The sequence below is a fragment of the Anarhichas minor genome, unplaced genomic scaffold, assembly GCF_050575085.1.
Source record: "Anarhichas minor isolate MPS153535 unplaced genomic scaffold, ASM5057508v1 ptg000079l, whole genome shotgun sequence".
In the NCBI taxonomy this organism is placed as follows: domain Eukaryota; kingdom Metazoa; phylum Chordata; class Actinopteri; order Perciformes; family Anarhichadidae; genus Anarhichas; species Anarhichas minor.
The window spans coordinates 2505127-2615550 of NW_027466525.1; the positions used below are offsets into that span (position 1 = coordinate 2505127).

The 110424-nt window shown below is 42.3% G+C and overlaps 6 protein-coding genes across 8 annotated transcripts in view; 4 read left to right on the forward strand and 2 right to left on the reverse strand.

Annotated features, from left to right (window-relative positions):
* The window catches only part of tbx20 (T-box transcription factor 20), a 12922-nt gene extending 1229 nt beyond the window's left edge, over nucleotides 1-11693 (forward strand). Inside the window, exons 2-8 of the mRNA XM_076081296.1 lie at nucleotides 17-254; nucleotides 1157-1321; nucleotides 2298-2406; nucleotides 4454-4612; nucleotides 5190-5266; nucleotides 7452-7564; nucleotides 7780-11693. Of these exons, the coding sequence (XP_075937411.1) occupies nucleotides 17-254; nucleotides 1157-1321; nucleotides 2298-2406; nucleotides 4454-4612; nucleotides 5190-5266; nucleotides 7452-7564; nucleotides 7780-8102 (1184 nt within the window). The 3' untranslated portion in view covers nucleotides 8103-11693. The remainder of the gene's footprint in view (nucleotides 1-16; nucleotides 255-1156; nucleotides 1322-2297; nucleotides 2407-4453; nucleotides 4613-5189; nucleotides 5267-7451; nucleotides 7565-7779) is intronic.
* A 9431-nt stretch (nucleotides 11694-21124) lies between these two features.
* herpud2 (HERPUD family member 2) lies at nucleotides 21125-29591 on the reverse strand. 2 transcript variants are annotated; one of them, XM_076081142.1, is made up of 9 exons: nucleotides 29470-29591; nucleotides 27147-27556; nucleotides 25533-25610; nucleotides 24804-24908; nucleotides 23895-24037; nucleotides 23493-23618; nucleotides 22951-23280; nucleotides 22633-22729; nucleotides 21125-22041 (listed from the first exon to the last, which is right to left on the reverse strand). In XM_076081142.1, the coding sequence occupies exons 2-9, from the start codon at nucleotides 27291-27293 to the stop codon at nucleotides 21832-21834; spliced, it is 1236 nt and encodes a 411-aa protein (XP_075937257.1). In that variant the 5' UTR covers nucleotides 27294-27556; nucleotides 29470-29591; the 3' UTR covers nucleotides 21125-21831. The 2 variants fall into 2 exon arrangements, with proteins under 2 accessions (XP_075937257.1, XP_075937256.1); XM_076081141.1 differs by having other exon boundaries at nucleotides 24804-24911.
* Nucleotides 29592-30960: 1369 nt separating this feature from the next.
* pkdc (protein kinase-like domain containing) lies at nucleotides 30961-33312 on the reverse strand. Of its 2 annotated transcripts, none has more exons than XM_076081270.1 (3): nucleotides 33136-33312; nucleotides 32033-32415; nucleotides 30961-31718 (listed from the first exon to the last, which is right to left on the reverse strand). In XM_076081270.1, the coding sequence occupies exons 2-3, from the start codon at nucleotides 32401-32403 to the stop codon at nucleotides 31127-31129; spliced, it is 963 nt and encodes a 320-aa protein (XP_075937385.1). In that variant the 5' UTR covers nucleotides 32404-32415; nucleotides 33136-33312; the 3' UTR covers nucleotides 30961-31126. The 2 variants fall into 2 exon arrangements, with proteins under 2 accessions (XP_075937385.1, XP_075937384.1); XM_076081269.1 differs by having other exon boundaries at nucleotides 33127-33312.
* Nucleotides 33313-36549: 3237 nt separating this feature from the next.
* Nucleotides 36550-42873, forward strand: ankmy2a (ankyrin repeat and MYND domain containing 2a). Its single transcript, XM_076081267.1, has 10 exons — nucleotides 36550-36747; nucleotides 37063-37127; nucleotides 38612-38750; nucleotides 38859-38957; nucleotides 39517-39677; nucleotides 40218-40432; nucleotides 40706-40841; nucleotides 41002-41130; nucleotides 41272-41401; nucleotides 41779-42873. Exons 1-10 carry the CDS (start codon nucleotides 36681-36683, stop codon nucleotides 41919-41921), a joined length of 1284 nt encoding a protein of 427 aa, XP_075937382.1. The 5' UTR covers nucleotides 36550-36680; the 3' UTR covers nucleotides 41922-42873.
* A 6904-nt stretch (nucleotides 42874-49777) lies between these two features.
* Nucleotides 49778-52036, forward strand: sostdc1a (sclerostin domain containing 1a). Its single transcript, XM_076081297.1, has 2 exons — nucleotides 49778-49985; nucleotides 51597-52036. The coding sequence occupies exons 1-2, from the start codon at nucleotides 49778-49780 to the stop codon at nucleotides 52034-52036; spliced, it is 648 nt and encodes a 215-aa protein (XP_075937412.1).
* Nucleotides 52037-53516: 1480 nt separating this feature from the next.
* Nucleotides 53517-95758, forward strand: crppa (CDP-L-ribitol pyrophosphorylase A). Its single transcript, XM_076081279.1, has 10 exons — nucleotides 53517-53886; nucleotides 56075-56339; nucleotides 59868-60017; nucleotides 64488-64592; nucleotides 65880-65925; nucleotides 68121-68218; nucleotides 72091-72168; nucleotides 72367-72459; nucleotides 77720-77851; nucleotides 95063-95758. Exons 1-10 carry the CDS (start codon nucleotides 53633-53635, stop codon nucleotides 95165-95167), a joined length of 1326 nt encoding a protein of 441 aa, XP_075937394.1. The 5' UTR covers nucleotides 53517-53632; the 3' UTR covers nucleotides 95168-95758.
* Nucleotides 95759-110424: the final 14666 nt, after the last annotated feature.

The following is a 110424-nucleotide window of genomic DNA, read 5'->3' on the forward strand; positions in this document are numbered from 1 at the left end:
TTGCTTCAACAAACAGAACAATTTGTGGAGAAGTCCTCCTGCAGCCAGCAGTCTCTGGCTGACCTGTCGTCCCTGGACGGGCACGGGGACTTCATCGGCAGCGCGCCCGCGGTGTGCACGGAGCCGCTCATCCCCACCAATCCCGGCATCCCGAGCGAGGAGATGGCGAAGATCTCGTGCACCTTGGAGACCAAAGAGCTGTGGGACAAATTTCACGACCTCGGCACCGAGATGATCATCACCAAGTCTGGAAGGTAAACGGGTCGACTGTCTTTATTTTATTATAATGAGTCGAATTATTCTCACTCTTCTTCTTCTTCTTCTTGTATTACTATAATAATAACAATAACAATGAGTATTATTTTTGTTAGTCCCATATGACTTTAAAAAAGCAATAATAATAGTAACAATAATGCACAATTAACATAATACATAACATGCTTAATAAGATACCATTTACTGTATAAGCGACACGTACATTGTTTTCGTTAGAACAATAACGTCTATTGTCCTAACGTGGTGTTCAGGTGCACTGTCACATTTTCATTTTGCATCTTAAAGAACCTGCTGATCTGCAGCTCTCTGTGAGTTTTCCGCACACACCTGACCTGAAGAGTTCACATGAACGTGCCGTCGTTTGAAAGCTGTAATGTTTCACTGACTTAAGAAAGAGCAAGCTATAGGTTACGAACATATATGTGTGGATGTCCACTTGTAATAAATAATAATAATACATAATGATTTGATATATTACCAGTTTATGCACAACGTGGCCTGCACGTGTAAATGGAGGACATAAAAGCCGAGTTGCAGCTGGACAATGAGGTCAGCAGTTTAAGCAAACTGGAGGGTTTTTAATAAAAAAAATAAAGAAACAAAGAAACATGAAAGGTATTTGGATCTTTCGAGTAATTTTATACTTTAGTATAAAATCCAAGAAACTCCCAAAATGTATAGACTCTGTATAGACTCATAGAACACATGACACACACGAGCAAATATTATTAATAATTATTCATATGGAATTATTATTGTTATTAATCATAATAATGAATGTATACCAACAATTATCAACAATCATAATACAGTTAATAATGATACCAACACAAGTATAATTATATATTAATTATAACATCAGCTGTCACTGCTCCATCAGGAGGATGTTCCCCACCATCCGGGTCTCTTTCTCCGGGGTGGACCAGGACTCCAAGTACATCGTGTTGATGGACATCGTCCCAGTGGACAACAAGCGGTACCGGTACGCCTACCACCGCTCCTCCTGGCTGGTGGCCGGCAAGGCCGACCCTCCTCTGCCCGCCAGGTACACAGACTCACCCTGCGCACCTTTAGTGACTCATTAAAGGCGCTCAACGCATCCTCTGCGTAAAACTAGATATTATAAAGGAAGAGTCAAATCATGATGCTTTTCTTCTTTATGTTAGTCTCATTTAACATTCATATACTTTAAACAAACGAACGGGTCCCACCTTCACAGAAGTAACTGTTGTGTTGTTGTGAAAATGAAACTTCAACAACAACTCGTGAAGAAGAACCGGGGAGACCAAAGAGCTCCGCGAGGCCACCGCCGTAATGGAGACCGATGAAATAATTGAATCTTTCCCAGGAAGCATCTGGGAACAGTCATGCCGCTGATTGATGTTATGAAGATGTCAATTCAAGCAATAAGCCAGCTGAAGCCGTGTTTGTTTTTAGCATTAGTCACTATAGATGCCATGCGCTCAGGCAATGACAAGAGGCCATGAACCTGGTATTTTATTTTCTGCGAATTTGTGGGTTTGGCTCTAAAGTTTATATTCTACAGTTAAAAAGTTGCACACGATGAGTATATGCACATTTTAATGTGCTGATTCCAGTTGCCTGTGTTTAGAGTCAACACGCAAATAAATAAAGAAGTCTATATTTATTTCCTTCTGAAAATATTATTCCTGACTCTGTGTTGGTAAATATATTATAGAAATAAAGAAGGAGACTCGTTTTGTGTCAGGGTGGGGTTATAGCCTATTAAAGGACTCGGACTCACGAGCTCAGTATTTAAAAAGATCCTGGTTAAAAGCGTGCATGACATGCAGTTATAATTCCCATCATAAATAAACGTCCAAGATGCCTATTTTGAAAACTGACGAATGCTTCACAGACAACGTAATAAAGCTTCTTTGGCAATATTCACCCGTTAACTGCGCTGATTGGGTATTGAACGTTCGCTTCGAACGCCTCTCAGCCAATCACAGCTGAGGATGTGACCCTCCGTTCTTCTTCTTCTTCTTCTCCTCCTGCAGGCTGTACGTCCACCCGGACTCCCCGTTCACCGGAGAGCAGCTCGTGAAGCAAATGGTTTCCTTCGAGAAAGTCAAGTTGACAAACAACGAGCTGGACCAACACGGACATGTGAGCACGTGTTACTTTATTCCTCCTTTGTCTCATATTTTAACCCTCGTTATCAGAAGATATCGACCTAATTGCCCGTTAAAACAAACAAAGCTTTGCCTCTGTCAGGTTTAAAGACCGGCGTGACATTATAATTACTCCTCTGACAAGAGCAAATTGCTGCTTTAATCCTCCTTTCACTGGAGGCACCACGCCAAGCTCACAGGCAGGAGCAGAGACACATCTCAGAACCAAAAACATCCAACGTTCATCCAATAATTAGCGAAGGGAAGACAGTCTGGGAAACAAGGTGATTATTATCTTCAAGGGTGTGTGTGCGTGTGTGTGTGTGTGTGCGCGTGTGCGTGTGCGTGTGCGTGTGTGTGTTACACGTTTTCCAAAAATAGCTCCTGACATGAAAGATACCAAAACAAACACAGTGGTAAAATACATTTACAAAATGCTGTAGGCTACTGTAGCCTATATGCCTTTTATTATTTATTTGTGACTTTTGTCATAAACATATTCTTTTATTTTTTTTATTGATAATAATCCATGTATTGAATAAACAGTAGTTTGTAAAATAGATATTAAGCAGGTTTTGGATATGTTTTAACAAATATTTTACGAGGTAGAATTATACTAAAGTTGCTTGTTTTAAGTAGAATTAATGAAGTTATACCTCCCCAAAAATGTACATGAGGTCATCTGTGTTTTAAAGAGCAGGAAGGCATCATTAAACAAAAACACTCTTCAATAATTGTTGTGTTATTTATTAAAATTCAGAAACAATATTTCCCATAATTCGATGCCCAGAGAAACTTTTGTTTTATTTTTTTAAGCAGAATATGCAAGAAATGTATTTACAGAGAGATGTACTGTAATGAATTTATGAATAATTTAAATTAAATAAAGTTGTACTCTATAGCTGCACATTCTAAAACAGAGGTAACCTGAAAGTAATAAAAAATGAAATATTATTGTATCGAGAATAAAAACACCCAAAAAATTTTAAAAAATCCGCTGAATGGACAAATTATTTGTCAAGACTAACAATTACTTTTTTTTAAACAATAAAAACTATAGTAACTATAATAACTTTCTGTAGTTTATCAACTTAAATAATCAGTCCTACTGGCAACAATTCAAGTAATGGTGCAATGCTGCATCATTTTGTATCAAACATGAATTATACACCTAGAAAACCTGCATTCTTTAGCACCACTTGGTATTAAGAGTCCTGAGTCAGCGGTTGAGAGGGATGGATATTAACAGTGTTCTGGGCTGCAGCCAGACAGGAAAGCTGCTGATTTAGTGTTAACAACTTTATCTGTTCACACTCCTCCCTCTCTCTCTATATTCACCTCCTTCCACCATCCTTTTAATATTCGTCTCACTCTGTCGGTTTACAAGCTCAGTTGTTTTTCTTCCTCTTGTTTTCTGTCTCTCTCTTTGTCGTTCTTCCCCTCCCTTTAGTCAGTTGGTCGGATACGAACGTTTTCCATTTCAAATGATATGCAAAGCTGCACATCCGGAGCAATGAAGAAGATTATGCCATTCTACAAATGTGTCTACTGTTGCAGTTTTATTTCCGTATTTATTTACAGATGTCTTACTTTTTATTTAATTTTTTATATTTTGTTTGTTTATTGCCAATATTTGAATGCGTTTATAAAATACAAAATATCAGGAATAGAATGATGAAGATCTGGAGCAGGATTCTAATCAAAACCTTCTCAACGTGAGGTCCCTTTAGTTGTTCTGGAGCCGTCGATCACACACATTATTTTTGGAGCACTTTAAGTTAAGTTAGTTTGATTGCAAACGTATCTAATAAATGCATAAAGTATACACTGCACCTGATTTTACCCTAATTGTTTTTGGTAGACTTCAGGAAAGATGAAATGTGGATTATTTTTTCAGTCATTTAGTCTATAAAATGTCAGACAATAGAGAACAATGACTTCATTGTCATGTCTGTCTGTTGGTCGCCCCTGACAGTGTGACTTTTGAACCTGTACATTTCCCATTGATCGTCACTGATCAGGGCTCTGCTGGTCCTCTGCAGATCATCCTCAACTCCATGCACAAGTACCAGCCGCGGGTCCACATCATCAAGAAGAAGGAGCACACGGCCTCCCTGCTCAACCTAAAGTCCGAGGAGTTCCGCACCTTCGTCTTCGTCGAGACCGTCTTCACCGCCGTCACGGCCTATCAGAACCAGCTGGTGAGTGATTGACGGCTGACGGGGACCAATGGGCACGGCTCCTCTTTTTTTTCCCTTCTTTTGGATTAACTGCCAAATGCTGCTGTTGGTTCACAAGACATTTTAAAACAATATTTTTGCTACAAACTCCATTTGAGCAATTCTCCGACACATATTTAGGTTAATATAAGTATCAGAGGTATCTGAAGTGGTGGAAGCAGTGTTCACATCTCTTACTCAAGTAAAAGTACTCATTATTTCAGAAATACATTACTTTTATGTGTATTATTATATATCTTTTTCCGAATGCATATTAATATATTTCAACTATGCTTTACATGCAGTGGAGTAGAAGTATGAATGAAATGGAAATACACAAGTACCTAAACATTGTACTTTAGATACTTGAGTAAATGTAAAAACAAAACAACGTGATCAGGACTTCCTTATTGATGACGATATGAAATGCTTTATTGTGAGCCGGGCTGCAGGGAGGAGCGTGTTGAGACAAAAAGCCGACTGTAAACACACTCGGCTGGGTGAACGACACAGGACGCGGAGACACATTAACTCTTTTCTCTCCGGCTGCGTTTCTCAGATCACCAAACTGAAGATCGACAGCAACCCGTTCGCCAAAGGTTTCCGGGACTCGTCACGGCTCACGGACATGGAGAGGTACAGGGGATTCTGGGTCCTGCACTACATGTTTACAGACCACGATAAACACAATGAGGGAGGTGTGTGTGTGTGTGTGTGTGTGTGTGTGTGTGTGTGTGTGTGTGTGTGTGTGTGTGTGTGTGTGTTAGATATCCTGCTGCTTATTATTAAATACAGAAGCTACTGTGTTTATTCATCTCTGCTGGTGTCAGAATGAAACAGATGTTACTTTATCACCTCTCCTTGATTTCATTGATTTATCGTATTTCCGTATTTCTTTCGAACTTTGTTTATTTTCTCTTTCTTGTCCTTTCTTTCTTTGCTTCTTTACATCTTTTCTGTCAAATCTTTTATCTTTTTAGTCCATTCCTTCCTTATTTCATTTCTGGTCTCTGCTTTCCTTCTTTATATTTCTCATCCTTCTTCTCTTTGACTCGTTCTTTTCTCTCTTTTATTCTTATCTTCTTGTTTATCCTTCATTACATTTTTCATTTGTCTCTCATTCTTTTTGTCTGTTTTTTCTTGCTGTCCTTTCTTTGTCATTCTCTCTTTTCTTGTTCTTCCTTCCTCTCTTCCACTGTTGTCTTTCGTTCTTATTTTTCTCATCTCTTCTCCTGTTGTCTTTCTTTCACTCTTTCATTTCTCTTCCTTCTATCCTTCTGCCTTCTCTTCCGGTCTTCTGTTCTTCCCGTTCTTGTCTTTCCTTTCCTCCAGCTCTCCTTGTATAGCTCATCTTTTTTCTTTCATTCAATCATTCTTGTCTTTTGGTCTTTTTTACATCTCGTTTTCTCTTGTTGTTGTCTCTGCACTTTTCTTTCATACTTTCCTTTGTCCTTTCTTTCTTTCTTTCATTTCCTCTACACTGTAGTTTTGTGTGTGTGTGTGTGTGTGTGTGTGTGTGTGTGTGTGGGGGGCATCTGTCTCATGTAAAATATGGTACAATACATGAAGCAGCGATAATACGATAAAGTACGCATACACACACACACACACACAGTTACAGTTACAGTTACAAATCCCCATCCAAAGGATTTTTATGGACGCTGCCAAAACACACACTTCTCGTAATTCCTGATTCCGGCACTACGGCCCAAATCAGCTGACTAAATCAAACCATCTGCCCATTTCCCTCAATCAAACATCCCAAACCAGAGACGACCGAATCTGAGCCAGACCCAGACCCCCCCCCCTCCTCCTCTGTCTTTCTCTTTTTGAGGGCTGTGAATTAGACCTGATCAATTGATCTTCGGGGAGCTTCAGAAATCACATTAGTCTGGAGTCGGCCACTGCACTAAAACACACTATAATTCAATTGGCTGCAGTGACTGATTGAAACCAGCATGGCCCACTACGCCCCCCCTCCCCTTGCCTCCCTCCTGCCCTGCCGTGCATTGTGGGAGTTTGCGGTGGCCTCTGTGCCGGAGAGGCCCGGCGCTGATAAAAACACACATTTGTACTCCTCTGCTGACAGATATTGCACTTTCCTAACCTAATTGGAGGGGCGGGGGCTGCTAATGTGGACGCATGGCTCGCATGATGCAGACCACTTGCCTGTCCCCCCCCCCCCCCACTCCCACACACACACACACACACATGCTCACTACCTCCCCTAACAATTTGTGTCACTGTGTTTGAGAAGTGCGATCTGACAAGATTCAAATGAGCTAATGCACTTTGTGGGATGGTAAACGTACACACACACACACACACACACACACACACACACACACACACGCCCAAACCTACATGCACAGTCTGCACAAACAGAGTGGACACACTCATGTTCAGACATGTAAACATAATATTACATGAATGCAAAGAAATATGCGGAGACATAATAAAAAAAACTGGTGTTACACTGAAAATCTGTGACCACAATTTGTGACACTTAAGTGTTCACTCAGAAAAAGAGATTAAAGTATTGACTAGTTATTGACGAGTCAGAGTATTTAACAGGTCACAGATTGCTAAAATGTGTAAATGCAGTTGCATGAACACAATACATTAAGGTTATACCAGATATTAAGAATGATGTTCAAGTCGAATTCTTGGTAACTTTTTACAACATTTGATCAGATCCCACAATTTAACTTTTGTCTGAAAGAAACAAGAATGTGTATCGGGGTGCAACTCCACAAAATGAAAACCTAATATGGAAAAAAAGAGATTTATTTTGGGGTTCTCTCTTCGACTTTTGCTGCAGGGAAAGTGTTGAGAATCTGATCCACAAGCACTCGTATGCCCGGTCGCCGATCCGAACCTACGCTGGCGACGAGGAGAACCTGCACGAGGACGGACACGGTGGACTCGCCAGAGGTGAGTCACCTCAGCACACAGACAGGAGATGAGGAAATGCTGTATTTGGCACTGACTCAAACTGTGTTTTCGGAGCAATATGGCACAAAGGAAGAGAAAGTTTATTTTATTTTTTTCATTCTATTAGTTAAAAACAAGAAAATATAAAGAATATTAGCAGCTTCATCCTGAGTATGTATGACCCTAATATTTACATCCTCCCGTGTCTCCTGCAGGCTCTGCGTTCACCGCCTCAGACAACCTCTCCCTGAGCTCCTGGGTCACCACCGCTTCGGGCTTCTCGGGCTTCCAGCACCCACAGTCCCTGTCGGCCATGGGCTCCGGCTCCCTGCCCCACCCCATCCAAGGCTCCCTGCCCCCCTACAGCCGGCTGGGCATGCCGCTGACGCCCACCGCTCTGGCTGGAACCATGCAGGGCAGCGGGCCGGCCTTCCCTTCCTTCCACATGCCCCGCTACCACCACTACTTCCAGCAGGGGCCCTATGCCGCCATCCAGGGACTCCGCCACTCCTCCACGGTCATGACGCCCTTCGTATGACTCCGTCCTGGGGAGGAGTCGGCCGATCTTCGCTCTGATCCCCAATCCAGTGCAACCAGTTATTTCTCCACTCCGGCTCATCACTCCTCATCCTGTTTGTATCGTCCCCCCCTGGTCTTTGTAAATAGTTCACCTGCAGGCGAAGAGGATGTGGCATACTGATCCACAACATTCAGAAAATAGAAGGACTGTGTGCGGACACATCGGCACGTTTCTGTGAACACTTCAGCGACATTGTACAAACTGCAACCTCAAAACAAACTATAAAACCTAATGCGAGACGAGACAAGGAGCATGTTTGTTCTTGCCCCCTTGAAGAACAGAAAGTGGAGCCTCCATTTTAACGTATTGAAACAATATTTAGAAGAACCTCTAAAGGTGCAACAGTCCCTACAGGGTCTCTACCGAGGCTTTAAAGAGGCCAGGTTGCTGTGTGACCCTTCAACGTTTTCGGAGAGACTCATCTGATGCTACAGCGTGTTGGCCACCGAGGATCAGTCCGATCAGTCCGATCAGTCCGAGTCTGTGAACATTTCAGCATCAGAGTCTCAGCTTTCCTCCGTTTCCTTGAAAGCCAGCCATATGTACAGTTCAAACCTCACTCTCTGTTGAAAATAATGTGAGAAACATGTTAAAACGCATTGTACAAAGATGAAAATGCAACATTTACTCATAGGAAAATTCTCACTGTAGAGTCCAAAAAAAAAAAAAAAAAAAAAAAAAAAAGAAATCATAGGACGCATGCTGACAGCAGTAGACAAACACGCTGGGTAAACTCTATATGGAATAATATGGGATGAATGAGCTCTGAGACTTTAGAGGCGCGGTCACACCAGCATGTAAAACCGCAAACTTTGGCAGCAAAAATCAATTCATTTCAATGGAATCTGTGGATGAATCTGAACAAATATTTCGCCTTGGGTTGCACTTTGGTAATTCTGACTCACTGCATGTAGACTGAGGATAAAAGCCTGCCATTCGCCGCTTATTTCAGCCGTCATTTCCCCTTCTGCTATTATTTTTGCTTTAGCAAGAGCACCGTCGCCACATCCAGTGCTTCAGACGATTATGATTTGGTTTAAAGAAATAACACTATAGCAGAATGATAATGTGTGGAGCCAGACCTCTCTTCATGAGAGACTATACTTTCCCCCATTGGCCGATGGCAAACTGTCTCGACAGTGCTGGACATCTGAGGGAACGGAGAGTCCAAACTGTTGGACGCTATCGTAGCTCTATACGCTTTTAACCAACCACCTCTGCTGGAGTGTCAACTGCTCCACAAAGAAGGAGTGAGGAGTTGATGTTGTACATGTGTGTCTTTTGAACAAACTGCATGTTGGGAATCATAGCCACTGAGCTTCTTAACAGACAGTTCACAAACCAGCTCGCTCGGAGAGCTTTTTGTTTCTCTTCTCAAATGAAATCCTGGAACGAAATGCCACATGGGATTAAACCTGCCCGGTACAGAGAGACTACAAAGAGACTCAGAGGGTTGTTGTGACTGACCAGTGCTAGCACGTTAGCGGTTAGCTCGTGCAAGCCACAGTAGCTCATCAACTCGCCCTGAGAGTAGTCCGGAGTCACCTGTTGGCTACTTCCTGGTGTGACCACGCTTTCACTAAGAGGGATTCATCCACATCATCTGTCGAGCTCAAATCACAACTTTTAAAATTGTCATATTTTCATTCACTGTGTGAAACGGGCCCATAAAGGACAGCCCTCATCAATCTATTTTCACTGGTAGAAGGTGAACTCGTGGATCATGCCTTTTCATCTCTAGCAGTGTGACTTCATGTGTTTTCATTGTAAACAGGCAGCAGCATCTGTGGAGAAACGTCACGGTGTTTTCCGGCGCCTGCAGCCTGTTAGCGGCTGGTCTTCAGCAGGTGTTACCGAGCTGATTCATGGCTGCTTCAAAGCGTGTCGACAGGGCGTCCACACCTGGAAATAATGGCTCTCTGCTGTCTCATTTAAACATGCAGGGAGGAGGAAGAAAACGAGGCCAGAAGCTGCTGGAGTCCACTCACACTCAGTACCTGGTGCATACAAAATGGCAGCTCACTGGTGGAGTAGACAGATTAATTTATTTAAACAATATGAAGAAATACAAGGTACACAGATGATGTGGTTCTGCCTGAAATGACAATTATTGCTGTTGTTTTGAATACACTTTATCATGAAGATATATTTTCAATCCAACATCCAAAAACTCTGTTTTCTATAACCGAGTTCTAAAACCTTGAGCTAGACTCAAACTGATATATCGATATCTGTGTACGTGTCGGCCCAAATCACAGCACAGAAATGCCCAAATATGTTAAAGGTTATTTAAGAACTGTCTCTGAATGCAGTTTGGTCATTTACATCTATGAACATTTTGTTTGGGGCTGCAACAACTTAACAGTTATTGTTATTGATTACTCTGCTCAAAATGGTTATGTTTATAAAATGTCTTTGAAATATTAGTTAGAAGTTCTAAGAGCTAAACATGACAAATTTAAATGTTGTGTTATTTTTCAACCAGCAGTCCAAGACCCCCAAAATATTCAGTTTATTATCATAAATCACAAATGAATGCATAATATCCCGAGAAGCAGTAAATGTTTGACAAATGACTGAAACGATTAATCAAGTTCCCATCGATGACTAATCGTTGATTTAAATTCTTAATCAAACTGATTTAAGAGATCCTTATCGAATGTTGGTTTATGTTTTACATTAATTGGCTTATTATTTAATTTATTTATTTTGTACTTTAAAATATCAAACATTTGGATCAGCTTAAAAATAAATCCAGTATTTATCTACTAAAACCTTTATTTTCTCAGCAACAATATGACTTAAGGACACAATAATTAAATAAATCGCTGGTTGTGTTGGACATTTTTTTTTCACGTTTTATTCACAAAATCCAAAGAAACTGAAATATTTTAGCTTCTCGCGTCATGAAAGCAGCATTTCAGACGCATCCAAAGTGGACGATAAGTTCATTGAGGTGTGAGTGTGATGGACGATGACGACACTTTTAATGCTGCTCTGTGCAGAATTCAAACACGTGTATTAAAGTGATACATGAGCTGGTAACACGAACACTGTGACACAGTTTGCCACGTTTGAACATATGAAGCCCGCTGCAGTGAAACATGGACACACATGTTCTGTTCTGACCCCTTGCATGTTATTTATGTGCGAGCAGTTCGTTTTACCTCATCTGTTTATCGAGGAAAGTCAAGAACATCTTTGTACTTTGACCTTTTTTTCTTCTTCTTTGCTTTGGAATTGAGATCTCGGTCCTTTACTGATGTGCAACCTGAGCTCTGTTTGTCAGGTGTGTACAAATGAGCTGAATGTTGATTACGTTGTGTAAATGTAAAACACTTTTGTTTCCCTCTTTTGAACCATACGCACAGTCCCGACTCACCACTGAAAACAAATCCTTTTTTGAACAAGACGTTTTCTTTTGTATGACGTAATACAAATACGACACCGAACGAGATTGTTGTTTTGATGATTTTTAAGTGCAATATATTTATTTTGCTCTCTGGAAATAATGTGTAATGTACTATGCCACATTTAAAAAAAAAATGTTATTTGTAAACCTTGAGAAATATATATCGCCACCCAAAACTCTGAGTTCTTTCTTTTCACTGACTGACTTTTCTCTCTCCACGAATCACAGAAATAAATTGAATTGTACATTAATTTCAAAATAAGTGACACAGGTATTTATTAAGGTTTCTGCACCACCTGTCACACAGTGAGACATTTTCTATTTCTATCCGAGTAATATATCTAATTTATTTTTCCCATGCAAGTATTAAATCTTCTGTATCTCCTAGTTTGGAGTTTATGGGATGAAATATTGTTTGTATTGTGAAAAAGCCAGAACAGTAAATAAGTTGCCAAGAAGTTCAGTGTCGCTGAGAAAGACAACAAAAACAGAAGCAGAAATGATTGTACTTCAGAAGCTTCACCATGATTTAAACTGCCTCTAAACGCATCCTACACCGCCCCCTAGTGGCCAGCTGTTGTACTACATTCGCAAAAAATATTTATCTGAAAGCGAGCCATAAACTGCACTCCGAGTCTGAATATTAACTCTTACTTTAACAGAATTACCAGATTCATTTTGAAATCCTTTAGAGCTGCAGAGAACCTGCAGTCAGCATATAACTCTAAAGATTCATGCAACCTCAATCCCTCGTATTACAATTTATTTTACTTTACAAGTCAAAGTGCATCCAGAAAGTAATCAGACACTTTTCTCACATTTTCTTATGTTGCATCCTTGTGGTGAATTTTTTTTAATTAATTTCCCCGTAAAAATCCTACAATGACAAAAGAAAAACAGGTTTTTAGAAAGTTTTTTAGATTTTATTAGAAAGGGAAAAAAATTGAAATATCACATATACATAAGTACTCAGGTCGTGTTGGCTGTGTGCTTAGAAGGATCAAAGACGCCGTTGTGCTCTTGTGAACCCTCAATTCAGCAGGAATGTTTTTGCAGCCTCATCCAGATCTGTTCCTCGACACAATGCGGTCTCTGAGCTCTGCGGGTGGATCCCTTCACCTCATGGATGAGCTTCTGCTCTGATTGGTCAGCTGTGAGACCTCATTCACACACACAGGTGTGTGTGTGTGTGTGTGTGTGTGCATTTCCAAATCATGTCCAATCAGTTTAAATGTAGCTCAGGTGGACTCCAATCAAGGTGTAGAAACGTCTCAGAGGTGATCCAGAGAAAGGGGAGACACCTGAGCTCTGAGTACTGACGTCAATGTGATATTTCAGTTTTGTTTTTGTTTATGATAATTACTGTTTTTGCTTTGTCATTATGGAGTATTGTGTGAAGATGGACGAGTGGGAACGGTAACCCATAATGCTGCAACATGACTGTACTATATATAAATAAGATCAGCCATAATCTGTATCAGACAAGTTTGTGACCTGTTACTAACAAGTTATGTCTTTAAATATTCACAGTGACATATTTACAGACAATGTTTTTTTCCTCTTAAATATGGAAATAAAAAGCCTCTAATGTGTCACAGCCATTAGAGGTGACGTGGCAGATCGGTCAGATTTGGAACCAGATACTTTTACTAACTCTCAAAACTGTGAAAATAGTTGAGGACAGCACATTGTGCTTCATACTAATATTCCTAAAGCAAGAAATGATTGATGTCAAACTTTACCTTTTTTTAAATCTGCAGGACAATTATCTTATAAATGGGCGGACAGGTTTTCCTTGCTTGTCGTCCTCTTTGCAGCAGGAGAACACAGAACATCACGGCCTCATAAACTGATTCAACCGTCACATCCACAATTTCATGGAAGACATTTTTCGAGATGCAAAGGCACAGGTATAAATGATAAAGTCAACGATAGCTGAGTTCCACTTAGCTGCTTCAGTTTCAGGGTTAGGATTAGGGTTAGTGGTGGAATGTAACCAAGGAGTAGAAGTACGAATTCAAGGAACTTGCACTTTGAGTATATGTCCAGTGTATTCTTCTTTATACTTCTCCTCCACTATTTGTCAGACAGCTTTAGTTCATTTCACCTTGTATCTGCAAATTTGGTGATTTTGAATTCGATTTTTTTTTCTGGTAAACTGAAGGATGAAGTGTGTTTATGTATTGATAAAGTTATCCTACTTCTTATGATAAATAAACTATTTAAAAAGCCTCTTGGATCAGCTGGAAAATGCGTTGCCTCACAGCTGAAAATAATTGGCTTTACTTGGTTTTAATGACGCACATATTATCAGATTTATGTCCTTTTGGAAACAATAACAATTTTCAATCCTCATCATGTCCTTTCAGTAGATATTTCTCTGTTATTTCTGGGGTTTTTCCTTTGTGATATAGTTTTATTTTGTACTGCTGTAACAATCCACTATTCCCACTGAGGTTGAGGAAGATTAAAGTCTAAATTTAGTGATTTCTTGTTATGAACAAATTCCACGTGCAGACACAAACCAACAATCTGTGCCACAGATGGAGCTCCATTGTTGTCCAAGAGATATTAAAAATGGTTGTACTGAGTGATATGTTCCGTTCATGCCACCTGTAACCCCGTTCGTCCCACCAATCACCAGATCACCTGTTCCTCGTCCCCTCGTTACTACACCTACAGTATAAATACCCACTGCCACACATTACCTCACTGTTATTCTCATCATCAGTCTGGTGATCTTGTGTGTGCTTTTGTTCTTGTTTCCTGTCAGTAAACTTGCGTCATATTATACTGATGCTGTAGTTTTTGACTCAATCTCACACACACCATCCTGCTGCCAGAAATACTGACTACAGCACCAAATGTGGATTAATACGCCCCTGAAAATAGTCCCCAACAAACGCACTGTTTCCTTCTGTTAAAGTAACGTTTGCTAAAAAAAATACAATGCTCAGTTGTTTTAGAGAATTGTGAAACCTGTTTTAAGAGTGAATGAAGTCTTGGAGTTGAGAGCCACAGACAGGAAAGGGAAGCTGGAATATATAACTTTGATGTTATCTCAATCAGTTAAATATTTTGTCATCACTTTATTTAGATATTTAACTCTTTGTCTCGAGAAAATGAGCTGCTTGTTTTTAAAGATGATGAGATACTAAACTCTTAGAATTATTGCAACCATGGCCATTTAGCTGTAGTTGGTTTTGGTCTTTTCTTGTTGACAATAATACAACTAGAGACATCTTGTGATTGGATCACAGCAGCCGCAAATGCCAAATCGGTCCAGGGGCGTAAAGTGAGGGGGCCAATGGCCCCTTCCCCACGTCCACCCCCTCTACTTACAGCACCCTTGCTCGGACCACACTCATCTTTGAAGTCGCACCTGTCCCACAGACAGACAAACACATAACGCCTGCAAAGTTACTCTGTGATAATGTTGGTGTCTGCAGATCTACACATTGGCCGTGATGACTCACACACAGACTCACAAGCTGAAAACATTACCAGCCAACCAACACGCTGCCGCGGCCGGTAAATATAGAATAACAGCAGCCTTATCTCTTCTTTAACTGAGGATGTCTCCTGCCAAGAAGTAAAAGTAAGATTCTGTGATTCTGCCAAAAAATGACAAAATGAATGATGATCTTAATGAGACTGAACAACATCCACTCTGAGGAGTTGTTAAATTATTAAAGCCAGCGCTGAGATCATAAATCATAATGTTCTGTAAAGCTAATAGACCTGGAACCAAAATGCATCCCAAATATCTTCCAATGGGAGCACGTAAATGTCGTAGATTTACATTTTAGGCATTTTGCCGACGCTTTTATGAGCGTAAACATTACAGGCAAGCAGCTGCACTTTGATGTAGATGTTTGAATGGGTCCAAGAATGTTCATTCGGCCTCCTAAAGATAAAACAAAGTCAAGTCAGACGAGAAATCCGTTCAAAATAACATTCCATGTTTTAATGTTCATGTGCACATGTTCAATCACAATCCATGGACTGAAAAAACACACTCATATCTGCACTATTGACTCCAGCAAAGTGTACACACTCATACATATAAACACACACACACACACACACACTGTCGTCTATCACCAGAACCATCACCCGCCACCGCAGACGAACTGACGGATCGATGGCTGGGACGTTAGTCACCGTTTCACCAGGAAGAAGGCCCCACTTCTGCCCCGATAAGAATCGGTTACATCCTTCGGAAAATAAATAAATAAACAAATAAATAACATCCAGTGTGGCTCTGATTGGATTAAAGGGAGAGGGGAAGGGCAAGACGAGCCACCGTGAGGTATGGCCTAACAAATTGGAGCCAACAGTCGGGCCAGAGAGTCCATTTTGGGGCATAATTTACACAGTGAGGAGCATGAGCTGAATCTAATGTAATTTCCATCAATTTTGCATTTTGGCCCTTCCCCCTCCCTCCCCCTCCCCCTCCCCCGGGCTTTTAGCGGTCGTTTGAATCGTCTGGCGGAGGACAGCCGGCGAGCATTACAATGTCGGAGACGTCATTTAGCACGACAGCCGAGCGAGAGGTGGTTCTTTATGGCGTGGTGACTGGCTGCACGACGGCAGCGTGCGGCCATCCAGCAAATGGCTAACAATATGCTAATGAGGGCCAGAGTAGGGAAAGGGCCCCAGACAAGCCACTTAATGGATGTTTTATCTGCAGGTCAAGAGTCTCATCAGCCGCAGTCTGTCCCGACGAGACGTGCCAAGTCAAATTTAGCGATAAAGCGCTTTTAACAAACCGGCCACAAAGTGCTTCGGGGAAGACGAAGGACACCAGACGACCACACGAGAGTTTGTGCTGAAATGTGCAACCTGTTGGCAAACGACGGGGGAAATCTGTTTTCAGAAGGGAAATGCACCTTGAAGGCAAAGATGCACGAGGACAAGCAGAGACGACAGGACTTCCTGACAGAGCTCGAGCTAAATTCACTTCCCGCCCACAAACGGTGGGATTTCTGCTCAAGTAAAAAAAGATTTTTGGGTTTTAAGACCAAATGTAGTCTGACGTTCAGGCTGCTGTCAGATTACTTCTGGTATTTGTTGGACCCTTTTTTAGTAATGCCATTAAGGAATAACCCCAAATCAGATGTGAAACAAAGTACTGCACTGTATTGAGGTACTTTACTGGAGTTTTTCCATTTTTTGCTACTTTATATACTCCACTACATCTGAGAGGGAAATATTGAACATTTTATAGGACCACATTTATCTGACAGCTGTAGTTATTTTCCAAAAATCTACTTAACATACAAAACATCGGCAACACTTGTAGTATACAGAACAAAGTTAGTGTAAGACCAACGGGTTTGTGTTTGTCCTTCATTAGACAAAATGTTTGGACCTCTTCAGACTTTATTTAGGTGAAGTTCAGAAACCTTCACTGTGTTCATACAAAACACAAGATACATTTACTGGTAGTAAGTGGTCATCAGTTTTTATATGAATATATACGTATATAAATTTGTGTTATTTATGTCTGCGCCTCCAAAACCCAAGTGGAACATCCTTGTTTTAAGATAATTGATGCAGGTGGACTTAATGAGGTCAATGCAATCTGCTCCAGGTGCTTTTGAGTGTGTGAGCGCGTAAAGACCGGTGTCATAAATCTAAACTTTTGGTTAAATTGGGCATTTATTATTGGAAGCGCACTTAATTACTAATTCTCTCAGTATAGCAGCTCCTCTGTGTCTAAGTGAAGAAAATAGTCACTGCAAGTATGTGGTGCTGCTGCTTATACTTTTATACTATACCCTAAATTTGATTTATGTATAGATTATTAAAATCAAACAACTCTATGCACTACAACAAACAATTTGAGCTCTTCAGCTAATGCTAATGTTTTGTTTGAGAATCAATTGAATCACAAACATATTTCGTACGTGTGTTTGACGGTAGTGAGTCGGAGGATTCCGTCGGCCAGAAGATGCTGTAAAAGTTTTCACTGTCAGACACAGCCGAGAAAATTCACTTTACATGTTTTATAAAAGATTACCTCTGACACACAAGTCTACATTATGATGTAATGACACAAGGGCCTGACTTCCACCTGGGATATTAAGGACATTATTTTGCTCAGACTGCAGCTGCCAAAATCCATTTCCGGATTACAAGATGCAAATCTCAGTCAAAGAGGAAGACTGCTCAGGGCTGAAAAAAGTACTTCAACTTCCTCTGCAGGTTATTTAGGTTTTAAAAAAAACAAACGTACAATTTTGGGGCCAACCCCAAACCCAGGTTGAAGAACCTCTGACTTCAGTACTCCCCCTTCTAAAACCAAACGTACGCCTTTGTGATGCCGTAAAGTCAAAAACTAATCTCTCAGATTTCTTTATCCTAGAATTGTGATCAAGAGCCGGAAATGTTACAGATGAAAAGTCAGACTGTATTTAAGAAGTGGACGTAGTCACCACGACGTCACCCATCGGTTTGTGAATTGCAGTTTTGATGCCTCAAGTTCTGCATTTTGGCCGTCGCCATCTTGTTTTTTTGCAACCAGAAGTGACAGCGGAGGGTGTAGCTAAAAACAACTGAAAGGTGATTGAAAGTGTTAAACTTAACTTCAAACTATAGTTGAAGATCGATTTTCCACGATCAGATTAATCGTTCCAGCTTTGCATTAAATACATTTTTTTTGCTCTCTGGTGAACAAACTATGTAATGATGACAATAAGTGCATTTTCATCCACCTGTTTTCATGCACATTTAAAATTTCCGTATTTCCGTGACGATAAAAACAAAATTTAAAATATCTCTCAAGCTTCCAACGGGAGAGACGAAAACATCAGATCCTTATGGAGCGATGAGAAGAGAATATGGAACAGAAATATTGTATTTCCATCATGTTTTCCTAAATGGATTTGCATCACTTGAGGTTTGACTGATGTGACTCTTTTGATTACGTCATCTCGTTGCACCCTCTTCCTCTTCCTCTTCCTCTGCAGTGGTTTGACGGCACCCGACTGGAGAATTTTGTTCCTCTTGATGCACCCAACGCCCAATATTCACATACCAGCAGTGGATGGAAACATGCAATAATTAGCATTTTCTTTTGCTGATATTCTGTTTCTTAATAATCTCAAGCATGTCTTCAGCAGTTCTGTTACTTATTGGTTGACCACACAGTATAAAATATGTGTGATCAACCAATAATATCTCGTCTAAAAGCTCATTCGGGGCCCTTTTACTGAAAGCGTGCTGCTGCAGTGCATCGCCGTCCCGTCCTCACAGGTGTCACTCTTTCTGTCTCTCGTCCCCCATCTCCTCTCTATGTTCATTAAATAAAGTCGGTGTGTCTCCGTGGCATGTGTCCAGCCCAACTGCTGCCTCCCCAAAGACAACGAGGCCTGATAGCAGGCAAACAGGAGGGAGCCGTCTGCATAATAAGGACTTATTATGATGATGAAATGTCCTACAAGGCCTCAAACACCCTCTTAAAGAAATCTCTCCCTCTGATAAGGGGAGTCTAACCCCACGGAGGGAGGGATTGGGGGGTGGGGGGGGTCCTAACCTGATTGGATCGGCGGCTCGGAGGGGGCGCGCATAACGAAATCAAACGGCCGTCAAGCCGCTGTCATGCATAATTAATTGGGCCTTCTACGACCAACTACACAGAAATCCATGGTCATTTGATTAGGGGGTTTTGGAGGACTCTCTGAAGTGCATCGCTGTCTGAGCCGCTTCCCTGCTCACCTCTCTATCAGTGAGGAACAGAGTGTCAGAGCCCGCTGCAGGTTTAGCTTCTAACATCCAGCCGGGGGAACAAAATTCAAACTCTCATTAAGGTGCTTTTAAAACTCAAGGACATAATATATCTACTTCATGGAGTCGAGTGCAAAATGTGTGGCCTATGTTCTGCTGAAAGTCACTACGACCCATAGATACAAAAGACACCTGACAGTTCTCAGCAGGTGAAGGCAATGAGACATCCCCCTCCACCGTTTTTCTACCACTTAGCTGCCCTCGAGCAAGGCACTCACCCGTGCAGTGAGACGGTATTGCGTTTCTAAGAACACTAAGTCTATGGCGGTGCTTCGTAGGCACAGTGGTGCTTTCAGCTAAATGTTAAAATTAGCATGCTAACATGCTCACAATGACAATGCTGACATGCTGATTTTTTTAGCAGGCCTCGTTCACCACGTTCACCATCTTCAGACCTTTACAAAGCAAAACTGTTTGAAAGAATATATTGATGTGCTAAGTGTTAAAGCATTTTCAGGTTGATACTGAAGCACATCATTTTTCGACAATTACTTCTCATCTCGTGAGGCAAGAGCCTGGAAGTCATTGAAGGGAGTAAAAAAGTATAAAATAAAGAGCCACAATTGTACATAACACGCTACGACGTTGTAATGGTAGCTTAATATGTCGAGCGTAATATTTCACACTCAACCATTTACCAGGTGACGTCAGTGAAGTCCCTGAAGGTTCCGGGTTTGAGGGTTTGAGGGTTTGAGGGTTTAGGGGGGACATCGGGATTATGCCGTAGTTCTCCAGCCGTGGATGGAGCTACTCGGGTGGTGGGCGGTATTTTCTAATGAGCCTGCATGTGACATAGGAAGGGAAGTCAGATCCTAATGGCTTGTTGAATCAATAGGAACTCCAGATTCCCAAATGTATGTGAACAAGCACTAAAAAAAGTTAGCTTTCTTATATGTCCAATTAAACATGCTAATATTACATAACACAATTAGCATTGGTTGATGGGAATATCATTCGTTTTGCAGGTATTTGGTTATGAACCAAAGTGTTTGACCAGTAAACATTTTTGGCCTGACGATGGACCAAGAGGAAAAGTCAGAGGATCACCAGTCAGTGAGATTCATCCTCTGTGGACCATGAATGTGTGTACAGAACTCTCTCGTGGTAATCCCTCCAATTAATGTTGATACTTGGCTAGAAATGTATGGAACCACGCTGCTGGTGAGGCTAACTGTAGGGAAAAACAAGCCTGTTGGAAGTCATGTTTTAACTGTGACTGCATAGTTGCTCATGTACTATATTGTTCATTGTTTCATACACATGTTCCTGTAATAGACATATTTACTATCTCTCGAAGCTTTGAGACAGAATGCATAACTATGCATGATAGAAGTTAAATTAACAGTCTGTTTCCTGAAGTTACTATTATTTTATATCACTTAACTTGAGTTGTCTTTTCATTTCTTTTGTGAAACATTTTTGTTGACATTAATCATATTTGTATACCATGTAACATTTACATGTAAAAAAATTATAGGACAAATAGGACATGACAAAAAATATGGACCGAAGACAATATTTCAGTTTGGCATTTATGTAAAAGCAGAAGTTAAGATCATCAAATCATGCAAACAATTGTTGCATGAAACGATTTATGAAGGTTCCAGTACAAAGAAGTTCGATCAAACTACTTTGACATGTGTGTGAGCACTGCCACCTGCAGGACAGCAGAGGAACTACAGATACAATAACAGGAAGTGAAACACAGTAACAGGAAGTGAAACACAACAACAGGAAGTGAAACACAATAACAGGAAGTGAAACAGTTGACGAGTCGAACTGCAGCAAGATTTTTATTCAAAAAAAAGCATATATCCAGGAATTAAAGATGCATATACTTACATGTGTAAATAATGTTCAAATACACAAAGTGGGAAAACAATGTGCTTCAGTAGCTGCAATGTCTTTATGCACATCATGTGCACACATGGAAATGTCTTTAGGGTTGTGGGGTTTTCACGGTTTAAGGAAACATCTCCCCGTTCATCCTGATTTCTTTTTCTTCACATTCCTCATTTAAGAGTTTCAAAAGCATGACCTCATCACTGTTTAAAATGGAAGACGGCTCCCCCCAGGTTCTCTCACCATCACCACGTATCAATGAATTCATGATCAATGAAAGGAAAAAAAGAAGGAAAAAACAGACCATCACTGCTGAAGCACTTGATCCATTAACACATCGTAGGATTAACTTTCTTTATTTTCCTTTATTCTCTGATCCTCCTGCTGAACTCACAATGCATCTTGCTCTTAAACTCCAGAGGAGCCTGTTCTGAATGTACGAGGTTTGTAGCCGCCCGGCTGGTGTTGAACCAGGCGGTCCGGGGGGGGGGAAAAGGTATTTGAACGTATCGGGGTATCTGAAGATGGTTTGGGGGTATTTAAGACGGTACAGGTGGGAACTGTGATACTTCTGTCGAGCGGTACCTGCTGGCAGGAGGAAGAGGGGTGTATGAGAGGTAGGTCAGAGGGGGTGGGGTCTGTCTAGTTGGCTGCTTGGCGCCGTCCCTCTGGGACGAGCGAGGTGAAGAAGGTGCTGATGAAGGACCACGCGGTGGTAAAGAGGCTGGGCTCGGGGACGACGGCGGCGGCGGCAGCAGCAGCAGCCTGGTCCTGGTTCTGGTCCTCGGGGCCTACAGCTCCTTCCTCACCCCGGTCGTCGTCGTCGTCCATCCCCTCATCCATCAGGCGTTCCTGACACACAGATGGGACGATACAGAAAATATTGATGATGTGATGCTACATACATGCAATGTGATCATTACATTCATCAATTACCTTCATGTTTTGGTTTAATTTTCAGCAGTTAATCTCCAAAATTTGATTTTAATGACACTTGATCCATGTCCTAAAGTACAAATCTGTACCTGGATGCAGATCTGCAAAAATCCAGGTACACACCCAGTTGTCTTTTCCACAACTTGATGCAGCGAATAGTCTGTTTGGGGTTTTTTAAGATTTATTTTTGTAGACAGTGTAGAAATGGGGGAGAAAGAGAGAGAGAAATAAAAAGGGGTATTACATGCTATAAAGCTCCCAAGGCCAGAATCGAACCCAGGATGTTGCGGCCATGTGGCATGTGTGTAATCACCAGCTTTTAATCTTTAAATCTATTAAAAACTTTATCTAGTCACTTGTCAACCGTAGAAATCTTACATAGAGCAGTACGTTCATGTAACAGCTGTCAGGAGCAACATGTTGGGCGGACAGGTAAAAGCTGTTGGATGTTTGTTGCAGAGATTAAGACAGAATAGCAGCGAGGTTGAGAGACGTCCTCCAGCTCACCATTTCCTGTATGTCCTGGTGTCTCTCTGCCGCCTCCTGAGGAGGCTGGAGGAGGTTCTGCTGCTCCGGCCTGAAGGGAAACCAACCAGCCTGATGCCTGGAGGAAAAAAAACAACACAAACATACTCTTACCCTTTAGTTTAAAGCTTTTATCTCACGTACATAGAAATGTTTCAAATGTTTATTATTTTTTTAATCCCATGGAAAGATTTGTGAAAACTGACTTTGGCCATAAACACACATGCAGCTAACTGAATAGAAATTAAAGCAAATATGAAAAATAAAAACAAATGTGTGTGTAAAATATAAGTGTCTCACAGGTAGACGAGCAGCATGGCGCCGACCACCATGACGAAGCGGCTGAAGGAGGAGTAGAAGTAGACGATGCTGAGCAGCACGCCGGCGCGGGACACCGTGTACAACCAGTCCAGCCAATCGCGGTTGAGCTCGTCGTCGTTCAGCACCGCCCCGCCCTGCGCGTTCATCTGGATGTTGGGGTTGGCCGGCTGGTTCTCGGGCAGAGGGTTGGGGGCCGGGTTGGGCCCCAGCGGGGGCTGCACGGCCTCGTTAGGCTGGGCGGGTTGAAGGGGCGAGGGGGAGGAAGGTGGGGGGGTGCTGGGAGGCTGGGAGGCAGCTACTGCTGCTTGACTGATGAGGAGGAGAAAACATTCAGATGTTTAGAAGAAAATACAACCAACTCGACTTCAGTTTATAAGTCTGGATTCATTTTTAACTGTTCAACTTCAGAGGAAGAAATAATAAGAAAATGCTGAGTGTTGCTGCATTTGTAGGCAAATGGCAGCAATTATAAAAAGATTAAATCTATATAAACAACCTTGACTGACATCTTTTCAACTTACTATTGCATGTAGTAGTGGCGTGCATACATCTGCTGCCACCACAGCATCTGCATGGGCATGTACATGGGGTGGGGGGGCATGTTGGCAGGGAGGTCTCCTTGCAAAGGGACCTGGGCTCCATCTGGCCTGTGGAGGAGCGCCCTGTTTGTTATTACATGTGTTTACACTCTGCACAAACACACACACAGGCTAATGACGTGTTCCGTCTGCCTCTTTAGTTTTCTCTTCATCATCCACATTAGAAATATATTTTACAATCTTCTGGTCCTGCAGTTCTGCTTCCAGTGTAATAAAACCCAACACAAAATCACCAAGCTTCAGTACCGTAGAGCTCAGCTGACTAACCACCGTAGTCAGTGAGAATGAGTCGTACATCAGTTATACTGTGGAGGACCTGCTTACCACTGAGGGACACCAGCGGGGCTCTGAGGGTTGTACTGGGGGACGCCGCCGCGATACCTCAGCCCGTCATGACTTCCTGGGACAGAAGAAGAGGAGGAGGCTGGCTGATTGGCATGGGAGGCGGAGCCGGCGCCGTCTGAACTCTGAGGGACGAGATGTGAACACCAATCAGAAGTTGAGATGAGCACGTTGCTGCGTTTTTTAAATAATGAATACAAAGAAAAGAGAGGAGGTTTTATAAAAGGTGTGTTTTTGGGACTGAACCTAAAGCGAGTTTTAAAGGCAGAGTGACTACGATAATACCAAGCTGTTACAGCTCACTGGGGACGGACCAATCGAACTTTTACTCTCCTTAAACCTCAACTGAGGGCGTCCGCTGATACGGAGTACTGGTCCAATACCATGTGAGCTCTTTAAAATCTGTTACCCTCACTGTGTGGAGCTGGTTGGGATTATTTTCATCTAAAGTAACATGGAGTCAAGAACAGAAACTAAAAGCTGAGTCACCAGCCCGCCGTGACTGAAGGAATGATGTTGACAAAGAAATGTGTTGAATGTGGATCTGTGACGTCACGGCCCAAACCTGATCCTTGTGATTGACAGGTCGCTACGACAGCGTCGTCTGGTCTGGGAGTCGTCCGTGTTTTTGTCTTACAACTTTAACCCTTTCACAGTGTTTTCAGCTCATGACAGTTAGTTGTAACAGGTTTGGTCGACTAAAAATACCATATTCAGCGTTCGCTTGTACTTAGCTCCACCCCCTTTTGTCACATCTGGTTGCAAAAAAGCAAGATGGCGACGGCCAAAAGGGCAGTCTTCAAACCAGTGGGTGACGTCACATTGATTACATCAACTTCTTATATTCAGTTTGAGCCCTAGGGGAAAGTTGGTGTGTGTCGGTCTACTCACACTGGAGTCAGGAGCAGAAGAGCTGGCCATGGCGGGGCTCCGGGGCATGGGCGAGGCTGGGGGGCTGTGAGAGGTACACACTAGATGCATCATGTGGTATTCATCCTGCTGCGGGTCCACGAGTCAAGGATGTGGGAGGAAGAGAGACGAGGAGGAGGAAGAGAAGGTAGCAACAGAGCAGAGAGATAAAACAAGAAAGAGAGACAGAGAGGATTAAAGAGGAAATGGCCAGAATTCAGACACAATGCTCAGTCTTTGTTGGTAAAACACATCAGATCAACTATTGTTTCCCAGGCAGCCTGTTTCAGTTCTCCCACAGCACACACACACACACACACACACACACACACACAGACGCTATGTGTGTGTGTGCGTGCTTTGTCTGTTGTTTTGGCAAAGATGCCAAAGATTTGCTGGTCCAAGCTTCTCAAACGAGTAGGTTTGATGCTTTTCTCTGTCAAACAGGATTTTAAAGGTAATATTTTACACTTTGACTTATAAACAGGCATTTGTCAATATTTTATGACATTTTATAGACAAAATTATTAATTGAGAAAATGATCTGCAGCTTAAATAATCCTTAGTTGCAGCAGTTGAAGAAAAAAATTTAACATATATACATTTTAAAAAGGCTTTTTCAGACAGGGACAAATCCACCTGGGTGGGTTGCCAAACATTGCTCATACACTCACCTCACGCACACACACACACACACACACACAGCCTTACCTTTCTGAGCACATCTCTGAGCTGTAGGTGGTCTTGAAGGAGCCTCCCTGAGTACACCAGCCGCTGGTCTTTGGACAGCTGCAACACAAACAGCATCACATGGTGAGACAGAGAATGGACTGGTGTGAAAACAGTGTGAAACGGTGAGAATACATTTTCTTTTGTTAAAACAGCAACAGGAAAGTGCCTTTAGGTCACTGTGTGACTGTCTCTGCCACCCAACTTGTCTTTTTCTTTACAGTGTAAACAGATAAGGGCGACTAAAACGTCAACAAATGTTTCAAGTATCCCCACGGTCGAGGTTTAAGAAAACCCGGATGAGAAGTCCTTCAGGTGCTCAGGAAAAAATATGGAAATTGACAAAATGGACCTTTTGAGACTTTTCTCAACTGCTGTTTCGAAGGTTGAGCATGAACTCTCAGCAGAAACATTCAGCCTCTTAGATAAACAGACTGATTGTGTTTGTCGCTGTGAGAGGGGGAAGACCTTGTTGTGTGGAGTGTTAGAACACGAGAGGGTGACTGATTAGACTCCTTCAGATGAGATTAGATTGCTGAGCTACAGATTAGATTTTGAGGCTTACTAAAAGCACACGCAGTATGTACGATCATATTTTCTGTGCTTCCGGAGGAGCTGCACTTAATATCATTAAATACACTTGCCCATGTTAAAAAACTACCGACAACTGGAGCATAAAAAACTCATACAAATATGTGTGCTGAGCTTTCCCTTTTATCGTCTCTCTTCTTCTTTTGCAACACGACCTGATTAACTCGAGGAACAAACTGTCACTTTTATTTTAACACACTTTGCTTTGCTCTAAATATCTGTGGTCTGTTTTTAGTCATGACAAAATGAAACAGAAACATTTGTAAAGATGTATTTTTCTTTTCCATTCTGCTCGTCAGAAATCTGCTAAAAGTGAACCGCTGCAATGCTCTTTTCTTTTTCTTCTTTTAGTGCTGCAAAGCAGTCAAAAGGTGCAAGCAGGAGGCTTGTTGTTCACACACCAACACAATGCACCTGTTAACACCCTCCACACACAGGATGAACACCGCAGCAGTGCATTTAGTCACATGATCGTGTGGAACTCTCTCGGAGGGAGTGGTTCAAAAAGGATCATTTTTCTCTCCACGCTGTAAAAAATAAAAAAGTGTAACTGACATAAAATCCAGGAAGCGTCTGTGCTCCATGAAGTATGAAGAATACAGCGGCAGACTTTTTTTTTTATTTCACGCTAACATTTTTAAAGAAATACGACAAATATTTGTGAGAATTCAATGTTTTGTAAATGGAAATATCTTTGGGAACTTTAAGACAAAAAGACACTTGAAGCACTTTGTCTCTCTGGAATTGTGTTGCGTACGTTCGAATGTTTTGTAGACCAACCGGTTAATCGATTACTGGAAAACAAACGGCAATGGAAAACAAATAATTTAAATAATTGTCAGTCGCAGCCCTATATTTGTGTTTTGGTTCAGTTTATTTAAAGCACATTTAGTTCTATGTCCACCCTAAGATCATTATAAACTTTTAGGAGTCACTCCTGGTCCATGAGTCAGCTTAAACTCAAGACTTAATTAAATGAAAACATCAAACATGGGAGCGACTTACCGGCTTGCTGGGGTACACGTTGGTGATGTGACTCTTCAGCCGCTCCACAGTCCAGTTGAGGAAGCAGTTAATGGTCTGGTCTTCATACTTCTGGTTGGGGGCCTTGAGGACCAGGGTTACAGGACTATCAACTGCCCAGGAGTCCATGGCTCATATTACTAGCAGGGTGGGCTCTGAAGAACCTGAGCTAATTGTGTCACAACTCAGGACACACCTGAGGAGGAAGCTGCCTCAAACCCGCTCCATTCTGGGGCTCAGTTGAAACACACCTAAAGCTGTCTCTGGTGGGGGGGGGGGGGGGGGGGGGCGGTGTGGTTCCCCCTCTACAACATCTGCCTCATCTGTTGGGGAAGTTGGTGGTTTCCGACTGTATTGATGGGAATTCTTCTGTGGTGATAGTCGTTGGATTTCTAGGTGGAAGAAAAATATGAAGAAAAGTCTCTTTGAGGGGAAATAAGTCTTTCACACATTATATATCTGGTTGTATAGATGTAACTATTATTTGAAGTTATTTTTACTGCAATCATATACGTAAAATGTTGTTAATGTCTTGTCTCAGGTTTTATACCGTGGTCTCAGCGATATCTTATTTCAGCCGTATTTGTTAAAGCTGAATTAATAAAAAAGCGTTTGTTTAGTCACTTTAGAGGCTGTAGTAAGTTATAATGAAAGGTGTATTATATTATGTATAAGACTAATTATTAGAGACACTTATACATACAGTATAACTTTTAGGTCTCCTAGCTGGTTAGTTGACATATCTGGACATTTTAGTTTATTAGTCCTTTTTCATGCTTTATTTCTAAGAAACGTACGAGCACATCTCTGGTAAACACAAGCTTTAAAGTGGTGCTACAGACACATTAATAGAGCGGGGTTGTTGTTACACCAAGAGTCTGATGGTATGATATGAATCGTAGGATTCCTAAAGATTCCCATCACTACAAATTAACCTGTACATCCTTTAATGCCTTTGTCGAAACAATTACCATCAATATATTACATCTATGTTGCGTTGGAACCCTGGTCCGGTTTAAACTGGCTCCGGTGACTAGCTGGTTCCTGGTCCCAGGACTGATCTTGAAAGACTGCTTTTAGTGTGAGTGCAGCAGACTCACTGAATCTCTTACATGACGTAACATGACCTACAGCTGAATACTGTTCCATCAATTTGGATGCTTTAGGATTTTACATAATGACCGTCCACTTTTGGCCTTTAACTGTTTTTAACTCATTTAATATTTTGCATTTAGTAATAGATTGAGTGTAAGGGGATTCACAAGACAAGTGGAGACAAGTACATGTACACATAAACAGCAAAAAGAGATTATACAAAGCAAGATAAGGAAAATGACAAAAACAAACAAAGGAACAGAAGCAAACTGAGGAAAACAATATTGGTCCAAAATGGACATCCGGCAAAAAACTGTGTATGCAGGTGTGTGAGTGTGTGTGTGTTCAGGATGAGTGAGTGAGGGGTGTTGAATGAGATGGTAATATATAGTTTTATCGAGTTATATCTGTAGTTATAACTACACATTTCTTATCAAATATTATCTATATACATATATATCTATATATATATATATACACATTAATGTTTCCTTTTAAGTGTAAAGATGAACGGTGCAAGAGAAGGACGATAAAAAAGAGAGAAATGGGTAAAAATAAAATGTAAGAAAAATATAAATGAACCAAATTAAGTAGAAAATATATTCACTTTTTAATGGTTTGCTTATTGATTGATGTCTTTGTTTATGCTTGAAAATTGATTTTCTGACCCTGAAATAAGGTATTTAAATATCTCTCTCTCACACACACACACACACACACACACACACACACACACACACACACACAGTCTGTATTTTAAAGGCAAGAGAACCATTGAAGCATGAAGACAGAAGCTAACCGCTATCGCGAGTTTCACTTCACACTTTCTGACACCTGCTACGTTGCGTCATCCTTACAGTAAAAACTGTCAAACAATTAGCTAACTACTAACCACCGGGCTAATTCACTCCCGAGTCAAGCTAACCCGGGTTATCCGCTGCCAAAACCAACAAATAAAACCACGAAAGTAGCTTTAGGTGACTCCTGTAACGGCTCGGGTTATATCTTGACCCGTCTTTGAAACCAGGGTAACAGGGTTAGCTTGTTAGCTTGTAGGCTAACGTTAGCTTCGCTGTTGCTTGCTGGGAAAAAAAACCCAATTTGTAAAACCGTTGACGGCGGTGACAGCACGTTTAACTTAACGAGCAGACGCCATGTTACCGACATCAGACAAAATCTTTTATTTTGTATTATTCCCCCCCCACCTTACCTGTTTATTACTCCGGTGGTGCCGTCGTCTCTTCGTCCCAGCTCGGCTCGCCTTGTTGTTGTAATAATGTCGGGTGTGTGTGTGTGAGAGAGAGAGAAAGAGACCGGAAGCCACGTCATCGGCCACGTCACAACAGCTGATCCGAGACAACAGATCCGGTTAAGAAACCAGAAGGACTAGTCGAGGAAGTAGTCAGATGATCCCTCCTCTGTTTGGTTAACACATTACTTCAGATTAGTTTCCTCCTCACTTAAATAAAGCAAGAAAGATTTGAAAATATCTTATTATTATTTTTGATTTATGCCTCTTATTATTCCTCTTTTTTTGTTCTTGTCCATCCCTAGTGATTAATAAAGGACTGTTATAAGAGACCATGATGGTTTCTTAAGTACAAGCACTTTTTCATCATATGATAATATAATAACAGATTTTAGACATGTGATACATTATAATTACTTTGAGAGCATTCATTAGGAATTTAGACTTAATATATATTTTGTCAACAATAAAGATAGTTAATTGCATTTTTATAGTTCTACATTTGCTCTACTCATACACACAAGTATAGAAATGATCCCTCTGAATCCTGTGTGTTCTGTAATACTGGCACAGAAACAATTCTACATTTATTCTATGAATGCATTTATGATATATATTATTTTATTGGTGTATCATATATTATGTAAGACTAAGAAAAGAGATGTTATTCTTTATTATGGGGGAAATAATCTGGACAGAAGTTATGTCTTTTTTTGAATCATCTAATTTTATATGTTAAGTGTTGTATCTACAAATGCAAATGGTCTGAAAGGAAACTCAATATGTACCAGCTCAAGCAGGAAATGAAACTGGACAGTGAAACACTAAAAGTACCGACAATTCAGATAACCGTCAGGACTATGGTCAACTATAAAAAAAACTCTTTTTAAGTTATATAATGTATTTACCCCTTTTCCTCTTGTTACCAATTGTATTCCTCAGCTTCTTTGTAGCAGTGAATACAGAAATGGACCTTTTGAAACAACATACATATTCGAAGTGGATGCCCTTTGTTTTAAACCATTTCTATGTTTTATTTCCTGTTGGAATGCTCGTGTGTTCACGGCATTGATACACAGGTGGGTTAAGTAATAATCAAACTAATTATTTATTCATAAGTCAGAATATACAAAGACACCGCCTAGTTATGACTATGAAGCTATTAATATGCCTCCAAATGTGACAAAGATCTCTATATACGACAAGAAAATGATCTCACCAATGGAACGTTTTTATAACCAACAATCGTTTGGTAAATCTTTTCTTTTTTTTATCTTTATTTATTTATCTTCATGTTTATTCTACTGCTAAACCGTCCTGCAGTACTGAAATACTTTCTGCTCCCAGCATTATCATTTTAACTTCACATAATGACACAAAATGTGTGGATGAACGAGGCAAAGTCAGAAAGGACTTCAAAGAGCTGCAGTGTAGGAAAGAAAAGCCAGAGCATTTTGTAACTCTTTAAAACTTGTATTTTTCCAGAAATGGTTTGCATGCTTCTCTGTACACAGGTGTTTGTGGCTGATTTAATGTTTTACATAAACAGATTTTCAGTTTCAAACCGGTCTCCTCTCAGCCACACGCTCAGTTCTCTGGTTGTCTGAAGGTATGTTGTTTACAGTTTCAGTTTGCGGAGGACCTCCTTGGTCAACTGTTTACTGTACCGGTTGATCTTCCGGTGTCCGGGCATCCATCCCAGCAGAAAGCGATGAAAGTCTGTCCACGCGAACGCAAACATCTCCCTCCACTCTTTCTCCAGGGTAACGACGTCCACATCTTTCTTCACCGCTTGCTTTAACTCGGTGAAATAGAAGTCCAGCAGGCCCGGTACCCTCTTCTCACACTCCTTCTCCTCCATGCAGCTTCCTAAGAAATACACAACATCTTTCATCCCGCAGCCTCCTCCCACATACTGGAAGTCCACAGCCGCCACGTCCCCTCCGCTCTGCGAAAAACAGAAGTTGGCTAACTTGGCGTCTCCGTGAACGACGGTCTTGAAGAGACACTCGTTGAGTTTCTTGTCGATGTCGCCGGCTGCTGCTTTGAGCTTGGCGTCGTCCATGGCCTCCAGCTCGTCCGGACGGGTCTCCAGGTGCCAGTAGGTGCCGACAGGCCACAGGCCCTCTGGTGTCACGCCCAGGAAGAGAGCATGGAAGTGGGCAAGCCAGCTGAGACAAGCCTTTATTTCTCTGTCCTTCACGCTGGTCCTATGAAGACAAACAACAAACTGTTATTCATCCGGCATGGAATGTCTTCCTCTTCTCCATGCCTTGAAAGACAAGGAAAACAAGTCTTAAAACTGACAAATGTTTTCAGTATGTAGGATGTTTTAGCCATAACGCAAGAATTCATATGGTAATTATGACAATTTCAGGGAAAAAAATATATTTCACACAGAAGTGACTGAATAAAATTATGAAATGAAACATTTTTTGGTGTCTCTGTCCACTCATGTGATGCACTAAACTCAACAGAGCTCCAGAATGTCCCAGTGGTTCACACCTAATCTGTGCTCGTATACCTTCTCTGATCATAACCCGCCACGTCCAGATCCTCCAGCACCATCAGCATCTCGTCTCCATGGGAAGAAGCAGCCAGGCAGGCAGGAGTCCGACAGCTCCGATCGGTGGAATAGTTCTGGTACCAGTGCGTCTCCACCTGGTAGGATCTCACTTTACGCGTGTGGGAGCGATCCGTGTTCCAGCCGCCGGGGTGCTCGGCCTCCTCCGGAAACTTGACGTGCTTGACGACCACAGACGGCCAGTCGCAGCCCTCCAGGTGCAGCCTCACTATCTCCCCGTAGCCGCTCCACAGCGTCTGGATCTTCGCACCGACGCGCAGGGATGACGCAGCGCACGCCCGCAGGATGAGATCCTGGTGCTCCGGTTTCATTTCCAGTCGGAGCTGAAGAGCAAAGAGGAGGAGGCGTGTTAAGTGCATCGAGTACAAATTCAACATACTTGTACTTTACTTGTGTATTTCCATTCTGTACAGCTTTATACTTCTACTCCACTACATCTCTGAGGCAAATGCTGTACTTTTTACTTCACTTCCTTTGTCTGACAGCTTGAGTTACTTTTCAGAATACAATTTTAATCCTCTACCTGCATCTCCAGATGTGTTGATTTTATATTAGATTTTTTTTTCCTTATGAGCTGAAGGATGAAGTGTGATGAGAAAGCTACTTCATAAACTAAATAAACTCTTTAATAAGCCTCTTTGATCAGCTGTAAAGTTCATCGTTCTTCTGACAAAATTACTTTTTAGAGATACGTGTTTCTCACAGGACAGCGAGGCTTTAAACATATGATGATATTATAGACTATGGTGCATTGCTGTAGATTAAACTACCCAAAGGTATATAAAGAAGTTCAACATCTACAACATTAACATGTAACATACACATTCATGCAGCAGTAATATGAATCTAGAAATATCCTATATAATAGAAAAACACTGACAACTACTACAAACTACTGCACAGTCAATACTTTTATTTTTAAGTACATTTTTTTTGCTGCTCACAGATCTTTTACTCATGCAAAATACTGACATATAGATCATCTCGTTATTGTTGCTGTTGGTCACTGCAGTATCTTACAGTGTATCGCTTACCTCACTCACAAATGATCACGTTTTGGCATCCAGACAGAAAAAAAAACAGTCTTTATTTATGTTTCCTTCTCACACATTCAGTGGAGGCTGCTGTGACGTATACATTGTAACTATGTAACAATAACTGTGTCTCAAATATGCCAAAACGCTGCAGAAACACAACGCTGTATTTTACTTCCTGCTTTATGTCCGATAACAGGAAGTATTCTCCACAGCATTCCGTGTGATGCTTAAAGCTGCAGGCATGGAGTAAAGACAGCTAAATGAACACTGCTGCCACCTGCTGGTCTGGAGTGCATCAACAGCAGCGTGTGGTCCTCATCATAACTGATGAAGACCTTCGGGGCTTGGACACGTGGTTGGTCGCTGTGTGAGCTAAAAGGAGCTGCGTTCCAAATCACATACTTTTTCTTTTTTACTTGTAGCTGCAGCTGCCCGTAGAAAGTGCGTACTGTTTCACGCAGTATGTATTTCATTGGGACATACTACTTCCTCATAACATGGCACCTTGAACTGTGACCCTCTTACCTATGTACCTGCCTCGCAAAGGATTGTGGGTCAGAATAGCCAGAAAAACATGCTGGCCCAATCCCAATGTCCCCCCTAAGGCTTTAAACCCTGAACCCTCAGGGACTTAGTGACATCACCTGTTAAACCTGTTGAGTGTGAGAGTCTGTGAGGGATTGAAATGGTGTAAATACTAACGGGACAGCACTTTGCTGCAACATATCACGTTATTATGACAACGGCAAAAAATATTTTGTACAATTGTGGGTATTTAACTTTTTACTCCCTGATTTGAACGTCTTCCAGGCTCTTTCCTCACAAGATGAGCGGTAACTTCAGGCCGATGGCTTGCACACTGCAAAATGTGACGGGATGTCGTAGATCATCCTGCTATTTTTGGCATGCTGCATTTGACATACTATGTATTGGTACGTACTAAATATTTTCATGGCATACATGGTACATACATGGTTTAGGTATTGGGACGCACAGAGGGACAGGGTGCATGCCAGACTGAAAACTAGAAGTCAGTGACACACAGCTCACGGAGGCAGTTGAGACACTTTCTATAGCGCCTGTCTGAATGCTGCAAACTGCCAAATCTTAGTCAAATTAGAACTAAATCCTATTTTTGAATAAGTGTGACTCGCACCTTCCAAGGATAACATCTCCGATGTCCATTGTCAACAAATAACGCCCACAGATCTGCTTAGAAATCATAAAAAAAGTTGTTCTTTACAACTCCAGAATCAAATAATGGCTACATTCCCAACAGGAGCTGCTAACATGTAATTCGGCATAGCTTTTAATGGTGCTAATGTTCCTAAATGTAAACAAACCTTTAAAACCCTAAATATAGGCTTTAGAAAGGGGCTCAAGTTGTAGCATGGAGGTCTAATGCAATCAAATTGCCCGGCAATAATTGTGAGGATTAATAATTTTATCTTTATTTAAATCTTTTGGAGATTTAGTCATAAAGATCTTGATTTTGTGACTTGATGCTATTGTGGTTTATTGATAGGGGGCCCCTTTACACGACAACACCTGCTTCATTATTTCAGTGTATTCTCTTCAGTGGTGCATTCCCCAAAAAACGTCCAGCTAATCCGATTAAAACTAAGTAATTGCCACCCAACGAACCTTGGTTGGTAATCGAGCTTTACATCTCTCTGGTGAAGTCTTTAATATCTAAAATAGTTTTAAACGACTCTTGTTTGCAGTGTTTCTTTAGGGTATACAGTCCTTAAAGTTAAATTATTCATCTTTGTTCTTCAAAGGGATTAGATGGAAGTTTGCATTTGTCTTGATTCAGAGTCAAATGTTTTACATGCTGTGGAAGAAACATTTGCACAGAGCGGATGTCACACAAATGACTGAACCTACAAGTAGAGTTTCCACTTCAAGGCTGGGTTAAGTTTAAAGATCCACGGAGTGATGAATGCTCACCAAACATAAGTCACAGGTAAGTCTATAAACGTTCTCTGCCATCACATCATTTCATCTCAAAATGTTTTAATTTCTAGTCTGAAGTTACTTTCAAAATGTTAACAATAAACCTTTCAAAGTTCATGCTATCAGTTTTGGCGTTCGTTGAGTTATTACAGGACATAAGAACATTTTTAAATCTTTAATTTTCTTCATTATATTTTAGCTGTAAAGGTATTGTTTCTATAGTTTTGTATTGACATTTATAGGATTATGGGGCTTTGAAAATGGGAGTTTGCTCGTTTTTAAATCATTTGATAAACTTTTGAGAGCAAAATTGAGCATGACTCTTATAATAGTATAGAACATCATCCAGACCATGCAGACTAGTCCAGAGGTACTGGTCCAGATATCTTGCATTTTGCCATGGTTTTTTACCGAGAAATTCAACCTCTGGCCGGTCATCAATGATACGGTAATAGCCCACGCAGCATTGGGTGGTCTCACATAGCTGCACCGACCCACTCACATAGCCAGTGGTTGTGAATCGGTTGTTTCGAGGAGTCACTTGGAATACACACCGTGTCTTCTGAGGAAAAGACGCATATGATGCATGCTGGCAGGAAGAAGAAATACAAATAGCTGCTGATCACATCATCCTTCCCAAACCAGTGCCCAAGATTACCCAGAGTTCAACAATAATTAAAGTTCACACACACTTTATATGCATTGAATGTTACCCCAAAGAGAGCTATTATTAATAATATTACTGATCTATTCTATTTATACTGCTTTTTCATATATAGTAGAAAATGGCATTTCACAATCAGGGGTGTTGGCGCAGGACACATGACTTAAGATTTGACTTGACAAAATCAAATTTTGCTTGTGCCAAACGTACAAGCAAATACTACACTGTACTTCCTGAAAGATTTGAATAAATTCAACGGGACATGAAGAGAGACGAGAGAGAGAGAGCAAAGATAACATAAGGTAAGTCTGTTCTATATTATCTTGCTCACATAATCATTTGTGCACCATATCTAAAACAAGAAATACATAAAATAGCAAAATGCTGGGGTTTCCCCGAGAAGCTTCTATTAGAGCTTGTCTCTTTTATCTCTTTCTTTTGATACGCAGACAAAACACAGATTATTAATCTGGGTATAAATATGTATGAAGGCTGGACAATAAGGATGACACCTTCTCACCTGATGACCACATTGAAGCACTTAACATTTCTGAATGAACTTTTGAGACTTCTGTGGAACTGATTATTTCAGCGACACAACAGGGGGGTACTTGATTTGATTTGTTGTGATTTATGCGTCTTTGTCGTAAGTAAGTATGATTTTCCCTGCATATATACCTCAGTATATTTCAATTTAATTATTTAGAAAACATCTGCTTAAATCTACCGGACTAAAATTTGAAGTATGTTTTTTATCTGTAACTTAGTACACCCCTGCGAACACGTACGCAGTGGTACATTCCAAATGACAGCTAGCTCCATGCTCGAGCGCGAGCTAGACTGCCACTACCACAGAAAGCCTTATTTTAACCAACAACATCGCGTTTTATTTGTGCCGTTATAGCCTACTTTCTACCTATTGACCACCAACATGTCCACACCTAAGAAGGGAGACTTGTCTCCAAGCGAGAAGGAGTTGTTTGAGGTCATCACTGCAGGTAAGCCTCTTCGGCTAATGCTAATCCCTCTAGAACCCCCACACAGGGAGCTAGCTCTTGTTAGCTTGTATGCTAACGTTAGCCAATTTATATTGTGATAGCTTCTGATAGTTTGAAGCCCACCACTGTGAACTTAACTTGTATCCACATGCCTGTTTTTCTTGCTGTAGAGTCATAAAAGTGTGTATTTTGTAACGGTAACATTATGACAGACGAGTTGATGACTAAAACGTTTAAGAATCTCAGAAAATGAACTACAGGTAAAGCTTGGTGTTTGTATTTATAATACAATAATACTGATTTTTATGCACTTAGGAAATGTTCAAGAGGCCTCGAGGCTGCTGGGCTGTAAGGATGTTCGAGTCAACTGCTTGGATGAGGTAACTCTTAAAGCACGTGGACACAACAAACATTACTTTCTCCTACTTTACATGTATCAAGTATTTATCTCGTGCACAACAATTACAATCTTAGACCTCAGGCTTCCTCCAACAATGCTCATTAAATGTTCATCCTACAGCAACGATGCATCACTTACATCCTCGCATTAATTTAACTATATTCATACCGTCTGTTTTATTATAACGTTCTCATATTGTCCTGCACCGAACAAGCTTTTATAAAGTGAGTCTTGTATTAATTCTCAACATTAGCTTTCAGCTGTGACTCGAATGTAGTCGTTCGTGCAAAAGGGTCAAATGTTGGCGAGAGAACATCATAAGATCCTTGAGCTCTTCCTTTGTTCAGGGACATATGTGTGGGACAAGAGGACTCACGAGTCAGCACTCTGAAGGGCTTTATAGGACGCCCTTCATGTCCGCCTGTCACCATCAGGTGTTTGAAACAGATGTTCTGTTAAGTAGCTGAAGGTGTGGCAGTCTGTTGAGTACTTGTTGTTATTTTCCTGTTTGCATAAGAGCAGGGATATACCTTCATGTCTAAACGTTTTGGAAAGATTGAAAGAAAACAACAACTCAAAGTCAGAATGCAAAAATAAAGAGGAAAAAGTTGAAAGCTCAGTTTAAAGTTGGGTCTCACATTAAGGAACAGGCGATGCATGTAAAGGTGAAGTATTGGATCTGCAGAATTTAACATGCCAAAGCTCATTCAGTCAATGGAGCGCCGGAAAAAGGAAAGCAGCTCTTGTATGTCACATTATTTAGTATTTTATTTCTTAATTATTAACTGGTTAGTTGCCGGTTAGTGGGTGTCGGGCTATCAAAAGCTGAATTAACCAAAACTGACATCCCTACAATCGATTAACTGCACACATTTAAATCTCGGGTTCCAGCTTCTCCAGTGTGAGGTTTGCTGCTGCCTTCTATTTTATATCATTTATATAATATCTTCAACATGTAAACTGATTATCTTTAGGTTCTTTTTTTGTCAGACACAAGACATCTGATGCCACCACCCATTGAAAGGGAGAAATTTAACAATGCGATTAATAGTCAGCAGATGAATGACAAATGAAAGCGATTTGTTAGTGGCAGCCTTAATGCTGTAAATCCTTTAAACCAGAGGTCTTCATTAAGCCGACGGAATATTTAAACCTTGCAGGACATACAACAGGTGGGGGGGGGGGGGGGGGCAGTCGTTAGGACAACACAGACGGGGATAACAAAAAATAAAATATGCTCAATAACGATCAGTTTAAACTCCTTGTTATTATTTATTTTATTATTATTATAGAAAGGGGAGACAGTATCCAAAATGTTTGTCAATGTTTTTAATTTGTGATTTTATAAAGACTTTTATATTCATGATTAAACTCTTCTTTGTAGGAACTTTGTTCATATTTTATGAAAAGTGAAATTGTTCATGTAAATTGTGTCTCTGAGCTCTGTTTTGTTCTGGTCCACAGTACGGGATGACCCCTCTCATGCACGCTGCTTACAAAGGGAAAGCCGACATGTGCAAATTGCTGCTGCAACACGGAGCGGACGTGAACTGCAACGAACACGAGCACGGATACACAGCGCTGATGTTTGCTGGCCTGTCAGGTTGGAGCCGATGACCTGATTTAAAAATCTCATCTCTGTTATCTTTTTGTGGAAGTCCCCCCCCCCCCCCCATGTGTGTTGTGACTCCTCCTCCCTCTGTGGCTGCAGGTAAGACCGACATCACGTGGATGATGCTGGACGCCGGGGCGGAAACAGACGTGGTCAACTCAGTGGGAAGGACCGCCGCACAGATGGCCGCCTTTGTCGGTACGTCTGTTTGTGAAATTTAAATGCGTCCCAGTGTTAACGGATGTAGGTGTGGCAACTTCACAAGCATCTACATCAATCACCACAGCAACATTAGCTGAAGAGTGTTGAGAGCATCTTTAAATCCACAGCTAGAGAATCCTGTGGGGAAATATTTCTGAAAATCTAATTTCAGACATTTCAAGTATCAGCGGTAACCCAGTTAAAAGCAGCTAGCACCGCAAAGAAGCACAAATCAACTTAATGGAAACGGCAGCTACAACGTTGTTACGGCATCTTTCACGACACTCCATAAAACACTACGTAAAGTAAGACGTGAGGAAAAGGATTTGTTTATGTCGACAAAGATCAATCTCTAACTTTTCCACTTGAATCACCGTTCTGTTAGACTTTTCCCCCGTTGGAGGTCATTTTTTCCGAGTACAATGGGTTGCAGCTAAAGAGCCGAGCTTTGTTTGCACCGACTCAAACTGTGATTCCAGTGTTGCATTTAAACCGCTTGTAACCTGCTCTGTTTAATACATAAACATGTGACCGTCTCTTCCTTTTCCCTGCGCAGGGCAACACGACTGTGTCACAGTGATCAACAACTTCTTCTCCCGGGCCAGACTGGATTACTACACCAAGTCTCAGGGTTTGGAGAAGGAACCCAAGCTGCCATCCAAACTGGCCGGACCCCTCCACAAGGTCATCATGAGCACCAACCTGAACCCCGTCAAGGTAGGACACCGCTGGACAGGGAGGGGTGGTTTAATGGGTTTAAATTGTGCTGTAAATATTATAATAATAATAATAATAGTAATACCTTTATTCGTATACAGCACCTTCTACAAAGTGCTTAGGCAGACAAAGCAAAGGCAATAAAACAGAAAGCAAGATGGACTACGGTAGAAATGTAAACACTGATTAAACTGTTAAAACAAATCGATACAATAGGAACACAAAACAAATAAACAAGTTATCAGAGAATGACTCAGCTGCTGCAGTGATTTAAGACCAGCATGCTTTAGGGCTTCTTGGATCTTGCGTCACGCACAAGAGCACTAAATGAGGCTCCACGTGTGCCCAAAATACACGACCACTTTGTACAGTAATGCCTCCTGTTCCGGCTAAAAGGGGAACTCCACCGATTTTACACATCAAGTGTGTTTATAAGTCTGGGGGAGGGGGAGTGCTATCGCATGTATGTAAATAAATGAATGTATAAAGCCTTTTCTGGCTCCAGAATGGAAGTTGATGAGTGTCTCCTGTGTCTTGCAGATGGTGATGCTGGTGAAGGAGAACCCTCTGGTGGCCGAGGTGGAGGCTCTGGAGAAATGCCGCCGGGTGATGGAGCTCATCTGTGAGAAGTGCATCAAGCAGCAGGACATGAACGAGGTGCTGGCCATGAAGATGCACTACATCAGCTGCGTGCTGGGAAAGTGTGCGTCCTTCCTCAAGGACCGCGAGGACAAGCTGGACGGCCTCATCAAGAGGTGAGGCCGGTATTTACCGTCTCATTTAAGGAGGCCAAAAAGCCAAATTGGGTGATGTTATGATGCCGGTTTAAGTTTCCAACTTCAAGACTAAACGGAGAGGAGCCTGACTGGAGCTGTGTCTGTTGCAACAGGGCTTCTGTCATCTGATCGTTAAATCTCAGGAGTTTCATTAATCTTCAAACACGAACTTTACATTTCTTTGATCATCAGTTGTCGTGTGATTTGCGTTTCCGTTCTAAAAGTTGAGCTCCTTGGTTCCCCGTCCTGCAGCTTGCTGAAGGGTCGGGACAGAGACGGCTTCCCCGTGTACCAGGAGAAGTTCCTCAGAGAGTGCATCCGCAAGTTCCCGTACTGTGACGCCACTCTGCTGCAGCAGCTGGTGCGGAGCATCGCCCCCGTGGAGATCGTGAGTCTGGATGAGAGTTAATCCAGCGTTTAGCTGCTCCTCAGTACATCACAGTAGAGCTGAAGCATATGCTTTTGGTTGCGTCTCATCGCGATGTAAAGGTTCTGTGTTAGTGTCTTGTTGTGCGATGCCTGATCGGGTTTTCTTTCTGTGCTTGCAGGGTAACGACCCCACAGCTCTGTCGGTGCTGACTCAGGCCATCACCGGTCAGGTCGGCTTCATGGACGCAGAGTTTTGTACCTCGTGTGGCGAGAAGGGCGCCGAGAAGAGATGCTCCGTCTGCAAGATGGTGAGTGTCAAAACGACAGAAACGTATCAATTTACATCTTTTCTTCGTGTGTAAAGAGTGTTTGGTGTTTTACTGCGTGCGGCTTTTAATTATGACGTTACACGTTCAAATGAAGTCGCCTCTATTTTTCTCGGGCGCTAGGTGATCTACTGCGGCCAGGCCTGTCAGAAGATGCACTGGTTCACCCACAAGAAAGTTTGCAAGACGCTCCAAGAGCAGAGAGAGGAGCAGGAGGCCGAGTCAGCCACGCTGAGGCTGCAGCAGAGCAAAGGTACGTCTGTCTCAAACATGACACACAAGAAAAGATGACTTGTTTTAGATCGGAAATGCAAAATGTAAATAAGTAATAAATACATATGTAGGACTCAGTATTTTAGTTTTTTTATTTGTCGAAGAAATTCAGAAAATGGTCGTTATTTCTTCCATTATGAGGGAAAATAGAAAGATGGATATTAGATTTTTAAAATCTTAATCTGTAATTAACCAGTGCATGGAAAAGCAATTTGTTGGATGTTGATGTCTCGCCTTAAACCAACATGACAGAACATAAACTGTCGACGGTCGCCCTCGGATCACAGATGTCTTGTTTCTGTATTTATATTCTGTGTTTCTGCACGTTCAAACTAAACTGTCGTCTCTGTGTTTCAGGGGAGAGTGAAGCCGTGCAGGAGGCCTCAGACTCTGTGCAGGAGGCCTCAGACTCCATGCACGAGCTCTCGATGGAGCCCGACAGTGAGGCCCCCCCCTCAGAAACCTCAAACCCTTCTCCAATCCCGGCTGCTGACAACTGAGCGGGCCTGAATCCATCCGAACAGCACAGACACAGAGAGAGAGAGAGAGAGAGAGAGAGAGAGAGAGAGAGAGCTGACTGGCACTGAGACTGAAAGCCAGACGGAGACGGACCAGCCGGAGACGAGAACCCATATTTATTATCCACCTGAGACTGTCTCAAAGGTCCGAGGCCACGGCGGTCATCTCTTTATTTTATATGTTCAATTTTCCAGATGACTTTATTATATGTGAATGTGAAGAATTGACGTGTTTGTGGTAGAGGTCTCTGGGGGGGGGGGTCGATGATGGCCTTAAGAAACTGTAGCAACCTGTGCAGGAAAGACGTGACTGTGTAGCCAATCAGAGCAGCGGCTTGTTTGCTACGTACTTGATCTGTTATTGGGACGTTAACTTCACAGCAGACTGTTAGCGGAAGGCAAGGCTGCACAATATTCACCAAACATGTATATTTTTGAAATACAAACATAAACATTCATTGAATTACTGTGTTTCCTGATAGAAACATGGTTTTTCATGTTTGGTTTTTTTTTCACCTATTGCACCGTTTAATCAGCTGGTTTAACTGTAACTTTAGTTTGAGCTTTGTTGGGCCTCACTGTTGAGCTTTCTGTTTTATTGCCTTTGCTTTTGCTGCTTTCTCTGTCAAAGCACTTTGTAAAGATGGTTTTTAAAGGTGCTATAAATAAAGTTATTGTTATCATTATTTTCCTAACTGAACCAAAATGAAAGTGTTTTTTTTCCCCCTCAAAATGCAACATCATTGGTTGATGGAGCCTCGTTGTGTACAGCACAAGAACACCAACATTCTAGTCGTGTGCGTTTGGTAACCTTTCCTTTATTGTGCAGCCTGAATGGACAGATGTTTGATGTTTGTCCTGAACACACTGATCATCTCCAAAATGTCAAACAACTTGAGCTCAATCACGTTCAATAAAGACCAGCTTCATCAAAGTGATCCTATTGGTTTTTGGTGTGAAGTCTTAATCTCTCTGAAAGCATCACGTTCACTACATTTGTTTACATTTTGATAAATTGGTGGCATTAACAGTAAGCCGCAGTAGCTGTCAGCAGGTCCTGTTTGTAATGTACCGATGGATATACAGTCAGTTGTACTGAGTATGATATGAAGTATGATTTAGTAAACCCACCAACGTTTTGTTTTTTTATGCAGCTCCCTCTGGAGCCAAACAAAAAACGTTTATACAATGTTTTTTTCTCATACAATAGTACTTCCCTCAGACATGTAATCACGTTGATGTGTAAAGTTCCCCTTTGTGTAAATGACATGACAAGCAGGACAAAAAACCTCCACTGTAGGTCTTTTAACTGATCGTATAAAGCGTTTTCGAGCAGACCACAGAGTTCTTAATACACTGCAAACACGTGTTTGCGCTGTTTAATGACTGGAAACAAACATCCTCTCAGCTTCAGGGCCCGCCGAAGGCCACAGACTGGAGGGCACGATGGCGCTCCTGGCTGATCATCTGGAAGGACCTCCTCTCCGCTGGCTTCACATCTGGCGACACGACAGAACAATAAATTTGCAAAAAACTAAAATCAACCTCAGATTTGAGATCTTTAACCCCTTTGTTGCTGTATTTAAGATCTTATGATCGAGGATGGAGGTGCATGACATTTATTTTCCTGGCTTTAGTTCCCCTGCAAGTCCAGGGATTCAAACCAACAACCTCTCAGCCAGAGTAACTTTTTAACTTCATGACATTTTCACATCTTCCCAGATAATTCACAGGAGAAATATAGAACTCATCAGAAACAGACCTGATGTTATTGTTGTGGAGGTGAAGTTCAGTCAAGCAGCAGTTGAGGAAACGACAGCTGAGCCCTCTGATCTAAATTAAATTAAAATAAATTAGCTTTTCCTTCCTCAACAGAAGCCTACCTTGTTGTTATTCAGCCACAAGTCCCTCAGAGAGTGGAATCTTGACAAGTCAGGGACGCTGGTGAGTTTTCTGTTCAGCAAAACAGAAAACATGTCAATCATTTCTGAATCTCCTGTTTGTTTGAGTACCACAGATACATTTGTTTTAAATGCCCCCAAAAGGTGTCTTACTTTGTGACAAGGCTGAGTTTGCAAACGTCGACGTCCCTCCTTATTCCAGACTTCTGCAGACTCCTCCATGTGCTGTATTTATGGTGAGAGGAGAAGAAATCACAGATTACAAAGTGACAGAAGCTACATTCATGTGGCTTTGTTTTAAATCTGGGGTTTGAAAACTGTTTGAGACGAAGCCGTCTACCTCCATCACCTCCATGAATATAACAGTTTTATGCTAATTTATTTTCTTCTATGCATTGATTGTGGAACATGTACATGTTTTTATTATTACATTTGGTGCAGATTAGTGATTAAATGACTGTATCATTGATCTGCAGGGAAGGCACATATCCAGCAGAGGGCAATGTTTTACCAAAATTAAAAAATGAATAGGCAAACGAAGTCAATTTATTTTAGTTTGCAGCTTTATTTATTCACATTGTGGTTCGTAATAATGTGCAATGGACTCCCAAAAGAATTTCTCTTCATCCTCACTGTCGGTACATTTACTGAAGTACTGAATTTAATGTCATTTTATTTTACTTTGAGTTTGGGGAACTTTTCTACCTTTTTTCAGCTAAATTTCAGAGGGAAATAATGTAGTTTTGTGTTTCATAACTTGTAACAGCTGTCGTAACTTGTCACTACTTTGAGTTCAACATAACAATGAATACACTTAATCCCATTCTCTCCGAGAGTGAGGTGAGAAGATATACTCTTATGTCTGTGAGAATGGAGCCAAAACAGGAACACAAGTAGCTCAGTTTAAAGACTGGAACTTTAAAAAACATAATGACTTTCCACTTAAAGATATTTCTCTCCACCAACAAACCTCTACAACATCTGGAGGAGCATGTAAATATATCATTTATTTGAGCATGGTACTGTGGGTCATTCTTGACCTTAGAATTGGCACGTGGTGCAGAATTCCCTCAACTCAAGGTCCACTTACTGGCTTTTTTGGGGAGGTTTTTAGTCCGCTGCCTCTATCAGCTAACGGAAACGATTTAGGTGACATCAGAATTGTGGAAAGTTGGTCGCGTGATAACAAGGTCGGACACGATGGTGAGTTCGTACCCTCTTGTCTTGATGACACCTGAACCAGTTCCGTTTGCTGATGAAGACCATGAGATGTGGTTGAAAGCTCCTGAAAAAAGCTCTAAGAGCAGATTGTTATTGCCTGTATGACCACCAGTACAATGCAGAGGTGGAGGAAGTACTCAGATATTTTACTCAAGTAAAAGGAGCAATACCACAGTGTAAAAGTACTGCATTTAAAATATCCTTAAAGGTGCAGTGCGTAGATTTGGCATCTGTTTTTTTGCAACCAACTGAAACTTCTCCCATGAATCGAGCGAGAAGTAGAACTTTGGTGGCCGATGTGAAAACGTGAATGTCCCTCTCTGGAGCCAGAGTTTGGTTTGTCCATTCTGGGCTTCTGTAGAAACATGGTGGCCTGCTCTGTGAAGAGGACCTGCTCCGTATGAAGCTATGAAGGACTCATTCTAAAGTAACAGAAAACACAACTTCTTTTATTCACTTTCTGCCAACTGATCCCACTAAATGCTACACACTGGCACTTTAAGTATATTATAAATAAGTGTTGGAATTAAAATAAACTTAAAGTAAATGGCCCATTTCAAAATAATATATATTATATTATTGAATTTATATCATGGACTGACTGTTTTAATGTTGCAGTTTTTTATAAAGGCCTACTGCCGGGTAACTTGTGAATTTCTTATCTTTATACACAATAATAAAAATCATACTTTATTAGTTTTGTATTATTAATCTGAATCTGCATACTAAAGGTATCAAATAAATGTAGAAGAGTAGAAAATACAATATAATACAGAAATGTTGTCAAGTAGTTTAAAGCAGCAGAAAATGAAAAATACTGAAGTAAAGTACCTCTAAATTGTACCCAAGTACAGTACTTTCGTATGCAACACGCTAATAATGTATTGCACTTTGAAAATGCACCATGAGAATATTGGTGTAACAGTAATGATGGTTGAAGTACCACTGTTTGTCTTATCACTCTCAGGGAACACGGCCCTCCCTCCGTCGTACGTCGTCTGCTGGGATCTTTTGCAAACTCTGTGACATCAGTGACCTTTTCTTTCTTTCTTTGTTCCAGGTGTTGTGCATTCCTTTTGTTCCCCCTCCGGTCGACCCCCGCCACACCTCCCATTGCTACATGTGGGCGCTTCCTGATCATGCTCCCTCTCCCTCCACGCTGCTTGTCAATATGGCTATTAACCCAGCCACCTTTCATTTCCCATGAGGGTTAGGGGGCTACCGAATTCCCGCTGCTGAGTTTCTCTGCTGCCGAGGGCACAAAAGAGGGAGCCCTATCATATTCGCCTCTCCGCATTCATTGAACCCGGTCCCATAAGAAGCTCAGAGGGGCGTCGAAGTGTTAGAAGAGCCGGCCATGTTGCCCTTTTATTTTCTGTCGGAAGTGGAGTGAATGAGCCTCTGGTGCTCCTGTTTGAGGACAAACAAAAGAGAGGAAACAATAACACAAACTGTGACGTTTAATAACAGACTGGCTTCACCTGCTGGGAGATTTAAAACCCTCCCAGTCAAGAATTACATCTATTAAAGGGTCTCCATATGATGTTCAAAACATTAATATAGCAGCAAACAACTATTATGCTATAGTAAATATATGGTGGAGCAACGTGAGCGGAGAATAAACGCTTCCTCTGTGTGTTTTGTTATCAGGGCTTCATGTGCTTTGTTGACATAGGCGGGCCGGCTCTTCATGCTGTTAGTGCATGTTAGTGCATGTTAGTGCATGTTAGTGCATGTGAGCGTGCCCGACTGGCTAGCTTGTGGCCGCTGCTCTTCACCGTTCTTATACGCAGGTTACAGCTGATAACGCCGTCAGGACAGCACGTCTACATCGCCAAAGTGAAGCGCCCACCTGGTTCCCTCCTCAGGTATAAACACCGTTAGCTCTGTTAGCGCTGTTAGCACCGTTCGCTGCTAGCCGCCGGCTCAGCCGTCGCCATGTTGAGAGCCGTGTGGAGGCAATCCCTCAATCAATAAATGGCTGCAGCGTTCACAATCGCATACTACGCACTATACATAATCAATATGTATTGTCCATTTCTTTCTTCTCCTTTATCTTATTTTTTCCTCCCATCTTTCTTTCCTTTTGTTATCCTTCCTTCCTACTCCTCCTACCTTCATGTTTCCTATAGTTCTTTCCTTGTTTCCTAAAGGATTTCTTTCCCTTATTCCTCATCTGAAATCCTGAAAATAATACCAAAATTGGAGGTATGATATTTTTGACTGACTACAAAACTAAACTCTGCTTTTCTCCATGATGACTACTTTAACTCACTTGGGTAAATACCTGTGTACATTTTCCTATTTTTTACCACTGTGGAATTCTAAATGTTAGTATTTCCTTTCACCCGGGAGAAGGAAGACGTGTCCCCGGGCGTCCTCACGCTCTTCAACGAGACCACAACCCTAAAAAAGAGAAGAAAAAAAAAAGGTGCTCCTGTGATAATAAAACCAAGTCATATCAGCTTTCATTCACATGAGCAACAATTAGTGTCTCTGCACGACGCCTCTCCTCAAATCAGTGAGACAAGCCTGGAATGAACGTTCCCCCACAAAAGTAATTACACCTCTCCTTGTTTTAGTACAGTGGACACTCGGATCATTAGAGGTGTAACTGACGGGGGTTGAGAGGCAGACGGCCAATTACACACAGACAATATCAGCTTTCATTCACAATCAAACCAGAGAGAGAGGGAGAGAGAGAGGGAGATAGAGAGAGAGAGGCAGGTCTCAACATGGAGAAGATCCAACATGGAAGACAAACCAGAAGGTAAAACATGATACTTAACTCATCAGCGTGTGATTAATGCTCCACTGATTAATGAGCATCATTGTGTCTGGATAGTGTTACTGTGACACAAGGTGTCAGAGAGCTCAGACTTTTAACAGTTTCAGAGGGAATTCAGCAAAAATGTCTCAGTAATTGATCATCTGAGTTCGTTTTTATTGGCTTATTGAAAGGAAGTGACATCATGATGAATTACAACACATCATACTTTGTCAGAGATGGTGATGATCTGTCAAAATGGAGACAGGCATTCTGTGTCTGACAAAAACAAATGTGGAAACTGCGAGCTAGAAACAGGATTGAGTCATGAAGGCAGACGATCAGTGTGTGTGATATTATGGGTATTATTAACGCAAAGTTCTTCTTCATTACAACACTTTTGTTGAACGTGGAAAGTTCTTCTCTACGTGCACAGTGGAAAGTTGTTTAACGCTGATAAGTCCGTCTTTCAAAAGACAGACTTATCGCTCTCTGCTGTTTGAGAAACAGCACGTGGATGGAGATCTAATCGTGCACCTAAATGTTATGTAGAAATACGGGACAGATGTTAACTTTTATTTCCGTCCTTCCCATCTTTCCTCCTGTAGCTGATCTGAAAATGTCTGATAAACAAATCTGGAGGTGCAAAGAAATCCTACATTCCAGTACTTTTTTATTTTACATACAATAGCATCTATAGCACATTTGGACAAAACATTATTTGCTCTCCTTTGCATGTGATCAGAGAGGTAAAACAACAATGTTGTACATCACAAATTGCAATTTTCATCATCAGAAGTATAGAAAAGTTAATCAACATCTCACTGGTTTTACAAAGTGCTGCACGAGTGTTTAAAGAATGGAACAGTGGAAACCCTTTCACACGTCTCAGAGCAGCTGCAGCTTTGATTTGGAGTCCAGTGACGGAGGGAACATTTAATGAAACTAATACCGACTGCCATTAAGGACTTCTTAAGATTTCCATATGGAAGCCATGAATGAGGAGGAGAAGCTGCAGCAGTAACATACAACAAACCAAACTCTGCTGTGAAGTGAAAAAAAAGAACATCCAGAAAATACAATGGGAGAACAGCAGGAGTCACTAAAAGCAGAAGTCTGTTTATCAGCACACAGCTCCACAACAGCTTCATCGAAGAGCATCAGTATCACTTCACAGGTCACCAAAGTAAAGCTAAAACATATTTACAATAAAAAAAGAATCTGTTTTTTAGGACAGTTTTGGTATTTTTAAACAAACCTTCTCAGATTGAAACATGTTATGTATACAAAACACTTTCCCCTCTGATTTATCTATTTTGACCCAATAAATGCAAAACACTGTCTCTGTTTCATTTGTAGAAGCTGCTGCATTAAGATCTGGACTATTCTTTTAAATAATTGTCTCTTTCCTTCTCTGCAGTCTGGAAATCGTCTTATTCCTTCGCTCAAAACATTCAGATATTACATAATAAACTAATTCAAGAAGCTTCATCTTGTTTGCCTTCTCTATGTTTTCTATGTTTCTTAATGTCAGATATTGATCAGCTGTCTTCATCTTGATGAAGGTTGGTTGAGGGAGACAACGATGGAAACCAGATGTTTATCCTCTTCTTCCAGACAAAATCTGATATTTAATAAATATATCAGGAATAAAAAACATGTGTTGATTACTTAAGCACGAAATCCCATCATCATCATCCTCATCATCATCATGATAGGCCTCCTCTGCAGAATCCAGGATCAAATTCTAAACCTCCACAATAAAAGCAGTGGGCGGGGTTATTTTACGAGCGTACATTTATGGCGACCAATCACAGCCTCCCAACAGAGACGCACCTGAGTAGCAGCCAAAGCGCGAGGCGGTGCCGTCTGTATAAAGAGCCCCGTGTCTCACATGTTCTTCATCCAGCATCAGTCCTCCTCCAGTCGGACCTTACATCTCTCCGACCATGCACCTGAGCGCGTGCGAGTCGTGCCACTCCCTGCTCGTGCTCTGCATCCTTCTGAGGAGTTGCCAACCCTTCAGGAACGACGCCACGGAGCTCCTGTTCTCAAGCGTGAGCGCGCCGGTGCCGCCGGAGGTTCAGAGCAACGTGACCCTGAACCGCGCGCGGACCGGCGGGCGAGGAGCGGCCGGCGGGGCGCACGACAGAGGAGGTGAGGACCGGAGGATGCTCCACTTTGTCGTTTACCGGGTGTTCTCATACGCTCCTATGATATTAGTATGGAGACCAGAACGTGTGTTTGTGTTTGTGTGTGTGTGTGTGTGTGTGGGGGGGTACTTTAGAAGAAGTTGCAATAACCTTTCTGTGCTTTAAGATACTTTTTTTGTCCTTATAATTCTGGTTATTTCTAATCTGAGGTTATTTGCACGACATTAAACAGCCATGCTATCTGAATACTGTTTAGGGTTTGGCCATGGATTATTATAGTCCAATCTCTTACTTTGAGTTATTAATCAAATAGCAGCATTAGTAACAGATGAAGAAAACAGAACTAACAGAAAATGCAAGCTGCTCCATTTAAAAAAAACAAAAAAACAACTGTATTTGATTTTCTTCATTTTAAGGATGCATGCAGCCTCTTGATGAAGCTGTTTTTTGTCTTCCATCTCAAAGAGCCAAGAGACCCATTTAATCAGTCACTTAATCTCATCATCATCACTTTCACGTTCTTCAAAAGAGATTGCAGACGACATGCCTCACTTAAAAAATATCATTCTATTGGCAAAAAGTTGGCGTGTATCACAAGAACCCTGCAGTTGTAGAATGATAAAAAATATAAATCACTGTGAAGTTAGAAGGGATGTGTGGTGAGAGATCTCTGCTGCAGACTCCCAGTGTCAGTGTCACTCACAGTGTAACACACACCTGGCTGCAGGTACGAGTAGCTGCAGCTTAAAGAAGGGGAACAGGAAGCCTCTGATTGTTGGCTCTGAGCTCTATACCAGCAGCCGGCTGTGAAGGAGGGAGGGGGGGGTTCATTCATCATACACTGTCACTGAGCTGTATGGCGCACTATGAATGGACCTGAGCTTGGGTTACAGTAGGGGGGGGGGGGGGGGGGGGGGCGAGCCTGCAGCAGAATAACACAGAGTCGTATAGCTGCACAGAGGTAATCCTGCTGTTAAATCCCTGCCACACTCAATATAAATAAAAAGATTTACTCTTTTCACATGCGATGATTCCTCAGCTTTTCGACGCAGAAAGGTCAAAACGCGATTTGAGCTGCTTCCCTGAGTTCCTGTGACTTGCCAGAGGTTTCGAATCATAACCAACATAATGTAGGCTACAGAGTAAAGGGCCGAGCAGTGATCCTTTATTATCATGTGTTAACCTTTATAACGTCACCATGAAGTCTGTAATTGTGTTGTCTCAATTAGTGCTGAAGAGGACATTCTGATGGGAATCTCTCAAAACTAAATCTAACATCAGAGCTGCAACAATTAGTCGATTAACTGAAATTAATCAGCACCTTTTTAATGAGGAAATACTGATTTTGGTCGTGTTTTTAAGTCAACATGCTCTTGTTTCAACTGCATTTCAATTCATACATGATTATTAGGTGAATCTGTGTGGTGTTTCGGAGTGTTGGTCGTACAAAATAAGACTTTTAAAGGGTTACCTATGGGCTGTGTGAACGTTATTACAGGCTTTGTTCACTATTCACAGACATTTTATAGTCGGACAATAACCGTTAGTTGCAAGCCCTATATGGTTTTCTATATGCAGCTGCCAGATTCTCACAATCCTGATTGTCTTTCCACAGAGCGAGGCCAAATCGGATGCAGAGAGCTGAGGTCCACTAAGTACATCTCCGACGGCCACTGCACCAGCATCAACCCCATCAAGGAGCTGGTGTGCGCCGGCGAGTGCCTCCCAGCTCAGATGCTCCAAAACTGGATCGGCGGCGCCTACGGCAGGAAGCTGTGGGGTCGCCGGGGCGGCGGCCAGGACTGGCGGTGCGTCAACGACAAGACCCGCACCCAGCGCATCCAGCTGCAGTGCCAGGACGGCAGCGCCAGAACGTACAAAATCACCGTGGTCACCTCCTGCAAGTGCAAGAGGTACTCGAGGCAGCACAACGAGTCGGGCAACAAGTTCGGGGAGCCGGCTCTGTCGCCGCCGCAGCTCGTGCACAAGTCCAAGAGCAAGAGGAGGCCGGGGAAGAACCGGCTGAGCGAGAACTGGCACGACACCGAACCCTGAGACTCGCTCCGAAAAATCCACATGCACCTGCAGGAGGTTTTTGTCTCGGTGATATAGAGACTCGACAGCCAGAGTTTGTGGATTAAACTTCTCAAAGTGACTGGGACTTGATTTAGGTGAAGCTGGTTCCTCGCTATGACGGAGAACTCCAGATGGCATGCTAAGGACTTTTGTGGTTGAAAGATATGTGAACAGAACCGGGGTGTAAACCTTCTGGATCCCCGAGCCAACACACATTGTCCCAGCCATATATGTTCTTATATATTCATTTTATACGCAGATGGAGATCTGCAGTCTCGGCACCAACACCAGTAAACACCAAACAATCTTTTTTTTGTAAATACTTTGTACATATATCAAAATTCTTACTTGCCTTTTTGAAGTATGGCCCATGTGTATAAAATTTTACTATGTAAGATTTATGATGTATGATGTAATATATTTTCAGTGGCAACATACAATATGATATGTTGGTTGGTGAGTGGCGTCAGCATGTGGGCGAAATCTGGAAAAAAAAGCTTTTTCATCAATCAAGTCTTGTAATAACTTTATATGAAATAAATATCACCTTTTATCACATGTATTGTTGTCAGTGGAGACTTTATGGGTACAAATGACAAACTTCATGGTGGTGAGGTTCTTCATTTTAAATAATGCATAAATATGTATGTGCATAAATTCTTCTTACAGACTGTAATCTGAATTGTGCACGACTACACAAGTAAAAAAAACATTTTGGTATGACTTTTTACTGCAGGAATAGTTTTCCAATGCCAAGGCTGATATAGTTTTTTGTTCTCGCGAGATGTGCTACCTACTTTCAGCAGCACAAGACAGAGAACCTGAAATCACGCGAGACCTGTGGCGACCTGTAGCAGCTGTAGATGCTTCTCCAAAGATGCATCAAGTATTCACTTGAATTTAACCGGAAATCAAATTATTTCACCTTTAAAATAAAAGTTGATTCTAAACTTAAAAAAAACAAACATCTGAGTGTCAAATTATGCAAGAAAAAATTATGATTTATTTAATTTGCTTCTACAGTCGTTGTAAAACGTTATTTAATCAATTGGTTTCACCACTATTGACATTTTTAAGGTAATAGATTGTCTACCATGTCTGGTACAGATCTTATGTATTTACTGGTAGTCCGAATTATATAGAAATTCATATTTTCTGTTGTCAGTGCAATACAGTGTGAGGACCTGGTACTTAAGTATTTCCATTTTGAGACTTTAATTAAATTTACACTTGCGGACTACTATTTGCTATGGAGTATTTTAATTATGGTATTACTTTTAAAGTAGTTTTCACCACTTAATAACTAAGACATTTGAAAACAGTCTGCTTAAGGTAACAGACTTACAAGTACCCCACTGCATTACCAAAAATTGGTGGTGAAAGTAAACAACCTAGACTTGGTTTCTTTTATTTTGAAAGCATCCACCGGAAGAACAACATTCAACGGTTCTAGCTTGAACGCGCTGTTTTCCCAAACTCTCCATCCACGTTACCGCTACATTCTCACCCCGCCCATCAGCTGGGGATGGACAGGTTTGGGAATTACCTGCCGTGACCCCCCTCACCTGCCACCGGATGGAGGTTAACCACACCGACATGCAGAGCGACAGTTGTGATCCGGACAGGCCCGCCGCTCATCCCGGGATTTTCCCAACACGCGAGGCCGGGAAGAGCGACCTCCAGCCGGCGGAACACAGCGTGGACTTCCCGGTGTCGGTGGTTCTTCCTGCCGGCGGCACCGGAGAGAGAACCGGACTACAGACACCGAAACAGTTCTGCTCGTTTCTGGGTCGGCCGCTCATAAGCTACACTATCCAGGCTTTCGAGAGGTGGGAGAATTATAACAATACCATAAGAATAAAATGTCATAAACTCTCTTTGTGTGTAACATGTCCAGGTAACTTCCAGGTGAGCCGTTAGTGACAGCAGGAGAGGGAAACGGTCAGGATGTGTGTCTGTGCAGGCTGGGAATGTAACTAAATACATGAACTCAAACGCAATGACAGGTACTTGTACTGTACTTGAGTATTTTATTTTCACACCACTTTCTACTTCTGCAAGTGTTTGACAGCTTTAGTTACTCTAAACATTTAAAGTAGGCGCACAAAACCTATGAAGACCTTATAAATGAATGATCTTATGAATTAAACTAGCCAACAGTACAAACAATACAGTGTTGTTGCTGATTCGCAGAAAATAATTTGTCAATTAAGTCATTTATCATACAAAAAAACATATGTTTCCCGCTTCTCAAATGTGAGAATTTGCAGCTTTTTAAAAAAACATTAAAATATATTAATAATTGTATTCATGATGTGATTTCTGCACGTGGTTGTACACATGAAAAGTCACCAAAGGTGCTGACAAAAGAGAGTTTGAAAATCCTGCCTTCTTTCTCACCTCCACACAGTTTTGGAAATTTTACAAAACATCTGAAATGTGTGGAGGAGGAGGTTCCAGATGCCGTTAAAATGATCCGTTATGCACTATGTCTGAAGCATAATGAAGCTTTAACACAGAAGAAGTAGTAGTTCCTGTGTTTTCTGTGGATTATCTTGATGTCTCCTTTTGGCTGATCCAGTAAAATAAATACCCGACAAACGTATTGATGCACAAATCATATTAATATGCAATATTACCTTAAATCAGTCTCGCTCATTGATTTGCACTATTGTCCACACTCTGACATTAATATAGTAGCTACCACGGTATGTAGGCCTGTCACAATAATATTGACTTATCGTACAATATGTGGACATGACTACAATCATTTTTGCTGACCTCGATATTGCCCGTTGTGTTTACATGTAAGTTTGTTTACACTCAGGTAAACACAGTCAGCACTGTTGCCTTAGTTTGCACTGTTAGCGCCGTTAGCTCCTAGCCGCCGGCTCAGCCATCGCCATGTTGAGAGGCAATAGAAATGCTCCCAATCTCGTATTCGGCACCTTTACGGTCTCAGAATTACAATAATATTGTTCATTGCAAGTACTTCTTGAACAATATGTCATCCAACAAAATTAGTTGTTGTGACGGGCCTAGTGGGATTGTAAAAATACAAAACAGTTTACACATTTATATCAGTTATTTATAACAGTCATATCGCCCAACTGCAAGTGGACACAGAGAACCAGGGCAACATTAAACCAAACCATCTTTATGACTAGATGTGACTAGAGGTAAATAAAAGAATAGTTCTGTTGTAATGTGGCTGAACCGACCCTTTAATACTAGTACCTGTGTACTGTTAGGTGTACCTCTGAAAGTACTTACTTACTTACTTATTTGACTGCACTGCAGTTCATCCTATTTCCATGTTGCCAGAGGATAAGAGTCTCTCTTCCACCACTGGAGGACGGACAGATTTCAGGCTCCATAACAGTGAAGAGAAGGTGGATGTTTACACTGCGTGGTGATCACAGCCTGACCCTCATTACAACAATACAACAACAACCGGTGTTTATAATCGGACGTGTCTCCTCTTCGCCTGTTGTCGGTGTTTACGTGTCGTCAGGAAATGAGTGCAGTAACATCCTGGGACCAGAGAGCAGGATGGAGACGCTGCCTGTGTGGCCCCGCGTGATTACGGAGAGGTCGGAGGTCGTCGCTGTCAGTCCTGAACTTAAAAGGGTTTCAGTCGGATCCTAGAAGCTAGCAGTGAGTTAGCTTAGCTTAGCATAAAACCAGAAACGGGGAACCAGCTAGCAAAACCACAACTAGTTGTTTTACCACTATTGTAATTGCATCTCTGTTCTATGTCTCTTAGTTACAATTTATTTTGGTTTGGACTGTTGGTTGGCAGCATTTTGAAGACGTCACCTTTTGGCTTTGGGAACTTTAAACAAGCATTTTTCCACATTAAATCCGCAGAACATAATCAACAGATTAGTTGCAGCCCTGCTTCCTAAACATAAGGAGCTCTGGGTGGGTGCTGGGTTCTGCCTTTCGTCCCTGGTTACTTGTGACTTGTCACCTCACTGAAACAGATGTCGCTGAGCTGACTGTGCGTTCTCGCAGGGTCTCGTGGATCCAGAGCATCGTGGTCGTCGTAGCCAAAGAAAACATGGAGCTGATGACGGACATCGTGCAGCGCTTCCAGCACAGGAAGGTTCGAGCGGTGCCAGGCGGCTCGACCCGTCACAGGTCGATATGTAACGGAGTCCTGACTCTGGGGGAGGAGGAGGAGGTGAGGCCGGAGGTGGTCATCATCCACGACGCCGTGCGGCCTTTTGTGGACGAGGACTTTCTGTACTTGATAGCCACGGCTGCCAAGGAGCACGGGGTCAGTATGATCAACGCTATTTAAACCAAAACACATGAATATTCTGAACTGAAATCCCTCCAACTTGTTACATCTGCTGCTCTTCCTCATGTATATCAAAGGTGTTTTTATTGTTTATTACAACTGGGTGTCCTTCTTGTTGGTTCATTCTGTCCACAGACAACTTTAGCACCAAATACATGAGAGACAAAACCATGTATTAATCAATCGTAGTATCAGAATAGTTCAGCAACTATTCTGATACTACCATTTACATATATTTATAATGATTTCATCATTTTTAAGCAAAAAATGTCTCAGGTTCCAGCTCCTCAAAAGTGACTTTTTTGCTTCATTTCTGTCTTTCTGGTGCAGAGCCTGTTCAGAACGGGCTGAATGCTTGGACTGTAGTATTGCTGCTCATACAAACAACTTTACCCGCTTCACTCTGCGCTTCCTCAGTATTACACCTGCGATGACACCGTAGCCTCACACACCCCATCGATACTAATCAGAAACACGGGTAAAATACAGTCTGGTTCTCTGGGGAAAAAAGCCACACCCATGTCTGTCTACTCGCTGTCAGAAACATCTGTGAAACACACCTAGCGGATGTATTCATTTCTAATTTGGAGTATTAGTTGCTTTCTTGAAGTAACCACTGGGGTTATAAAGTAGAAAATGGATTTAATTAGTGTCGGGGTTTGGTTGTAACGTTATCCAGCATCCATGTAGCGTTAGCGGGCTCTGTCCACCTGTAGTTAATGAGCTGCAGTCAGTCAGACGACGTGCTCGACTCACGGATCCCTGAAGCCAAATCCAACACTGCACGTCTTTACGTCCCCAGCAACACACACCAAGTGTGAAGTTTGATGAATGGTATTGAAGATATGTGAAGGACAGACAGACAGACTGCTTTATAGTTACATTTAGGGCTGCAACTAATAATTATTACATTATTTAAAATCCTCTTGATACATTGTCTGAATATGTCCAAGGTGACATCCTCAAATATCTAATTTTGTCCGTCCGACAGTTGGAATAAAACCCCAAAATAATAAATTCACTATAATGAAAGACCAGTAAATTTAAGGAGCTAAAACCATCAAATGTTTGGCAAAAGTTTCTTGAAAAATGACTTTCAAAATTTTAACGTTTTTTGGTGTCAATCGAGGAATCGTTACAGCTCTAGTCTTACATAATATTAAACGGAGTATGTTTGGGTTTTAGACCGTCGGTAAGATAACTTAGACATTTGAAGACATCACCGTATGAAACTGGGATATACATGTTTCACTATTTTTAGATGTTTTATGAGCCAAATAATGAATCGTTAGTATATATCGCTCTATATAAGACAAAACATATCAGTAAACCCCGGGAAAATAAGCGTATGTCAATATATTTGGGCATTGGAGTCAAAATTATTGATTGATCAAACAAAATGATGTCAGATTAATCTATAATTCAATAATCGTGAGTTCAGACATAAAACACATGTTGATTAGAAGCTCAGGTCTGTGACGTTAAACCTCGCAGATATCTGGAGGCCTTTAGCTCACTGCTAACATTCACATTCTGCCGCGAGGAAGCGTTCAAAGCTCCGTAAATGTCAGTGAATTCTCATAATTAAACTTATCTCCAGAGCTCGTTTGTGAACATGTCGTGAAGATGTGTAACCTCTATGCACTCTCAGTGTTTCCAGTTGCACATGAAGGCAGGATGCGTCTATTTCAAAGAGAGCAGCAGTTCAGAGTCGATCCCAATCCGTCTACAAATAGAGGAAACAGACCCCAGAATGCCAGTTCCTCATGCAAGTAATTAAATCTCGACTGTAGCTCATACTTCGTTTTTTAAAGTGTAAACACGTCCGTCATGGTGAGCTGCAGTGGCAGGAATCAAACCTTTCACCTGGTGGGATGGCGGGTTACCCGATGCGACGCAGCGCTTTCGTTTGTGCGTCCCTGGGCTTCATTTGTCACCGTGCGGTGCGAACATAAACAAAATCCAAAATAAATAAATAAAAAATACAACAAACAAAGTCAAAGTTTTCCAGTCGGGCTCAGAACCAAAGAGGACAAACAGTTCTTGTGATCACACCTTTAAGGTCTCTGCGTCCTTTTTGTTTTTTTTAAGATTGACAGGTCCATCGCTCCCCGGTGGAAGCGTTTATACGTCGGTGATGGATGGAAAACATTTGGGCTGAAGTCCCAGGCCGCTGCGACCGACACACTCGCGGATTAGTCTCGCAGTGATTCACGGCCGACACTCTGCTGCACGCAGGCCGCTCGGAGAGAAAGCAAGAGCTCCGTGATACAAACCTTCACAGCGGGCGGTCTGGTCTTCGTTATCTTGCCGGCGTCCACGCTCGTGGCAGAGAGCCCGTCTCCGCGGAAAAAGCAGCAGATTATTTTTGATTTCCAAGAAGTACAAGCAGTGCGTGCTCCAGCTGGTTAAGATAGATCTATGTTACTCTGTAATGTGGCTGCGGTCTTGAAGTATGATCAGGGAAATGTTCTCTCTTTGAAATGTGCAGTTATGGCTGCACAGATATCAAGATTATTTGAGAAAGAAAATCTGAACTGAAAGTCCATTCATTTGTTTTTTCCAGCTTTCCACAGCATCTCATGATCCTTATTCATGTTTCATTATTATGTTGTGATAACAGTTGTTCATCTTGCTTTCGTCTTCCAAAAAAACAAATTTGACATTTTATGTCAACATTTTGATTATTTTAATCTACAATTGACATCCAAAAGGAAAAGTGTCTCCATTAACATGTAACATTCGTGTGTAAAGTAGTTTTGACTCTTCCTCGGTTAATCTACTAATCGGTCGTTTTGGTCTTCGTCCACTAAGATTTAATTAGTCGATTAGTTGTTTTGTCTTTTTGAACACACGAGATTTAAAGTTGTGCTTTTGTGTGATTCTTTGTGGAGAGACCAGATCAGAACAGATCTGTTGATTAAATCGACAGAATGGTTACGAGTGTTAGTCGACTGAGAATTTCTTCCGTCGAGGACTGACTCTCTCTGACAGACTGATTTCAGAACGTACCTGGGTTTTCCTCTCCCTGTACTCGTGTCCTCATAAGAATAACTTCACCTCATTTCATGCTGTCCAGTGTGGCTCTATGTCTGCTCAGTTAAGGTGTTAGTTTAATACTAATCCTTGTTCAGCCATTTAATCTGTCTTATTTTTATTCTTCTCTATATTTTTTACATCTGCTTGTAAAACGAGCTCATTTAAATCTTTGATGTAATTCCGTTTTTTTGACAAAGTTCGTTTACTGCCAGACTTTATTCAGAATATTGTGACGACTTCAAACTGTATTTTCACACCCCCAAGTTCCAAGATAGCTAAATATTGTTTGAGTAACGCCAACATCATTATTCATTCGGTCAATGATGTCACAGGTTATGATGTTTTGGTTCTTTTTGAGAGCAGCTTTGACACAAATGTAACCCTTTCCAGAGCTCGTCTACGGGTAAAGCATATCTATCATTGTAATCAAAACAAATACTAACAACTCTTTCTTTTCTGGCCCAGGCAGCAGGAGCTATCCGCCCTCTCATTTCGACGGTGATAGCCACCACATCAGAGGACTTCCTGGATCACTCTCTGGAGCGAGCCAAGTACCGAGCCAGCGAGATGCCTCAGGGATTCACATACGATGTCATCTACCAAGCCTATCAGCGGGTAGAGTCCGTTTCTTTTAACTTACCTTTAACACTAAAGTGTTTGTTGACAACAGTCAGTGCGTACATGATAAAGAAAGACAAGAAGCACAAGGATGATCGTGATTACGGCTTCCCACGATTGAAAAGGAACATAATCGTCTACGATACTGACGTTTAAAATGCTTCCTCTGCCATAGAAAAGTCAGCTGCATATCAAATCAAGTGCCCCCACCTGGGAGAGATGGAAATGTTTTGGCTTCACTTTTGGCGAGATGTCAACCCTCTGAGAAACTTTCCTGAATGGAGCGGCTGCAGTCCAGAGTAGAAGAGTTCTGAACTGTAGAGCAGATGGGCTCAACAAAAATACACTGAATTCAGGAGAAGAAGAACCTTGTTTGTGTTTGCTCAATTTGTTTTTCTGATACTGTAAAGACCAAAATTCTTGATCTGGTTACAATTTATAGTTAATCAAAAAGAAATTGGCTTGAAACTGGTTAAAAATAAAAGATTTTTGTCTGGAGTCTTGTGGACCAGCTGCTGTATCTATGATCGGCAATTAGCACCGGCGGCAAAAAGTGTGATCAGGGATCTCTAAAAGTTATAGTTGCTCCCTTTTTTCCATTTCTGCTGATCCGATCCGTGAATCTGATCCAGGATCCGATCCGTACCGTGAGTGTTATGATCCGATGCACCGCTAGAACAGACCGTTATTAAAAGTACGTATTTCTCTGGGTTTGAAAGTTACTCAGAGCTTTACAATCTGTCCTTCTGACTATTCCCAACATCCAGTTTTAAAGGTTAACCAAACCGACACAGACTAATCGAGCAGTAAAGCTACTGCGAGGGATTTACGGTGCTGGGAATCCGTTTCTTTGTTTTGATGTGCTTTGAACTACTGCAACTTCATTATCATCATCATGGAGAACAACCACCCAGGCACCTTGGATAAAAAGGATGAACGCAGCACTGAAGAGGTCGAGCGGAACTCCAGGAGTTTTCCAGAGTTGATTTCTACAACAGCTACAGTATATTAGTGGAAACCACACATAATATCAGAGGATGGACAGATCAAGGCCTGCATGCGTGTGCCGATTACTCCTGGAGGTCTCTCACGTCTTATAAAATGACAGTCAGGTTGAGATTTATGTGCTAAAAATTACACCACTTGGATGACAAAGGACTTTATGGTGCTCATACATCATAACTGGCCTTTTACAGTCCTCCATTGTTCAGCTGATGTGCCAGAACCTGCAGGGTTTCCCTCTGTGGAGCTTGTGGCGTGGGCGCTATCATTTTCACTTGGCCTGTGCTGCGTCTGGGAAAGAAACGTTAATATATTCTGCCACACAGCGGCAGATTAGTCTGTGGAACAAATGTGAACAAAGTCTCCGTTGGAAAATGGGGAGAGAGAGAGAGCGCTGAAATGACATGGCACATGTCGGATTAATAGCCTTTGCAGTTGAGCGCGTTTTAATACGTGTACCTGAAAAATGGAAAGAATTTCCCCGCTGACGTAAACCGTAAATGTGTTGGTTCTTCCCTGAAAGCCGGGGCTTTTTGCTAAGACTTGGCAGACATTTCTAATGCAAGCCGACTTAATGTGAAATCTGAATTGCAGAAGTTGACCTTATTTATTTTGCAATTTCATCCTTGACTCCATTAGGTGGCACCGAGAGCCACTTTGTTTTTTATTGAAGGACGCAGCAAACCTTTGAGCTAAGAGCTGAAGTATGCCTCCAATTGGAGCCACATTTGTCCGCAGTTATTTTTACTTCTGGCACGTATGGATCTTCAGATTGCTCTGAGAGCCCTGTTGGCTTTGGCGCTGGCCTTTTCAGAAAATGAGCTCACATTTATGCTGTGGTGTTGAGGCCGGTCGAGTCAGACGAACCGGGGACGTCGCTGGAGAAAAGACAAGGTTTGGGGGGGGGGGGGGGGGGGATGCTTGAGAGAGTGTGTCCCCCGTCTCTCCTCCTCTTCAACCTTTCAAAAGATAGGGAAAGTGTCAGGTTAGGACTGTAGGACATTTGCACGTTGGTAGCTTGACGGCCATTGAGGATAGAAGAAGTGTGTGTTGAAAAGACAAAGAGTGGGCGGACACTTTATCCAGTCCCCAGTGGAAGCTTTTGTACTGGTAGAGGATGGATTACCTCAAGACCTGAGAGCGTATTACTGCTGTAACTTCTCTCCTCGGTTCCAGGGTCCACGGAATGAACGACCCCCTCTCGTTTATAGCTTGATAAAACATTACCCAGGTATAATCTCAGGTAGCACGGATGTGTCTTTGTAGTCCGGACTGTATTTTACACCAAACGAGCTCGTCGCCTCAATCCAAACTTCCATGTGATCTACAAGGTGTGAGCTTTCCCACAGCTGTGAGTCGAAGCACAAATAAAATGCTCAATGCTGCAACAAAGGGTAGGAACTGATCTTTAATTAAGATAAGTATTTATACTTTATGAGGAGCGTAGCTAAATGCATTGAGCAGATACATTCCTCAGGAGTTCATGAGGCCAAAGCAGAGTTTGGAAAGTGAATGTTGGACTCTCAACAACCAACTGTTTGCTAACGCGTTCAACATAAAACACTTTATGAGGTGATAATATGTCAATGTTGTGCTTTTCTTTTACTTGTACTCCTCAAGTGGCTTAAAAAAATCAATTAATTCAGCTTTAAGTGAATCTGTCTTTGAAATAGGTAACTTGTTAAACAGAATAATTACACAAGACTAAAGATCTCACCAGCAGTTAATACTCCGTGTTTTTGTTGCTACAGATTTTGGTCGGTACTACTACTCGTAAATAATTGTGGTTTAATAACCCAACCTTACACACAACGGGACTTCACGTTTCCATTTTCAGTTTTTATTTCCTCAAGGCCGGAAAACCCCCAATAAAATCCGAATTTCATTTAACTTTCCTTTGGGATATTGTAAACAGCCAAACAAAGGGAACACATCAGTGTGCTCAGCTTTTACAATTGGATTTGGGACTCCGGCCTTAACATTCACATGCCCTCAGCCAAATTAAGTGTGATTAGCTCAATCAGACCGTTGGTTCATCTTGGCTCACAAAAAGACTTTTTGGGCTGCCCCCTCTTCGTCGAAGTCGACTAAGATTTCTTTGGTCGATTAGTTATTTTTCCTTTTCATGCTGAATGACTAATTTCCAGGAAACTTCTGAGCACATCTCTGTTAAACACAATATTTAAAGTGGTGCTTTTGTCTTTGTGGAGAAGCTTACTCCTACCAGTGTTGGCGGACTAAGAACGTCTTCTGTTGAGGACAGCCCTGAAGAGTTTTCATACCTTTTGTATTCATTTTTTGACCTCTCAGAAGTGACATTCAGCTGATTAGGACAGATCTTACCTGACTCCCTTTTGTTGCGTTCGCAGCCACAGTTGCCCGTGTTTTTATATAACAAGTAACACATTTATTAAAGCAGCTTTTCAGAATTCATACAAGCAGAAAATTTGCATTGGTAGCGTTTCCGTCCAATGAAATATACAAGAACCAAATGTTCTTACCTACTAATGAGCCTCGGAACTGTTACTTGAAAACAAGACAAAGTAAAGTACTGGAACAAAAAATGTCACATTGCAGTTGTATGCGTTACTGCTTTTCTAATCAAATGAAAGTACTATACTATAATATACAGGATGTAAACCTTACATTTTAAACTTTAACCCCTATTCTAAGAATTCAGCTTTGGTTTTGTTCTTCATTTCTAGAAAGAAGTAGGAATTTTAGCGGCATGGCTTTCTGTCAGTCTGACTTTCAAACTGAAGAATCTCAACAACAGTTTGATGCATTGTCAAGGAATTCTGTGCAGATATTCATGATCCTCAGTGGATGAATCCTACCGACTTTGGCGATCCACTGGCTTTGCCTCTGGCTTCACTTTGGGTTTGAGCGAATAACTCGACAACTGTTGGATGGATCTCCATCGTCTCCTCGGGTTGAATTGTTATAACTTTTGTGATCCCCTAACTTTTCCTCTTGTGTCTTTTCAGGTCAAAATGACTTACACTCACATCACTCGCAGCTGTACTTCGTCATAAGCAATTAGCAAAATGTTAGAATAATAACACGCTGAACTAAAACTAAACATCAGCATGTTAGCATTGTCATTGTGATGACGCATGTTAGTCGCTGATGTCAGCATTTAGCTCAAAGCACAGATGTTGCAGCCTCGCAGAGCCGCTAACATGACTGAAGACTATTAGCCGTGTTGGTAATTATCTCAATTTGGTCTTTTTTGATGATGTCTATGTAATGGGCTGTCCAGCTAGTTAACAGAAAAATCTAAAGTGGCCAAGTATGTGTACAGATGTGTATCAGTGGGTTCGTATACGTAACCGGGTAACGCTGCAGTGTAACAACACGGTGTACCTCAGTTTGTGTTCGAGTGTGATGGAAATAAATTGTTGTCAACAGCCGCTCCTCTCCGTTGTGTGTTCCCCCCCCCCCCCCCCCCCCCCTCCTCTGCAGTGCAGTGAGTCAGACTTTGAGTTTGGCACCGAGTGTCTCCATCTGGCTCTGCAGTACTGTGGCACCAAAGCCAAGCTCATCCAGGGGCCGCCAACACTGTGGAAGGTGAGCTCGCCACGGGCCCCGGGTTTGGGGTTGGGGATTTGGTGACATTTTGGCTCGCACAGCCGTGTGCCCGCTGCTGATTTATCATATGGGCACAAACAAAGCTCACAAATTGAAAGTGAGCGCCGCTGGCAGAAGAGGGAGCGCTACGATATCGAACGTGGCGTCCAGGATTAGCATGTAGAAATTAGTCTCAATGTAAATGTTCTGAATTCGACCCTCTGTCAGATCATGTAGCTTACTGGCTTAAACAGTCACTTCGCCCACATTACACAAAGACATATTTTTCTTGTTAGACTCAGTGTTATCAAGCTGTGAAGATGGTTTTGGTTTTGTGTGCTGAGGCTCTGAGATCTCTGCCTTCTCTCCAGTAGAATGGACATAATGTTGTTTGTGGTTCTCAAAGCATCGGAGACGTTTGAGTGCATTTTAAATAACATTTGGAAAACAACTTGTCTTTCCAGAAACAATTCCCCCGGTTACTCTGGTAAACACAGAGTGGTGCTTCCCAACATTTCGCTCGCGATAAATACCAAGTCATGACCTCACGGCGCAGGTTTGGTGTCTATGAGTTAAGAGAAGCTCAATTGAAGATTGTTTTGATCGGTTGATCTCTTTCTCTTTTAGAACAAATAGTTCCAGGACTCTATGGAGCCATAGGAACTAAATCAGGAACTAAACGTCTGCTTTGCTGCTTCTGAGCAACTGTGAGGATTAGTCCGATAACAGATTAAAAACAAGAACATGTCATGTTTTGTTCTTGGTGCACTGCAAACGTAGCTTGGATAGTTGGCTGCTGGAACCGAACCAGAGAATGGACTTTTTTTGAAACCAGTAACACAAACGGAGGAACTTAATTTCGACCCTTTCTGTCGAAACTGTTCCTGAGTTTCTGAAATGCATCCTGGTCACCTGATAAAAGTCTTGCAGTGGCATCATGTTGTTAGATTCTTTCATTTACATTTTTAGAGGTTTGAAGAGGAAAAAACTTTACAGTGTTTCTCAAGAAAAAGCAAAGAGTAGAGAAAAGTTCAAAGAAATACATTCATTTCCTATTTTCCTTTTCCTACTCGTCCTCTCGTCACACCAAACTATTCATTTCGAGTCACTTATTCAGAGCTCTGAAGAACCCAAATAACATTCCATCCACCTTCGGTGTGTTGGCTCGGTAAGTTATCTTTCAGAGGCACGTATCTCAAACTCTTGGCACATAAAATCAGAACTATCTGCCTTGCCAGACACCTCAATAGATGAACATGTTTAAACCCAAGTTATTTTGTTCTCCAGGTGACCTACAAACGGGATTTGGCTGCTGCAGAGTCCATCATCAAAGGTGAGTTACCTTCTTTGTGCATTTTCCATCATCATCGTTGTAATGTTTCTAGTTTTTCATCTTCTTATGTTCCATACACACCCGATGAATCCATGTAGACGTGTACACATGAAAGCTTCTCGGCAGTAGGTCCTCTCCGGCAGGTTAAATGGTCAGAAATGAGCAGTGAGAGAGTGTCTCTCTCTTTCTGTTGAACACAATGACCCAAAATCAGCCCTCGCTGTACCGAGAGGGATGCATTCTTTGTGGCATTGTTCAGCTCCGCGCAGAGCAAGTCAGGACAAGGGATCCTATCACAATCAGAGACATGGAAATAAACACAGCCCCATATTTCACCCCCGCCAGCACCTGGACCAACAGTCACCTGTTTGATGATGACATGAGGTGCACGGTGATTATTCCCAGAGCCTCTGATGTGAATGAATTCATTGTGTGTGTGTGTTGAAGAAAGTTCTCACATCTGTCAGTTTGAGAAACTGTCGTGTGTTTCAGTATGTGTGTGTGTGTGTGTTTGTATCCTGGTTAGAAGTGTGTGTTTGTGTGAACACTTATGAGCCGCTTTCTCAACAGATGACTTTTTAAGTGAGTTAGCCGTCCTGGAGGTCCTCTGTTTCTTGCGGCTGTCGATGTTGTTTCACAAAGTACAAGTTGGCCATCCGAACTTAACGTTCTCAAAATGACACTTAAACTATAAACTCATGTTCTAAGCCTTCGTTCTGTTTTAGACCATGAACCACAGTTAGGAAGTAGGAGCAGAAGCAAAAGTCCCATTCATATTTCCCATAGACGATGTCACCTGACCGTTATATGTGATTCATTGATAAATATTGAAGGTACATGCTTGCGCACGTTGAAACTTTAAGGTAGATGTAAACTGTACGTCCCAAGGTGCATTCCAGCATGAACAAATCTGAAAACACAATCTGCATCTTAAATCAATTTACTTTCAGATTCTGGGTCACTTCAGGATGAATTCATGGCAATGTGTTTTGTTCCCAAATTAAACAACAAATCTCTTTGAATCACTCTGATTCATGCCCCTGACTGGCTTCTTCTTCATGGCAGTTGCGACCGAGGCTCATGGGTAATTTAGAGCCGAGCAACGGGCCAGAATGATAGACGACAGGTACAACTGGTGGCGTCAAAGGCTAAACCTAAAGGGCTGTTACATTCAAACATGTCTGTCATTTCTAGTGACACTGGCCTCTGATATATTCCCCACAGAGCGCTGCAGGAATAAGTCTTAAAACCCGGAAATGAGTCAGCAGTTTTGCACTTCCAGCGTCTGGAAGTCAAAAGTTTTTTTAATGTGTTTTTGGTTACGTGCCTGAAATCAGGTCTGTGGTTAACACAGGCGTAAGAGATTTTAACGTTTTGTTCTACCACATGAAACACGTCGGTAAATACCCCTCTCATGACTTTTGAAGCTTTTTACGTGTCTCAGCGAAGGCGGTTGTTAACAAGCGGCTAAATGAGACGCCATCAAGCTGAACACCAGTCCGCCTTTAGCTCAATGGGGGTGACGTAAAGCCATGAGACCGTGGTGTAGTTCGTTTATAGCCGAACATTAGTGGTGTTCATTTGTGAAGATTATCCAGCTGAACAGAACGTGTGATCATCATAACCTTGTGTTTGCCACATTTGCTTATTTTCTGCAATAATCCAAAAATCCAATGTGAAAATCTGACCGTTGGCTTTTTGACGAGGGAACCAGAGTGATGCTATCTTCTGGGTTGGCCTACAGAAATACCTCATCCCTGCAGCACTCTATGGCTGTGAATAATCAACCCAAACACGTATAGGAGAAGTGACTTAAAGCAGATCAATGCTGTGCACCATCACTCTCATCATATGTTTTGATATTTATTATATATGTTAAATATGAGAAGCTACTGAAAGACACCGGTTGGTAAGAAGCAGCAGATTCTTTAATGATTTGAAGCGCAGAACAGAACACAAACAACTCTTCCCCATCAGAATATTCACCTTTACTCGTGAAATAATTGTTCCCCCACAAACCTTTTTTCCAGTGTCTGTTTTTCTAGCCTGGTCTTGATGTTTACGGTTCATTATTTGTGTAAAGCTTATCTGAAGGACTTTACTGAAGGAAACCAAACTTAGTTTGCGTTCATGCACATGAACGCTCTGACATGTCGATAAAGGAATTTTCTCAGTCACACGTGTTTGTCTTGCAGACGCTCTATCGCGGTCGGCCTGTGTTATCACAGGTGGATCTGCACGCGCTGCCACGCTGGCTGATGCCCTCCAGAAGGCTGTCGGAGCTCTCGGCACGGTAAGAGTGTGTCACTCTCGGATATTGAAAGTGCATATCGATGACGGCGTGAGTTTGCCACTTTTATTTTTCCTCTATCTCACCGTCCCTGTACCTCCGATCCCCCAACAAACTCAACGTGAGCTCCGTGTGGGTGGCCCATCTGCGGTCAGACCCTCTAATGGAGCCTGTCTGTGGCATCCACGCTCTGCAACTTTCCCTCCTCCTCCTCCTCCTCGTTTTCACCCTCCATCCCCCGACCTCCACCTCTCACTCCCCTGCATGCAGGAGAGCAGATGGCAGTCATATTTTCTGTGCCGTGGGAGTTTGCCTGATTAATTGAGTGTTTAGTGATGAGTTCTTGCCTCCTCCTCATCCTCCCTCCACCTCTGCTCAGTCTTGACAGGATCCCACTTCCCACCACGGTTCACATCCCTCCCTTTTCACTTTTAATCTAATTTTCTTTGGGCACATCAAAGTCCCCATGTTGCAAACATCCTCCGTTAAGTTTGTAAAATGGTTCCTAATAGACGGATGGAAAACAGCATCCATATGCAAAACGGTACGAGTGACAGTCTGAGATATTCAGTCAGACGGCACAGACCACATAGAAGGACCACATGTAAAATGTTCTTACCTCAACAACTGTTGGGTTTCCCTCGAGCAAGCCACGTAACCACTCAACTCAAGCAACTTTTCGTCGGATCGCTCTCCCACGACGGACAGACATGCGGTAGATGTTGTGTACAGGACGGGTTCTTCAGAAATAATTCAAAGCTGTGTTTAGAACAAGACGGTGAGGATCCTCCGCTACTGACGAGCTACGATGGTCGATGTATGAGCTGTAACATCAGCTTTGAGACAAACGGATGAACCCTGCAGTAAAGGTGTTCGGCTGTATGAAGGTGCCACGTTGTAGGGAAGACCTCATTCAGATCTAATATTAAGAATGCTTTCCACAGTTCTTTCCTCTCTTTAGAGGCGCGTCGATGTAATCGCTCAGCCGGAAGCTGAAAGGGAAACTCTGTTCCCAGATGGGATCGTTTACTTGCACCGCTCTCAGATGGCTCTGTTTGAAAGATGATGTTCCTTTCTCTTAATGTGTACTCCTTTCTGTTATTTGAGTAGTTTATCTTAGCTGAAAATAATATACATATGTATATATATATATATATATATATAAACAAGTCATATTTATTTTAGACCTAATGTAAAGACAAATATCTAATATGATAAAATGACGATGACGTGATTGCACAACTGGAATACAACTGTAAGGTGATAATTCTAGTTTATTTCATGGCTACAGAACCTGTGATTTAATTCTGAAAACAAATAAAATACAAGCTTCACAAAATGTTACATATCTTTTGCATTGGATCATATCGTACAGGTGTTTATGATATCGTGTCTGCCCCTCTTTGTTCCCGTCACATATTACTCATCTCCAGAGCAGACAAATCGTCCACACATGGCTTCATGTACAGAAACGTGTTCCCCGGATCATGCTGATGTAGATATAAATTCCCCGTGTGTTGGTGTTGACAGTGGCAGGGTGGAGGCAGTGCACGCCGCATTACACGTTTCCATGTTCCAGCTTGATCCCAACAGTCCATCCTCCTTTGATCTGGCTCCAAGTCGTGCGGATCTGTGCTGTCCGGTGGTGGACCGGGGCCCCCAGAGACGGATTGGAGTCGGTGTCGGCCTCTCTTTGGATCGGCTGATTGGAGCCATTCCCGTCTGCGCTCAGGTGGCTGCTGGGGATGTGTGTTTTTTCCGGTGCGTGTGTTATCGGAATCAGATACATCCTTTTTCGGGGAGTTTGGGAGGGAGGAAGAATAGAGGGGGAGATGAAAGGAGAGTGGAAGAAGCGGAAGACGGAGAATTACTTTCATATGTCTTCCTCTGACAACAATACAATATTTGCTGGAAGTCACGATACGATTTTTATGGAATCAGGGGCCTGTGATCGTTACGAGACGATATCACAATCGCCTACATTTAAATAAACTCACAAAAAGCAACCAAAGTATGATTTTACAACCTAAGTCTTTGAGACGTAGAGGAAGCTGTTGAGAAGACGCCACATCAGGAAGAGAGCTTTCTTTGTCCGTCAGCCACTGATAGTAACGGGTTCAAAGTTAAAGCTAGCAATTAACAAAAGTCTAATCGAGTATAGACATGATCTTTAAATGTGGTACATACACTGTCATTACATTTCCATCGCCATCAACTGTGTCTGTAGCTGCTGTTAGTTTCCATCATGATGCCACCTCAGGCTTGAATATTAAATTAAGTAAATAAAGCGTTTTCATTTCCACATAGGTTTGAATCTGACCCATGATTCTCCAGCAGCGTAGCTCTAAAGATGCTCGTCTGTGCTTCGGTCTCTTCCTTCTTCCTTGGTTGAGACTGAAATATCTCAACAACTTTTGGATGCATTGATATGAGATTTTCTGCAGACATTCATGGTCCCCAGAAGATGAAGTCTCCCAATTTTACTGATCCCTTGACTTTTTCCTCTAATGCCACCATGACTTTTGCCATGTGTGAATATTGGACTTTCGTTTCTCTGCTGGCCGGGAACACGACTCTAAACTAAATGCTATTGTTGCCGTGTTATTACTGGATGTGTAGATAAGCCACTGTTTCCAACACGTTTGCCAAAACAACTTTATAAGGTGATAATATGTCAGTTTATTTTGCTACAGCTCAATTCCACTGCCAAAAGCAGCCAAAATACCCAAATACAACAACTTTAAGTATATTTTAATGAGATATTTTAGTGTTTAAACACCACATTGTTTTAAATTAGACACTAGTTTGAAATTAATTTCCAAGGGTAGCTCACTGCTGCGCTGAGCTCTTTGTTTTTCTTGCGTACTCCGAGTGGTTTGGTCGCTGAGCGTCCGTGGCTTCTTGGCTCTCCAGACCATGCCGAAATTTAAATAAACATTCCTATTCTGGGATTTCATGCCCAACCTGGTTTAGGTCATATCAAACTTTTTTTTAAACCCTGCAAATCTACTTTTCTAAGTGAAATGACCCCCGCCTCCCGAACCCATGGGCAGGTATCTTTCAGGACCAATTAACCCTCCGACATATGTTTCCCATCACCATTTCAAATTTCCTATGGCTTTCCTGTTATTTTAACGGGTACAACAACTGTATCTCCATGCCAAACTCAGCCTGGATGTTTATTTCCTGCGTGTGTGAAATTGTAAGACCGGGCTGTAATTAGAGGCACAACAACAAAGATGAATGTTAAACAGACGCGGTGGACACGGCGTCCTATCCGGTTGCCTCATGTCTCTCGTGCGCCACGGTCGAAGACGACTGGAAAGATCAGGACCGAAATGTGCTGCTTCTTTGTGCAAAAAAAGCTTTTACGATTCTTGGCCACGAGTCGGCCTTTGACTCAATTTGCAGCGTAATGGAATTTGAGTTGGCTCGTGTCTGATCGCTGTCCCCGGCTTTTTGCATGCGACATGATTTTCCTGCTAGTTCAGAAGTATGAAGGAGCCCAGAAACAGTTTATTTTGCGTAATCTCCTCCATTTTGTTCTAATAAGCTTCTGATTACAGTTGATGGAAGTTGGCCACTCGGTTGCGTACTCCTTAAATGTGTTTGGATTTATGTCGGTTTATAATCATAAAATCTGTCATGGCAGGAAAGCAGGTGGGTGTGCTCTCACACTAAATGATTGAAGAAGTGGCTGAAAGAAAAAGCAGAAGCCTCTTGACCTTTTGTGCGCTGAAGTCAAACTGTCACTCGTCATCAGAAGTATTAGGACAGCGGCGCTGCAGCTCTTGCTTTATGTGTTATCACTCAGGATTTTGCAACAAGCAGAATGTCAACTGCATATTTAACATCAGGCTACCTCCGTCTCACAGGAGCTGGATGTCATCCCAGATCTGATGGGAGAAAACGCCAGGTGTCTGTTAAAGGAGTGGAACTTCATCCAGCTTTCTGTAAGTTCCCATTTTAAGCTCCGCTTTTCTTAGAAATGAAAACATGTCGGCGTATATATTCATCTGTTCTGACTAAAGGAGGGTCGAGACTCTCTAAAAGCTTCTAGCGTACGTTTTTATCTTGTTGGTCATCGTGGAGAAAAATATCATTTTTGCTCCAAAAGTTCTTATCTAGTTTTTGATTTCCTCGGCCTCCAGGTCAATCGTTCTTTCCTGTCTGACGTGGAAGCGATGCTGACGGATTTGGAGGCAGCGAATCGGGCTCTTCTCCACCCGCTGGTCGTAATTTGGGTGAGTTCATACCCGAATACTGCAGCCACGATTATGCAGCAAAGACTTCTCAGACTCGCAGACTTTTCTGGAGGCTCTGCGAGGCTGAGACATGAATACTTGTACCAAATTTCATGGCAATTCATCTAAAATGTTGTTGGTTTCACTCAAAACCACAAAAATGAACCTCATGGTGGCTCTAGATGAAAGGTCAAGGCTTCACCAAAGTCAGTAGAAGGCCATACATTTCATGGCAATTCATCCAGTAGTTGAATTATTTCAGTCTGGACCAAAGTGACGTACTGACTGACGGACCGTTGCTGCCACCAAAGCCACCTGAGAGTCCACATGTATCCTACACTCTCTGGACTGCACTCCTTGTTGTCTGAAGGACAGATTTGTAAACCAGTGAAGAAGAATAAATGCATAGATGATGAGTTACAGGAACTATCAGCACAGCAACTCTGGCATGCAAAGTTACAGGGAGAAGACTTGAATGCGTAAAAGCCGATCTCAACTTCTTAAATTTGGACCGCTGCCCAGATAAAACTTGGTAATGAGGCAAACAGAACCTAGAAAGTCTTCTCTCTGTGAGTCTGTAATGTGTGTTTTAACCAGAAAAATGTAATAAGTGCAAATGTCGCACAGCATTAGTCGATTAAACCACTGCCTTGATTTGTGTTTTGTACGCTAGCTACACGAAATGACACCAGACCAAAAGCATCGATGTAAATCTTACTTACTTAATACTTTCATTCTTCACTTGAAAAGGAAACTTGGCAGTGAAGACAGTCTCCAAAAATGTGCAAAGAGGTGGATCGTATGTGGAGATAAGGGGACCCGGGTGACGCAGCAGAGAAGAGAGCTGGCAGTCTGTCACTCAAAGCAACCGCGCACTCAATTAGGCCTAAAATAATAAAATAATTAACTGCAGCTTTTGGCACTTCCCCATTGACTTCATTTCTTAGCACCGGAGGAGGCTCAGTTGGTCTCTTGTACTTAAAAAATTCTGTGAAGGTCTTATTTATTAAGATTATTTATTTTATTTTCTTGTTTTTTTATTGTAATATTGTATATTTATAGTTTATATTCCTTTAAACATGTAAATAATAATAGAATATGTAAATGTTTTTTTTCATTTTAGATTATTCCACAATATTTACTAAACAGCTGCGAGATAATAGCTCTGTTTCTATTTAAGGAAGAATAACTTCTTACACCTTTATTATTTCTACAAGTTATGAGAGATCATTATTCCATAAATTATAAGTATAAGTTGTTATTAACGTCGGCAGTGGTGGAACAGCCTGCATCGGGTTTCCAGACCTTCAGTAAGTGTATAAAGAGCAACTGTGTCTGTGTGTACTGGAAGTGGAACACGTCTTACTGTCGTTTCCCACACTTTGAATGAACTTTTCTTTTGAGCGTTCTTGAATACAGACATCTGGCGGAGGACGGATTGAGTTTCTACACGGTCAATCTTTGTCTTTTTTTTTTACGGTTGTAAAATCGTCACCTGTCGTCCGCCTCATGTGTCCTGATGAGCTACGTAGCTGTTTGAAAATCGTACACCTCGAAGGAGAGCGCCGCTCGGCCTCGCTTACCATTCGCCGACATCCCCCTCTAACAGAGTAACACTGACCTAAGAGCTCCCAGGGACAAAACCCTAAAACAAACTGATCAAATCTGATCCAAGAAACATTTCAATATTTGTAAAAAGGCCTCAAAACCCTCTCTTTTAATTTAGAAAATTGTCCTCTTCAACTAACACGGAGAGCAGGTATCAAAACAATGAAAAAAATAAACCTACAGAGGGCCAACTTCTACCACAAACAAGTCTCAATCACTGCAAATGTCACGCAGCATTACTTCATTTTCTTATTTGTTGTATCAAGTTTTCAATAAAGATTGGAACACACACACACACACAAAAACACACACACACACATGTAATCACACAGACTGAAGCTGGGTTTTAGTGGGATCGACTCCCTAAAAAAGCATGTCAGAGTTCCCACAGCTCCCACTTTCAACATGTTTCTGTTCTACAGACCGTTTCAACAGAATTGGGTCCATGTTGACTCCCTGTAGGCTGATGTCATTGATGTACACGGCAATAAGGAATATATATATAAAAAAGAAGAAAGGGTCATCACGTCATTGTGACTAATTGTGTACAGGTATAAAGTAATTTACAGAGGCAGATAAAATGTAACCTGCCAATAACAGGACACATTATCGTTAGCTAATAATGAGTTGGCTAACGTTAGCCCTCCTGGACAACCAACCATTAAACTGTGAATGATAATTAATAATATTCAGTGGGACTGATGTAATCCAGCTCTTTCTATCATTGTCAAGAGGTGGCGCCAATTGGCAAATCTTTCTAATGTCATAAATCTGGACCTTTTATACCAGTGTTGCGATGAATTAAGTTAGCATTTTGCAGTTTGTTTAGCTAACGTTAGCCAGCAATATCTCTGTTGACATGTCCTATTTGGAGATAAAACCGTTATCGTTCGTAAGAAATAATCCTTGTGAAGGTGTAAAAGAAACAGACAGAGCTGCAGTGTTGGTGAGTGAAACTTTACAGCCTCTCCAGCTTAATCGCTGTCATGATTTGTGAGTATGCTAGCTAATAATATAGCTAGCATACTCGTACACATACTTGGCTAGATGACTAGTATCACTGCAGGCTTTGTAGCATACGGTTAAGTCCTTTATTTACCTTATGTTGACAGGCCCACCAGTTATAATCAGAGCCATGAATATATTGATCTGGTTATAATTGCATTCTGGTCAGCGATCATGGTTTGGTTATGTGTCATGATGCAGCTGCTGGACAAGGCCATGATCTGTTTGGAGACCACAAATAAGACACAGAAGAAAGAAAATAAACAGCAAACGACATCACATGTGTTTTTTGTATTTTTATTTGGTGGAAACATTTTTCAGTCCAGTGAGAAACAAGACGGAGATGATGGTTTATAGCGGGACTCCTGAAAAAGCTACTCTGTCTGTAAAGTTTAAGACAAAGAGCATTTAAAGGAAAACCACCCATTGCCATATAGATCACACGGACGCTACGTTTCCCTCCCTGTATAACCTGATTTCATGGTCACGTTAGAATGTGTGTGAACTGTCTGGGAAGTTGTGACTACGAGAAACGAGAAGCAGCCCCCGAGTTTCACGGTTGTAAGTGATTGGGCTTAGTTCGGCACCAACGTGTTCTTCTTGCCTTTTGTTTTTGCAGGCGGCTGTTTTAAGATTGCTCACGTACCGCGTTATTTATCGCAGCTTTGATCACATGGAAGCGATCAGTGGAGGCGTAATTGAGTTTGAAGTGTAGTAGGTAGCCTGGAGGGCAGAGAAGCAGACTGGTTGATGGAAATGAGGTGCGATGGCCTTGAGCATTGGATTTAAACAGAGACCCATGTTGTTGACATTAGCACCTTATGTCTCGTGTTGTTAGGTGTCATAAATCTGTGATTGATGTCTGTTCCAGGAGTTTTTTCTATTATGTAGCAGACACTTTTTTTCTTAGTAATTGGCGGTTAAAATAACATGTCGGGACACCTCAAACTTATTTCTGGATGACGGCTTAACCACAGAGCAACAATTCTTGTGTTTTACACTGCGTTAGCATTTATTTTAAGGGTGAAACCATAAGTTTGACGGGTTACGAACAAACTTTATTCCCAAAAGAAACTAAATGAATGATGGTTTGAACACTGTCGCCCTTTCTTTTCATTGATAAATGCTCATTGTAAAAGTGCAATAGTGAACTCCACCCTGTTTATTGTTTTCTTCTATTGGGACACCGTGTCGTGCAAGTTCCCACTGACCTGTGTGGCCTTCTTTGACTTAAGTTAGTGTATGTTTTTTAAGTTTTGTGGGCATCGCCTGCTAGCAAAAGCCAGCTCTAATAACAGAACACGTCTTGTGGAAGCATTTCATTCTGGTCTTTTGAGGCTACTGATGGTGGAAAGTTTGTTATTTCTCTTCTTCTATGGTGGATGTCCTGTGAGGCTAATAAGCCATCATGCTCTCATTATGAGGAACTCACTCCACAAAAATCTGACATTGACTGCTCCTATTTTAGATCACCAGTGACATTTTCTATTGTTATACTCTCTAGTAGTCGCTGTATAAATATCTTAAATGTATTTTCTTGTCTTACTTCATAATGATAAGTTGAAGCAGAAAAATTGTAGTTCTGAAAAGTGAAGCCGATGCTGAAGTGCCTTAAACTTGCATTCTCTCTAATGTCCACCAGGGGGCGACTCCTCTGGTTGTATAGAAGTCTATGAGAAAATGGCTCTACTTCTCTCTTGATTTATTACCTCAGTAAACATTGTAAACATGAGGTTATGGTCTCAATCTGTAGTTTCAAGTCTTCTTCAATACAGCATGATGTTCATTTAGTAAATTATGGTCCATTTAGAGTCAAACAGACCATAAGGGTATGCTTTAGGGCGGGGCTACTGTGATTGACAGGTCCCTACCACGGCATTGTCCGGACTACGTCCACTTCTTAAATACAGTCTGTGCTATTGCCACTTTAAGAAGACCACCACAACAAAAAACATGTTTGATGTATTAATTTATGCTGTACATGATGTACATGTGTCAGTTTGTTTTGGAACAGAGTTATTCATATTGTGGGTAAAAGTATCACTGTCAGCGTTTCAGACGACTCGTAGCCTCGAGGTTCAACACCTTCTAATGTGCTGAATAATCACTCTTCAAACTGAACATCACCTGTTGAAGTATAAGTGTAATAATTGCACGTTCAGACACATTTTAAACGATTCTCCAGACTATCGCATCTCAATGCTGCAGTTTTTTACGGATATATGACAAAATAATTGCAGTGAATAAATCTTGAGTTAAGTTTCTGACAGCGGGGCGGTTATGGAAATCGGCTACGTTTTGGATAAGGGATGACACGGTAATGTGAACCTATGTGTCTGGGTCATGCTGCCCTAATTAAGGAAAATAAACCACAGAGGCCCTACAGATTTACGGCTGAATTAGAGAATCATTATATCCTCAGACAGGACTGTGCATCAACCAACCTCTGTTTACTCTCAGCACAGCAGAGCTTCTCCGAACGCAACCTTAGATAAACAGGCCTGTTGAGTTGCAACATGTTTAAACGACTGCGTGGACAATAAGCTGTAATTGCTCCAAAAAAAAGGGGGTATAATTGTTGCTCTTGTAAGAGATCCTCTCTATTGGCAAGCGTTTGATTTGGGCGCCGTGACTTTTGTTTTTATAGGTGCATTTGAGTGATTCAGATGAGCTGTCCGTCAGCGGGACAGCGGCAGAGCCAGCGGCTATCATGGATCTGGCCTCAGCAGCTAAGCTCCGAAATATTCTCCTCTACGGCATCCAGCTTCATCAGTCAAAGGTAAGCTCTTTGTCGTTCCTCGTCTTTCTTTTCCTTCTTCCTGATGTTGACGGGAGTCGCTGTGCTGCGAGAGGCCAAACAAAACAGAATGGTTAATGTCTTTCAAGTGTCTCGTTCCAATGACTTGTTATGCTTTTATGCTTCAGGCGAGGTTGTCTTTTATCACACATGTGTGAGCGTGTTTGGACGGGTGTGTCTTTTTTAAATTTTTTAGATGAAGGAGCGGGAATAAAAGTGTCCCCGCAAGTGTGATTAAGAGGGCGGGATATCAACTTTTCACCTTCCGCCGTTCGTGTTGTGTAGTATTGTTCCAACTGAACGCCAGAGGGTTGAAAAGGATGCAGAGGCACTTTAGGTCTAAAGCAGCTCAACCCACCGCATGTGTATTGTAGGTCGAACCCAGGCGGCAACCTCCGGTTCTCCCGATAGAAGCCGATGCGGAAGTGTCTAAAAACGTGCATTCTCTCTACTGACCAGCAGGGGGCGACTCCTCTGGTTGTATAGAAGTCTATGAGAAAATGACTCTACTTCTCTCTTGATTTATTACCTCAGTAAACATTGTAAACATGAGTTCATGGTCTCAATCTCTAGTTTCAAGTCTTCTTCAATACAGCATGATGTTCATTTAGTAAATTATGATCCATTTAGACCATAAAGCAGGGTATGTTTTAGGGCGGGGCTTACTGTGATTGACAGGTCGCTGCCTCTACCAGAGACGTACACGGCCTCTCTACGTCACTCCTCCGCATTCTAAATATGTCACTTCCGTTCTTTGGTGACAACATGGCGACGACTGTAATCCAAGATGACGACCGAACTCGAGGCTTGAAAACGTCCACTTCTTATATGCACTCTATGGGCGAACCTCCTCAGTTACGCTGTGTGTCATGGGAATCTGCTGCTGAGGGACCAAGTGTGCGCCGGAGTCATCGGGGTGGATGCGGTTGACCTGAAATCCACAACTGACTGCTCAGTAATTATAGGATTATATAAAATGTAATTATTCATCCAGTGCAGTGAGAGGTGTCGGGATTCTTGCTACCACAGCCGTCAAGTCAAATCACAACATTTGGGCCAGACGTGCGGGGCGAACCCGAAGACGGATGCTGAATATTCATTGTGTTGTTGGCCTTCAATGTGACATCCATCATGATTTATGTTCACGTCTGACTGCAGCAGTGTGATAAATGAGGTTTCTTGGCAGCTGCGTCACTTCACAAATCAACTATATCAGCCCGTGTGCCTCAGGCGAGGCGATGCCGGCTTTACTCTCTGCTGCAGAAGAGAACGGTGAGCTGAAGGAAGCTCTGGTCAGTGAATCTGCATCATGCGTTTTAAACTCGATATCACAGCGTCGCCTTATTAAAATGAGATGTTTTGTATTCTCGATAGCGAGGCACGGCGCTGCTGGCCCACATGTGGGTTTGATTCAGCTATCGGATGTTGGACATCATGGTTTTCCTCTGAATTATGGAACTAATGCTGTTAATTAGTCATCCTGCTTGGACGGAGAAAAGGGGAAGGGAGTGGACGGAGATAATGCGTGTGTTCACCATGATAAAATGCTTATCGTTATGAGATAGTGGAGCAGTAGAATACAGGCTTGTATAAATCACTGTTCGTTATTTGTTATAATGAGGATAATTCTTCCCAGATGGCCTTATTCATACTTGCGGGGATGCCTGCCAACACTTCCTCTGTCAGCCGTACACTATATATGAATATTGCCTCACAAAGTTTGTTTTATTTCTTTGGCTTTGATTAAAAAAAGATCTGACGGCAGGCAATAATGCACACAAAGCAAACATTTTCATGCAATCAGTCTGATTGGTGAAAGATGCTTTTTAGTTTTTGTCCACAGTGTTTGTTGTTTTAGTTAAACCAGCCCTATGTAAACCGTAAACATCTGATGAGATGGCGCTGTGATTATATGAGCAGCAATGTAACTGAGGCAGATATTTATAATTAAATTCAAAATGTTCAACATCCAGTGGGATGAGGTTACGTTCAGATTGGGCACATGAAGGCATGTCGTGTGTTTTCCCCACGACAAAACACATATTCTGTTCCCTACAAGGAAAGGTCATGTTTTGCTGTTTGGAAGTCTTTATAAAGAGGAAAAAACATTTGGTTATGTTGCTGTTTTCAACATGTGTTCTTCCTGTGACATTTGACAGTTCACTCGGTATCAATAAACTCAATTAAGATGTTACTTCAATACTGTAGTTTAAAATAAGTTTTATTTTCCCCCTTTATCTGTGTGTGTGTGGCTTTGTGCACTTGTGTGTATGTGTACCAGCTTCAGCACTACTGAGAATGAAATGACAAAAACCCAAAGTCAATCTGTGACTCTCTCCACATCATTATCCTTATCATGTATCATCCACCAAATTAGGGCTTTTCCCCTAAAAGACCCAAAGTTGACTCAACATTTTTTATTTATTTTTTGCTGTGCCATTGTACACAAAGCAGTGCAGGAGCAACAACACGGTAAGGCCTTCACACACCGGGGGCGTGACGAATGAACGACAATTTTAAATACTCGCCTGTGAATATTATATGTCTAGGGCTTTTATTGTGAAAGGTAATAACGGAAAGAGTGGCTGTGGTCTGCGGTGCCTTTGTCAAGGTTGAAAAGAGTAATAAAGTTTGCCGTCTTGATTCAGACTGCAGAGCATCTCAGGCGCAATTTAACCAGTTCTGCACAACGTGATTGGTTAATGTCTTTATTTGCGATGCATCATTTTGCCACTTTTTCGTCTCATAATATTCGTCTTCTGTGTGAAAGTGTGCATGTCGAAAACAACACTTCGAAACCACCCCCTGGTGTGTAAAGGCAATAATCTTGAGTGTTTATATACATCAAAGGGATCATGTTTCAATTGAATTACACTTTCTGAGATCAGGTTTGAATCCCAGTGAGTGTCTTACATAATATAATCACTACTCACAATGCTTCATAATACTTCATTCACACTTCACTGAAAGAACAAGTTAGTTGTGAATCATCAGGCGGCCATTGTATGAACACTGAACTGGGTAAATGTAATGAGAAATGTGCTCCGTTTTAAGCCGGCCTGTTTGAGGCGTTATGTCTTATGAATGAATGAATGTTTACTTTTCTGGATTTAACTGCAAAGTTACCAAGACATGCTGCTGCCAGTATATCATATTTTAATATTATAACCAGAGCTGCATGTCACTGGAAATATTTAGAATCCAGCAAAACATTTTCCGAATTAAAAAATGAGTCCACGTCCCAAAGCAATAGCTGTTCTTGTGTCTCCGTGTTTATGTTTTCAGGCAACAGTCTAAAGGTGATTTGATTTTTAATGCAACTAGACGAGCGTTGTTGGCCGTCCTTTTAAAGCTGCTACGAGGAACTTTTAACTGGTTATGAAACAGTCTTGATTTAATCGTGATGCCTCGATATGAACTACATGAGTAAACAAGACCATCATTGAGAATATTGGCTATTTCTTAACGCTTGTCATCGGTGCCACTGGTTGGGTTCTGGCGAAATCGTGCAGGTTCACCAGAAACTGACAGTATAACAAGGTATGACATAAATACTTTGTATGTTTTCCTTTTTCTTTTTTATACAAAACCTTGTTAAAGATGTTCAGCCATAAACTCCGAGTCCCTTTCGTTCCTCCCTAAATGATTTCATTCTCTGCTCTGACACGACTGCTTGCTGTCAACTGGACACCAGTGAGAAGAACACCCGTTTAGAACATTCATGTTCCCCTTGCCTCTCGTTATGCATCACTCTGAGGAATTACTGGACGCGCCCACCTCTTCGGAAAAGTACGGCCATTTGGCCAATCTAATTTTAACCTCTGACAGTGTGAATGCATGAGCGCATGGAACAGCGTTCGTCGCAGAGAGGTTGGGAAAACGATCCACCTCATTGACCTTTAGTGGTGTCTTTTTGGATAAAAAAGTGGATTCCCTGAAACGAGGCCTGACTGTGGTTTCACGTTATTCAAAGTAACACTGAACCGCTGGGGCAGAGTGCATCCAGCAGCGCGTCGCCGTGCGTGCCGCTTCGCTTTGTGGAGAGAAGAGAGGGAAATGGAGTCACGGACAATAAACAGCGGCCTCTCTGGAAAAAAAGGACGTGTGATCAAAGCACTTCTATAGAGCCTCTTTCCGTTTGTGTTGTTGCCTCTGCGAAGATGCCCACGAGCCAAACATCAGGTGCAATAATGTGTGAAAACATCAAACCTAAAGACGGTGGCTGAGGATACGCAGACACCGGATCCTCATAAACTGACTCGATGTTGTGAAAACGGTGACGGTATACGCTATCAGTGTCTGCCGTGGCGATAGGAAGTGTCATCGGATCCCTCCTCGCACAGGGTCCCGGCGACTTGTCATCCGCTGAAAAGGGACTTGTCACAGTGATATATGGGTGTTGTAATCCCTGCAGTGAGAGCCCTGATGTTTACCCAACCCCATATTTCCTCCTCCTCAAAGAGCCCGGACCGGGAATCCTAAACCTGAGAAGAGATTAGTCGGCCAGGGAAGAAAAGAGAGGGAGAGAAAGGAGAGGAGGGAGGAAGGGGGGGAGGAAGAAAAGGAGAGGACTCTATAGGTCTATTCTCCTCTACCTGTTCAGATCTGGGTCTGAAAGGCAGACAGGTGAAACCAAACACGACCCCGTGAAGCTCTTGCGGTGACACTCGTGGAGTTGCACCCTTGCCGGGGTCAAGGGAGATCAGGGAAGTCTGTCGTCCCTGTGGCTTCAGCACACTCCAGACTTTTCTTAGGCTAAATCTGCCAGTTGTCCTCTGCTGAATAAAAGATCATAATGGGGAGGCACAACATTGCATGAAAGGAATCAGAGGCTACACAAAATATTAACTAAAGGGCTAATTTGATGCTACCGCTAGCTGTTGGGGCTAGTTCTGTCCTGTAACAAACATACGTTAGCATATCAGCTACATTACCATTTTCATCGTATCCCAGCCGCGGGGCTAACTCATATTGTCCTTTATTTGGATGTTGAGTTCGTCGATGCTGTGTTTCTCACACAATATTTGGTGTGTAAACAAATTGATGAGATGTTCCGCCATTTTGGCAGAATGCTACCTGGAGCTAAACCCGGAGGTGTTACATCACATGAAACATTTCATGGGCGGAAAATCCGCTGAAATCGAGGTCCGTCCGACTATTTTTTCCCCTCCACGAATATTCCCCAGAGGTGTAAAAGCATTCATAAGAATCCACAAATCAGCTTTTTGTAAATTTGCAGGTGAATTTTTCAAACCAAAGTCTGTGCTCGGTGTGAAACGCCTTTAAGAGTCTCAAGCTTCAGCCTCTGCGAGGCTGTACTTCAGCTAATACAAGCACCAGGATACGAACAACCTCACAATGACGATGTCAACATGCTGACGTTAAGCAGGTATATTAATGGCGATGTTTACCATCTTAGCTTAGCGTGTTATTAGCATGCTAATATTATTTGCTAATAAGCACTCAGAGTACTGTTGAGGCTGATGGAAACGTCATTCATTTTGCTGATATTTGGTCATAAAGCAAAGGAATAGACCCATTTAAATGTTGACCCGTTGGTGCAAGATGAAAAGTAAAAACAATTTATCCTGAGGGGGACACAGATGTCAACCTCATAGTGGCGCTAAAGAAAAAGTAATTAAACATGAATGTCTGTACCAACTGTTGTCCCAAACTTTATATCGTGGATTTGGAGATATTTCACTGTAAAAAGTAAGACTTTGTCCTGCTGGTGGCGCTAGATGAAGTCTGCGAATCACCAATGTCAGTAGAATTCATCATTTGGGGACCATGCATGTATGTACAATGTTTCATCTTAATCCATGCAATTGTTGATGAGATATTTGAGTTTGAACCAAAGTGTTGGACCGACTTGACATTTCTCTCCCTACGATAGAGCTATTACGGCTCAAAAGAGTGTTTGAGTGACTTTATAAAGTCATAAACAATGATTCACTGCAAAGTTCCATAACCGAAATCTGGGCCTTTTAGGTAATTCCCGTAAAATGAATTACGCACTCCTGGGGAATTTTCTAAATGAAGCGCCAGGGGAAAATTATTTCTCCAGAGGTCTTTGTCCACTTTCTCACACTACATCTATCAGGAGACATACGCAGCTTATCCCGTTCAGCTCCAGCATGGCAGACAGGTGAAACCCTACACAAGCAGCCGAGTCTCTTGCTGTGACACCCGTGTATTCGCACCCTGGCGGGGTCAAGATCACGGATGGCTGCCGTCTCTGCTGTCTCAGCACACTCCTGACCTTTCTCCTGAGTAAATCCAACAATTGTCTTCAGATGAATCAGTGACCGGTGTCATATTTTCTGGGATGAATTAGTGTTTGAACCTTTAATGTGCTCTGAGAGTCTTATCGTCATTCCGATGTCTAAAAAAAGAGGCGATCTCTACTAATGCGATTACTAAAACGCATGCATTAGCCTCTTTGGCTAGTCTAGTCTGATTGACAGCTGAGGAGAAATTTAAAGAAAGGAGGAAAAAACACTTAACAGAATGATTGTTTGATAAGTTAAAGCAAAACATTGCAGAAAGCAGCAAAGATCAGAAATGGCGTGGCATTTCGTGTTTCTTTCTTAGTGTCCAACATCCACCCGGCCCCGTCACACAGTTTTTCCCCTGCTGTTTGCCTAAGTACTTGCCTTTTTTCTAACAATTATGTCTTTACATTTTATCTAAGATCCCCCCCCCCCCCTGGAAATGTGGACGAGAGCACTTGGCTCCCTCTGTAGAATCCTGACATCTCCATACAGACAGAAGCCCGAGGACCCCCCCACCCACCCACCCACCCCTCCTCAGTGATGTATCTGTAGAGTGTTAGGGTCAGAGCCCTGGGAGAGACTCGCACTGCCACAACATGTGCAGGATATCAAGCTTGATCTGCCACGCTGAGAGCGCTCCAGATGTGTGTCGGTATGTGTGAAACTTGACCGCCGGAGTTTGGCTCAAGGAATTAGACGTACTAAAGCGGTGTTTACTCAGCTTTGATTTCTTAGATTAAAGAAGACCAGCGAGCGCACTGTTCGGGCTGATACGACTTGACTTCGACTCTTACAGACAATTTGGAAATGACATTCCAAGAGAGAATTAGTGTTACAAACAGAGACGGTATGTTCTTATGGAGGATTAATGTGAGCCAGCTCTTCACAATTGGTTTGTAAACATTCAATCACTCAGAGAACAGGCAAAACATACGTGTATGTTTGTTTTGCCACTTGGTTTTGAGCTTTTTCTGACCACCCACAGGAGTCCTGGTTCGAGTTTTCCTCCAGCTCTTCGTTTTTTGTCGTGGGTGAGCCCGGCTCTGCAGGGATTACGCTTTCATTCAACAGGCCTCATCTAAGATTGTTTTTGCGGGCGCTCACCTTCCTGCTCAGCTTGTGCTTTTGTTTGCAGGGACCTCTCGGTACACATGCTTGTCTGATTGGGTGTGGTGAAAAATAGCTGCGGAATAGCACACAGTGGATTCAGACCAGGGAAAACACCACCAGATAGCCCAAAACGCTGGTAGAACTTTAACTAAGGCTGGTACATGTATTTGCTCCTCCAGTCACTTGGAGGGCATGTACATATTGTACTTTAAATCCTTGTCTGCAACAAACGGAAAGATGTGGCAGAACCCAAAATGGAGTCCAAAATATGTAGCTGAAAACATTTGAGGCGCAAAATAGGCAATACAGTAACAGAGTCTTGGTTGATATTTGATCAGCGCCACCTAGTTTAACAGTTTGATCTGAGTTTTGCGAGCCTGCTGCCTTTGCGATGGACGGACCTCATTTTCATAAAGTTGAGGCTGTTGATCAGTCAACACTCACCATCATGCAAATCTGCGCTCAAGCGCTCCGTGTGAACTGTTCAGAGACGCAAGCTGAGAGGCTCACTAATGCATCGCAGACACATTCCAGATATCTAGCAGGCTAAATATCTGGACCTATTGAGGAGTCTTCTTGGGAGCGCGAGAAAACGTGGTTCGGGGACCAGACACACTCATTGGGGATTCCTCCTGATGAAAGACCCTTGTCGCCGGTCAGTCATGGAAAGACGACTACAAGACTCCAGATTACAAGACGGCAAGTTGTCTGGTGTGAACAGTACAGATATCTGATGACTTTGAAAGTTTTGTAGTGTGAACTTGGCTCACACTATTGACCACGTCTGATTGGCATGGTTTAAAGGTTACAAACCGCAAACACAAAGCGTCCACATGGTCATGGTAATCATTTAGCCGGATTTTGTGCTTGAGTTATAGTTCAGCCATTGACACGACCCCCGCAACACTTAACGGATGTATCACGCGTGATGGGGCAGCGTCCTGCTTTAATCGAATTCGCCACAGTAAATGTTTCACTTCACTATGTGAACTTCACTATGAGCGACGATTGGCTCCACGTGGTGAAGGAGGAGGGGAACACCAGCTACAGTGTAGCTCACAGAGTGGCCTCAAAGCCATACAACCATAAATTCAGCTTTTGTTTGTTGGCTCGATGCATAACCTTTGGAAATTTTGGGATAGTAAACGGTACCGAATCAGACTGAAAGCAAAACTCAACTGGAAGTTTATAAAATTATAAATAACCAGATTTCAAGGTAGGATTCAAGAACGTAAATCTGCTCTGGTATTTAACGTCCTTAAATGAATCTTCAGGTCATGAAGTGTCATGTGAAATTGATTTTCCTTCACAGTTTCTCGTAGCGGACCCTTCTGGTTCTCACACTACATCTGTCAAGCCACACGGCCAGCTTTATCCCCCTAATGTTTAGTCTGCGGTACACCGATATTTTGACAGCAGTACAAAAACACAGTGTTGCACCTATGTTTGTATGTTTGGCTCACGGCCTGCTGCGATTACGATCTTGTGCTTGTGTTAAGCATGGAAGTGAGGGCACTAGGCCTAGGCCAGGACGTGCATTGCTGAAAACCCAGCTTTTAATAAATGTCTTGTTTTGTGAAATACTCCTGCACCTGCATCTGACCTCAGATGGCCTGGGATAGAGACTGTATTTGGCTTCCCTTGGTTTCTTGTAAGTGATACAGTGTGATAAGTAACTGAGGCATCAGTGGAGGGTGTGTGCATTTTTGGGTCCCTTTCTCACCGCATGTGGGATTTGGTATGTCCCAGTTCATAAATCCCACCCATGCCTTCATGCTTTCATACCTCCTCAACTAAAGAGCCATTGTTCCGCTTACTGTTTTGAGGGATGTCTTTCGGCGAGTTGAATTCAAACAAAGTTATCTCTCACCAGAGCATGTTTTAGAAATAAGTTGTCACTGAGGGGATGCAGTGGAGATGCAGACCCCCCTCGATGTCCCATTCTTAGCAGGGTTTGAGTCATCTGCGGAGCAGAAAGAGAAGTCGTACATTGGACGTGACTAACAAACTGCTCTGTTTGCCCAACGGATGCCCCTAGACAGGATATTTTGGAAACCCGTGTTGAAAGAGCTTTACCAGTGTACCGTGAAAGGGTTGTGTGGCAGCAATTGTTCCCTCAATGGGGTCTGAAAAGCGGTTATCAATGAAAAGCTTGCTTTTTCTATGGCTGGAAAGTCTGAGGGGAACTCACAAAAGTAGGGTGGGATACAGACGTATTCATTTTCCTCCATTATGATCTCTTTCAGATGAAGTGAGGCAGAACGACACGGGTATCTAAAGTACAGACATTCAGCCGGTGACTAAATACCTTGCACAAATTCAATAAAACACATTCCCAGAAGTACGAAATAATGCTCACGTCTCTGTCGTCTCGGTCAACTTCAGCTCTCAGTCTTTCGGTTGGGATCCAAGCTCATTTTTATATTTATGGCTGAACTTTCAGAGTAAGGGTGATGAATACTCTGAAGGTTGTTAAGCTCCAACGGTAGATTTTAAAACGGACTGGATCTAAGTGTGTGGAGGTATTTCCTCCTCTCTGTGGACTTTAATGTATCGCAAGTACCAGAGGAGTTATTGATCCCCTTTGTCTATTTTCCCCCAACAGGAAAGCTGCAATACTTTTCCTCACTACAAGTACTTTTACTTGCTATATTTGAGGATATATTGCTGCTAATAACTATTGACTCATACTTTATTCATCACATTGAATTGTGGCTCAATCATTACAAACTCATGCTGTGAAGCCAAATATTATCCAAACCCACAAATCTTTATTTACATTCTTTAGTGGAGAAAGTTTCCAATGATGCCAAACATGTCGCACTGAATTTTGGGGACAATGCATATAAAATCATGCATAAGACTTCTAGAATATTTCCAGCCACAATGACATGGAGTCTTGGGTTTGAATGTTTCCTCGTATACCTTCGATGAAAAGCTGGAACAAGCAGCTCAAGACTCAATATGATGCTGTCAGAGTGGAATGACGGATCCTGAAAGCTGCTTAAGGGGAAATAAAAAAGGGGACATGGATGTGAAGGAGTTAAATGCAGGACTTTTACTTGCAATTGTGTATTTTTCTCTCCGTGGTATTGCTCCATCAATCTGCCACCATTCTTCATTGCACCAAATGAGTCTCTGCAGCACCCTAGCGGTGTTAAATGTGCGTTCTAATCAGACTTTTGGACCGGCCAGTAATTGGACCTGTTGCCCTCTTCACTCTTTGCAGTTTCGCCCCGAGCTACTGCCTGTCTTCAGTGATACACGGAGGGGAGCGAGGGCAGCAGGACCACAATACCCACTCAGGGGACGAGCTGTCAGAAGCTCTGAAACACTATCCCCTCTCCGACCAAGGCGCTGGCTGTTTTTGAGCAGTATTGTATAGCTCGGGATTCAACGCGCAGGTCATTTCGGGAGAGTTTTTTCCGAGAAATTACTTCATCTATTAAAAGGGCAGGAGTCAGGGTAACGCGCAGTTCATGTTCGGTGGATTTAGCGTTACAGACGCCCAGAGTGGAGAATGCTGCCTGGCCTTATTGCTAGTAATGATGCTGCCCTCAAGTGGATGCTACAACTATTAGGACTGCAGCACCCTCATGTCACAGGCAAAAACACAGGGATAGTAAAAGAAAGAAAAAGGCCATAAAAACTTTCTAAATGCTCTTGGCCACCTTGGTTATGGTAGCTGGTGTGACTCTAACAACTCTTTCCAGTTCTCTTGGCTCGGGCTCAGCGCCAAGCTTTTCCATAAGCTGTTTTTCAATTAGGACCCAGCGCTCTTGGCGTTTCATGAAGGGAACAGAAGTGGAAGCCCTCAGCAGCAGCAGTCCTCGGGGCTGAGGGATCTCGGGAGAGTGACAGAGGCGTACAAATTGTCACCGTTAAAACGTCCTAATTGCCTGAAACCCATAAAGCTTCAAAGCAGGTTCTTCTTGTGTGGCAGAAAGTGCCGCTGCGCGCTCCTCTCAGGCGGAGAGGCTGATTGCATCTGTGGCATTAAAGAGAGAGTTCGAGGATCGCTTATTGTGTGTGGTCCGCTAGTCCTGCCCTGTTATTTCCCCCCCCCCCCCCCCCCCCCCCCCCCTTTTGCTGTGCGTTTCAAAGACCTGTCGCCTCACGGCTTGTCAAAATCCTCCCTTTTAAACAGTAAGCAAAAATAGAAGCTAATGATTGAAGTTCCATTCCATAAACTTGTGGTTCGCAGTTTGGAATAACAAGGCTGTTGCATGTGTTTGTACATTCATACACATGGGAGTGATTGAGAGCGATTTGCTTTTAGTTACTGCCCAGTCAAATGATTATATATTGCATTGTTTATGTATTGAAACCATGCTGTCACTTAATTTCATAATATGACTTGTCTTTTGGACTGGTATTTAGGTTCTGTGTGCACGAAGAATATAAAACCGAACACCCCTAAAGTCCCCAGACCTCTCTCCAGCTATGACTCGTATCCACTGGTATTTTCCCCTGTGATACCAGTTCATATATTGTTTGCGAACAGTCTCTATTTTTAAATGTGAAATCTGTCAAGAGAAACTATATAAATGTCATGTAGGCCACCAAGGGATTGGACGCGTCGGTAATCGATGTAGCAGAGGCTCTGCTGTCAGTGGAAACAAAAAAAAAATAAAGTGTTGTGTTTCAGAAAATGTAAATGCGTCGCTTTCCCGTTCAACATGGCACACATTACCGGTGATAGGCCTTCCACTAATGTGAATAAATGATGATACTTTTGGCTCGGACACCCTTTAAGTAGGGATTTGTGGCAGTTATTCATTATGAAGTGGAAAGTTAGTTCCCCTTATGTCTGATAATAGGTAGGTGAATCTCGTAAAAACGAGCACTTTTAGAGTAGACTAAAATAAAATTCCTTCTTGCGACTGCACTTAAGACTTTGGCACACGAAGATCTTTGTGTCTGTGGAACATAAGAGGATTAATTCCTCACCGTAAACAGGTCTATTAGCTCAAATAGCTCTATCAATCAGACTCTTCTGCTCGCGGTTTTCATCTCAAAGGCTCAGTTACGCTTTCGCTCCAGGTTTTATCTCATATGTGTCCAAACACCCAACTCCAGCTCTGTTCGTCTCAGCGCTGCGAACTGGTTTCTCCATCTCCAAGATTCTGCTGGAAGAGACACGGGGGGACAGAGACACTGGAAACGCTGGAGGAGATGGGCTGTGATGATCTGGAGACATGCAAATCCCTCCAGGATCACATTCCAGGGGTGCACATGTACGGGTATGAAGTAACTACCCACTCTCTTTCGTATGCGTGTGTGCTCTCTTACGTGTTCCAAAGCACGGTTGTTTAGCGAGCTGCTTTATTCCTCCTGGATGGATGCCCCCCCCCCCCCCCCGCCAACGGCAGCAAAGCCCGGGTCAGGAGGGGTACCAGCTCTTTTCTGTCAAGGCTAACTAGAACTGTGAGCGGTGATCAATCAGCTCACAAGCTCAGATAGATTTCTGCCTGAAAGCAGTTAGATATGCAAATATCTCTGAGGCCTCGGAGTTTGTTGCCATTCAGTAATTCTACCCCTTTTCTTCTGCTTTTTTTCTCCCCCACATTTGAAGCCTGAGTGGCAGTTGTGACTACTTAAAGCTGTGCCACCAGTCGATGAAGAGCTCAAGTCGTATTTGCGTTCCACTGTGCAGGCAACTACTTGATTTAATAATGCCGTTTTATGAAGCATGATTCATATTTCAAAGGCCGCATATCTGGGCTGGAAATAATTCAGCGCTCGGGCTTAGACGGGCTTAGAACTTTGATCCTCCTTGGTGATCTCGACTTGCTTTTTCTTATTTTCTCGTGTGTATTTCTTTGTTTTTTTTGTTCTGCCTGTAAGAAAACAGGCCTCTGTAATAGAGGCATTAGCTGTGGTTTGATTGCCGTAGCTGTCTTCAATATGCCCGAGACACCCGGCGTTCTCGTGACTTTCCCATCGTCCTCGTCAATGCACTTGGGTGGTAATCGACCGACGATCGTGCTCATCGCTATTATCATCCCCATGGCGTTTTAGCTCCTCCGAACACATGTAACATCTGAAATACTTTCCGTGAGAAGACGCAATTTCTTTTAGATAACAATCGGAGGAATGCTTTGATCTGATTGCCTATGGTGTAAACAATGAAAAGATGCAATTAGATCATTCTAGGACGCTTTGATTTCTCTCTGCGAGCTCCTCACTGATCATTGATCGCTGTTGAATCTTTGCATATTTTTGACGATATGTGGTAACGTTGTGCTATCAGCTGCTTTCTGTTGGCTGCTTACAGATGTACTGGATCTCCTCATACTTGTGATTAAGCCACAGAACAACGAGATGGGTAAATCCTAAAGAAAAACAGGAAAGCCTCACTGGTTTTCCTTCCCTCCATTTCCTTTGATTCTTCAAAGATTTAGCCAATTTTAGATCTAAAAAGCATATTTAAAAAAAGAAAAGATTGTAGAAGCTGACAGAGAATGCCTCTGGAGCTCATTCAAAGCTATCATATTTTGATTCCATCGTCTTTTTTCATTCCTCCTTGTTGCTTTAATCAACGAGGAGGCTGGAGTCGCTGATCTGTACTCCAGTTCCCCCCTTCAGTCGGTTTGGTGTGGAAAATCCGTGTCATCTGACTCCCCTCCTCCGCTGGTTCTGATTAGGGGAGGAGTGCTCCGAGAGTTCTGGATCCCGGGGTCTCTAGCTCCCATTAGCCACGGTCAGGCCCGATTCCACGCTCATCGCTCTCACACCTCGTCACATTCCCGTCCGGTTCCTGCACAGACTGCGCTGTTAGGAGCCGTCCGGTGAAGTTAGGCTGTAAGATGGAGAAAGGACGGAGTGAGAGAAAAGCTTATTTCTTCTCCTGGAGTTGATCACACACTCGCCTCCAAATGTGTTAAAACCGCTGACACATGGTTGTAATGCCAAAAGCATTTTGAAGCCAGACCTGAAGACATGTTGAATAGGATGTTCCAGATCACAAATCGCTATTTTGTCATTTCAGTAGGATTTACTTTTAATATACTTTTATGTTCCTCTCTGTGGATGTTAGGACATTAAAAGCTTTGTGAAAATCTCTCTTAAATTATTTTATTTCCCTCTAAGCAAACCTGCCGTTTGAGAGCTGGACGATGAAATTGATTACGGACCCAGAAGAGAAAGTGTCAGATTGGTCGGTGACGTCAAATCCAATCCCGTTTTTAAAGGATGATTACGATTAATACAACTTGGATCCAGTTGTCGTAGGTTTTGCCATAGTTTTGGTCTGTTTTGATAACACTGTACTCGCCAAAGTAAAAGGTATTTTTCACAGCAGATGTCTTTGACATCTCGTAGCAGCACAAGTAATAAAGGTCTCTGGTGTCGTCCATCCTGGCTCACTGTCATGACTTACTGGAACACCCAAATGGAAACGAGACGTTCTTACGGTCATTAGTTACACCTGCACTTTTCCTGCCACGACAGGTCAAAGTGACGGCTGTTAAAAGCGACTTTTTTTCCGAATGAAAGATCTGAATGCACGGTGACATCGTCAAAAATATGTCAGACGGGAACCTTCAAAGTTGAACAGTGAAATTATTACCCAAACTATGGATGTAGGCAGCAAGTCTATGAGAAAATGACTCTACTTCTCTCTTGATTTATTACCTCAGTAAACATTGTAAACATGAGTTCATGGTCTCAATCTCTCGTTTCAAGTCTTCTTCAATACACCATGATGTTCATTTAGTACATTATGGTCCATTTAGAGTCAAACAGACCATAAAGCAGGGGATGCTTTGGGGTGGGGCTACATTGTGATTGACAGGTCGCTACCACAGAGTTGTCCGGTCTGAGAGTTGTCAATGTATTTATCTTAGAACTTAAACACTTTCTCTGCGTCTTTTCAGTTTATGGAAGTTAATCGTAACATTTTGGTTGCCTAAAAATAAAATGCCTTATTCAGCATACTTACCTCCGCCCTCTCGTGTCACTTCTTGTTGCAAAGAAAACAAGAAAATACCGAACTCGAGGTTTCAAAACCGTAGTCCACAAACTTCTATATGTATTCTACGAGTTGTATGTGCAGTTTAGCTGTGAACTGTCTGTTTGAGTTCAAGGTGACGTTAGCAGTTCTCTCCTCTTAATTTATCTGATAACTGACAGAATTCTCAACTCGTGACATTTTGTTTCCATCTTCAGTCTGACAGTAATTGGCGTCACTCCAACAGATTTCCCGTGGCGCTGATGCGCTAATCGTTTTCCCCTCCGATCGTTTTTTTAACCGAGGAACCGATGTCACGATGCCAGACCAATCGGTCCACTTGGTGGAGATTTGTAAGCTACAGTAACCAGCCAAATAAGGTTATGAGTTCATCTTTTTAGTCTGGGACATGTAGCTTTAACCTCATCAAGTGCATATTTAAGACCCTTTTATACATATATTTTTTGGGGCAAAATCAATAAAAACAAGGACCCATTGTTAGAAACGTTGCTATGAATTTTCACAGTAAATCTGCCGAAGTTTTCTTTGTAAACTACATGCAAGAATTAAAATCTTAGCATACAATTAGTTGGCTAAAACTGTGGAAATATATAAAAAAAATAACAGACTTACCATTTAACTGATCATGTAGGTTTAATGTTTTATGAATGCAGAACTAATGTATATGAAACTATTTGCTCGTTGCAGAAACCAGAATCCATCCCAGGTCTTTCCTTCCCTTCTTCTTCTGTGGTTAAACATCTTGTTTTTGCCCAGTTCTCTCGAACCTTTTAAAAGTTTCAAGAAATGAAAATATTTTTTATATGTTGTCCCTCATGCATGCTGCTATACATCAAAAGCCTTATTAAAGTCCACCATCCATTCGTGCAAAAAGTCCAGGTAGAGCATGAAGCATAAATCTACGTGAGGAACAAAAAGTAAAGCTCCTTGAACTGCAGTGCCTTTGAAAAGATGGAAAACGGGTCATTCTTAGGCCTCATCAAGAAACTAAATCAAAGTAGGGAGTCGCTGTGTGGCCTGAGGAATGGAGTCAGGCGAGTGAAAACCATTAAAAGTGCATCGTGCAGGCGGCCTGCCGAGAACAAAAGAAGAAAGAGATGCAGAAGAGAGGAGTGACAAAACAACCACAACAGTAGAGTTTGCCTTGAAAAGAAACTTTTGTCTTGCGTGTGGTTCAGCGTAGATCTGTCCAATATCATGCACCATAGATCTCAAAGTAGGCCCTGTTGGTTCACAAGCTTCAGAGGACTTGACATCAACACAAATTTGGGAAAAGGGAAAGTTAATTGTGCGCCCCCCCCCCCTTTGGTAAATTGTTTCCATCTGTTGATTTGAACATACAATAACACGGGAGTCACGAGAGAGTCCTTGATTCCACAATCAGATCGCATGTGGTGAATTCAGTGTGTGCGGTGTGTGTGTGTGTGTGTTTGACCTCACAGCTCTTCTCTCATGAAGAGACGTCAGAGTTTGGAACCTTGCCCACTTCTTTTTTTTTTTTTAATCTACTGTTTGTGAGAGATGTTCGTGCAGCCAAACCCATCGATGACTCCTTCCCAACAGGCCTGTTCCTTACTTGTGCTGTTTCTACAAGTGGAGCAGCTAGTTTGAACTGGCTGCTAACGCTAACTGGATGCTGCTGGTGTACAAACACACGGATGACTCAGACGGGAGTCGTGACTAGTGGGAGAAAGGATAAACATGAACAAATGTGAATGTGCGTGGAGATGTCTCAGTTTGTTATTGCAGGAGTCTCTAGTGCTGAGCTTATGTAATGAGTGTCTGTCTGTAGTTTTACGGGTCCTCCTTGTCTCTCCTCCTCCTCCTCTCTCTCAGGACACAGAACGTTGGGAGAGGTCAGTATCGAGGGTCGCTGAGATCACGTCAGCCCTGATCCGGGAGAGGAGCCCCGCCCTGGTGGGACAGCTTCTGCAGGCCTGAAGCAGCAGGTTGTTATTTGGTGTTGGTCATCAGATCCCGCCGCTGTGTGACGCCCCCTCTGTGTCAGATACTGATGCACACGGCCCCCTCTAGCGTCTGTAGGACACAAAGCGGCCATCGCTCTGTGTTTTTATGTGCTTCAGTGTTTCCCCTGTTCGTCTCTCGGCTGCTGCCGGCAGGGCTGAGCCTCACACAGAGTCGACCGGGTGAACCGTGCGATTGGGCTGCATTGATTCAAAATCTGTCAATGCTGCACCTTCCTGCTGCTTTACAATGTCGTTTTGGGGAAAATGGGGCATGATGAATAAACAACACGAAAATGCTTCATACTCGAATGCAAATATTTCTTATTAAAACTATTTATACCGGCAGTGATGCGAGTATTAATGAAGACACCACAACACATACAATCAGGTGACGATTCAACACTATAAACACATTGAATAAACTACTGTATTGTGTCATAACCACTGCTTTTACCACTGGATGTAGTTCTTAATGACGACACTAATATGTAATATGGAGTTTATATTTTTTTACTCCATGAAAACTGCTTATTTAAAACAATAAATGGCATATTTGTCTTCTGCATATTGTACCGTACGAGTGTTTATTTCTGGAAATGTTCTTTTGATTTTTATTCAGAAATCACAAAATATTCAGATTTCAGTCTTTTCAAAAATAAACTTCCGTTTCCTCAGGAAGTTAGGTTTGGGCAACACGAGCATTTGGTTAGTTTTGGGAAACGATCGTGGTTGACGTTAACTTCACTGACTAACGACTCATGGGACCACGGAGTGATGAACGAGTCATGTGACTAGCTGATCACGTGACTCACGGGACCAACGAGTCACGATAAGAACGACTAATGTGACAAAATAAGTCAACTTTCTGTTTCACCCAGGTCACCTGATCAAAGTCCTGTGTTTGTTTGATGTTTACATAAACTTCAGAATATTCTTAACATGGATTTTAAAATAGGTGTTTCTCACAGCAGATCACCTGACCTCTCACCTGTCTGACCCTCATTACATAAACACAGAGGGCAGTGCTCACTCACTCTGGGCCACGTTGTTAATTACACCTAGACTTTTTAGATTTGGCTCTTGCTTTCTTTTTTCTTGAAATCTTATTTGGATAATTCCCAAAAATGTAGCAACATCAGCGATATTCATCTCATGTTGAAAGTAACATCTGAAATTTGAAATTTAGAACATTAATATCGTGGCAAGCGGCTGTTTGTTATGTAATGATGTAGTGGATGAATGGTGCCCTGAGCAGAGAATGAAGTCACTCTACCGGGGTGTGTGTTGTAATCTGAGTTTCTCTGCTTTGTTTACGTAGCCAGTCGTGTGTGTGTGTGTGTGTGTGTGTGTGTGTGTGTGTGTGTGTGTGTGTGTGTGTGTGTGTGTTACCGCTGGCATCGGCGTCCTCTCGGAAGCGTAACGCCCACCATCCAATTCCCCACCGAGCCAAACAATTTTAGCTCCGTCAGAAATGTTGCTGCTGTTAGCTGTTAGCTGTTAGCCGCCAGCTCAGCCGTCACCATGTTGAGAGCCATATAGAGGCAACCCCTCAATCACAGATTTGCTCTGAATTTCGAATTCAGCCCCTTTTTAATGAGCAGAATATCTTGTGATTACAGCTGTCAGAGGGATATAGTGGAGTAGAAAGTGCAATATGTTGAGGAGAAGTCGAAAATCTCATCAAAACTGAACTTGAATGAATTAATTTGAGTAAATGCACTTGTTCCACCTCTGAAGCATAACTGAATATGGAGAAACATTTGACTTTGTGTGTGCAGGTGACAGCAGCTGTCCTCGGGGTTCATGTACTTGTCACAGGAAAGGGTTGAAACCAGTCGCGCACATCAAAGAGATCTTAAAAGTGTTGATGCCGGAACATTCCTGAGGCGGCCACAAAGGCCTCGGCGCTTTGTGTACACCTCTCACACTTCCAGGGCATCTCCAGTTTCCTGCGTCTCTCCGTCCTCTGCAGCTCGGTGGAATTCCAACTGTTGATGGAGAGCCGCCTCGAGGCATCTTCAGACTCCTGTAATGAACTCCTCACAACAACACACGCTTCTATTTCAGGGCTTTCTCTGGAGATTGTGACCCAGAGTGGAATATGATGAGCGCTGCCAGCAGCTAATGGTGTGAAGTGACCGCATCTGCATTTTTTATTCATTCATTCAGGATTGTCCTTTTATGTTGTTGCCTTCTGAATGCTTCCTCCACCTTCTCTACTTTCATGTATTCATTTGTTGCCCTTAATCTATATTTATCTCAACAAATCCCATTAAAACGTGTCTGACTTCCCTCTCCTGTCTTGTGCCCATTCGTTACAGAACACTAAATCTTTAATAATGAGGCACAAATTTAAAGTTTCATACATTTTTGTAAATATCAGTAATTTCCTTAAAGAAGCTGGTCACTGTAGCACTGTAGCGTTACTCAGACAGGAGCAAATACTGTTGGGGACTATTTTTGGCAATAAGTCAGTCAGTCAGGGACAAAATCCACCGTTCTGCTTCTGTGCAAAGTTACTGTTCATTTAGTAGAAAACTTCAATATATAAAACACTGAGTAAACTAAAACAGGTCATTTACAACTAAAAAACCCACTTTGGAAGCTGAAGCCTGATATTAGCTGAATTAGGAATGATAACCGCAAGCCACACCTGTCTCATGGTTCATGTTGGCGTCTGACTATCATTTAAAGACAGACTACTCACTGTGGACGCGGTGCTGACTCATCATCTTGGAATTTACTTGCATATCTCTGAGGTTGATAAAAGTAAATGTTTCCTTTTTGGTCAGAAACTGAAGGGGGGGGGGGGGGTGAAGTGATTCAGGTGTTGTGACATAAACACATGAAAAGAGTGAGGAGGACAGAAACGTCTGCATGTAAGTACTTCATCAATGCTACTCACATGCCTGGAGATAAGAGGCTGTGCTGAAGATGATAAACGATGCATTTCTTTGGGTGTAGGGCCACCTGGTGGACATTCATGTTAATACATCTGGTGGGATGCGCGTGTGAGACATTGTCTCTCCACTAGGGGGGCATATTGCTCTGAAAGTTTCGATGTTTTGGTGAGACTGAAGCTGTTTGTGGTGCTGAGATGTGGTAGAAATACACGGATTATTGTACTTTTCAAAGGATTGGACTGAAAAACAAATCTTTAACTGTCCTTTGAAGTACTTCTGTGGAGGAGTGGGGATAGAAACAATAGGCCAAATTCTGCTCCATCTATTCTATTATTCATCTTCATAAGTAAGTTTATAAGTGTGGAATGCCAGTGTCTCAATAGACTTTACAATAACGAACATAACACAGTTACAGACGATTGTATTGCTTATTAACAGAATAGGCTGTAAATAAATAGCATTCGTAGCTCTCAATTGTAACTTGTTGTATTTATACATCACTTACTCGTACATATGCATATTTAGACCAGCTGTTTATTCTCACTATTGTCACTATTGTACTTCTGCACAATATATTTTGCCTACTTAATGTAAGTATTGTAGTGTATTCATATCTGCCTCTTCTTTTGTATTATTATATGTATTGTTTCCTTCACAGACAGAACAAGGCAGTCCTTTTACAGGTGAATATTTACAAAATTCAAAAATAAATAAGTAATGTAAGACTAAGAACAAAAACAGCAGGTAAACAACAGGGACGAATGAAATAAAAAAAATCATATATTTTTTATATATATCGTGACTAAAGATACTGTATACACGCACATTGACATCGCTAAGTGAACGATTGAGTCAGTTTATTCTACATTCTATATTTATTCTTTATATTACTGTTTATTCTCTATATAAATTGTACTGATATTGTCCCTTCTGGTTAGATGCTGAACTGCGTTTTGTTGTCTCAGTGATTGTATTCTGTGTAATCTAATCTAAGAGGGACAAATAAAGTAGGTTTTCAGTCTCAATTCAGCCGTTGGGTGATATTTCTGTCCTTTTATAGGTTATCCACACTAAGTCTTTTTTAGACATTCTTTGAAGTGATCAGTCTGTTATTTAAGTGTAAACAGGGACAACAAAGGTCTCCACCAGTGATTTAAGGCGCTGACCATGAACCACAATGTCTGCGGTTTGAGTCTGGATGAAGACATTTGTTGCGTCTCTCTCTCTCTCTCTCTCTCTCTCTCTCTCTCTCTCTCTCTCTCTTCATCTTTAAACTGTCAAATCTAAATAAAAAGCATAAAAAGCCCTCTGACCTGTGATTGATTTCAAAGTTGTCTTTGAAACGCACATCTATCATCTTATTAATTTCCTGACCCTGAGATTAACCCGAGCTGCTTTCCGATGGCTCAGTCCTGGTTGCTGTTCCTGCTGTTAATGTCTGAGCCGAGCTAGCTCAATGCTAACCAGAGCCACGGGGCCTTGGCTGATACCTCAGACCAGGACCCTGTTTAGATAGCACCACAGCTGGGGCTCCAGGGAGGCAGACCGAAGCCAGATCCCACAGTTTGACGGTCTGCAGGTCTGCCAGGCTCAGACGGCACGTCGTCGCCCCGACCAGCCAACCACAGCTCTGATTACGGCCTTGGACGTGTGTGTGTGTGTGTGTGTGTGTGTGTGTGTGTCTTTCCAATGAGAGCACATTCGCTCCAGTCTTTCCTGGGTTTGAAACCAATGTGACAACCCTAAATTTAGATTCTCTTGCCCTAAGTTCATCCCCGGCTGAAGGATTCCCAAATCTGGATCACAGATCACAGCGGCGCGTCCATGCCAGCAGCGCCTGAGAGAAGCCACAAGAAAGCCCTTCTTCCTGGAGACTACAAAACAAACACAGTGAGGAGGTCAACAGAGCAGACCGAAGAATATGAGGACTTTGGACGGGCCAGGAAGCTCCGAGAGGCGGGATGCCAAGTACAATAACGCAGCGATGAATACGGGAGGGAAGGTGTTCAGGAATGTGACCTCATGAAGTCATAGTGAGCCCACATTGTCTGGCATCCCGGAGCATGAAACCCGCTCTGATATTGTTGGACATCAGTGGCGTTCAGAGTCTGTTTGTGTTGCTCTAACACAAATTGCTTTCCATGAATTCCCACCAATGCTAACAATGAAAACATGAATGTCATATTTAATGTTTGCAGCACTGGAAGTCACTTCAGATTAAAGCTCCTCATACAAGTGCCACCTGAATCAGAGAGGAGCATGTGCATAGTGCCATCTGGTGGAGATTACTTTAAAACAAATACACAACCGTCTAACCGACAAATCCAAGCACTTCTATGCAGGAGTGCTGTCTCGCATGCGGCCACAATAACTGTAATAAAAGGGTGAAGCGAAATTCAGATGAAGCGTCCCGTAAAACTTCTTCAGATGAAACGTTGGAGCGATCACTGTGCAGAAGTGTAAACATGTCGGGAATGATGTCAGTGTGTGTGGAGAAATGAGTTCATGCAGAATTTGTTTGGTTTGGTTTAAGTTGTGATTTCGGTGGTCTGGAGGTTTAGAGATCAAGTCACTGTGGGGGGGAGGGGGGATTTTAATGACACATGCTCCTCTTTGCTGCACATCCAACACTGTGATGATGTTGAGAAAAACCTACATTTTTTAACGTGGTCTTCATGTGCTCGCTGTTAAATCCTGGTGTGAGTTTAGAAAATGACTTTTTCCACGAGGACTATTCAGATCACACGAGGTCGTGTGAAGGCGAATGCATTTGGATGATATCAACTTTTAAAAATCTGAAGGAAAACTCTACTTTAGTGAGGCGTCGGCTCGCAGGCAGACATGGAAGACAAAGAATGGGGAAGCTGGACACTCACAACTCGAATCCATTTATTAACTATCAACGTTTCAACAAACAAACCTTCTTCAGGTACAGCTGACTGGGACCAACTGGGACAGGTGATACAAATCAGGACAATCAGGAGACCAATCACAGGTCCACCTGATCTACAAATCAACCGGTACAAACCAGAAAAACAACTTAGATTAAAACAATCCACATTTGTATTGATCTGTAATTTATTTATGTCATAAAGTTCAGATAAAAAGTTGCTCTTTGTTAGTTGAAATAAATTCATCGGCGTTAGAAGTGTGCAGCTTTCTCATTCTTTCTCGACATGTCAGTGGACTTTATGGGTTTTCAGTGTAAAGCATCACGTTCTACACACACTCAGAGATCAAAGAAATAAAACAATAAACATTAAGTTATTCATGTAAAAAAAACATTGTTTGGTATTGATATTGCTCTTTATTACTTGGAAATTTGCCGCCATTAATTGATTGAACCTTTTCTAAATAATGCATCAGTTCAATCACATATAATTAGAGTTTTCTGTTACATTGCAGTGAGACTGTGATGAAGTTACTTCACATTTAAACCCTTTTTAGCGTCCGCAATGTGAACGTTATTAGAAATAAAACTGCTTGAGTGGTAAGTATTTAGGAAATATACTGAAACAGAAAGTATCACAAAACTATAATACAAACCTGATCATGTCGTTTTTATTTCTAATTGACTCACTAACTCACTCCTGCTGCTCGCTATCACTTGCTTAGGTTTTGGAAAATATTGTGGTTTGGATTAAAATAACAGTTGAATTTCTAAACAGCAGTCAGCAAGCTGGAGGGGAATTTGGGGATTTCATGACACTATAACAGAATCCAGGAGTGTATGCGCTTCATCATTTCCCAGAGCATTGACCGGGAAACAAACAGGCAGATGTTGGGAAAAGCTGCCAGAGATCAACACTGTTGGGGAATAACTTTCCTTCAGCGTGGTCGTGTTTGAATACCAAACAACTGTAGAACATATATATTTCTTAATGTTCCGTCTTCTCCGGCCCCCGTACCCACTCCCACATATTTCCAACCTCCCCCACTCGCTGACCGCTCCTGAGGGCCAAATCAGTTGCACATTTCTCCCCTCCTGAGCCGTCACTGGTCCACACACAGCTGAGGCTCGCCTTATAAATGAGACTCAGCAGGACCCTCGCTGACAGCTACCTCTGAAACAACCTGCTGGAAATGGAGATTCAGTGGGTCAGTCAGTGTGAAGCCTCATCTGCCAGCTGCAGCAGCCTGGGACGTGGCCCCCGGGGGCCCACGATGTGGTGCTGTGGTGAACCACGACTGTGTGTTGAGTGGCGGGTTTCATACAGAAGTCTAAAGTAAAGGGGCTAAAAAGCTTTAATAATTCTGTCCAGTATAGGTTCATCATATGCACGAATCCTTTATACATTACATTTAATAAATACATATATATCAATAGTATTGTCATACATATACCAACACTAAATGATGGATGTTTTTAAATACCTCTGAGTAATGTACTTAATCACAGTACTCTTTGCTCAACATAAGTCTGAGATCAGAAGCTTTCTGGTGTAATCTTTGTGGACTCCTTCACTCAGCAGCTCTGAGGTCCAAACCTTGTCTACATTACCGCTGCCAAAGACCAGGATCAGATGTAACACAGAGTTTAGTAATAGGGTGAATTGGTCCAAATTGGGTCCAACAATTATCTACAATTATGGCGGAGGCAAGACGCGATGGCACATCAGAGCTGATTATTTGTGTTCGGAGGCGGCCGGGTGCTGCGGGTTAATGGGTTCTCCATCATCAGGAGAACAGGAGGGGATGAGTCATCCGGACGTGAACGTCTGTTTGAGTTTTCTTCTTTGTGCTTTTGGCTGCAAGTCTTTATAAATGGAGGATGTCCCACACGCTCATAACATGAGACAGTATGAGCGTTAAAGTGGATAGATAATGTGGAAAACATTTATTTACAGGTTGTGAATAGAAACTGTGGAGAGACGAGAGGGGAGGCATGAGGAAAGGAAAGAGGGATTAAAACAATGGAAGTGAGGGATGAAAGAAGATCAGAAGGAAGGAGTTAAATAAGAAAGGAAAGGAAAGAAGCAAGGAAGGACGCAAAGAAAGAAAGAAACAGGGCATGAGCACAAAATATGGAAGGAAGGAGGGAATCAAGGAAGGAAATGAAAAGCCAGCAAAAACTATATGGAAAGAAAGAGGGAAGGAGAGGAGGATGAAGCAAAATATGAAGAAAATTAGGAAGGGAACAAGGAATGGAAAGAAAGAAAGAAGGTAAGGAACACTGGAAGCAAAACAAATGTAAGGAAGGAAAGAAAGGAAACAAATGGAAAGAAGGAAGAGAGAGAGAAAAGGGAAAGAAATGGAAGGATCATTAAACAGAAGAAAGAGAAGAAACAATGAATGAAGGAAGGAAAGAAAAACGAAAGGAAGAAAGAAAGGAAGCAGAAAACTGGAAGGAATGAAAAGACGGATGAAGAGTGAAAGAAAGGATGATGCTTAAAAGTGGAAAGAAAGAAAGAAGAACCTCTCAGCTCCTGAACCGCTCGCTGATAGAGGAGGAAGAGAGATTATATAACACTGATGTCTTATCTTGAATTGTGAAACATTTCTCTTTCACTTTGTTGCCAATAAAGTTGATAGAACCGAGCTGAAGCTGGCGGAGGGGGGGGGGGAGGGGGGGGGTTAGTTGGAAGCAGCTGTGGGTTTTGGGTTCTGTGTTCGTGATTCAGACGATGAAATATCAGCAGAGCTCAGCGCCTCCCTCCTCCCTCCTCATCCATCCTGGCTGCTCGTCTCTGCTCCTCCACTCCTCCGGCGCCAATCAATCAAAGCCCGCCTCCATGCGAGACAGGACGTCCATCCATTACAGCTCCCACCCACACAAGCAGTGAGACGGCTGCTCCAGTCTGTAAAGTGCTGATGCATTAATACATGTCTGATTCTTCATCAGTGGTGGTCCACTGTGTTATGTTTAGGCAATAAAAGTACTTGTTTCACAGCAGAGCCAGACGTTTACAGAGAGGTTTGACTTGAATCTTTCTTGTTAATAAGCTAGTTTTAAAGTTTGGTGGAACAAGATTTAAAGTTAAACGAGGATTTAACCGGGTGAAGCTTGTTGTTTGTCTCCTGGTAACTGGCCTTGACGTCCTTTATGTGTTTCGGTCTCTATTACAGCCTTTAGAGAACACTCGCCCGTTCTCCCCTTCAGCCACATTCCCACTTCTTCCCCTTCATTGCCATTTCTCTACCTGTCCACCAGTCACCTGACTCTCTGCAGTGAACCCGCCCACCTGCTCACCTGTTCTCCATTTCCCTCATTAGTCTCACAGTATAAATATACCAGCACATTTCCACCCATGCTTTGCCAGATTGCTAATGCTGTGTCACGCTGGCGCCGTCCCACCTCGGTACCCATTACCGCCCTTTAAACCAGCAACTCACCGCTTCTCTCTTTCTGTTTGCCTTAATCCACCGTCTGTGGCCTGCAGCTCTGAGCCGGGGTTAGACTGAGAGTTTCTTTTCTGTTGCAGAGAACACAACACAGCGGCCAGCTGATGACGGTGTCATGTTAAGCTTCACCAGATATTCTGACCTGAACGTATAACAGCAGGGCTTCAGCACGATTTGAGGGTGTTTTCACTTTTTCACAAACTGAAAGCAGGAGGAAACGGCTCTCATGTCCAAAGCTGGAAAACACCCAGCAGCTGTAAATCTCACTAACACGTTGTATCTGGTTTGTTTAAAACAGGACATGTAACAAAAAACAACAATGTGTTGCTTTCACAGATATATAATCATGCTGCGAGGATCATCTGCAAGCACATGATGTTTTGACCTCCAATATCACATTAGATAATTAGTAAAGGGTTCCTCCTGTGCTACACTCTGACACCAGGTTTCATGAAGATCAGGCAGTAATCCTGCAAACAAACAGAAATGCGAACTGAACCAAAAACACAACTTCCTTGGCGGAGGTAATAATAATAAAACATTATATAAACATGTTGAATAAAGAATATTACTGCGTATTAAAGGCCATTCGGTAAAAAAAAAGTATGATGGAGATGGGTGAGGGGGTAATATTCCCCTGACTGGCTTGAACTCAGTGTGAGGAAGTTCATCCAACGAGTTCTTCCTCGACTCAAGAAACATTTTTTTCCAAGTTTTTTGGGGGTTGAAATTTGTGACTTTAATCTCATTGAATGAAGTTTTTCCGTGTAAATTCACTACTTTAATCTTTGAAATTCTGCATGTTTATTCCCCCCCTCCCCAAGCCCCACAATTCTATTTGTTGTTTTTTTTACCAACAATGGCCCTGATTGTATAAAACAGTTTAGTATTAATAAAAAGCTTTTTATTAAAAATGATACGTTTTCACTGATTCTGCACGGATCACGGTCACCACCCATGAACCCGTGACTGTACTTCACTGTTAAGGTTGACAATCACATCAGTGTTTACGTTTACAAAAATCAACTTGTGATCAAGAAGAACAATTTATGAAGGCAGAAAAACAGAAGCTCTGTGTGAATGTGAAAGCCAAAACAAATCTTCCAAATTACTGAGATTATAGGGTCAATCTCAGCTGCCTCTCACACACACACACACACACACACACACACACACACACACACACACACACACACATCATTTCACAGACTAACTACACCGTAGAGACAAATCCCCAGTGGATCTTTCCCATGAACACGTCTCCCTCACTCAGGACTCTTCCCCCTCCACCAGGCCCGAGCCTCAGCCCCCTCTGGGCCACGGTGAAGCATTGAAACCATTTTCACCACAACCAAAAAAAAACCTCAAAAGCAAGTTAGCCATCGCAACCTGCCATAACATCTTGATTTGTGTCATAGCGTGGGAGCTCAGCAGCACCCTTTTGAGGGATCAACTCAGCATGATCAACTCAGCATTTCATGCTCAGCAACTGAGCATGAAAAATAAAAAGAAGGACTCCGGGTTTCTGGAAGCTCCCTGTGTCTTTCCCCCCAAAATGATTTATGAGGCCGAATCACTCACAGCACTCACTTCCTGTCAGTGGAATCTCCAGACGTCCTCCTCCGTTTTATACTGTCACGTCCCATCTACGCGGCTGGCTGTGGAATTTAGTGCACGGCTGGATTACTCTTGTCTGCACATGTGTTTCGCTGCGGGGAGCTCTGTGCCGTTTGACCGTCCTCGTTCAGTTTTAACGCCTTCTTGTTATTCTTCTCTTCTCCTTTTTGCACAGGCCGACTTTGTGTTTTCTTTATATTTCTTAATCATCTGTTTGGCAGTCGGTTAAGCATTCGTACTGACAGAAATACAGCGTCCCTGTAAGACTCTCAGGCTCCTAAACCGTTCAAAACGTTGGCTTTGAGTTCGACGTCATCGGTTGGCTCGATGACTTCCTGTGATATTTTACAGCCTTCTGCTGAGACACTTGAAGATGCTGAAAACAGCAGACACAAAGTGGTCCCGTCATTTTTCTGTGACTTCAGCATTCATCCTGACTGAAAGATCCACTTTTGCTTTTTTACATTTTTTATTGCAAGTTAACTGTAGGCCTCTAAGTAGCGACATGCTCGGGTGATATTTACTGACATGCAACAGCCCCTGAGCGCCTAATTGGCTGTTTTGGAACTGACCCGACCTGCGATGGCACCCTCAGCCGCCAGCTCTCCTCCCAAAAATGGCTGCCCCCCCCCCCCCCGACCACAAGCCTTCGGTCAGCCCGGCACTTTTCATAGAGCTCGGCTGTAAATTTTCTTCTCCCTTCTCTCCCTCCTTCACCTCCGACGTCTTCATTACCCAAGTCGTTTTGTCAGCACACCCTTGAGCGTAACAGAATACCATGCTGACCAACATTTAGGTCATTTCCTCCTCTTAAGACCAGATATTGCACTCCCACAAAGGTAGCCATGCTGCCAGATTGGGGACCCGGCTAATCTAATTAGAGAGTGAGGGAAAGAGGCCCGCAGGAGAGGGACCAGTGGTGGAGCCAGGACTGGTTCCCCCTTTTTGAAAAGCTACGCACCGCAAAATCCTATGTGGTAATGTCTGCGGGCCTAATTCTTCCGGAGGGCAGAGAGCCGGACTCTTCTGTCCTGCAGACAGCCACATCCCTCGCTTCAGAGGGAGAGAGAGAAAGAAGGGTGTGGGGGGGGGGGGGGGAGCAGAAGAAAGAGAGTCCGAGGATGATTTGTATCCTGCTGTGCAGACGCGGGAATAAATCCAGCGACCTATAGCGCAGAGGGGGAAGCAGGCCGTAAAGCACGGGGATCAATTCAGATCTGGTTCCCTTTTTTTATTTTTTTTTGTTAAAACCCCCAAATGAGCTAAAATCTCCTCCCACGTCAAAGCCAATCGCTTTGTTTTATGTCATCAAGGTCTATTTTATGACGGTGTTTTATGACGGTATGAAGGCGTGGCCGTCTGTCTGCGCTGACCTATGAGGTTGAGTCTTCGGCTGAACTCTCGGAGCTGATAATTAGTCTCTTCGGGGCAGAACGTGCTGATAGCTGCGTGGGAGGCCTCTTTTTTAAAAGAAGCACTGTTAATTTGAGGCGTAGAAGTTATTGGGGTTATTGCTCCTCGCTTCACCTCCGGCTCTCTTCGGTGCGTGGGACCCGCAGGTGGCCGAGAGCTGCGCGTATATTTCACACCCACTCTGCTACGATCTATTTCACCTCATTGCATGCGTCCAGCTAAGTGTGCAACTTTTACAAGGGAGCGAGGGATCAGTTTCAAACTCCCACAGCAATCCCAGCCTCTTTCCATTTCTATTAAACGGACCCGATGTTGACCAGTGAAATGGTCGCCATGCTGATGTGTGACCTCTTGAATCAGCCGGGGGGGGGGGACACAGAGGCAACACTTATCATACGTCACAAGAAGTAAGCTATTTAAAAACAATAGTTACAGAGCCCTTGAGAGAAGGAAGTAAAGAAAGAGAATTTAGAGATTATATTATAATAATATATAATAATTATAAAACATACAAACCCCCAAATACAAGCATTAAAGCTATATGACCATCTTGTGTGTTTGCTTTTAATGCCAGGAGTTGGTGGTGACCAAAAATAGAGCAAAAAGGAGAAAGAATGTTGGACAAACGGTAACATTTATATCTAATATTGTACACAGTCTCTTACGAAACAGAGAAATAAATAACATTCTGATGTTGCTCTGATTGCATCTGATTGGTGTGAAGAGGCAACTTTTTGCTAATGCAGCTTCATAAGTTGATTATGTCAGACGTCAGATTTGATCTTCTCTGCAATGCGTTAATGCTGTTTTGATAAGAATATAATACATTTGCAAATCTGTTTTTGTTGTAAAGAATAACAGTTTTCTTTATGTTCATCATCTGTATCCAGATTTCAAATTTCAACTTCATATGAAATCAGTTGCATTTGAAAGAAAAATGAAAAATCACATACAAAAAGTGAAGAAAAGCAAAGCAGGGAATGAATGTCCGTCGGTTTGCCAAACATTTGTTTCCTCTGAAACATGCTTCCTCCAGCTCTTGCTGATCCCAACACCACGGGGGAAAATAAATAAATGTTTGAAAAACATTCCACAAACTTTGATTAAAGTGACTCCTATTGACTTTTATTACAAACATCAAAACATCTGTTGATTCTGTAGCCGAGGAAAGTTGTCAGTCTGCAGTGTTCTGGAGATAAATGTTGACCTAATTGTCATAAACTGAGCAGATTTACTCTCATTATGATTTCCATGTCCAGGGCCCGATGGAAACACATTTTCACTCGCTCTTCCTCCCTCCGTCTTTCTCACACGTCCCACACAAACCCTCCCTCTCGCCTCCTCTCCGTCTCTCCGACGTTGACTAATTGTGCTTTGTTGTGATTAAAGTCACCAGATGCTCCGAGAGAAGCCGGCCAAAAAAACCCCCGTAAACTCTCGGCTCTTTTTCTATCGCCGCTCTTTCTTGTGGAGAGCAGCAGGAATGTCGGCCATCTTCCCATCCACACGGGACGCCGCGGCGCGCTCCTTTTTTTTCTTTTTCTTAAAGAGCATGTTTACAGAGAAACGTCCCGCTGATGTGGGATAGATTTATTACTTATTTACTCTCCGGCTTGGCCGGGGCCTTTTGTTGGTCCGATTTCTGATCACTTTCGATGCCTCGCGCCAGACCACGAAGTGATGGCGGCATGTAAACACACCCGCCACGAGCTGGAATCCAGGAATGTGTGTGTTTGTGTTTGTCAGTGTGTGTGTGTGAGAACGAGGCAGGGAATCTCTGTATTTATACCCACGCCTGAGTGTGTGTGTGTGTGTGTGTCTTTGCCTGGGTGTGTGTACAGTATGTGAATGTGTGTGTTCGGCATATATGTTTTCATTTAAATATCAGGTATTGTCGTACATGTGTGCAGTGGTGATAGTAGGAAGTACCTTTACTCGCTGCACTTTTACTTAACTTAACTTTAAGCTTTTACTCCACTACCTTTCAGAGGGAAATGTACTTTTTATTCCACGACATTTATCTGACCGCTTTAGTTACTTTACAGATCAACATTTTCACAAACAACAGCCTGGTCTTACCTGAGCGTCAAAGACCAACCTTTGACCCCAATGCACCAGGCGCCCTGTAACGTCTGTATGAAAGTGTAACTCACTCCAATGAAAACATATCAGCCTCGTTATTTAACGGTCAGAGCAGCTGACGTTTGTATACGTTTGTATGCGGTGAGGACCAGCGTTCATGTTCCAGGTGAAACCAAAAGTTGAGTGATTTTACTGACCGCGTTATGCCACAGAGTTCAACGTACCCTCATTAAGCTGTTCGAATGATATTCTACGAAGTTTTTCGTTCGTTTTCCTACAAAAGCCTGCAACGCGTGTCAATTTCCACTTCAAACTAATTTTCAAAATAATCTTCACAGGAATCTTAGTTAGGTTTAGAAATATATTGTTAAATACTTAAGTTAGTTTAAGGCAACTCGACCACTTAGTTAGGTTTAGGAAAAGATCGTAAAGTACACAAGTACCGTGACAAAAAACAACAACATTGAGTTCTCGTTTTGCACGGGGAACAAATTGTGTCTCCTGGCTGAAGGATCGCTCCCCTCACCACGCGGCCTTTTTGTGATTTAGCAGTCTTTACACTTCCTCGTTCAAGATCTAACGGATAACATACGGAAAAAATGTTGCGGCATTTCTACAAATTGCGGGACATTCTTTTTCGTAGCTGGATAAGACCGGCCTGCAGAGTCCCGTGACGTTACGTCCGTAGCTTACGTTACTCTGTAAGACAAACTAAAATGTTTTTTCTAACCTTAACCAAGTATATTTTGTTGCCTAAATGTTAACGTTAACGTTAACAGTGACAGTTTCACAACGTTAAACAAACGCTTTTGCCCAACAAGAACTTTAACTTTAATACTTTAAGTACATTTTGCTGTTCTACTTAACGAGAAAT

Coding starts and splice junctions, on each gene's coding strand:
- herpud2 (XM_076081141.1), bottom strand. CDS start 27,293: ATGGACTCCTGGGCAGTTGATAGTCCTGTAACCCTGGTCCTCAAGGCC. Junction 24,038..24,803: donor CTTCTGCTCCTGACTCCAGT/GTGAGTAGACCG, acceptor CTCGTCCCTCAG/AGTTCAGACGGCGCCGGCTC. Junction 22,042..22,632: donor ACCAGGACATACAGGAAATG/GTGAGCTGGAGG, acceptor TCTGTGTGTCAG/GAACGCCTGATGGATGAGGG.
- pkdc (XM_076081270.1), bottom strand. CDS start 32,403: ATGAAACCGGAGCACCAGGATCTCATCCTGCGGGCGTGCGCTGCGTCA. Junction 31,719..32,032: donor GCGGGTTATGATCAGAGAAG/GTATACGAGCAC, acceptor TTGTCTTCATAG/GACCAGCGTGAAGGACAGAG.
- ankmy2a (XM_076081267.1), top strand. CDS start 36,681: ATGTCCACACCTAAGAAGGGAGACTTGTCTCCAAGCGAGAAGGAGTTG. Junction 36,748..37,062: donor GTTTGAGGTCATCACTGCAG/GTAAGCCTCTTC, acceptor TTATGCACTTAG/GAAATGTTCAAGAGGCCTCG. Junction 38,958..39,516: donor ACAGATGGCCGCCTTTGTCG/GTACGTCTGTTT, acceptor TTCCCTGCGCAG/GGCAACACGACTGTGTCACA.
- sostdc1a (XM_076081297.1), top strand. CDS start 49,778: ATGCACCTGAGCGCGTGCGAGTCGTGCCACTCCCTGCTCGTGCTCTGC. Junction 49,986..51,596: donor CGGGGCGCACGACAGAGGAG/GTGAGGACCGGA, acceptor GTCTTTCCACAG/AGCGAGGCCAAATCGGATGC.
- crppa (XM_076081279.1), top strand. CDS start 53,633: ATGGAGGTTAACCACACCGACATGCAGAGCGACAGTTGTGATCCGGAC. Junction 53,887..56,074: donor ACTATCCAGGCTTTCGAGAG/GTGGGAGAATTA, acceptor GCGTTCTCGCAG/GGTCTCGTGGATCCAGAGCA. Junction 72,460..77,719: donor ACCCGCTGGTCGTAATTTGG/GTGAGTTCATAC, acceptor TTGTTTTTATAG/GTGCATTTGAGTGATTCAGA.